The sequence below is a fragment of the Chelmon rostratus genome, chromosome 21 (genome assembly GCF_017976325.1).
Source record: "Chelmon rostratus isolate fCheRos1 chromosome 21, fCheRos1.pri, whole genome shotgun sequence".
NCBI lineage: Eukaryota > Metazoa > Chordata > Actinopteri > Chaetodontiformes > Chaetodontidae > Chelmon > Chelmon rostratus.
Window position 1 is genome coordinate 6880453 of NC_055678.1, and position 107769 is coordinate 6988221.

General features: G+C 41.4%; 7 protein-coding genes and 1 non-coding gene across 10 annotated transcripts; 3 read left to right on the forward strand and 5 right to left on the reverse strand.

Annotated features, from left to right (window-relative positions):
* Positions 1 to 10748: 10748 nt before the first annotated feature.
* On the reverse strand, positions 10749 to 33865 carry ppm1bb (protein phosphatase, Mg2+/Mn2+ dependent, 1Bb). Of its 2 annotated transcripts, none has more exons than XM_041962513.1 (6): positions 33489 to 33865; positions 22352 to 23191; positions 20126 to 20243; positions 19664 to 19775; positions 18832 to 18889; positions 10749 to 11734 (listed from the first exon to the last, which is right to left on the reverse strand). In XM_041962513.1, the coding sequence occupies exons 2-6, from the start codon at positions 23177 to 23179 to the stop codon at positions 11705 to 11707; spliced, it is 1146 nt and encodes a 381-aa protein (XP_041818447.1). In that variant the 5' UTR covers positions 23180 to 23191; positions 33489 to 33865; the 3' UTR covers positions 10749 to 11704. The 2 variants fall into 2 exon arrangements, with proteins under 2 accessions (XP_041818447.1, XP_041818446.1); XM_041962512.1 differs by lacking the exon at positions 10749 to 11734 and adding an exon at positions 11749 to 16134.
* A 5534-nt stretch (positions 33866 to 39399) lies between these two features.
* Positions 39400 to 39493, reverse strand: trnai-uau. Its single transcript has 2 exons — positions 39456 to 39493; positions 39400 to 39435 (listed from the first exon to the last, which is right to left on the reverse strand). It is a non-coding gene; the product is annotated as a tRNA-Ile (tRNA).
* A 3949-nt stretch (positions 39494 to 43442) lies between these two features.
* Positions 43443 to 68286, reverse strand: mta3 (metastasis associated 1 family, member 3). The gene is made up of 19 exons (XM_041963000.1): positions 68076 to 68286; positions 66035 to 66102; positions 64798 to 64891; positions 61251 to 61377; positions 61044 to 61107; positions 60227 to 60344; positions 59794 to 59896; positions 59118 to 59217; positions 58334 to 58522; positions 56718 to 56792; positions 55300 to 55358; positions 55028 to 55146; positions 53974 to 54131; positions 52070 to 52292; positions 50213 to 50305; positions 49860 to 50033; positions 49249 to 49280; positions 49031 to 49149; positions 43443 to 43629 (listed from the first exon to the last, which is right to left on the reverse strand). The coding sequence occupies exons 1-19, from the start codon at positions 68101 to 68103 to the stop codon at positions 43458 to 43460; spliced, it is 2115 nt and encodes a 704-aa protein (XP_041818934.1). The 5' UTR covers positions 68104 to 68286; the 3' UTR covers positions 43443 to 43457.
* Positions 68287 to 69074: 788 nt separating this feature from the next.
* Positions 69075 to 72132, forward strand: kcng3 (potassium voltage-gated channel, subfamily G, member 3). The gene is made up of 2 exons (XM_041963294.1): positions 69075 to 69805; positions 71329 to 72132. Exons 1-2 carry the CDS (start codon positions 69180 to 69182, stop codon positions 71972 to 71974), a joined length of 1272 nt encoding a protein of 423 aa, XP_041819228.1. The 5' UTR covers positions 69075 to 69179; the 3' UTR covers positions 71975 to 72132.
* Positions 72133 to 75707: 3575 nt separating this feature from the next.
* LOC121624832 (cytochrome c oxidase subunit 7A-related protein, mitochondrial) lies at positions 75708 to 82477 on the forward strand. The gene is made up of 3 exons (XM_041962756.1): positions 75708 to 75848; positions 81267 to 81401; positions 82114 to 82477. The coding sequence occupies exons 1-3, from the start codon at positions 75777 to 75779 to the stop codon at positions 82252 to 82254; spliced, it is 348 nt and encodes a 115-aa protein (XP_041818690.1). The 5' UTR covers positions 75708 to 75776; the 3' UTR covers positions 82255 to 82477.
* Positions 82478 to 90613: 8136 nt separating this feature from the next.
* Positions 90614 to 94544, reverse strand: pigf (phosphatidylinositol glycan anchor biosynthesis, class F). 2 transcript variants are annotated; one of them, XM_041963013.1, is made up of 6 exons: positions 94533 to 94544; positions 94185 to 94443; positions 93085 to 93176; positions 92437 to 92553; positions 92197 to 92305; positions 90614 to 90946 (listed from the first exon to the last, which is right to left on the reverse strand). In XM_041963013.1, the coding sequence occupies exons 2-6, from the start codon at positions 94410 to 94412 to the stop codon at positions 90833 to 90835; spliced, it is 660 nt and encodes a 219-aa protein (XP_041818947.1). In that variant the 5' UTR covers positions 94413 to 94443; positions 94533 to 94544; the 3' UTR covers positions 90614 to 90832. The 2 variants fall into 2 exon arrangements, with proteins under 2 accessions (XP_041818947.1, XP_041818946.1); XM_041963012.1 differs by lacking the exon at positions 94533 to 94544 and having other exon boundaries at positions 94185 to 94532.
* Positions 94545 to 95845: 1301 nt separating this feature from the next.
* Positions 95846 to 100700, forward strand: cript (cysteine-rich PDZ-binding protein). Its single transcript, XM_041962741.1, has 5 exons — positions 95846 to 95983; positions 96169 to 96234; positions 97335 to 97389; positions 97642 to 97745; positions 100198 to 100700. Exons 1-5 carry the CDS (start codon positions 95968 to 95970, stop codon positions 100260 to 100262), a joined length of 306 nt encoding a protein of 101 aa, XP_041818675.1. The 5' UTR covers positions 95846 to 95967; the 3' UTR covers positions 100263 to 100700.
* A 2545-nt stretch (positions 100701 to 103245) lies between these two features.
* Positions 103246 to 106022, reverse strand: gch2 (GTP cyclohydrolase 2). Its single transcript, XM_041963199.1, has 6 exons — positions 105731 to 106022; positions 105022 to 105131; positions 104696 to 104751; positions 104101 to 104132; positions 103890 to 103974; positions 103246 to 103375 (listed from the first exon to the last, which is right to left on the reverse strand). Exons 1-6 carry the CDS (start codon positions 106020 to 106022, stop codon positions 103246 to 103248), a joined length of 705 nt encoding a protein of 234 aa, XP_041819133.1.
* Positions 106023 to 107769: the final 1747 nt, after the last annotated feature.

The following is a 107769-nucleotide window of genomic DNA, read 5'->3' on the forward strand; positions in this document are numbered from 1 at the left end:
TCTGTTTTATCATTTGCTATTTTTGTTTTTTTTAATTTTGTTTTGTTTGTCGTTCTATATCTTGTATGATTATTGGGTATTTCATTCCACTTTATTTTTTATTAAGCCTGTTTTTAATTGTCTGATTTTCTTTTTCTCACTGGAGTCCTGGTTCAGCCATGTATTTGAAAAGAGCTGTGTAAATTATTCTAATTGTTATTATTACAGGCCTACACCACTGCCAGTTTCAAAATTAAAATGAGTTTCTGTCTGTTTTTTCTAAGTCAGAGTGACCAACAACACAGCCAAGCGATGGTGTGTGGAGATAAACTTAGATAGCACATAGAAATTATGACTTTTGACTCAGTAAAGCTAATAGAATTAATGATAATAAACAAACAGAAACCAAATAAGAAGAGCATAATTAAGCAGACAAAAACAGACTGTGATGATGATGATGTGTCATATCTTTACAGACAAACACAACTGAACTGACCTCTGTCAGCTGTCAGCTGAATCTCATCACTTCTGCCGTCCTGCCGGTAAGCTGCTTGCATCATTAACTGCACTGATGTGGACGATGTGACTGGAAATCTCAGCCAGACCTGAAAGCGTATGTTTCTCTAAGTGGTCACTCTAATCACTTTCTAATCACTTTTCTGTTCTCTAATATCCATAAGTTCAGAGATAAGCTGCGCTCCAGCTCCATTCTGTTAGCTTGGATTAGCATCGGGCCTATACAGCCTGCTAACATTAGTCTAATAGAGCAGCATATTCAATCAGCATTAACACATTTTGGCTGCTCTGGGCCATATGCTTTGGAGTGTGGCAGCCCTCATGCAGCGTTAGTCTGTGTGTGTGTGAAATATGGATGTATTTCATATTTTTGGGGCTCAACGGACAAAAGATCTTCCACCAAAACAGCGAAACACACACTTTCACACCCTCATAATGCAGCATCTCATCCTATTTTTTTGCGCGCACTCTTCCAAATATGAGCTCCAGTGCAGATGTGTTGGGTGTGAAAAAGGGGGTCACCCAGCTTAAAAGGGTTAATGCCAATTACCCCAGCAGACAGATGTCCCTGCATGGTGGTGTGAGGAGTCGTGTGCCAGTTTTTCACCCCAGATGATGCACAGGGTTCATGCTTGTCAAGGTAATCTCTCCTTCCTTCATTAAATCAAATAAAAAAAGCTTTATAGTAATAATAATAAAACAAGTCATACTTTATTTATATAGCACTTATCAACAATTACACAAAGACCCAAACACAAAACAAGAAGAAAAATGAGGTGAACACTAAAAAATTTAATTGGAACGATAAGAACAAAAAAAAGTATAATAATGTAAATAAAGCAGTTCTGTTAGTCAGATCAGTCCACAGTTGAGTATTCCAGACAACAAAGGCTCCGTCCCCTTTATTCTCAAAACTAGCTGACAGCCAACAGGTTCCTGCCTGAGGACCAAAGACTGTGAACAGGTTGATAAAGAAAGGGACACAATCCGAGGCCAGGCCATGAAGTGCTTTCAGAAGTTATGGATCTTAAAATAAACTCGCGTAAGGTCTTCAAACTGATTTAGTATCGGCTAATACATTGTCAGACCTTTTAAAAAGTGATCAGCCTTTTTATTACACACTCCTCCTTGTGGAAACCCAGTGCCTACATTACCCAAAATGCAGCTGGACTGCCAACAGTATTGTTGGAGACTCTCTTGTGTTGTGCTAACAGCGGCTAATGCAGCTTGTCTGTTGAGAGTCCGGCGATGTTACAGGAGTGCAACGCTAAATTGGTGGATCGGTTAATCAGAGGGAAAGGAACAAATCCGCTGACGCATTCACTAACACAGCTGAACAAAGGTGATCTGAAAGGTTCCCGCAGGCGTATTCTGCAGCCAAGAAAGCTGCTTCAGTGTCAGTTTAGTTTCTGTTTCTCTTCTTCCCACACAGACACTCACATCGAATAGCTCACTGTGCTCTACTTGAGATGCTTGAGTCCGCAGAGGATTGCAGCATGTTTTTCTCTGTGTGTGTGTGTGTGTGTGTTTTAACAGCAGAACAATGGACAAACACACACAACAGTCTCTGAGCGACAGTCATGGCCAGGGCTCCTCCAAGTTGAAAAGACATTCTTCCAACTGAAGCAGGAATGACACACCAAACACACTCGAGGGGAATGTGCTGGAGGTGTGTGTGTTGTGGCGATGAGGGGGCGAGTGTGTGTAATGGTGACAATTAAGTTAATTCAGCTACATCTCCTTTCAGCGGCAGGACAATTAGCAGGGAGGCAAAGGGAGAGCAGCTAAAAGCGGGTGGATGACACTTCCAGGGTGGCTGAAGGAACGGAGCGAGGATACGAAGTGAATCGCCTCTGCGTCTCCTTATCCCCCCGTAAACAAAAGCCCAGCTCCTAATTAACCTCTCCACTGACCTCCATAACTTAACACTGACCTCTTAAGCCCTGAAACTTTAACCCCCTCACCCCATCTCATTGGAAGAGGCCGTGCAGCCCCCCTAACTCCCCACAAAGCCTCCTCCTCGTTAAGCTACTAATCACTTCCTGAGTCTTTGTTGTGCTTTTGTGCTCTTGCAGGGCTCCGGGAGCGCTTGGTGCACAATGGCACCCAAAAAAACAGGAAGGAGGGGAGTAAACAGTGGCAGACTGAGAGGGATGAAGATTAAAACGTGGAGAGAGTGGAACATGGAGCCTTTCATGCTGTACATAATACACCATCAGTGCGTCGGTTAATCGAGTGTCGGGTAGTCGGTTAATCAATGAGTTGGTTGCCAGAAAAAGAATACGCAACAAATTCAAAATTATGAGAAGATTGATGCTACTCTCATACCTGTATGTAGCTACAGCCAGGAAGTGCTCAGTTTAGCTTGGCTTTGCTTAGCATAAATACTGGAAACAGGGGGAAACAGCTAGCCTGGCTCTGTTCAGCAGAAACAAAATCCGCAATTATCTGTAATCAACATGGTATATCTTGTTTGTACAAAAAAAAAAAAACAACGTGTAAAAATGTGGAGTTGAGGTTTTTGAGTTGGAGAGAGCAGGCTAGCTGTTTCCCCCTGCATCCAGTCTTTATGCTAAGCTAAAGCTAACTGTCTCCTGGCTGTGGCTTCATATTTAGCGCACAGACATGAGAGCGGTGTCGATCTTTTCATCTAACCCTCGGCAGGAAAGTGGAAGCATATTTTCCAAATACCATAGCTTCTCCTACATGCTTGGTAACGGTGAGGCGAGGGGCATTCAGTTGATTGCAATCTGCAACCTAACCACTAGATGCCGCTAAATCCTCCACATTGGTCCTTTAACCTCATAAATGAAGGAAAAGGCGGGCTCCAGCCTCTCAAATAGGAAGATTTGCTCCTTTAATATCACTTTAATTGACTTTAATTGATCTTCCTAATCATCATACAAGTGCTGGTCCAAAGGAAGGAAGCTTGTGTGTGTGTGTGTGTGTGTGGTCGCCATTTGACCACATCTTGACCTCCGTCGTCGAAAGCTGTGGAGGGCAGGTACTCAAGTAACTGTGCCTGAACAACTAATCCTGGCCTCTGATTGGTTTGTAACCCCATACCTCAAAGTGAATCCTGCTACTTTTATTTGTGAGGTGTCGGTCCAGCTGTGTGAGCGCTGAAACAGCTGGAGAAGTGCTTTTCCAGAAAAGGCTCGAGTATACGAATACACATGTAAACACCTAACCAGGTTAGTGACACACAAAGGAGCATCCACACACGACAGATGGGTGATGAGCGCAAACCTTAAAGCACAAACACCTTACTGATACACGAACAAACAAAATAATCAGATAATCTGATAATATGACTAATAATTCCTCTCATGTGCTGCACTGCTCTCTAGGCCAGATGTTGCGGCAGTAATTACATCATTATCCTGTGTTTTGTTAGTGTCATCCCGCCACTCGCCGTGGTTTTAAGTAATAGCTTGAATGGCACAAACACAGCAGCTGCCCGACAAACAAACCCCAGCGGCCAAAAATACAAACAGCTGGAGCCTGAGCAAACGTCTGGCAGCGGGATCTGCCGAGACACACGGTCGTACAGATGTGAGGACACGCACAACACACTCACACCCGTCATTTACTCATATTCATGCAGAGAGCAAAACACTGCGTCAAAGAAAAGGAAATGGAGAGAATGAGTCAGATTAAAGATCTTCATCTGTAAATATTATTGTAGACACAGGAGTGCAGTTGTTCCTTGACTCAGTGCAGGTTTTACTGATTCACCTCCAAATTTGATCACACATCTGTTAAACTGCATCGGTCGAAGAGAGGTATCTGTAAGAAATCTGAAAGAAATGAATCTACTTACCTCTTTAAGGATGAAGGCGGCTTAGCGAGGGGTTCAGACAGTAATATAACCCTGTGATTATTCAGCTCTCTGCAGATATTTATAGCAATTAATGAATCGGTTAATGACCGCTGATGTCCGCCTTTCAGGATTATAACACACCATCAGAAAAACAATCACTGAGTTAATCTATAAGTACAAAAATAATAAATGTGCAGTAACAAGTTAATAATAATAAAACAAGATGAAACTCAACTTGAAATCTTTAAATACTGATCATTAACTATATGTCGTACCTTTAGTTATTGATCACTGATTGCAAAATCTAAAACATTTGTGCACTCACCTCAAATAAATTCATGTGTGATTCAGGTCATTGTAGTAAGAGTTTGTACTTATACAACCATACCGTATTAGTATTTGTTTAGATTTCTCCTGTTTTGTTTTGTTTTTTTTGCATCTTCTATGATGTACTACATATTGTAATATGTGGCATATCCTCCTTTACTGTATATTTGACAATAGTGCTGTCTTTTTTTATAGACGTTTGATATTTTCACTGGGTTTGATGGCAACCACAGCTATGGCTGCAGACAGGAATCAAAACATTGCACATTTTCATGTCGCATATAAGAGAGACAGCAGGAGGAGCTGACAGTGTTGTGAGGCTTTTAAATGGAAAGCCTGATGAGACAGATAGAAGGAAAAGTGGGACAAGGATGTTGGAATGAAAAAAAAACAAGGGAGGATGAAGTTGGAGTCAGAATGAGTGAAAAGAGGAGGAAGGCAAAGCGGGGAGGGTCAGCTCAGATGGAGGGAGAGGAGGGGAGGCTATAACCCCCGTCCTGTCTGGTGTGGTTTGGGGTAATCTGGTCTAATCTGCTGCATGTTAACCTATCTGAGCAGCAAGAGCCAGATTATCCCTCTAACAATGGCCACACGCTCATCTGCTAAATTACTCCACTCAAAATCATATGCTGAGACACACAAACACGCAGAGACATCATTCAGGTTCAGAGACACGCACGCACACACACACACACACACACACACACACCCACACAGATTTCACAGGGCCATCAGCATATTGTATTTCACCCTGTATGGAAATCGCACTCCTTTGAGCTCTCACTTGGAGCCGTAAAATCGCATTCAGAGGAGAGGTGTCTTGCTGGAAACGTGACGCCCGTGAAGAGCCACTCGGTCGCCATTTCTCGCCCCAAGGTTGCAGCCACAAGCAGAAAAAATCCTTTGCTGTGAAAAGACAAGAGTGGGTGGAAGAAGAATTCGAGTGACACCACTAGCATTTTCCTCCCCGCTAAGCAATTCAGATGTTGCCTTTTCTATTGGCGCATGTTCGCATTGGAGGTCGACTGGGTCAGCTGACCTTGAGATGGAGAGAGCGCAACAACCACTGGAACTGAACCCCCTCGCCGGCCTTTCAGGCGACCGAGGAATAAACACAATGCTTAATACAGCCGCAACAAATATAAATACATATAAATATTAGGCACAGGGCAGGGTCAGTGTCACCGTGCTTGTGCCCTGTAAATTGAGTTTCTGAAGCAGCTGCAGCTTTTCAAACAGCTCCATGTCACAGGTTGTGGATTGAGAAGCGCTGAGAATTTTTTTTTTTTTTTTTTACAGAAGCTGCTATCAATTCAAATAGGATAGGGAAACGTGAATAGGAAAAAGGCCAGAGGAGCAAGAATAAGACGGAGCTGAAAGGCTGAAAACGTGCATTTATGAAATTAAACATGACTAAAAGTCTGCAGCCACGCTAGCGACTCTGTAAGGCTTAGCCACAGCAATGCTAACATCAGCATGCTAACGTGCTAAAGTGACAATGATTGCATGCTTATGTGTAGTCTGTATGTCTGGATCTACATCTGGATTAAAAATTGATTGAACTAAGTCATCGGGATTCATCCTCTGGGGACAATGAATGTGTGAACCAAGCGTCACGCCAATCTCTCAGATACTTGTCGAGACATTTTACTCAAAATCACAGATCTGAACCTCACGGTGGCACTCGAGGAAAAGTCAGGGGATCACTGAAGTGAACAGGCTTCATCCTCTGGGGACCATGAATGTTAAAAATGTGTGCATGTGGATGCTACCATGTAGATGCTACAGACAAAAAATGACTTTCAGTTTTGGGACCATGGCAGGAACGTAATGTAAGACTAATTTAATGAAACTAAATGATGCAGCATTCAAGAAAAGCAGTTACTGGAGTTTGTCCTCTGTGGATCATGAATATCTGCAGCAAATTTCATGGTAATCCATCCTGTTGCTGTTGAGATATTTCAGTCAGGTCAAAGTGGCGACCATCTGACTGACAGACATCCCTGAGAAATGTGGCTGCTCAACAAAAACCGAAGACACTGGGTTACTTGGACTGATCTTGTTTTGTTTCATGCCGAGTACTTCGCCAAAAACAAATCAAAGTGAAAGAGATTAAAGACGAGGGGGCACGAACACATTTTAACGGGTCAGTGTCTTTTGTTTTATAATATCAGGCTTAAAGTGGATTCAGTGGGTGAATCAGTGAGAGGGCGCACTCCGTACCCCACCATCATCAAATTAAATTCACCCCTTTTACCCCCCCGCCCCCAAACGCACACACACACACATCATAGACAACACCACTGTAATATATTTGGACCGCTCATTCACACTCTAACACACATGCTCTGCAATCCCATAATCCCACTCCAGATTGAGAACACCTTTAAGATACGACGTGATTGTGATTAGGGATTATGATTAAATTATGACAGAGTGACAGATTAGACAGTGTGTCAGTGCAGCACATACAATCATTTATCAAAATGTCTTTGCAAGGCGTTCTGCTTTTATTTGATATTTATACTGTTAAGTGAGGAGGAGGAGATTTTTTTGAGCAAAGGGGGGAAAAAAACACATGTGGACAGACGGATAATTCTGTTGTTCAGAAGATTGTCTGAGAGTAGGAATTACAGAGCTGGATTACTACCAAAATCTAATACGTGGTTCCTTAGCACACGGTCTGTCTGACTACCAAACCTCATGTAATCTGTTCATATATTTTGGTGATCATAAACTCATCTATGAATGGCACCTTCACTCAGTCTGTCTGTCAGTTCGCCAATTTGGTCCAGACTAAAATATCCCAACAACTACTGGATGGATTTCTATGAAATATGGTTCAGACATCCATGTTCCCCAAGGATGAATCCTAATAAGATGGTGAACTTTCCATATAGCGCTTTACTTAACTTTATTTGCCACCTTCAAACTAATGACGCTCCCATCAGCCTCAGTCAGTTTGTTTTTAGTGCTAATTAGCAAATGCTATCATGCTAACACAACTAAGACAGTGATCATGTAGACTATTACACCTGTGAAACATCAGCATGTTAGCATGTTATGTTGTTAACATTAGCTAAATGCCGCTGTTAGCATTTGCTAAAATCATGACGAAAGATAAGCCGATCAAAGCAAAAGCGTAAACTCAGAGGTCGAAGTTTAAAAGCCCTGCAAACCCCAAAAGGTGTTTTTATTTACTCCGCTTGATCCGACCTCTGCTCAGCTCCGAGTTGGGTGGAGGTGAGGTATAACATCAGAGGTATTCAGGAAAACACTTGTTCCGCGATGACACCAACCTCTCTGCGCCAACAAGAACAATCAGGGTGTAATTTTTCCCGACGTAGCAGGTTAAACAAAGCTAACAGGAGAGCAAGGTCGACGTCAGTCAAGCACAGCCTGCGCACACCCACGCAGTCCTGAAAGAACATCTCATCCACCGAGTCAAGCGAAATCACCTGTGTGGGTGTAAGACGGGGCCTTTAAGTTACCTGCCTCCAGAGACCGGTTCATGTTAGAGGTCGATTTGCAGATGTACAGCACAGCTCATTACAAAATATCCGCCCATGGCTGACGGTTTACTGAGAGAAATACCGAACCACAGCTCGCAGGGTTTATATTTGGTGCACACGACACATTTCATGGCAATTTACCAATCCTCCTTTTTGATTCTTAAGATTTCAACTGCCTGCCTCGTGCTTCTACTATGTATGTCTGCCTTCAGAAAACGTTTGTGTACATTCTCTCCTCCGTAGAGATCAAAGGTCAATGTCGGCTAAAGAGCCGGATCACTGGAGCTGCTATGACTTCAGCACCTTGCCTTTAGACTCCTCAGCAGGGTATTGACGCAACCGCTTTCCTTGCTGTCACGTAATTTGTCCAGTAAAGAAATGTTACCGTCACAACACTGAAACAAAACAAGCTGAGACAGTTGAAAGTGGAAATCATGTAGGCGGAGGCTTTCCAAATGACTGCTAACACGGTCATGTTTGTTTTTGAGTCTGTTCTGGGGCCTGTTTCACGAAGCCTAGTCTGGCTCTCTTTGTGTTTTCCAGCTGACACAAAGCTGGTTAGCAACAGGCTCAGTTAACTCTGGGTTTTCCAGTTCAGTTCATGTGAAAGTTACATGAAGAATGAGTGAAATGATGAAATACCTGATACGAGTGATACGAGTAGGGGAAATTTTTATGTTCTCACTGTACATACGTTAGGAAAAATATTCAAATATCAAAAGCAAGGATATAAATACTTGTGGGAGGGATTTTAAATGTCTTTTTAAAGGCGTTTTCAACATGCTCAGTGATATAGAGTAATTTTTGCTATTTGTCTTACGATAAACAAACTATTATGAGTATAAATAGTTAAAAGTGACATGAGGCTGTTTCTGCTGGTGAGGTGCAGAGGAGAGAGGACACCGTTCAGGTCTATCAGACTGAAATGCTGCGTTTACGTGTCACCAGGAGCTAATCATGAGTGTGGATTTTTTTTTTTTTTGAAGAAAAGACAAAGTGGGTTTACTTCTTATTATCACACATAATTACAAAGTCTCATGTTATTCTGAGCTGCAGTGATGGAGTAACAGTGTAAAAGCAACCACACTGTGCCTCTGCAGCAGTAATTTAGTGCAGTGTGGTGAGCTGTAGCAGTTTAACCCCTGACATGGAAAGCATCTTTCTAAAAACATCTTTTTTACTCGTCATTTTCTTGTACGTTTATTAGTCCACTTATGTCCATGTCAGGATCCAGTTGGAGCTATAGCTGAATTTTTCCACTGGTCAGGCTGTTGGCAGGTTCCTCTGGAGGTGCTACCACTGATGGAGGAAGTATTCAGATCATTTACTGAAGAAGACGTACTAATACTGCAGTGTAAAAACACTGTTACAAGTAGAGGTCCTGCATTGAAAATGTTCAGCATATAGAAGTAAAGCAGGTAAATTAATGAAGAAGGACTTCAAGTATAAAACTCACTACATCATCAGGCAGGATTTTAATGTTGTAGTTGATTGAGGTGGCGCTAATATTTATTCATATAGGACTACGACAAATGGTCATTTTAATTATGGATTTATCTGCTGATTATTTTCTCAATTAAATGATTGGAAATTAGTGAGAAATGCTGCCCAAAGTTACACCTTCACAATGCTTATTTTATCCGACCAATAATACAGAATTCAAAATTATTAAAAATAAATTAAATTATGAAAAGCAAAAGCAGCACTTGAGTAAATGTACTTAGTTACATTTCACCAGTACCTGCTACAGAGCAGGTTAGCTGTGCAGCATGGGTTGACATGGTTACAGTTACATAAACCTGAGTTAAGCCCAAAGATGGCTGCTTTACCCACTAATGTCGTGTCATGATTGAGGCCCCTGGAGAATGTGGTCTAAACATCAGCAGATTACACCCACAAATGACCTGTAGAGCTAATCACAAACTCTCAAGCTTCCTCTCAGAACATCGGATATTCTCAGCGCAAACTCGCACACATTAGTGAATTAGTGTGATATGGTCGGGTAGGGCTTGGTTTAAAAGTTCGGGACGTGGAGATTTTTCTCATTTAGTCTTTGACTATTTTAGTATTTTGCACTCGTGTTTTCACATTCATTCATTAATGGACCCTCCTGTGCAGTTTGCTGAATGTCTCTCCCTGTTTTATATAGAGATAAGATAAGATACATGCGACCTCTCTTATTAATACGCAGCCACCACTGGATCCTTGGCAGGTATTTTATTTCATATATAGACGCTTTCTGTAATCAAATGTGAGTGCAATCAAACAACAGCAATACAAACATTACCAATGCAGTCTGAGAACCAGGAACAGGGTTAAAACAGGGAGTTCACTCACTCTACATAGCGAGCAGCTAGTAACCTCATGGACAACATTTAAAAAAAAAACAAAAAAAAAAAAAAACAACTTTCCACTGTCAGGACGGTCCGCCGTCATGTGTACTTCCAACCATGATGGTGGGGAGGGAGGTGGGGAAGCCTGTCTGGCCCACCACCCTCCTGCCCTAACCCTCCTCCTACAGGAAGTCCAACCAGTGATACAACAGCCCCCCCCACCCCACCCGACCCACCACCCCGCCTCCATGAGTCCCAACTTGCACTTGGCTCTTCAGTGAACAAGATAACCTCCCATTTCCCCATCATGATTATCATCGTCATCATCCTAATAGCATCAAGAAAACAAAAAAAAAAAAAAAGAAATCCAAATCATTTCCACTTCTCACACGGCAGGAGCCAATCAGAGTGCAGAGGTCCTTCGGGTTCAGTCAGTCTCAACCAATGGCTGTCCATCCGGGTCGACTCGCAAACCACGTAGCTGTACATGTTGAACCAAAGTCCTCATGCAGTGCCCTGCGAAGGTGGCACATCACATACGTGCACAGGTGGAAGTGAGGGGTGGAAGGGGGTGTTTATGGATTTGGTGTGTCTGTGTGTGTGTTAGAGAGAGTGTGTGCGTGTGTCTTTTAAGAGGGGAGAAGCAAAGGTGTTAGGCAATTATCAGACCGAGGAGCACGGAAAAAAAAAAAAAGTCCAGGAGAAGAAGAATTACATACAAAGTCTTTGTCCACCGTCTGTCTTCTCTTGGCCCTCCTCGAAACACTCACACACAAACTCTCTCTCGCGCACACACACACACACACACAAAAACACGCGCACTATAGGTCCTCATGTCATTGTGAAGTCAGGTGTTCAAAGTCAACATTCAAGAAAAGAAAAAAAAAAACAACAAAAAACACCTCAATGGTAAAAATCATCTCTACCATCACAATGCTTCAGTTCATAAAATCTCGTCATTTCTGAAAAGTGATTTTGTTTTCCTCCAGGTTTAAAGCAGTATGCGTGTGTGTGTAGTTGTCGTTGTCGTCTTTGTCCCACTGCTGCAAACACACACACACACACACATGCACAACCAACATACGCACACTCACGCACTCCAACACACACCACATGTCCTCTTTTAGTGGAGAAAGACATGGCGCAATGGAGAGACACTCCCCCTTTGGGCGGACGCACCGATCACCAGGAGGAGACGGGGGTCGTTGCCACGGCTACCAGGGGTCTTCCAGCTCACCGGCACTCTGGGTGAGTAAAAAGGAAAAGAGATGGAGAGAAGTGTGTGTTAGCTTTTTGTTGCTGCGTCTTTCAGTTAAAACACTGCTCCTGATGCCTTCAATAATGTCAAATTTTTGCACCTGGCTGCCCTCTTTTATCTACTCAGTCTGAATGGATAATGATGAAAGACGGCGAGACCCCCCCCTGCCCAGCCGGTAGGTTAACATAACCAGAACCCAGACCTCTGATGACTCACCTTGCGGAGAATCACGAGGCCAACTGTCAGACTGAAAAGCAGGGGGAGAAATGGAGAGAATGGAGTCCCTATAGACCACACAGCTCCCTCCACCCGTCGCCGCCAGCTCATGCAACGCAGCGGCGGGCGTTTATTTTTAGCTTTCAAACCCGAGAGCTGCCATTGTTTTAAAGGAGACGACAGATTGAAATGTCTTTAAAGGTGCAAGGTGTAAGAATTGGCCACCTGTCGAAGGTCACTCCAAACACATGGTTGGCAACGTTTCACCTGACCAACCGCTAACTGCTGCAGAGGCAGAATATTTCCACATCTAACTCGAGGCTTTAAGGGTGTGCTTAGAAAAACCACAGCTGGTGATTGTAGTAACAGTGGGAAGACAAACCAAGAAAGTTTCGAGTTTGATTTCATGTTTTACAATCTCTTAACTTGGTGGTAAAAGAGAGAAACTTGAATTTAAAATGTGCTGAATTAACTATTTAATAAGGAAAATAGGTGTGAGAATAATTTTGTCAGTTTATTTGTTAGGGGGAGGCCTGACCTATACCGGAGATGGGACGGGCCATGGCTAGCTGGTTAGCATGCTAACTTCAGGAGATATCAACACGATACATAGCAGGTTGGTTAACATCGAAACTGTTATTTCTTCACATTCTGTTAATAATTTTCATTAATTCAGTAAAATTCTTAGATATTGCACCTTTAAGCAGCTGACATGACAGAGATGAGATGAAAGCGGAGTTAAGGTTAGAGGAGGACGAGGAAGGTGAGGATTGATCTGCTTGAGCTGTTCCCAAAAAACTTCACAGCCTACACAGAAACATTCAGCACATTAAGGAGTATAAGGAACGGCCCTGTGTCAGGGGTTTTAATGATTTGTCCTGATATACAACTGATTTTGAACAGAAAAATATGACTTTTTCTGCTTCAGGTCAGGACAAAAAGATAAGAAACACACCTTAAAGTCAGGTTACAGTGAGAAATATTCACACACTTGACACAAATCATAGCATTATACCTCAAATCATTTTTATTTGTTCATTCGTCATTAACTGCGTGGATTGATTTGGCCCAACGTAATCGCATACAAATACAACTCATACACACACAAACACACATACATACACACAGTGTTTAGCATAGCCTCCCCCTCTGATAGTTAAGTGCCTTATGTTGAAAAGATAAGTGCAGTGCATGCAGTACCAGAGTTGCTGGGTACTGGGCATAACAGACGTACAATAACCTCCCTCTACCTGCTTTCAAAGAAGAAGAGCAAAGACTGTTGGTTCAGTGTGTTCGAACTGAACTTTCACAATAAGGTGAGAGTTTCAGATGAGTTGTTTTCAACAGTCAGAACCCCTGAGGAATGAAATTTCCTGTATGTGGGCTTTTATCAAGCTGCAACACATCCTGCAACAGTTAACAGCATATTTAACAGCTAAATACTTGGGCAACTACTGGATGGCTTGATATTCCAAAGTAAGACATGACCTCCATTTAGCGCCACCATCAGATCAACTTTTCCACTGCTTTTCTCTTCAGTTCATGACAGAATACAAACCAAGCTAATGGCAGCAAACCTGCCAGCCACAGCTATCTTAGACATGAAGGCAGCGTAGCATGCTAGCATGTTAACATGATAAATGCTATTGTTAGCAAACTGATAAAGACTTCATATGGACTGTGCATACAAACAAACCAAATGCTAAAATGTTAGATGTTAACTCGTGTGCTAGCATGCTAACTGGCATGAATGTGTTAGCCTGAGGGCGTTGCCAAAAGAAAGGTTGTATTATTACCTAAAGCAAGATGGCTGATCTAATCTACACAGTCTGGCTTAACTCAATTTTTGTCCGTGTAGGATGTACTTTATCCAATAGCTGCACTTAAGTTCAGTGGCGTTTTGAGATGAATGCTAATGATAGCATGTTAACAATGATTACTTTAGTATTCAGCTCAAAGCATCCAGTGTTATCATGCATTTAAAATCCAGTAGTTGTTAACACGCATGAAGGAAAAGCTCCAGGAAGCAGCTGCCCTTCAAAGATGGAGCAGTTAACCAGATTTGCTAAACCAACCAGTCCCTTTTCTCTTGTAACACCAAAATATACTGTTTAAACAGATAAAAGCAAATTTGTCCAAGTAAATTTTCTAGCACAGCGTCCTCTTCACCTCACCTGTGGGGCGCTAAGCCATAATGTTCTCATTAGTGCCCCCCTGAGGCCAGAAAACACCCACTGGTACTGGTACGGTTGTAGAGAACTGCAGGTGTAGTGGGTGTTTTTCCCGCATCAACCAGAAGGGGCAACAATGAGCCCATTTCACACCCATAAACAAACTCCAAGAAGTGACACAAAGGTGAGATTTATGCTTCATCTGACACTCTTTTGGTTTTACAAGAGAAAAGATTTCAAGGGTGACGACTAACTGCTTGTTTTGGCACATGTAGATCTGGTTCATCACCCCCCCTTAAAGTGCAGCGCACAGCCAGTTCCCTGAGCTTTTCTATGGCACCACCCAGGACGGTCTACCATGCAGCAGATGAGACAGTCTAACTGTGAACAGTCGTTTGATTTGAGCTGCTAACACTGATGGATAAAAGTTGAGCCCTGTCACACATTGTAGTGCAATGTAGAGTAAGATACTGCATGTCTACGAAAAAAAACCCCACACACTGGATAAACCCTTTGATTTTGGACTGTTTATGAGCCTTGATCCAATCATTTCTTCTGGAGTGTAATGAGTCTTCTTAATTTCATTCTAAATTAGAAATGTTAATATGATGGCCCCTTGGTCACCTGGTACCACTATGTTTACTGACACGCTAACATCACCTTGAATAACAAAAATCAGCAACAGACTTCAACCTCTTTGTGGGTGACTGGGGCAGCGCGCTAACACATGTGGAGATGAGGAATCACGTGTATGCAGTGAGGGAATGATTTTAATGAAATGAAGCTCAGGCTACAAATACACACCCACCAACCCATCTACACAAGTGTCCCTCTGTGTTAAACTGCCCAGTTTTTCAAAACCCGGAACAACCTGGTACACTGAACATGCTGATAATTGGGCGAACACTCAAGTATCACCCACCACCAAAAACACAAATTTCAGTAGTGATGGTTGGTCTCTTGGTCAGACAATCAAACCCACGCAGACACGCATACACACAAACAAACACATACATACATACAAATACACAACAGTGTGTTTTGAGTCTGTAGATGGAGTTGGCCTGGAGACAGTGCAGTGTGCTGAACACAGCAGCGGTTCTGAGGGTCTCCTCTCCTTTTCTTTGTCAGTTCGTCCACTGTAAGGAGGAGGGGTGGGGGGGGTGGGGGGTGGGGGTGGGGGGGTGAGGCTGGAGAGGGAGGGTGGTTCAAGTAGGAAATCAGCCAGAAGCCATTACTGGTAAATGTAGGCTATGGAGTGCAAGGTTCATTTTTTGCCTCACCAGCCACTTTTGCACGTTATAATAATTTGTTATTGATTACTTTCGATTATAAACAACAGTCTGTGTGATTAAGTTGTAAAAGTGGCGGGCAAGTTCGGGGATTCCAAGCCAAGGCGGTCAGAGGACAGGGGAAACACACACACACAAAAAAGGTCCTCATTAGGTGGAAGGTATATATGTGGCTCGGAGACAGAACTTGAATAGACAGAAGGGTCATTTTATATTTCCATTGCATTATTAAAACATTCATGAATGGCAGTGGCTATTGATAGGAAGTGGCCGATGTGTCCATTCAAGTTCTGTGATGAAGGAAAGAGGAGGAGAGGTCATAGCATGTCTGTCTAGAGCTCTGGGGTCGGGTGGATGGGTTGGTTATGCGGGCGGGGTGCTCAGTCAGAGGAGGGATCGGACTCAGGGGCGGGCGCATCTTGGCTGGCCTCCGGCTCTGCAGTGGCGGGTGAGGGCGGGGGCGAGGGGGGAGAGGGAGGGGAGGCGGGCCGCTCCTGGCCGTAGTTGTCATCATCGTAGGTCCTCCTGCCCTCCCCAGCTCCCTTGGCAGCGCTCTCCCCCCGCAGGTGGTAGGCAACCAGGGACTCCTCCAGCACCGTGCGGTACTGCCCCCGGTGGTGCAGGCGGAACTGCCGCAGAGCCTCCAGCAGATGAGCCGCCGCGCTGCCACCTCCCTCCTCACTCTCCTCCTCTCCCCCTGCACAGGCCTGAGGTGACACGCCAGGGGTCAGACTCTGCAGGCACGCTCCATGGTCAAACACACACATCAAACAGCGGCACAATATCACACGAATGTTTACCACACGCTAGCATGACGATGTCACAGACATTCTTGCACCAGTCGAACAGGCCCATGCAAACGCTACCTCTGACCCTGTGACCAACAACCCTTTGTGATATTCGCTGTATGGTGTAACAGAGGGAAAGGGAGGGGGGAGGGAGGGGAGCACCCACACAGCCCAGAGAAAAGAGCCTGTAAGTCAAGACTCCATTGAAATTAATATGACAAATACACTCATGTGCCCCTCATACAAAACCCACACACACCTCCACCATCACATCGACTCTTTCAGGCTGTTTACAACCTGATACTGATCTTTTCTTTAGAATAACACTTGTAAAGTTCCCGTGGCCTTGACAGCTATTTCTTTAAGCTGCTGTTATATGACTTCTATATAAACTGATCAAGTTGGAATTTGATTTGAGGCTGCAAAGCTGTATTTTTCAAGTGCTCTGGAGTAGATTTATATGGACCATATAGTTACCAGAAACTCTGCAGCTGTAATCAGGTAATTATCAAGCTCATCTCCACATATTTTCTGTGCTAACCTAAGCATCTGAAATGTTTATCTTAAGTCTTATTTAAGTTACTGCTGTGTGCTTTGTGGTACTGGTTTAACTGCTGAACCAGAGTCTGTCAGCTCAGGCAGTTTGTACTGGAGCGCGCTAACCGTATCCAACTACCATGTTCACATGGTTCATATTCACATGTAATAAAACCCCTATCTACACCACTATCATAATGAATGTAAACATGGATATGTGATATGTTAGTTCTCACAGCTGTCAAGCTAGCATGTTAGCACTGGGAAATTCTGGCTGCACATTCTCTGCCTTACTTGTGCAACTAGCTTGCTTTAGCAATATGTCTGCCTAGCCCTGCAGAAGACTCCTGAATGACAACAGCCAAAGACACTAGATTTTTTTCTTTCTTTCTCTTTATCTCTCTATCTTTTTTGTCAGAGCATTTGATTTGCTGATTGCTGTTGGGATGTAAAGAGAATGTCAACAAACATAATAAAGATGCCTCTAAAATACTTTACCTACTCTGGCTTTAACATTCAGTCAATCTTGTCTAACCAAAACCAATATCTGTTTTGCCATTTTAGTCAAACTTATATCACATAAGATTTTATCTTATCATTACCCAAAGAAAAGCACAGATAGAATGATAAAGAATGCAGCTTTGCATAAAGTGTCTGACGGTATCAATTTGAGGAATACGTCCATACATGAAACATGTTCTGATTTGCATATTAATTTCAAATGATTCAACAGCTGATCTGGGACCCAATGATCAAAAACAAAAGAGTCTACAATATTTTTCTGTTGTTTCATGACACGCTGTCTCATCTTATGCAAAAAAGAAACAAACCTTTAGACATTTAGACATAGTTTTCATCAACAAAATTAACACTCATTTAGAGCACCTGCATCTGTCTCATTCTAAGTAGAATTATACAATCCTATTGGTTGACTTTTCACCTAATTGCACCACAGAAGACTGAAGAGGAATAGACCATAGAGGTTAGTTTAACTTGCCATTTCCACACATTTTACTCACTCTGCACACTTCAGCTATTCAGGCTTTATCAGCACTGTAAACAATACGTTTATCTTTAAAGTCACCCTGCACTCAAAAATAAGTTTTTCTTTCTTATAGTCACTTCACTTTGATATTTGCCTTTCACTGTGCAGAATGCTGTGTGTGTTACGGTGTGACACCAGAGGTATGTTTTCACATTCATCTCCTGAAGGAGGACGGCTTCTCTGTTCCGAGCTTCTGGATTTGACAATGAGGGAGAAGGAGAAGATGTCAGAGCCAGTATTCTTTTATACGTCGTAAAACATGTTTGGAGGGGATCTTTAAAAATCCTATTTATTGTACACAACTCAAATATTCTTGTTGGTATATTCAACAGATTTCAGATGAAAGGCTTCTGATCCATTCAGATGCTTCAGTTCTATCAAACTGTTAATTCGGGTCAGTCAAGTCATCCGTAGGTTTCGCTGGTTTAAAGGACGTGCATCAAGAGGTTTTTGGAGGTCTTACTGTATATCCTACTTCAGTGATAAATACATAATTGAAACGGACTGCTACTCACTTTGATGTTTTCAACATGGAATGCAGTCAATAGGGTTTCATTGAGCTTGCCAAGGTTATTCTGTCAAGTCTATCCTCCAACCTCTTTCACACTTAATTCTCTTTCATTCTCAAACACACACACACACACACACAGTCAGTTTCCATATTCACTCATTTCTTGGAGACTTACATTAACCATAAACATAACCACTACTGCCTAACCCCTACCCTAACCTTAACCCAAGTCTTCACCCTAAAATTTAATGACTTACACTATGGGGACTTGTGTTTTGTCCCCATAAGAAAGGCGCATCCCCACAAAGTGACTGTGTGAACAGATTTATGATCAACGTGAGTAATACACACGCGCGCACACACACAAAAGCACACGCGCGCACACACACACACACACACACACACACACGCGCACACACGCACGAGTGTCCTTGTCTGGGCTGGTGTGTGTTTAAGGGGTCATGTTGGGAAGGGGGGGGTGAAAGGTTGGAGAGGTGAGGGGTTCAGAGGGTGATCAACTCACCCCTTCCTCTTCTCTGTGAGGGTTCAGCCTGTTGTACACCGCCTCGATCACACTCCGTCTGTAAACACACAAACAGCACACAGCTCGCTGCTTAGAGAAGGCAACAACTCCCCACTCAGTGCAAACAGTCCCTGTTCATTCTTTGCAAATGTATATTGATTAACACTTTAATGGAACTATGAAAGCAACCGAGTCGATACTTGAGTGTCTGCTGTTCATGCACAAAGAGAGTACAGAATCTCTTTATGAATGTGTACGTTTAAGTGTTTGGAGGAGTGTTATCTACATCTTTGTTAGCTTTAAGTGCATATGTATGCATGTGTGCATGCAACTGTCTGTGTGTCCAGAGCTGCAACTATCCATTATTTTCATTATCCACGAATCAGCTGATTATTTTCTTTTTCTTTTCTTCTGAGTTTTAGACTTTTGGCCAAATACAACCAGCTTTGTTAATACAACACCTTGAGCCGTGGGAAGTAATAGCCGGCATTTTTCACAAGTTTCTAATATTTCATAGACAAGATGATTTGCAAATTAATCAATAATGAAAAAAAATATTTGATCACAACTGTTTTGATTGATTATTGATTATTTATTTTTATCTGATCTGATGTCCTTTTTTAAAGGACTGCATAATTATGTTAACAAAAGTGCTTTACAAAAAAAAGTTATTATAACTGGCTTGTAGTTCAGCACATTAAATGATGCAATATTCTGGTGGTAAATTAGACACAAAACAAGATGAACGTGTATAGTGAACTACGATAACATTTTACAGTATGTTCTATGTGTGTAAAATGCACTTCAGTGTTGTTCCAGGCTGTGTATTTACTTGCTGGCCAGGCCTCCTCCAGGTGGAAGGTTGGGGATGTTCTCTGTGGCAATGCTCCTCAGGACAGACACCAGGTCAGGGACTCCAGCCTCCCCGAAGTTTCCCAGCAGCTCTACACACAAAAACAAAGACGACAGCAGGTTTGTGAGACATTGCATGGCATATTGAGGTAAGGTCGTAGTATATTATACACCAAAATGTAGGTGTTAAACTACCACCTTCCTCTGCAATGGCTGAAAAATCACCCATAGTAGTGGAAAATTCAGATACACCACTGCCGACCATTTGCAGCACCACTGTGCAGCAGACTGATTTCAAATATTTGTACTACCTAAAGAATGTTTATTTTGTCCTGGTTATGTCCACAGAAACTGAGCACAGTATGTGGCCACTTGTTTCACTTAACCTTTTTAAAAACACAAGATTAATGCGAAGGTGTGTGCATGTGTTGCGTGTGCTGACCCTCAACACGGGTCTCCAGGTATTTATCCAATTCCTCTTCTTTCTTCACAGCCTCCTCTGAGACCTTGGGAGCTCCAGGTAAACAGACCAGCACCACACTCATGTTGTCCCTGCTCCCCTGCAGGAATGAGGATAGGCAGAGACAGAACAAATAAAGAGTCAAATGAAGTCTATGTAGTACATAAGGTAGATTTTGCTGTTGTTAACTGTACAGGCAGACGTGTACAGGGAAAATTGTTTTAAACATCAACCCAGAAATGCAGCAATGCAGTCATAATGCCGCGAATTCTTGTTGAATATAAATTCAGCGCTTTCCATGTCAGTATAAATCTAAGGCAACCGACCAGCAGTCAGTATTTAACACTACCTTGCAAAAGCAGGAGGAAAAAAACACTGATTACAAGCATTGAGGGTAAACTTGCTGCTGGAAAAAGATCAAAACAGTCAACTTTTGCATGCTGTTTTTTATATGTCAATAATTCCTGTAGCTGCTTTTCGTCAGTGCAGAAGATTGCAGATGGTGAAAGCAATGAGTGATAGTAGCTCCAGCCACCAGCCTCCAGGTCAGTAACTGTAGCCTTACTGTTTGGGATGTTGATACGAGTTTAATAATAATAATAATATCAGCTGCTACAAATTTTCTTGACACAACTCACACCATGAATGAACATTTCTAACAACAACAAAGAGACAGAATGGTTACACAGTATCAAAACTTATCTTTAACATGTCTGTGTCAGCTGACACGGATGCAAAGAATGCAGGTCTCATAATGTAAAAAAAAAAAAAAATCATCTTAAATGTTTTATTTAAATGTATTAAACATGTCTGCTAGACCTCAGGGATACATACCAATGACTTTTGGTGAGTAACGCTGACTGTGAACATAACATTTTGTTTGTTTACGAGAAAACTCCACAGGGCACCTTTATCAGTAATACTTTTTTCCTGTGATGTTGCGAGGATTAGAAAAGAATGACAAGTTGTGATTGGAGACAACAGCAGGCAAGCTAACAGCGTTTCTCCAATACAGAAAAATGGTTGGAAAACAACCAGGCTGCAATAAGATGCTGTCAGACAATTTTACCTCTTGTCCAGATCGTTTCTGGAAGAGAATTCCTTTAGGGAATTCAACTAACCATCCGATTATTGTGTTGATTAATAGATTAATTGTTTCGTCTATTAAACCTCAGACAACAGTGGACAATGTCTGTTACTTCTTCTCAAAGCACAAGGTGACTTCTTCAAATGGCTTGTTTTGTAAGACCAACAGTCCACATCTTTAAGACAGAGAAAAGCAGGAAATCCTTACCGAACAGCAACAATCAGCAAATAATTGGCATTGCTGCTTGAAAAAGGCAATTAATGAATTATCAAAATATCAACAGGGAGTTGATCGACTTAATTGCTTCAGCTATAAAACCTTTATGGTTTACTTACTTGCTGTATCATACTAAGAGAGCGGCACAAGCTCTGGCTGGAGGCCTGAACACTGGACAGCATATTAACTGGTGTTTATAGGACACACAGACAAGATAGAGGTCTGACTTTAAACCAGTGGATAGTCACCTTGTCATTACCTTGTAAAAGTCAATGTGGTCAGAGGAACTTTCTGTAAGTGTGGAGTGTTGCATACATCACAAAAGGCAGTGGCAGCAGAGCAGATTTATGACAGTGTGTGGCTGTTATTTGAGATAACCCGTCCAGTAAGGTAAAAATAACTAGGCTGCTGTGCGCCCGCTGGTTCTTGGAGTAGTCTAGACACAAAATAAGTCCAAAGTCCAAGATGTCGACTGGTGGGCAGTTTCAGCAGAGGCTTTTTCATGGATCGACAGCTGAGAAAGCCAATGGGCCGGAACAGAATTGAAAGGGATGATGAATTATTCATCGTTTAGTTTTATTAAATAAAAATTACATCATTTGTGTTACATTGCAGTAGTTATGCATAATTTATTTCAGTATATTAGATGTTATTTTGGATATTTATATCATATTCTTTAAAAGAAAAATACAGGCAGCTTCTGTTGTGGAAAGTTTGATGTATTTTAACTCTAAGAATTAGAGGCAGGACTCTCCTTACCACCCACATCAATACATCATTCAAAGCAAAGACTTTTTAACTTTTCATTTCTGTTGCAGTAACCAGGATGACCAAGCAAATGGGAGTTTGATTAGCTGAGATTTACTTTGTGCATTCAAATCAGTATCATACAGTGTTTTACCCACCTTGTGCAGACAGGTGTCCACCACTGAGTTACAGACTTTCTCCAGGTCATCACACACCAGGAGTCGTGAGCGGACAAACTCACACAGCTCCTCGTTGGACATGACATCCCAGATTCCATCGCACGCCAGCACCACAAACTCGTCTTCGCCCGCCCGCTCCAACACACACACCTCGGGCTCGGGGCTCACCAGCTGCTCCGTGGGGCCCTTACCATCCACACATTTGTAGTCGTAGTCCCCCAGGGCCCGGGACACAGCCAGGGAGCCGTTTACCCTCTGGATCATGACTGAGCCGCCAGCGTTCTGGATGCGCTCCTTTTCACGGGGGTTGCAGGGCTTGTGGTCCTGGGTGGAGAAGCCCACCTTGGTGTCTCGACTCAGCACGGCCCGCGAGTCACCGCAGTTAATGAAGTAGAGGTGGGTCGGGCTGAGCAACACGCACACAGCTGTTGATCCACTGCGGTCAAGGCCCTGCCGCAGGTCAGAGAAGCTGCGCATGTACTCGTCAATGTTCAGGAAGCCCGAGCGGATTCCATCTTTCACGCCTTCCACGGAGCAGGGTCCTGAACTGAAGTCGGCCCCTCCTGACAAGATGTGTTCCAGCAAGTGGCCGGAGCAGTAGTTGGCCACCCGGGAGCCTGCGTGGCCGTCGTAGACAGCAAAGAAGGACCAGTCGGCGAGTCCATGGGGGAGGCCCACCACAGCCGTGTGAGCGTCCTCCATTTCCACCCGCCAGCCTTGCATGGAACTCAGGCCATAGCGCAGTCCATTACCGTCACCATGCGCACTATGCTTCTCCGTCTTCGGCTTGTCCAGGAATGCACCCATCGCTGCCTACAGCTGGAGATTAATCAAGGAAAGAGAAGAAGGAAACGCAAAAACGGAACCGTTATACCATCAGCAGCAAGGACAAAGAAGATTATCTATCCCTCACCAAGTCAGCCACTTTCATCGTAAGGCACGACTGTACCATAGCAAATATACTGCACACAGAGACAGCAGCTGAGCTAGACCAATACATCTGACATCTTCGATTTCTTATTCTGAAGCTTTTGTTGCCCATTATAACTCAGTGCACAGGTAATTTTTCAATCCAATGTTTAAAACACTACAAATGTGAGTGAAGCCAAATTTGTCAAATACATTTGTCAGGTTTGTAAAACATTATATAATATTCTATTGTCTATTGTAATGTCACTGGTACCATAAATCCCTGTGTAAACCAACAGTTTTTGGTGTCAGTAGTTCAGTAGGCCGCTTCATACTGTGATTACAGAGTGCTTTTAATTACTCAATGGATGGTGAGAGCCAGAGATCCTGACAACGAGACAAAGATAGCAGAGGAGGAACCACAGAGTTGAGGATTACACTGCAGCTGTAAAGCTCCTTTGAGCACACACAACCTCTCTCACTCTGAACACGAGGTAACCAATACTATTAGTTAACTTGCTGGCAGAACATAAAGTGTGACATTAATGAATCAGCAGGGCCTGAAAGGCTCACCTGCCAAGAGCTGAATGGGAATAAAATCTGTCTTCGAGGGTTAGTTTTCTGTCTTTGCCTCAACTTAAACTTCCATTTAACGTCCATTCTGACCACCACGCACTCTCTCTGACCATGAACCACAATCAAAGGCTCGATGTGGATCCAGATACAGAAGCAGACAGACGGTGTCTTTGTTTTGTTCGGGAGCATTGTGAGTGAAAACAGACTGCATTTAAACAAGTCAGGGAGCTGTGTTGGTTCAGGAACTGGTGAGACAATAAGTTACAATCCAGGAAGGCCAGTTTCAGTAATAGATCCATGACTCTGAGGGTCACATGCCAAAACACTCTCCAACATATAATGAGCAGGCCTGTAACAATTATCACACGGTCGCCTGCTTGATCATTTTGCATAATCTTTCGAATGGTTTCTATTCACCTGCATAAAAAAAAAGAGAAACTAGCTACTGGGCTCTTTAAATGGTGTCATCTTGCTGCACCACAAATAAGGTTAAGTTGGTTGGGAAATAAACTTTACAAGCCAATAAAACAAATGGATATTTACTTTTTATTTGCATGTTCCAACAGTGCCAATAAATGTCTCCTCTTCTTCACAAGGTGTAAATGTTTTAAACTATTATTAAGCTGACACTATAATATATATATATATAACAGAAGAAGACAAATTGTTAATTGCAATTATTTGTATGATAATGACATAAAATTAACATTAATTATGAGAATGGATTTTACTGATCTGGAAAGTTATCGTGCTGTTGGTCTACGTGGTGTGGATGACGTTGCTTTCTAAAAGTCAGTTTGAGTGCTGCTTTGGTCTGTTTAAGGTACTGGGAGTCAATGATAGCATGCTACAAGCTAACAGAGCTAATGGAGATGGCCAGAAAGGGCTGTTTCAACCTCCAATAATTCAAGCAGCTCTGTGATCACTGAGGGATACATGGGAGAGAAACCTTCCCATAGAGAGATAGATATAAAAAGATTTGGTTGCAGAGTGAAATTATATATATGTGATGAATGGCTTCAGAAATTAGTTGTAGCTAGAGAAAAAAGTACAGAAGAATGTATTAAAGTCAGAGGCTTTTGCAAGATCTTGAACATGGAGATGTCTGTAAAATGTAGAGAATAAGTCGTCTTTATCAAATCTGTGATCAGTTTTGGCCCTAAAAAGCCTGGTAGGATATGTAGTGCAAAAGGAAATTTCAAATGAGAACTACTCTAAGAAATGAAAAGACGCTAATAGTTGAAAATGTTATATTATTTGGGTTCCTTGTGTCAGACATTTTTGTTTGTAATTTGCAAGCAACTGTACCTGAAGACACTAGCAGCACCTCCCTGGTCCTTACACTGGCCACAGCCTTCAAATGCTCAACTGCCTTACGCCATACCTCTGGCATTTCTGACCTGCGCTATACTTTCCCATCATACCAATCAATTCTGACTGAAATGTCAGCAACTGCTGCAGCGTGGAGCTACTTACAGTATGTATTGCTTGGCTGGTGTAGCACTCATGAGATCTTGAAATCAATAAAAAGCGATAAAAATCGAAAGCACCCAGAGCGCGTCTTTTTTTCAACATATTGATTTCTCGCTCCGCATTACCTCCCACATGAGCGCCCAAAAAAGGCTGGTACACGCAAGGAGTGACTACAGCTGGTTTGAGAGGAACGTGTATCTGTCTGCTCTGCGCATGTGTGCAGTGTCATAGTCTATGTGTGAGAAAAAGGAGCTCTATAAATACACCAGGCCGGTTTAGATTTCATGTCCAGGGTGGGGCAGTGGGCCACGCCATTCACATTTCTATTGCTTTACTGCTACATGGTTGTATCAACAGAATTCCCTCTATCAAGCTCTCACCACCAGCGACCGCCACTCAGAAGTAGCCTATATGTTCATGTATGGTAAGAAAGCCTGTTCACATATGTGTGTGGGAGAAAGAGAAATCTGTTATGTTCACCAGCAGTGATTCTCTCTAAAAATAAAACAAACACACTGCCATTGCCTAGCAACCACCCACCCTGCAGGGCAAACATCCAGGCTAAGCTTCATTCAGCGACATCCCCCTCTCTATGTATCACACACACACACACACACACACACACACACACACACACACACACACACACACACACACACACACACACAAGCCTGGTAGAGAGAGGAAAGGGGAGTTGCATCATCCATCCATTAAAGCAGTCGCAGCAGCCAGACCCTGAAAGGAGACGTGCAGACTGCAAGAACACATGCAGATACTATGAGATTTCTCTGGCTGACAGTGATACAATAGACCGCTGACACATACACACACACACACACAGAAAACCCCAGAAAATATCTCCACTGAGACACCAGACTGAAACCAGGAACTCTCAACCACTTAACCCCCTCAAAACTGCTGTCACCCGTGCTGTAACCACAGGTCGAAACCAACACCCCCTCATGCTAAGACGCACATGTCTGCCAAAAACCAGTGGCTGCGAAGAGGGAAGTGGAAGGTCGGAGATTACATAATGCTGCAGAGAAGCTGATTGCTGCTCTGAGAGCAGGCACACTCGCACAAAACAGTTAATGCTACCCTGGAAGCGAGGTTAACGCGCAGCTTCGAGCACTATCGCTGTGTACACACATCAATACACATGTCGTAATATGATGGGACTCACCCTGCAGGTTCATTCCTGACTCTCCAGACGATGTGATTATTGGGGACAGCTTGGGATGTTATTTAGCCAATTTTGATTTGATTACAGTCTGAGGGTTAGAATGTCTGCAACAAGGAGCGTATGTTTAGATAATGTCACTTAAGACATTTCAAGACTTTTTCCAGGAACTTGCAGACTGTTGAGTTGATACCCAAATCTCAAATTTTGTGCAGTATTACAAACTGGCTCAGTGTTGCTTTCGTGAACAGCAGCAGAGAAAACAACAGAAAAAATAAGTGGGTAAACAATACCAAGGTTATAAATTTTTAACTGTTTATCATGCCTATCAGACCGGTTAATGATGACACCCTGTACAAACATGATTAGCTAGCTTTAAGAGTTAGCTACATTAGCTTACATGTTAGCTAGACCATATATTTTTTTCACAACAAAGTTACTAGTTGTTTGGTTCTTTAATCATAAGTAGAGACGTGAAAAAATAGCTGACTGGGGCTGGGAGCAGGACTAACTGCAGCTAAGAACCAGCCTATTTGCAAACATTAGCCAGTCAGACAGGCCAGCCTGCTACTATCTGCTAATAATACGTAACCGAGGTCAGGCAGGCATAGTGTTTAATTAATTTTCTTGAGTGCCTCAATAATTGGTCTCATCCTAATTAAACTTAGCCTCCCCTTGATTTCTTAGACAATTAAACTTTCCTCTTCTCTGGACACCTTGCTGTACCTTATTGCTTATTTAACCACTAAATTGTCTTTACATAAACAAATTGACTGCAAGTCTCTTCAGACTTTCTCAACTTTGTCAACGGTCCACAGGCTAATGCAGCTTAAGTGTCGCCTGACTATAGACAAAGTCTCTGTTGTATACCTGAGGACAGCACAGTAATGTCTGTGAAAGATTTCACTTTTTGAGCACTTTTATGAAGACATCCAGCAGATCATGTTGAACTGGTTGAATGTTAAAAATATATACATCAAATGCCATTGAAATAAAGATTATGATCTATAAAATGCAACAAAATTTACTACAGTTAAATGTCTTTTTATTCTTTCATCAGTTGCTATAACAACAAACTGAGGCTTTTTTGGGAAAATAGAAATTAAAAGCCATGAAACAATTTTACTTTCCTAAATCTGCATATTATTGTTTCATTCAAACTCACAGAGGACTGCTGACACAGGACTGACCAATAAATGTGGTTAATGGGGCTTACAGTGAGCTGCAACCCCAACTGTGGAGGTCAGTCAGAAGCAGTATTTTAACGTTCTTTTTTGCCTATAGCCTGGTGTCTTAACCAAAACCAAGACTAGTCCTTCATCTGTCAGAGGGGGCGACTGCAGATCGCGATTAACTCAAACATCTCTGCTTCCACTCTCAGTACAAACGTGTTCACTTCACTAAAGGCGGCGGCACTTGAGAGCGCAACACATTAATCGTCCGCAAGATTTGTCTATAATGTCAGAGTGGCTGGACAAATCTGTCACTAGTGCTAACAAGACAGCAAAGTCAGCCTGAATAATAGAGTGGTGATGAAATGACTTTACAGTGCGAATACCAGGCCAGCAAAACATGAATTTAAGTTCACACACTTGGTCTTTCACACAAAACTGCTACATAACATAAAATCAGAAGGAGCACACAGGACATGAATGATCCCACAATCCAAACTCACAAGACACAAAAGAATGTGATACAATGCAGAGTGATAAATACACTATATTGTGCTGGTCCCACTAGAGATGTGTTCTGGTGAAACTGACCCAAGTCAGCATTCGCATTCTTCAAGACCTCGAAGACTTGATGAACCTGCATCTCCCTCTATAATCTTGACTCAAAGAGAAGAAATTAATGAAGCATTCAAGGTTTTGTCAACTTGTTGGCTCACAGTTGTTGAAAAGATTCTAGAGTTGCAACAATTCACCTCAACATGTGACAGACAACTGGCAAACAATGTAGTAAATATCCACGACGTTACTTCTGTCTTAGATCATTTACACTTTGCTGCGGCATTTTCATTGGTCCAGTCCATGTGATGGATGACAGATGACCACCTGAAGGGAAATACCTAATAAATACAACGTGACTGTGTGATATTTCCCCATATTTACGAGGTGAAGAGGACCACCTGAATGCACCATGGCGCTAACCGACTGAGAGCGGATTGAAGGATAGTCAGTGAGGACGACACCAGGTCACATTTCACAGCCACATTTGGAGAAGCCTCTGGAATGGGACAGCCTCATTGAACTCTTACGACGTATTCAGTCTTGAAATACAGACTTTGAAGCAGGCAACCCTGAACTGGGACACAGGCTATGTGTAATTGGTTCCCCGTGTTACGGTGATGACTTCTAAAGCCATACCTTCCAAATATATCTGATCATACACCTGAAATTCACTAGTGTTACATATCTAGAGCTCTTTTTTATTAGGGCTGCCAGATATTTAAAAAAAAAATTGAAAATGCAATAACTTTCCTCAAACAAAACAAAACCCCTCCGACTTCTATCACATGTCATCCATCTTACCTCGCGAGGCAGTTGGATTCACTAGATCACAAGAGATCATGGGAGCCGAGAATCTATCTTTCCAGGCTTCAAATTGCGCACTTGTGGTTATTAGTCCACCCCTCCAGAAATCAGCGTGGACTCTTCCACTTCACTATTCACAATGCGACTCTGACACCAGCGTGGACAAGTGGAGAAGGTGAGAACTATTTAGCAAAAACAACACTTTTCTTAATAAAGGACTTGTGTGCTGCAGTTGTGTTACTTAAATGAAATCCACCATTTCTAATGACATTAAAAATGTGTGCTTATTCTGCGTGGTGGAAAAAAAAACGACCTCCCCGGTGCAGCTGAGGATGGTAAAACTCTCAAACTCAAGCAACAAAGAGATTTATCCATATGCAGCACTTCAATACATTTTATTGACCCTCGGTTTCTTCATCTCCCCTCTTTGCACTAATCTACTGCAGAGTGCTTCCAAGGTCGGATATGCAACTCCTGAATCATACCAGTCAATGGAAATCACTCAGGTATCGCTTGGCTCTCAAGACTTTCACATCATGACTGTGAGTTGACAGCTCTAAAACACAAAGATCATGGATAAAAAGTACCACTTGACAGGTTTACTGGTGTTTTCAAAACTGGGCTAATGGTGGAATTGGTGAATCTCTGCAATCTTCAGTGACAATCGTATCAAAGTGTACAAAATGAAAACCAACAACCAACACTGCACACAACCGCAACTTAAAACGTAGTGCAACTCTCCAAGTATGAGGTGGTGAAGAAATTAGTCCTGCAACTGATGACAATTTTCTTTATCAATAGATATGCTATTTTTCAATTAACCAATTATTCATTGTGTCTATGTGTAAAATGTCCACGATCCAAGCTGACAATTTCAAATGTCTTGTTTTGTCTGACCAAAATTTCAAAACCCAAAGATATTCATTTTAAAATAATACAAAACACAGAAAAGCAGCAAAAGTTCATCTTTGATTCATTTCATTCACATTTGATAAATCTTGACTGCACAACTGTAGCAATTAATCCATCAACAAAATTTATTTAATTAGATCGAATTAACATTCTGTTGATTGACTAATCAGTAAATCGACTAATTGTTTCAGCTGTATTACAGTCCTGGCAGCAGCTTCCTAAATCTTCTTAAAGCCAAGAACACCTTCCTTAATGAGTGACTTACAAACTGAAACAAAGATTGTGTAGGTTACCAAGATACTATCAAGAAAATCAGCCAAGTCAAACCATCATGAAGTGTGAGTAAAGTCTGATGATGGCTATTCTGTGTGTAGCAGACACAAAAAGGGTGACAGATCTTGGTTTCTTGTCACATTGCTCTTCAGCATCAACAACTGAACTGACTGTCTTTAAAAATGACAACTTTATAATAGGTGTGCAAATAGCGATTATTGTCAATCACAATTGATTGGCCAATTCCCAGACTACATGGTGATGTGTCCGACTCAACTGTCCTGTTTACCATCATAGAAGAGTAAGAAAAGAAGACAATATTCACATTTGAGATACTGGTACCTGTGAATAATTTTACATTTTTGTAATTGATTGTCAAGAGAGTTGTCATCAATCAAATAATGGAATATCACAGTAGCCCTTCTATATATATATATATATATATTAATTGTCTTTAGTTTTTATGTGTTTATGCAAACACACAGGGACTTTTTTTCCAAATGTGTATAAACAACATGATACCACTATGAAGCTACAGAAATCATATCGGTGCACCAACATTAATAGCAAATATTGGCCCAATGCAAAATCTTATATTCTAAGATTATTTCACTGATAAAATCCACACACACACACACACACACACAACTTATTTGTATGGCCCAGTGCTACCCAGCTGCCCGCATGTTGATGAAATTTACTTCTTGCCTCAAGTGAATAATCTACAACTCATTTCAACTCATTTGCCGCTCAGTTGAACTACTTCACTCAACTAAAAATGTGAAACACTCCTCACGGTGAAAATTTTCATACCAGTGCAAATTCTTTCCTATTATGGACGACCAATGTGGGCTCCTATATTTTTAAAAGCACCTTATGACGCCTACAGTTCCTTCAGGGCACAGCCAAGGCCTTTCAGATCTTGTCAAACTCTAAAATAAGCTTGTTGACTGTCTCACTCTCCCACTGACACTGTGTTTCATCTCCTCCTCAGTCTTTACGCACTGACTGCTGACTCAGATAAGATTATCAGCTACTGAACTCCTCCCGTATCTGGCTAGCAAGGCACAAGCCCAACAGCAAGTGATGTCATATACTGGTCACCTGTGCACCTTATCGCAATATGATATACTGGATAAGGTGAGTTGCCTGCCTGGCTAAACTTCAACTGCACAGTACAAAATTGATGGTGAGATGTAAATTCACCATAAGCCTTACCTTAGCTGACAAATCTCTGTAATACATAGGGCAATTCAGAATGGCTCAATCATCTCAGATCACATAAAATTCCCAAACTGAAAGGGTAATACAAAGAAAGAGAAAATTTGGTTTGCTCAAACACTTGGTCCTCTCTTTCAAAATAAAATCTTAGCAAATACTCTATTTTCTTTGCAGGGAATCTGGAGAAGTACTCTTCTGCTGAGGGAGTGCTGCTCATTAATAAGGAAAGTCAGAGTACAACATGTAATTTTGACAGTCGAGGTGAGATTCTTGCTTGGAATGAGTCACACTGAGAATCAGCCATGGTTGCCTGAAAACTTCCAGAAAATCCTACTGCAATATTGCAAGCGGCGATAGACTTTATGGATCACATCAGACACGTCATCAACAATTTCCTAAATCATCTGTGAAGAGAACAGTATGCAAGGTTCAAGAAGTTGTCTACAGGAGTCATCACCTTGATGCCGATTTCTCTCAAAACATGGAAAAAACAAAAACAAAAAAACAACAGCAGTGGCTTTTAGAAAGCCAAATTTAAAGGCCACTTTTATGTAAACTTCATTATTACTACTTATCGCATTTTTCAGTCACAGTCTCACAATCTGCTAATTTATGGTACATCACATGTGCTCATGTTGGTCTGCACAGGTGTATGTCTAAAGCAATGTCAGGAGTTACAAACCCAGCCCACGTTTATGGTCAAGGCGATTCCTGTACATTTGACACAGTTGCTCGGTGGCTAAGGACCTGTCCCCTCCCAAATCATGCCTGGAATTTACGCGTTGTGTGGACAATAACAGAAAGAAATGAACATACCAGTAAAAGCAGCTGGCTTTCCTGGACCATTGATCCACTCAGGCATGAAGCACAAACTTAAACTTGTACACTGTTTGACCAGTTACCAACCAAAACAATGAACACAATTTAAACCACAGCAACTGTAGCTAATTATTAGCTTATATATTCAGCTCCAAAACACCTACTGAGCATTATCACAAAAAGGTTATGCCATGTATTGTTATATACCTATGTATATCAGTAAATGTTATATATTTTCGGTGAATAGTGAGCAAGAGAGACTCGGGGAAGTTTTGGGAAGAGCAGTTCTGCAGTCGCAGCGAAATAAGCTTGGTTATTACCACCTTACCAGTTTGTGGCTAAATTTTATTGTTATCTGCTTAGATTACATTTCATGTGAGGTGACTGATTTCACGGGCTTCAGCAAAGATGCTTGACGTAAAAACGCGGACTTGCCGTTACAATTACCTACTAAGGTCACGGCATGCACAACAGAACAGAGTAACTTAGCTATCCAACTGGCACTGCATGAATTTTTATTTGACACCTATTGATGGATAACTCTGAACATTAATAACGCTACCTACCTACTTATTGAAATCAATAGGACCTACGGCAGTTTGTTGCTGTCTGCTTGTTTAAATCTAATGCGATATCGTTAGAAATACCATCACAGTGCCAAGCTAACATCACATAGCTAACCATTGACACCCATATGACAAAGTCCGCTAAGCTGTCATTAGCTAGTTATAGCTAGTGTAGCCAATATCATGCTAGATTAGCTCGCCTGGGACCAGAATAAGCACTGGAGGCCAACGTGTTGGACTGTTAACATTTGTATTGCTTTAAATTTGCTTCATTCAGAATTGGCTTGCCATCGTTGGCGGTATCCAAGTAACTTTTAAACTTCAGATGATGGATCAGGTTTTATTTTGGCACTAGTCTGTTTGTACGCTAACGTTATTGCACAGCACAATTTATGATGCATGAAGCGACTGGCTGTTTTTGGAAATGCGTTTCTGTGTTAAATACCTATCCACTGACCACATGCTGAACTCCATTCCACTTAACACTGGTCCCTCTACGGAAAGGCCTAGTTTGCTAGTGTGTTGATATGAGCTAACGTTAGCTGGCTTGCTAATGTTAACTTAACAGTTAGCTGTCGTTACAGCCAGCGCATTTCCCCAGCTTGTCAAACTCAAGCTAATGACGTTAGCGTACATACTAGCATGCTACTTACGTTTTCCTGCTGCTGCGAACGTAGATCCAATCTTGGTTTTCTGCTGGATTCTGCTTTTGTGTGAAGATATGTCGGTAACCTAGCTATCTACGGCGCTAACGTTAGCTAGCTAGCTATGTTATGTTTCCTTATTTGACAAAAATAATCGAGATTGGCCTCAGAAGAGCGGCGATAATTCCTTTCTCGGTGGTTCCCTGCTTGGACAACGTTGATTTTTACGCATGTTTGACGCCAGTTCTGTCTCTCACATTAAACGAAGACAATTCCGATCGTTCCAAAACAAATATGGACACTGAGAATTGGTTATATTATACAACACTGACAAATCTAGCACTTTCTTCAATTGAAAGGCCAGCGCTATCCTTCGACTTTGGGTGCTGAACAAGAGGAGGTGTTATTTTTGGCATATGCTCGGTGATTGGTTATAAAGTCCAGGCGAAACGTCAGTTAATTGGCTGCTTTTTCTGTCAATTAGCTCTGCCCCTGTCCAAAGCTACATTTTCATTGGTCTATTACCGAAGTTCTGTGACGCATTGGATCTGCTAAAATACACTCGTAACCTGTTTTGGCGTACGCCGAAGCAGTCTGGATAGGCGGAGTCAGTCTTGAATACCAATTTACAGCGTTGCGGCGGGAGTCGATTGACTGCAACCTGGCAGCCATAATTCGAAAAATAAATGAAATGAAAGGCGGTACAATTGAAATATTTCATTGTCCTTATTCTTTATAAGTTTGGAAGTTGTCACACACAGGGCCGCTAGTGTCCTGGAGTCAATAACAAGCGCAACCTAAGTACAGCATTGAGTTACAGTGGGGGAACAGAAGAATTGTTCCATTTTACTAAAATTCACTAGAAATTATGCTATTTTAAGAATTAACATATACCTATAAGTTTCACCCACGCACTTTCAGCCTAAGTTTTGTAGACAGTTGCATATTTCACAGTTAAATCAAGCATGACAAAAATCTCCAATTAGGGGAAGAAATGTAATCAAATAGAAACTGTAATGACAACAATGTTGAGAAAGTGAAGGATCAACTGCACTGTCAAGGCCAACACACAGTCATCAATTGATTAAATGTAGCCACATCCAGTAATCTATTCTCATGCAAATGTGAATCAAACATTTTTTAAATGCGAGGCAGCTTTGCTTTAGCTTTGCACCCATGTAAGTTGATCATTACCACCTCGTTTAGCAGCTCTTTCTGTAGCCTTAAGTGTGATTGATTGCATCAACTCTTCAATTCATGACACCTTATGTTTTTAATCAGGCAAACCTGAAAACTTGTGAAAACCTGTTTATTTCATGAGATATCACCTGTTCCTAAAAATAAGCAACTATAAAAACCGAACAATGCTCCATGCTTTACGGGAGAGTGATCTGAAACGGACATAGCCAAAATCACGTTGTCCTCACATGTAGGTTTGACTGTTTTTTTCACTCCTTATCTGATTTTCAACACACACCTACATCTTGTTTGGAACAAGCTGCTACACCTGAACATTGACCCCCTATTGTGTGACATCTTTTCTTCATGTCAAAAGAAATTACACTGATCGTACCTTTAGCCGAGGAATGTCATAGGGGATGGTGATTATTACTCCCACACTCTTTTATATTAACCTTTTTAAAGAGGAACTACAATTTCAGGACAGAATCTAGTTAGGTGGTACAGTTAAAGCCAATAGAGGAAGGAGCACTTCAAACTCAATCCAGCCACAACACACATCTGCAATAAACACAACCTGACACTGTACCCAAGGTTTGATTATCAATAGGTACAGTGAGGAACTTCCCTCAGAGCCACAGAGGTGTCAACAGGTAATATTTTGGCTTTGAAAACTCTACATATAAAAGGGGAATGGGAGGATCAGAGGGGTTAATAGGAGGCCAACAGCTTGTTTTTGCCCCTGGAGCCACCTAGCAGGTTAATCTTGTTCCTACAAGAGACTGCACAATGTTTAGTCTGCAACCAGAGTCATTCATAAAGGCAATGCACTCGACCTGCTAAAGCAGACTGCCTGTTTTGGAGGGGAAGTAGGAGTAGTAAGTAAGAATAAGCAAGCTTTTCTTTGAAATGAAAGATGTCAAATTGCAAGCTGGGTCAAAGAGCTGCAGCAGGTCTGGTGGTTCCCCACACGACATGATTAGTGCATGTTATACATGAGCCCTGCCTGCTCTCAGAGTGAGAGATGTGACTCTCATTTGTTCCAAAAAAATGTTTTCCTCATTTTCAAATAATGCAATTTTTTTTAAAAAGTAAAAAAAAAGATGCGTTTGGGTCACTGGGGAGAGAGAGAAGGGGAAGGAAATGCAAACCAGGAATGTTGCAGTTCATGGTAAGAGCGTAAACTCTCCAAATCACCAGGGCACCTTTTTTTAAGGCCTCACCATGAGTCAAACAAGTCAAGATTATCCATCATCATCTGAAAGCCCCTCTTCAATGTCAGAATAGAGTCAGGAAGTGGGAGGAGATATTTCAGGATCACTTGTCCAGGAAGTAAAAGTCTCATTCACTTTCCAGAGAAAACGTTACATGATTCACAGCTGGAGCTCTTTGGTGGTCTGGGAGATTTGATCATCAGTGCATAACATGATCAACTAGAAAAAAATGTTCTTCAACAAAAGTTCAATGTGCAAGCTAGTGTACATTTAAATGTAATATTAAAAGTTAACTATGACATCAGGTGTTGACAGCAAGAAACATCCCTCACTGAGCTTAAAATTCTGATACACGCACCACTAATGATGGAAAACTAGCAATACAATCGCCACCTTACAGGAAATACACGTGGTATTCTGAGCGCATTTTTAGTTTGTCCACAACTGCAACAACAAAGTGCAGCCGCTCTGTTCACAGCTCTGCCTGGCGTCTTCTCTAGTGTTGTCCAAGGCTCATGGGTGTTGTAGTATTTCGAGCCATCTGTTATGCCAAACTGCCCGAAAAAGAGCTTAACTAATCCAAAACTGATGGTTTTAACATAAATCTATAGTCACATTACCAGGGGGACTCCTGCGTTTCTGAGTTTCAACATTGAGGTTGTTGTTAAAAATGGGTTATTTTCAAGCATACTCAACCCTTTACTCTGCAGTGTGAGGGCTCATTTAGAAGACTACATACATGAAAGTGTGTGAGAAGCGTGGATCAATTTTTGAACCATAAAGATGATGTTTTAGACATTTGAATAAGAAATGTAGGCTGCAGCGAATAAGCCTTGGGTGGGGAGATTAAAACATAAACATGAGTATAAGTGTGTGTATAAAGATGCTTACTTAGATAGTATATCAGTGAATCAGAATCATGGTGTGTGCGTGTGTGTGCATGTGTGTGTGTGTATGTCTGTGTGTGCGTGTGTGTGTGTGAGGGGAAAGCAGGGCTTATCCGTTGTCATTTTGTGTTTCTCCCTCAGGATTAGACTTGTGTCTTATTAATGAAAAACTCATCAGATATCAGAACAGTTCCCCAAGGAACCAACCAGGGTTATGAGACACAGGTCAGATTAAGACCCTGTGTGTGTTACAGACACACAGAGAGTGTGAGTGAGCACAAGAGAGAGAGCAGAGTGGTATTTAATTTTCCAAGATGGGGGATTATCACTGGCTGAATTTGATCATTCTGCCCTGATCAGGATGTTCAATCACAGCTTATCCCAAATATTAAACTCTCTGTCTTTTGTCCCCTTTCCCCTCAATCCCTCACACACACACACACACACACACACACACACACACACACACACACACACACACATCTTACTCCAACTGCCAAGCTTCTCATTGAGCAAAGTGGCCCGCTGAGCCTACTGTCAGGGTGGCGTGTGATTGTTCAGCCACCTGGTCACCTCAGGGGATGGGTGAGGAGGGGGGAGAAGGAGGAGGAAGAGCAGTTTTGGGGTAGGGTGTGAGGGGGGGTCTCTGGTACGTCGATGCCAGGCTTTAGCGTCTTACGGAGGCAGCTAAGGAGAGTAAATTAAAAAACTGTTACATCTAATCCGGAGCACCAAGAACTAAGTGGCACACACTCCAAAATCTGATCCCTTACATGCATCTGAATGAGCTTAAGCACACACGTAAACACACAGATGCCGACAACACATGCACACATTCCCTCAAATGATATGCATGCATGTACTAACATGCATATATACACACATATTCCCCGCTGCTAAATACTCTGCAATTGTGTCCCGGGCTGGATAGAGAGAGGGAGGGAGGAGGGAGCGAGCGCGGGGGTGACGGGAGGTACAAGGCCCTGATCTGCACTCTCATTTTCAGCCTGAGGATCTGCACCCGGGACATCTGGGTCATGTCATTACAGCAATCTTCTACTTGTTCATTCCCAGCTTTAAAGGGCTTAAAGTGAAAGACCTGCACACGAGCACTCACACAAAGCGCATACACATGCAAGGATGCAGCATGTAACAGTCGAGAACAGTGAAATAAATCATGTCTAAAGAAGACTGATGGCTGATGCTCTTCAGTAACACAGATGTCAAGGTACACTGTGCAGCATGCACATGTTTAAAAAGTAAAATAAACATTTTCTGAATATCTGAATATAAATATTCAAAGACTTGCCAGAGGTGGACTGGTGACACACTGCTCTGCAGTGCTCGCCTGCTATTTTTTTCTTTAGGAAGATGAAAGCAACACAGCCACACACAAAAAAGGACACATTTCGAACAACAGGAGCTCTGGGCTCTGACTGGTGCAGTTGCACCGCCCTCTAGTGGTGAAAATCTGGTTTCACAACAGCATCGCAGTTCCACCTACTGACCGACAGGAGGCGTCGTGAGCGACTTACAGGAGACACTTCTGTTTTCAAGATTTCTTTCTTGTCATTGAGCATGACATGTCAATGAAATTTGTATTACAACCCCCATGTTAGAAACAGGATTATAAAAAAGATAACACAGATTACAAAAGAAAATTAAGATACTAGAATAAAATAAACCAACATGCAGTAAAAATATTCATAAATGCAATTAAAAATATACCAGAAATGAAAATATACTAAGACAATAAAAATATACTACACAATAAAATATACCAGTGAAATGTACCAACAGAATAAAATATACCAGTGAAATGTATCGACAGCAGCTTCTTCATTAAACAGGAATAAAAACCTTGCTTTGCTTTGTTTGTTTTCATCTTGTCGTGAGTAAAAAATCTAGGATAGCTTCACTGTTTTGTCACAGGTGTTTGATGAAGGATTTCAACTGACTGACTATCACATTTTTCACTTTATCCTTCTGCCAAATGTTTTCGTTCTTGACATGGCAGTTATTGAATTAAATGGAAGTTAGATGTCTAACTTGTCTTGTCTTGTCTTGTGTTTCTGTTACACAGTCCATTATTACCCTTTTATTACTTATGTCAAGCACTTTATTCAAATAACCCACCTTGCCTTATGTTTGGGGAATGTCTCTTACATGTGACTGTATTTGGAAAAAAAAACTTGTCCATTGCTTAAAACAAAGGACACCCTACCATGTGTTGTTGGCTTAATGCGTGAACTTAATCAATAAAGTAAAAACACTGATCCAAAAACCTTTTTAATGTACGCAATGAAAGAAATTAGGTCTTTCAATAACACATTTTACAGGCGTCTATTATATGGACACAATGAAGCTTTAATTCTGTAATTTCCTAGTTAAATTTGGTATTGAGTGAGATGCAGAGTATTCAGTCATTTACTATCATGCACACCTGTTGTCATGAGCTAAGCCACCAGTGTTTATTTCTGGCATTAATGTGTATTAAGAGTTGCACCTGAATAAACCACCTCCACTGTTATGGAGGGGGATTACCGTGTTACGTCACTACTGCGCAGTACAGGAAGTCCCCCTCTGACTCGGCTCCGGGGTTTACCTGCCGCCACCACGTGAGGGGTAGTCTAAAAACTCTGCTCCAGGTGAGGCTCGAACTCACAACCTCGGCATTGCTCTGCTGTATACTGTCATATAAGTACCGCGCGCTAACCGATTGCGCCACTGGAGCTTCGGCAGTGAAGGCGCAGGAAATTGGTTTAAGAAAGAAAGAGAGAAAAAGCGCGTGAGAATGACGAAAATCGTCTGTTTTGACTACTTTCTGTGTTAAATCGGTGTGGTTGGAAATCATACAGGCTGGATGAGACCTTCCCGGGAGGTTGGTGGTCGCAGAATCCAGCGGCTTACTCAGAGCCGATTTACGTGCTGCGTTCACGTCCCTCTCACAAAGCTCCGACTTCCAATGATTACAGGAGGAATTATGATTTGCATGTTTTAGCGTTTTCTTGTTCGGAAAAAAAAACACGAGTCTAAAAATAATGTTCTTGCGTTTCTGTTACATCGTCTGTTAATACCCTTCTATGCCTTATGTCAAGCACTTCATACAAATAACCCACCTTGCCTTATGTTTGGGGAATTTCTCCTACAAGAGACTGTATTAAGAAAACATGCGCTTAAAACATGTGTTATTGGCTTAATGTGTCAACTTAATAAATAAAGTAAAAATACTGATCCGAAATATTTTTAATGTATGCAATGAAAGAATGTATGAAAGTATTTTAGAAGGAAATTCATCGTAATGAAATGTATATACTTGACACCTCCTCACGCCTTTTTTGACTACCGATCATTGTTTGCACATGTAACAAACTGTAACATACAACACACTTTACAACACATTTTATAAATAGATATGTTGGCTTAAATGCTTATTAGGGGATCTCACAAAAAAGAAAACAAACTAAAATGTCTGCCATGTAAAATGCATTAACATCATCAAGACTGCATGAAAGCATATAGCTGTGAAACCAAACCTACATGACAAGTTTTAGTTAATCAGAGGTTGAAAATGTCAATGCTAAACTATACTAATTTATCATATCCTGCAAACTTCATTCTGTGAAAAGTGTCTTTATCATCATTATTAAATACCAGCTTCCATACTCTGTCTGATAAGGAAACACAAACACTCACTGATGCTTCATAAAATTTCGACTTACTGCTTGAATGTCACTGTGTCATAATTTGAATTTTTCTGACAACCTTAAGGCAGCAGATTCCTGCAGGTGCTGCTTGTGCCAGGGATAAACTCAGTAGTTACATTATATGGCCAAAAGTATGAGGACACATCTGTGATCTATGATATATATGGCAGTTTTTTGTGGATTGGGTAAGGCCTCTTAGTTCCAGCTGAGGAGAGTGAGTGTCCTTTCAGCTTTGTGGCAGCACATACTTTCCTGTTTTAACACTGAACCCTTGTGCAAAGAATCAAATCCATGAAGAAATGTTTTTTGATTTTCTGAGACCTTAACCCCATCCAACCCCTTTGTGAGCCAACTCAACATCCGTATCTGACATCGCTGATGGTCTTGTGGCTGAATGGGAGCAAATTCCTGCAGCCATCCTGTCTTGCAGACAGCAGCAGTTCATGCCTTCGGTTTTAGAATGACATGGTGTCCACATACTTTTGGCCACTATAGTGTGAATACTGTCTAAGAGTGCTCCAGTTTCGAGTCAAATGTGCAGCTGCTGCAGGTGACATGACGAACATGTCAAATCTGCTGAGGCTTTTTTTCTAATCCCTCGCAGTCTCGCATGCCTATAGTTGAAAGTCAAATCCAATTACCACATGTCAGGTTCAAGCTAAATTTTGCCGTGTGAGCATTTTTCAGCTGCAAAGATGTTTGAAAAAAAAGATGGTCACCAGTGAAAAGAATTGGTGAAAATAGGTTGAAAAATGGTCGTCTCTTTTATTGTTTATCTGTTTATCTTTCTTTATCCACTGGGATGATGAAGGACCGACAGACGCCAAATGACTGTCGAAAGTGACAGATAACGACAGCTCGGCGGCGCAGCCCCACAACGGGATTTCCATTTGCTATAATTCCACATGTGTGACATTTTATGAAAAGCTAAAGGTCACGAATTTATCAGTATCCTCTCTCTTTTAACAACAGAACAAATTATTAAAATGCTTTAAAAAAATGTGTGTTTTGTGGCACGCTTATGCTGTATCCACATTTTAGCTGGTTGAAAAGAGGGTGAGAAGAGGTCTTGGACGTTCAGAGCGAACATCACTCTGTTTTCAACTAAAAATAAATGTTGAAAACCGGGTTGATGCCTTCATGCTCTGCCTGTTTCTGATGTTCATCCTCAGCGGGAACCACTATATAGAAAATACAATGGAAAGCTGTATAGCTGCGTGCTGCGATGAGAGGGTAAGTGGGAAAACGGAAAACCTTTCTGAACATAATAGGGCATGTGTTTACACAAACACACACACACACACACGCACACACACACAAACACACACAGTGAAAAACCGACTTGAGGCGGGCTATAAGCTTCCAAGAACATGATTTATGTTCTGAGAGCACTCCTCATTCCTCATCACTGTGTCAAATTGCCATATTTTCTGAGGGTTTTTTACAACATTCGCGGGCAGGCCACAGTGTGTATCATCTATTACACTCCCCCTCGAGAGCAACACAAAGAGAGACAGAGAGACAGAGTAGGTGGCTGGGAGACAAGGCAGGCTGTCATAATATAACACCACGAAATGACTCACTGAGACCGGACACAATAATCCAGCATTGTGTTGTTGTTGTTTTTCTTTTTATTATTATTATTCTCAGCATATTCATAATTCAACACATGACATACAGGAAACACTAACATAAACATTCTGAATGAAAGAGAAGAAATCATGTGACCCAATCGGCCAGCGGAGGCTCTCACCTCAAAGACATGCGGCGGCGATGCCAGTTTTTTAAAACTCATAATCAAACACACCTGAAGGCTGGATGGGTTAACCTGGCAACCTTATGAGGCAACGCCCTCGGGCAATTTTGTCATGCAGCGGGGAGAGGAGAAGAGAGAGAGGTCTGAAAATGGGGTAAACTTGACTGTTTGGCTTTATACATTGAACGTAATGAAGAAAATACATGTTAGCAAACAGCTGCTGGCAAAGTTGCTTATTTTTATGCCTCAAAACGTTGCAGGTATGTCCCAGCCTTGAGGAAAAAATGACAGATTCATGCCCTTTTCTGCTGCAAAGGAAGTGCTTTAGTACCCATGTTAGGGCTAGGTAGGTACAGTCGGCCATAGAAATAGGATGAGTAGATTTACAGTGCTGTAATGAGATATACAACATATTATACACTGGTTCATGAGGGAGGCGTATGCTGTTTGATGCAAGCTGGCTCTCTATGTCTTTGCCTTGTTATACTTTCCTGCAGGTTCGTCATGAATAACTGACAGCTTTCTGGGTAGAGTTATAGATGGTGTGTATAATAATGCCTCCAGGTTATCATTCTTCAACGCCGGCTCCAGTTCATTGATTTAAACTTCAAGAAGGGCACAATAAACTGCAGGTAAAACACAATTCAAAGCAGCCATTCCTTTAAAAAGGCCGCTGGTTCAGTCTTCGCATAGTGCATTTTCTTTTCAGCTTCAGCGTTGGGACGTCTGCCTCTTCTCTGATGTTAAAAGAACCTCAGTCCCCACAAATGCAATCCCACCCCCCCATCCCCTCTACCCCCATGCCCCCACCCAAGCCCCTTCCCAAAATAACTTTATACTAAAACTTCACAACAATTCACCATCAACACAAAGGTCACACAAAGTTCCGCTGTTATGTCCATCCATAAAAACCCTCGTTCTCTCATGTGTTGTCGGCATGATCTCGCGCACGCACACATACACACTCTGCCGCACTTACATCCACCCAAATACAGTATGTACACATACAAACACATTCCCACGGGATTAAAGACCGGCAGCACTCGCAGTCGGGTTCAGGTGTATGTTTCTATTGCATCGCATCTCTGTTGCCAAACAGTTAGCTTGTTGTCAAGGGTTATAACCGTATTTTAAGGACTAAAAGCAAAGGAGGGTTCGAGGATTTCATGAGAGAATGGGAGGTGAGAATTTGTTAGTGTAGATGCAGGAGGGGTGTGGAGGTCAGGGGGGTCCAATCAGTCGTGAATGACGATGGGGCCTCGCATCCTCAGGCTGGGGTGTGGGTGCGGAGGGGCGAGGACGAGCCCCTGCGGCGGGCCCTGGGAGACCCTGCGCAAGGTGATCTGCTCGCAGGGCTGCCGGCAAGCGTGTCTCAGCTGGGAGCGGGACAGCAGCCGTCTGGCCCTCCTGCAGGGGTGGAGATAAGACAGGACATAAGTGCAGCAGAAGATACACAGATGCAAAAATAATATCAGTGAAAACTCAAAAATCAGTCTTGACCTTGGAAGCAGCAGTTAGTATTAATAACAGTCAGTAGGAGACAAAATAATCTCACCAGTCTGCCCAGTTACCGTTTCCAAGGTCAAGGATGCACCTTTAAGACAGTGTGGATGATAAGTATTAGCATTTCTTTGGATGCATGTTTGTTGCCACCTGATGGATTGAAGTCCAATATGCACACCATTTAAGCTCTTTTTTGGTCTCCACCATCTCCTGAGAAAAATATCTGTCTCTTTAGCAGTTAAACACTCGTCTGTGTCCACTAGCTACTTGCTAACGTTGTCTGTCAGTTGTTTGGTGCAGAGCAGGTGGTGCACAGTGGATTTATTAAGGAAAAAAAAACTGATGGAAAGTTTGCAAACAATAAAACCATAATGAGTTGAACAGGTGACCACGTTTCACATAGTAATTTGGTCTATTGTTAATATAAAATATTAATTAGAGCAAAATAAAAATGACTACTAGCTGTTTTAAGTGCTTTCAAGGAAAAGTTTAACATTTGCAGAATTACTCTTGTTCACTTTATTGATGACAGCTAGATGAGATGATTGACACCACTTTCATGTCTGCATGGTAAATCTGATGCAGCCAGCTAACTTAGCTTAGCACAAAGACTGGAAACAGCTAGCCTGTATTTAAAGTTTTTGACGAGTCCCACAAGAGAGACATGACTATAGCTGTATTGACAGTTTCTTTCTTCATTGGATGTGTTATTGCAGTCACCTATGGGCTCCTCAGTTATTGCACATACTGCAATGTGGTCACAGCAGCCTGCAGTAAAAATGGTGCCAACACATTGAAACAATGATGAAACTGTCTTTGGGCTGTTATGAGACAGCATATTTGTCATGTATACTGTTAATGTACTGGCAGTTTGACAATGATGCACGCTAATGGGTTTAGGAGATCACTTGATCGTTCAGTTGTAAAAATAATTCTGTTTTTAGCTATGTCACCGATCTATGACTGCGGAAAAGGTTTCTGTGTTCTGTGTTCAGCACACCGAACAAGCAGCAGCTTTACGTCAGGTGTAAAGCCTCACCAGCAATAACAGACACATCCAAGTCATAAGAGGGAGAGATATTTAATGCGAGCAGAAAAGTTCAGCTTAAGGGCAAAAACTTGTGGTTCCATGCTGCTGAAAGTAATTAGAAACAACCACTTGTTCTCATTTCAGGAGGATTCACTAAAGCAGAGTGCAAATTTTATTGAGCAAGAGTAATAGAGTTATTAATATCTGTTGTGAGGTACGAGAGTGGTATCTCTGCAGGATTGTCAGCCTGATAAAGGAGCTCAGTGGTAATTTGCAGACTGCAGTGGGCTTTGTGCTTTGACAGGAAGTCTCTTAACAGCCCACAGCAACCAAATGCACTAAAGCCAAGATCATGGGGCACACTCACAAATGGTGGACACAGCACTAATGGAATTCATTCAGAGACAAAGGCGAGATGCATAACCACAACGTCTGGGTGATAGCTCATGGTTCCCTTTAGGCCGTCAAGAAAAACACTACGAAATTTAATTTACAGCAAAGCCCTTTTAACATGGGCTCATTTTCTGTCGCTGATCTCTCAGCAGCACTGAGGATGTTTTTCTTGTATCGTGAATCGGAAAGCACATCCATTCCCTCCGCATCCCTGCTGTTGATAAAATGAGCGATAGAGCACTCATGATGACTGTGTACATAATGTGCCCGCACATCCGAGTACAGTAGATGTGTCTGAAAGTGCATGCGCCGGTCGAGCATCTGCACACACGTCTTTCAAGTACAATGAGTCTTGAGATTACTTGTTACACAGCATGAGAGTTTGAGCAGAATATAAACTGGAGACGAACAGAACAGATTCAGCTCTGGTGGCACATTATCTAAAGCTCTGCTGTTTGTCTGCTCAGCTGGCCGTCGGGAGGGGGAGAGCAAACATTTAAATCACGCTTAAACATGCCAACCTGTCTCATTTACATTTCTGTTCACTTCTGTTTCATAATATTTCACTTTGTCCTGTTATTTATCTGTCCAAATCCAACTTTTTAGTAAAAGCAACAATACTCCATTGCAAAAATACTTCATTACAAGTAAACAGCCTGCATTGAAAATCCTACTTCACTAAAGGTGCAGTATTATCATCAAAATGTACTATAAGTTCCAAAAGAACTAGTCCTGCAGAAAAATGTCTGCTGTGACTGAAATATTATTATATATGACAGTTCTACTGTATATACAGATTATTTAGTATATATAGTTTATTTCGGTGCCCACTCCAGAGCGTCACAACATAAATCTGAGAGGTTGTGAGATGATTAATGAGGTAAGAAAGAAGAAAAAACATTTTTACTTATTTACTTCTTTCTCATCTTATGCATGAAACAGGTGAATAGTTTAATCTTTAGTGGCTTGTAACAGTTCTTTAAATGAAAATGTCTGAGATGTATTTTATCATATCAATCCGTAGTTTTATTTTCCACCTCATGTTATACATTGTCTTTATTTTTATGTTTGTCCTTATTATCTTATTTTTACCATCGTTATCAATATGTTTTATTCGCCATCTTATTTTACATAATTTTTTATTCCTGTTTTTGTTGTAAAGCACTTTGAGCTACAATTCCTGTATGAAAGGTGCTATACAAATTAGGTTTATTATGACTATGATTATGATTATTATCCTATATGTTTTGTTATATAATTTTGGGAACTGTTTCTTTACCACGTTAGCTGTGCAGGTCTACAGATGGTAAGTTTGGTCGGTTGGTCAGTCCAAAACTTTGGTTCAGACTGAAATATCGCACCAACTATTGGAAGGATAGCCATGACATTCTCTCCAAATATTCATGTTTTTCCGAGGATGAAGCCCTAAGACCTTTGCCTCTTGTGTCAGCAACGGGTCAAAGTTGTATATTTCCCAGTAAAATATCTCAGCATCAAATAGCTTGATTGGTGCACGATTTTTTACGATCGTTTCATGGTTCCCAGAGGATAAATCATAGGCCTTGCCCATATGTATACGGATATCTTTCAAAACAAATATTTTTACTCTTAACTTAGTTCATGTGATGACTTTTCATGTAGTGCCATCAGTCAGCTGATATTTTTGGTTCAGAGCGAAAGGTCTCAACAGCTATTTGACGGATTGCTATAAAATTATGTACAGATTCATTTCCCCCCACAGAATTACGACAGTATCATGATAATTTGTTGATCCCTGACTTTTCATCAGCTTCATCATCAGGTTAATGACACTCTGCAATGCCCTGCGTAACCTATGCTGAGTAATGTGTTAATTTGCCATTTCTGTCTGTCTCTATTTGTCTCTCTTGCCTCCTTGAATAAGTGGGAGTGATCTCTCAATCCTTTTCTCTGCTTTGTGCCGCACTGCGTTCTTCATCACACTGAGAGAGAGAAAGAGTGGGATAAAGAGACGGAGAAGGGGGAAAAAATGAAACTTCTGATCATTTCTCATTAGCAGCAGCCTTTCAGAGCAGATCTATTAAAGTCTTTTATTCAGAAAAGTATTAATTGTGTCTACAAGGAGAGCCAGTGGCAGTATAATATAACAAAGGGTACAGTATTCAGAACCGTGCTATCTCTCTCAAACACAAACACACAGCCATAGTGATCCTGGCGCTAAGTGAGTGATCCATACGAGTGCATCCATGGTTAATGTGGTAATGATATTTCCACCCAAGCCCCAGCGGTGCCTGGCTCCTCGTTGGCCCATCTGCACGAGTTAGCTGCTCTAATTTTAGCCCTGACGGTCGGAGGGCGGCTGTGAGGGCTGGGTGCCATGGCTCATTTAGACACAGACTTAATGGAAGAACATCTTTCTCTCTCACATACAGACAGGCAAACATTGACTCATTATGTGCATATGAGTGTGTGAGAGAGGATGAGTCTGTGTGTGTGTGAGAAAAATTGAAAGAAATTGCTTTTTTTTTTGGTGCAAAACATAAATGCATGTTTATTCAACAGGATATTCAGTCATGTCTATAACAAATTGTGGACTGATTGTCAGTGTTTGCAAAGAGACACAGACCATGTAATCTGCTGTTTGGGGTTCTTGAGACATTTAGATCAGTAGTTTTTTAGAAAGCATTCTTTCACTTTAAAATGTCATACCTGTAGAGCAGTCTCAGGCAAGTTATTTGTTTACAAGGAGAGAAAAAATAAAAATTCATATCAACCTATATCAGTCAGTGGGAAGCAGAATAGTGGAGGATGCTGAGCTCTTTGTGAAGAATTGTTTGTGGAGGAGCTAATCAATTTTACTTCAGCATCAACTGAGTGCATCATCAAGTGGTACATTTCTGCCCACAGTTTCATTTGATTCAGTTCAAATCCTGAGAAGAATATAATATCCCTACAAATGCCACATTTAACAAGACTAAAGCTATGCTAGCAGCTCTGTCAGGGTATACTTTGACAGTGCAGTGCATTAAGCTAAATGCTAGCACACTCAGTGACAATGTTAACATGTTGACATTAAGTAGGTACTGTATATTGTTTATTGATTTCATCATCATTTTTATTTATCGTGTCAGCATGCTAACATTTGCTAAACAGAAAGTACCAGCTGAGACCGACGGGAAAGATATTTGTTTTGTGGGTATTCAGTCATAATTTATTTAACCAATTAAAATGTAGCAGGTTTTTTTCCCTGCAAAGTTACTTGTCATCCTGAGGGGAACATGAATGTCTGTATCAAATTACATGGCTATCCAGTAATAGTAGAGACATTTCACTAAAACCCAAAATGTCAACCTCATGCTAACGCTAGACAAAAATATCAGCAAAATTATTTAGGCTTCATCCATCAATGGGAACCATAAATCACAATACAAGATTTTATGGCAATCCATCCAAAAGCACAACCACTACTTGCCTAACCCTAACCTTAACATTAACCCAATCCTAACTTTAACCCTTCACAAAATCTTCACTATAAAGATTTATGATTTACATTACAGGGACTTGCGTTTTGTCCCCATAAGGAAAGCGAGTCCCTGCAATGTGACTGAAAACAGATTTATGTCCCCACAATGTGAATAATACAGGTTCACATTCACACACACACACTTTTGGGGACATTAAATTAACTTACATTAATTTCCTCGAGACTTACTCTAACCCTAACCATAACCCAAGTCTTCACAATTTAATGATTTATGTTATGGGGGCTTGCCTTTTGTCCCAATAAGGAATGTCCCCGCAGTGTGACTACTTAAACAGATGTCCCCACAATGTAACACACATCCACACACACACACACACGGTCAGCCAATCAGAGGTCAGAAAAGGGTCACCTTTGCTTACCTGGTCTCCCGGGTGACAAGGAAGAAGCTGTCATCAGGGGCATCGATCCAGTTGGGGCGTCTCTTGCGGATCATCACTCCGCCCCGGGTGTTTCCACTGCTGCTGTTGCGGCCATTATGCTGCAAAAAGACAATTGGATATAATCTTAGGACAATAAGCATTGACACAGTAGTACAGGATTTCTTAAAAAAGGAAAAAAATGAGTATAAGTCACCTACCAGGAGGGGTCCACCTGTTATACCTGGGTTCTCTGCAAAGAGAAGATGCAAAGTGTACATAAGGGAATCTGTCACTTGTGATTAGTATTGATTAGTTTATGACTTTTCCTAGTTACAAGTGGTGCAACAAATGACTGTGTTTCAATTTCAGTAAAAATAGTGAAGTTACCAATAAAAAACAAAGTGTCAGACTGAAGTTGAATCATCCAAATTATCCAAATGACCCCCATCTGCTGATTCGTTTTCATTAGAATTAGTTGTCATTCTCTCCAACGAGCTAGTTTAGATAAGAAATGGCAGAAAAGGTTATCAACTCCGGGTGTATTTCCACTAATTTGATTTTATCAAGAAAAGGATGACAAGAACAATAGATATCAACACTGTTTGGTCCCCAAGGTTCATTCACATCAGAAGTAACTTATTTAGAAGCAAGATGGGACACATTTTCCAGTTTTTTTTTGGTGGGGGGGTGGGGTTGAACAGATGTAATACATCTAATGACTTTCTGCTTCTAGGCATGGTTAAGTTAAGCAGTAACAGTCTTATTGAAAAAACAAGTAATAATACGTTTTGTGGAATTAGCTCAGCTATTTTTAAAAAGAAATGCGTGCCTGTGTGTGTACCTGAGCGCCTGTCTGGCTCAGCCCTGCTGTGGTGATGGTAGCTGCGTTTTCCCAGCATGCCATGGGGGCCGTGTGGGAGAGAGGAGAGGAGGCGCCGTGGGGGAGGCGTCTGCAGGCCCGGGGTGCGGTGGGAGCGAGGGGCGTGGGCTGCTGGACGGGACTCTGGAAGAGACACCACACTGGAGCTGCATCAACTGGCTCCTATAGACCATCTGAATCATCTCTACCCACATTCCTTAGATTTGATGCTGTTATTCAGTACAATGGAGCAATTTGAGTTTGATTAAGGTAACATTTATATTTATATATATTTTATAACTGTATATTATGTGCTGATTTACCTAGAAACTGCAGAACACTGGTCAGAGTGCTCCTTTGGGCGGCTCTGGTTTTGGGGAGGCGAGTTCCCTGCCCTTCGGACACCCTTAACATGTCTAAACCAAACACACACACACACACACATTTTACAATCCAGTGCAGTATCTCTCAGGCTGCATGATCTTCCTTTATCTGCTGAGACACTGACCAAGAATACTAAATACTGCTTAACATTTCTGCTGAATCATGCAAGTAAAAAACAAGTCAGTACATTATGTGCAAAATCAGTTCTGTCGGTAAAATATAACCCGTTTGTGATTTGAACAAAGATGTCTTTTGTAAATGAAAATCTATTTTTATGTTTAAAATGAATGTGAATCTTCAACATAGGATGCAGGAGTGAGCTCTGAGGTGTTAATGCAGTGACTTACTTTCAGGGATCGCATGTCCACTAAAGAACAATCTCTTCCACATGCACATACAGAGATGTAAGTACATGCTTACATGCACACACAAACAAAAATAACACCGTAAACACACATACATCGATATATGAAGGTATTATGACAGCAGGCACTGAAGGTGGAGTCCATGCTGGGGGGGTGGGGGTGGAGGGGCGTGCCTTTATGGTTCCTCTCAGTGTGGTGGAGTTGATGGACAGATAACACGGGACACATGAAGCACAAGGACTCGGAAGAGATGCTTTCAGGTGTGACTTTATTTGAGGTCTACTCTCACACTCACACAGTGATGAAAGAAAAGAGCAAAAAAGAGGTAGAAGATGAGAATATTGCAACAGCGGTTAGAAAATGAAGGACGAGGAGGCAAAGTGGAGGGGAGGAATGGCTCTGAATGGCAAATCCTGTCCACAGGATTTATAAGAGGTAACATGATGGATTCATATGAATATTGCATGATCTGAACACAGGAGGGGGACCATCCAACAGGACATGGTCCAGCTGATGACTCCTTATGGGTAAGCCTGATCTACAGTGGGAGATGCAGCCAGCAGCAAAGCAGTCAAGAGCAGCTAGTTATTCTTTGTACCAGACAAATAAGGTCCTTACTTAGCTTCAGCCTCCCTTCTTTCAAGTTTCATCAGTCCAAATCAGTCTAAAGCTCATTAGCAACCAAAACACAATTCATATTGTCTAACACACTCACAAGAACACACATGATTAACAGCATGAAAATGTGCGCGCAAAAAGGAACAAAAATGTGGAAAAAACGGTGATGGCAAGCACACTGAAGGCGACGATCAGTGTTTACAACAAACATCTATGGCGTGACAGCACAGAGTGGGCACGCCTGTGCCGGGGGCGCTGTGCAAAATAGAGCTTCTCTTAGTAAAATACATTTTCTCTACATCTAACTTCAGCAAATATACGGCTCAGACTAGAATATGAATCTACTGGATCCTTTTACAGTCTACTTGTTAATGACAGGAGCAAAATCAGTTGTGTGTGTGCGCCCGCGTGCTCGTGTAGTATCGCCCTGCGTAACCAATAAATCTGTTTGTGTGGAATTTCAACAATGGCTTTCAGTTCACAGAACCATAACAGATAAAAGAATAAAAAAAAAATAAAAATAAAAACACGAATGAAAAGATGATCAAAACTCATAGTTATGAGGACAGGCAGTCTTTATTGGAAACAGGGGGTGGGAGAATACAAAAACCAAAATAATAATAACAATAATAATAAAAACAGAAAGAGAGACAGACGCGGGGCAGAGATGGGGGCTGATGGTGGGGCAGTCAGGGTGAGGAAGGGTGGTGAATGTGTGTGTGTGTGTGTTGGTGCGTGTCTGCATGTTGTGTTTTCTCTGCAGGTGTGTGTGTCCATGTGGCAGAAGTTAGGAGGAATTGAAAGAGCTCTTACACTCTGCCTTTATGGCCCCACAGTTAATGGGGACAAAGGGCCGGCGCGCAGCACGGCGCAGCCTGATGATGTCACGGCACATGTGCCGGGCCAGCTTGGTGAGCCGGGTGGCCTGCAGCAGGAAAGCCTGCTTGGTCTTCATGGAGGACTTGGGGCTGCCACTGTTTCGCATCGGCACCATGTGGTTGGCCTGGCGAGGACCGTGACTCCGTGAGCGAGGCTCCTGGGAACGAAGGAGGACAGAGAACAAGCCAGTGATAACAGCAGATTAAAAAAAACATTTTATTTGTTCTGAAAACTGCTTTAAAAGGCTCTGAAAACCTATTTCTCTATATCAAACATACAGTCTTACAAGAACAGACCATTTTCTGCCAAAGTCGGAGCAGTTTTGGTTAATTTGTATGTGAGATTTCTACATTTGAGTTTTTGTCTATGCTGTTCTTGAAGTGGGCGGGACTCGATTGTAAAAAGGTGATGTCATGTACTTCTGTGGACCAATCAGGATTTAGCAACATTTGAATCAACCTGAGTGTCAGGTTGTTTGTTTGTGCTGCCATGCCGCTGAAAGTCAAATCTGATCAAACCACACCCACACAGTCCTAATAAAACAGATTAGCTAAGTGTTAAAACTCTTCATAAATAACACCAAATGATGTTTTTGGCCAATTTTTAACTTGGATTGCTTTGAAACAAAGTTTTCAGGAGCCTATAACTCTTAAAAACTGACGTTTGTCCACTTCTCATTCCACTTTCAAGCTATTTTCTTTTCCATTAATCTCTACATCACAATGTATTTTAAATTTGAAAGTACGCTAACACTGAAGACTCGTCGGAAAGCGAAAAAACACGTCAGTCTTTTTCAAAATAACAGGTTCTCAAATGTTCCTACATAAAATCTGTTTACATCAACATCACATTTTAGCTTCAAATACAAAATCCACATGCACAACAACAACATGCATGCAAAATATTCTCCATTACCAGTTTATTAGGCACAACTAGCTAAAGCCAATACAGACAAATACAACAGCCCACCAATAAATCTCACCCTCATGAAGGTTATATGTTATGTTTTTGTTGAAACAACTTGTGGTGTTGTTGAACTGTATCGATGACTACTCTGTCCACCATGTTTATGTCAACTACAGCCTACAAAATGTACATGAAGTTCAATCAGCACCTTTTTTTCAAGCAGTTTAAATTAAATGAACATTATAACCCTAATGGAAGTAGGATTTACTGCAGTGTCGTTGTATTATATAACAGGCAGTTGAGTGTAGTACATTGTGGAAGGGATTAAATTGGCTCGATGAGACCTTTTTCATAGCAGGAAAAGCAAAGGTGTGGTTAATAACATTAATAGTGGCTGCTGTGCACGTCCATGGCTCTAGAGCTGTGCACGCAGGCTGGCTAACATTTTACTGTGATACTTCAATTAAAGAGCCCTTATTTAAATTATTAATTACAAGTTCTTCTGCTGCTATAATATTAAAATCTCCTCATGTACAAGAGGCTTATTTATTTGTAGAATTTCCTTAAAAATATGATTTAGATTAGCATTAAAAAGGGTAAACTACAGTGTGGCAGCTTTTAATGCCAGTTACAATTAAATAAAGGGTAAACTTTGCATCCCACTGCCAGCTGTAGACATGGAGAAACAGTCTCTTAACTGGCCATTTTTCCCCACATGATAAAAAAATCCAGCCGTGTGAATCTATTACTAACGAATATGCGAGATACAGTATGAGACGTTTTGAGCTCACTGAATAATTGATGGCTCAGAGGAGCACTTGTACTACAGAGCTGCAGTTTTGTGGATCACCATGTTTAGGAACTTGTTTTTTTCTGTAATCCTTCAGGACCATGAGGTTAGGTGACTTAAAACATATTCTGACTGAGCTTACATTGCTTGCTGGACTGGGGGAGGTCCTCTCCTCTGGGCCCTCCGCTCTGCTTGGCATCTTCAGGCCTCCGTACTTCTTCCAGTACATCCAGCAGGAAACGCACAGGCGGCACTGCATGTTTGGAGGCCCCCATGAGTACCACTGGGCTGACTGCATGGCTGTTAATGTACAAAATGCATTAATGACGGTTAGAAGCATCGCTGGAGAAAACTGGTCCAAAGACACTTAGCAAATTGACCTCTCTTCCACTGTCTCGAGTCTCTCCCTCAATGATTTAATCAATGTCCATACATCAGACCAAGTCTCACTACATGCCTGCTATTGACTGATGAAATCTATATTTTAATGACTTAAACAACTGTAGAAACTCTCTCTGCACAATTGTATTTGTGGGAAGGATAACAGAAAATGTGAGAATACAGTAAGTTTGGGTCTAGTTTGGATTTTATTTATTCTGCAAAATACTTATTCCACATTTCAGCACCTTTTTTGAGCAAAAATTTTATCAAATTATGCTTGACAGTAAAAATCTGTGACTAGCTGTCATACATTCTGACAAATTTTATGTTTGTCATTTACCCCACTCACAGATTTAATTGTTCAGTTTCTACTAATACAGACATAAGACTTCCTGTCACTGCTTCATAATAAAAGCTTTCTGCCAGTTGTAAGGCTTTTATTGTGAAGGACCTTTATCTTCCGGCTGTTTTGAATTAGGCTAGTGAGCGCGAGCCAGCAAACCAATACAATACAACTGTTAGCCTCAGTAGCATAGTAGCTTCAAAGTTGAAACTGAGCCAAAGGAGATATTGATCACTGGATTAGTAGAAGCTGTCAAGACAAATAAGCAGCGATGGTGAAAATTAACAAAAGCATGTCTTCCAGAGTCAGAAGAGCTCCATAGAGAAAAAGGATCCTTTGGCTGGCTAACGCTGCATTTGTTTCTCGTTAATTTCTAATTGACCCTTGTCCACTGCACCTGTGATTCAATTTCACACCTGCGTTGCTTAAACACACACACACAAACACAGACACACCACACACACAAACTCACTATAGCAGCTCTCGCAGGCTCTGCCCCCGCCTGCTGCATGGTAGGCCCCTGGGCCTGCTCCATTCACTGTCGCCATCTTGCCATTGGTCATTGAAATCTGGTTGGGGTTGGGCTTGTTACTGTCAGAGAGATGAAAAGAAGAGATTCAACTTTTGAGAGAGATTTAAGACTGACTGCAGCTGCCTTGTGCAGTGCCTTCAATCAAAACATATCAATTATGCATAAAACAATGATCATCTTGCAGCCACAGGTGCAGTAATGGAGGGACTTACTATGTGGGGATATAAACCTGCTTCAGTTTGCTCTCTGCCTCTGCTGCCTTCAGTCTCTTCTGCTCAGAGAGACACAGTGGATTGATTTTCATTAATAACAAAAGAAAGCCACAGTTGTCTTCAATAAAAAAATCCTCTAAGACAGTTTGACACCTTTCAAAATTAACTGATAGGCAGCCTGAAAATAGGACTGCAGGATTACAAAGATAATCACTGAATGTGTCAATGCATTTCAATTGTGGTGTTTCTCATCTTCCTTACACCTTCCACTCACAGTACAGTTGAAAAGCCCTTCACTGTGAAAAGGGTGGCCATTCATGTTACACTGTATATTTGTCTGATTCTCTTATCCAGAGTGAACTCTTCTCTAAAAGGAGTGTGCATTTGACAACGTTCAAAGCTTTTCCTGCATCCTAAATTCACGATTCAGTTAACCGTCTCATTAAACAGTCTCTCCACCAATTTTACAAAACATTAAAAGGTCAGTTTATCTGTCATGGCGAGTACTCAGTACTTAGTCTGTCCTCCTGTATAACGTTGTCTCTGGCTCTGAAGGGTGGAAGCCTTCTTAACCCGATCATGTCAAATGACACACTTTTAACAGAAAAGCTGCATTACAAACAGAGACATGCATGGGATTTCAGAAACGAGGGCATTTAAAATGCAGGGAAGTTCAACTGAAACCTGTGATTGAGTGGCATTGTGGGAATTACAGCATCCAAACTTTTTTTAAGTCTGAATCATATTACAGACTAAAACTCAAGAATTCTCAGCTTCTGCTACATTGATTTTTTGAACCCGTCTCTGAAGAGCCCTCAAAATTGATGAAAGTGCAATACTAAATCACCAGAGTACCAAGTTGCAATGACAAAGTGTTCCTGAGCCAATGCATTAATCCTCTTTATACAATCATGTGTTCACAAAGTGTCGAACCTCGCTCCAGCCTTGCTTGTGAACAACTGAGCCTTTCTAGGATGCTCCCTTCATACCCAATCATGATACTATCACCTGTTACCAATCAACCTGTTTACCCGCGAAACGCTCAAAACAGGTGTTTTTGGAGCGTTCCACAACTTTCCCAGACTTTTGTTGCTCCTGTGCCAACTTATTGAAACACGTTGCTGGCATCAAATTGAGAATAAGCAGATATTTACAAAAATCAATGACGTTAATGAGGTAAAACATATATATATTACAAACTTAGAAATGTGGAGGTTTTGTTTTGTTTGTTCTCATATAAATGCAAATGTAGGCTTTATGGCTGCACACAGTATGAAACACTGAATGTGAACAAAAACTTTGTTATCATGATGCACCTTTCAGCCTGTTCCAGCAGTAGTGCAAAAATCAATACATCCACAAAAAAAAAAAAAACACCAAACATTTCTGTTGTTTTGAAAATACTGAATTAGTCTCACCTGTTGCACATATCTGTCTGTGGTCTTCCACATGTAGTAGTACTCTATGATACTAGTCAGAGACTTCCATGGCAGCTTCACAAGAGGAAAGAATGAAGAAGCGTGTAGGGTAGGGGAGAGAGAGGCAGAGCAAATTAATGATATTAATATCTCATGTTCTGGCCATCTGGGTGCGACAGCCTTCATGTATATTCATGAGCGAGAGGCATCGTGACCAAAGAAGCTGATAGCTACCAGCTTTGCTTGGTTCTGAGTCCCAGACGAAAACACACACACTCTCACGCAGACACACACAGTGATTCACATGTTTAATAAGTATTCATGAGCACCTGGTGCCACTGCATACACCCATATCCTGCCTTTATTGTACAGGAGAGGTAGATGGGATGGTGGGAATGGAAGTTCAACAGAATGAAAGAGTCATTCCCTGCAGGCTTGAAAGACAGCTGTTAAAATTGGTAATTCTGCCCTTCGCAGAACAGTGTGTGTGGTCAAGTTGAATTCATGCAGCTTACAAAGGATTCCCATAGTGACACGCTTTCATCGAGGAGGAGGAAGTATCAAAACAGCTATAGAAACGTCTCAAATGATGCCTGCAGCGTAATTAAACTTCTCCACCATCCATCAGTATGCTAAATAAGCTTCAAAAAAGGACACAAAAAATAATTCTACACACACAAGCAGAGTTGTTTTTAAACTGACGTGCATGAACAGACAGACAGCTGGGAAGTAAATTATGCTGGAGGAGAGATCTGAGAATGTTTTAATAACATTATTCCCCAATATGAAGCCTCGTCACTACTGGGGCATATTTTAACATATGAATTCAACCTGAAACAGCTGCAGTTCTCCATTAAAGATGGGCTAAGTCACTCTGGAACTGAAAGACTGTTGGTGTTCTCCTCATGGTCTGCTTGCTGTTCATTTTGTTTGCATGCACACGACAAAGGGAAGCAGAGGGGAGACGGGGGGGAACAAGTGGGCCGATGAATCAGGCATGCTAACGTCATGTAATTGCAGGAAGGACAAGGAGAGTTGGCGACATCAACAATCTTTGTCAAGAACGAATCACTCCACCTTTCAGAGTGAAACAACCAACTCTGAAGAGCCACATTTCAGGCCTACAAAGGGTGATCAGTTTCTGCTTCAACAACACGCAACAGAGGGGAGCATCATTATTTTCTACCTCAATAAGAAAGTTATATTACATTAAGATCTTGAATTTCTCGGATGAGAGCAAACTGGAGTTGAGAAATGCAGAACGTTTTTCAAACCTTATAATTTTGACATTGGGTTTTGGAGTTCAGGAAAATAAATTAGCCACATTTAAGGCTAACTGAGCTCCCTTTAAATTGCTCTGCATCCTGCAGATTTGCGGGTAGAATCACAGCTGACAATAATGAACAATATATAATTAAAAACACACCTGAACCCCAAATGCAAAAAACTTAAAATGACAAAAATTAAACAAAACTTTAAAAACAGAATTTTGTATCAAGCATCATTTATTTAAACCACCTAAGGCAGCGTGCTGTTGCAGATGACATCCCACTAATCCTGACTGACATGACGTTGCACAAGCCAGAGTGTGAGAACAGCTACGAGCACAAACTTACAAAGTCTTGTCGGATGTCGTTGAAGTCTTTGCCGTATTTCTCTAGAGCCTCTTCGAACATGGCAGCTTCCGAGGCGCTCCACTCCTCCATCTCATCCCTGCAGAGCACCGGGCCGCCCGCTGGGACCAGTACACTCAGCGCACTGGACAGGTCGTAGTTATGACGATGAAGTGTGTCCATCGCATGGAACTGCATGGAACGGGCACACACAGGGTGTTAATATCAGGGCTGTACTAAATATCTCTCTCTATTTTTTTTTTTTTTAAACACTCAAAGCTTCTGTTGAGGTTACTGAATGAATCTTCATGAAATCTTCAGTTTGAATCAAGTCAGTCAACTTTCTTTCATGTATATACAACATAAATACATGCAGGCACCATAAAAAAAATAGTGACTGCACCGTTAGGCTAACTAATGCTAGAATGCCCTGTTAATATAGATGTATGTCTCCCTTTGTTTGCAACAACAAATGTGGATTATAGCCGAATATATTTTGTCAGATAAAAACATGTCGGGAATATATCTAATATTATAATACTACTAATATTAGTGTTGCTTAATCTTTATCCGCAACTGTGCAGAAATACTGGATTTAAACAGAATACATAGACATGAAGGGAAAAAAAGAGAAAAAAGAAGCTGTGCATCATGTGAGCTTTGATTTGGAATTCAAATGTGAACGTTATGAATGAAGCCTAACAGCTTTGAACTATTTGGCACAGCTGTAATTGAAATGATTTAAGTCACGATCAGGTAGTGCAGGGTGAGTGTGTGTTCAGCTAACCAGTGTGATATCTCGCGAGGCTGCAGCTGCACTCATGTGTAAGCTCGGCTGTCTAACTGAACTGCTGCAGTCCAACGCTCGAGCAAAGGTCCCAACCGCCCTGAAATACACACAAGCACACACACATAAACAACCAGAAAATAAATAAATAAATAAAACCCAGTAAGATTTATGTACCACTTCATTACAGCATTATTATCCATCTGTCCGTCGGGCTTGTTGTTTTTTGCTAATTGGTTTTTACAGAAAAATAACCACACACATAGAACAGACTTCCAGTAACACAGTGAAAAATGAGCCAATTATGAATCAAACACAATCATTTGTCATTTGAAATATCTGTACTGATTTAAACACAAATCTTTCTATTATTAATTTTTAATGCAATTTTTCATCCATTTTTATAGGAAAATAAACTGTGATAAACTCACATTTACAAAACATGAAAACAAGCTTTATTTTCAAGCTATCCGTCAAACAACAATGTGCATTGATTACCTTTGTAATCATATTTGCATTATTATTCATGCCATGGCCATGCAGAAAAATAATTCATGAGTACTTTATAAAGACTAAGAAAGAGCCAACATGCTGCTAATATGCATGCAACTAGTTCATGGTGAATATGTGCTGCTTTATACTGTATAATGTCGAGGTCAGAGGTCAAAGGTCTTACCGTGCCACCACTAGGAATTGGTCTATCTGTTTGTTGGTGAGTGGACACTCTGGATCCCACAGCTTCTCTTCCAACTTGGACTGGTCCCTGTCATCTGCCTCTCCTGCAAGATGCAAAGAGACAACATCTTATACACACTACTGGAGCTTGAACACAGCCCGGAGGTGAAGAAACTGACCAATTGTCTTATTTCTAAGACATTGTAATCATGATTATTAACTCAAGAGAGTGCTGTATTAACTCATCAAGTCATTGTTCGTGTCACGCGTGGACAAACTATAGACAGGGAGTGACAATCGCATGCTTTAACATCAGCTAATCCTCTCACTGCTGTAGAGGTAGATAGAGGTGTGGATATTTAAGATAGAGATAAAAAGTTCATACACAGATGTAAACAACAACACCTGCAGGTCAAACGTGTGGTTGTACTGACCCTCTTGTAGCATTTCAGGTACGTCTGCCTGAAAGCGCGGTCCCACTCTGATCTCTCCTTTGTCGGCCAAAAGGGTCTTCTGTGTTGGGTCGTACACCAGCGAGTAGAAGAACGTATCCTGAAGAAAACACACCAATCAGCCTCCCTATGTTAAGGCTGGCTCTACTGTTAAACACGGTTACTTCTCTATAATACACCTGAACCTTAAACTTCATTTTTCCTGGTATTCTCAGTGTAAAACTAAAAAACTGTAAGATGTCCAAGACATTCTGCTGGTAAACCTGTAATCCACAGCTGTTGTATAACAGAAAAACCCTCCTGTAATATCTGCTAAACAGTAATGTGCTAAAATAAAAACAAGAAGGTAGCGTTTGAGGAGGAAATGAAGATAACTGCTGCTAATGAAAATTCTGCCTTTTCTTGAGGTGAAACAGTCAATATATCAGTGAACTGACACAACAATATTAAACTGTTTTGATTAGGTCATTTTTTTTTAACGTAAAATGTGTCTTATGTGAAAGAAAAACTGAATAGATTTAGTCTTGAGGTGGAAGAAGGAGTACTCTGGCACCATCATCTTGAGTGTTACTGCAAAGTTTGGACTATTTTCCGACATTTTGTGGATCAAAAGATAAATGAATAAAAGAACAATCAGATTAATCGACAATGAAAGTAATTGTTAGTTGCATCCGGAGACCTTTCTCTCAGTTTTTGACATGTGAAAAAAGCATATGAAGTATGACTAGACCTGCTGTCACAGTCTGCCACAAGCAAAAACCAGGAAGAGATGACAAATCGAGTTTTTTCTCTGACTCACCTCTTTGTCAAGGTATGAAAGAACGGCTTCAGTCTCATTCAATAATGCGACACTGCACTTCCCCCTAAGAGGGAGAGAGAACAAGCACCATGTAAAACACAGACACAGGAAGTGAGCAGGGCTCAATTTTTCTGTTCACAGCTGGATGAGTGACTGTCCATGGGCACTGCCTGCAGATGATGAGGCTTGCCAGTCTTTGCACAGTACCTGATGTGTGTTGCAGGTAGACTCTCATACTGCCGGGAGAGGAACAGCTCTCTGTGGCGAAGCTGGTGTTTCTGTTTTTCTGTTAGGTCTGTCTCTGTCGGGCTCTCCTTCTCCTCTTCCAACTCCTCTGCGGGAGGCACACACAGGAGAAAATTACTCAAGAAAACACATTAATGATGTTTAAAATGGTATTCGTGTGTCACAGAGGAAGGTATAGGACAAGAAACAGAAGGAACATAACCATGGTGACAGATAAATCACAGACCAACAGATTATCAAAATCCCAAATGGTTTCAGCCTAATTCATCCATTTATCTCTAAGATTTCATACAAGACCACTTAATGGCATTTCATAACTACGCTGTCTGCACATATGAAACAATAAGCTGGTAAAATGACCCTCAAGGGCTTCACAATCACAAACTATTGCTGCCATCCATTAAAGACACACAAGCTGTTATGCTCAGGACTGTCACTGGAAATGTAATATTACGAAGACAGTGTCCATCCATAAATACTGGATTAGCTTGCTGCAGCTGAATCAGCACATGATGCCAAGCAGCAGGTAAACATTTTGAATCACAGTTACACAGTGCAGGCGCATACTTACATAAATAAATATCATCTGCATTTGGCAACTACTGACAGTTGTTTTCATGAGCTCGTATTGGCACTAGAACAGCCTCACATCATAGAAAATCCTACAGAGCTCCAGATTCCCCATTTCCACTGTCCTGATACATACATAATCACACTTTAAGATGCCAGTATGGTTCTTCAGAAGTGCTTGTGGGAGGGTCGTAGCGTTAGAACTCCCCCCGCACACACACACCTTTCTGTAACTTTCCAAAACCGACAATCTCACACCCACTTCACACTGTGATTGGCCAGCTGTGCGGCGGTGAGAAACGAGCCAAGGTATGAACTTCTCTCTCTTCAGATCATTTTTTCCATTCTTGACACAGCTATTTCATTTTTCATGTGAACAGCCGAGTGCAACGCTGTGAAGCCTGTCTGAAAGTGTGTGCCATTATCCGCACATTTAAACCACATCTCCTCCCCTTCTATGATTGCCGCCTTCCAGTGTGGCTGCTCAGAACGGCTATTCGTGTCCAACGCGGTTGCACACGTCACACGAACTACTTCCACTCCAGCGTAAGCCGACCCTCAGCTGCACTGCGGTGTGACAGGCTGTGACCATGTGCATTTCCACTGCAGCCTCACAGCAGGGGATAACTGTCAGAGCTAAACCCTTAGGGCCAACGTATGCTCAACGTATGCTCAAAGAAAACTAGTACGGAGACACAAGTCTGAAGACAACAGCTTTCCTGAAAAGGCAAACTCAATGTGAAACTCTGTGACATACGAAAACTATAATGAGAAAAACATTGTGTCAGCGAGGGGCGAGTGCAATGAATCATACAAAAGGAAGCAACAACAAACACTTTTGGATACATGCGAGGGAAGGGGGTTTCAGACATTGTACAACCCTTTGACAAGCTCTTCAGTGAAGTATACTGAGCCATTGACAGACCACTCTACTAGGCAATGTCTCTGGTTAGTTCATCATTTTTAAAAAGCTTTCAGATTTTAGTGTAACAAAGTCTCTCCATTTTGAAGCTCCTCTCCTACATTATGTTGCCGTTCTTACTTTTATCCAGCAGCTTCACCATTTTCTGATCTGCGCTCCTTTGATGCATCAGAGCTGTAACTGCTGTGCAAAGAGAGCTAATGGAAACTGAAAGTCTTCTTTTTTCTTCTGCCGCTGTTTCGAACTGAAAGCTTCCCATCAGCAAACCACAGGAAGTCTACCTCTTATTTGTCACTGAGGTTAGCGAGGTTGCTAATTCATAGACCTTCACAGTAAAATGTGAACATTTTTCAGGATTTTGTTAGCGGATGAGTAAATGTATGCATTCCAGTATTGCGAGGTCGGAATGGTAAAAGAGCAAGCAGCTCCAGGCTCTGTTGAGTTTTTGGATGCTTGGAGGGCCACAAACACAATTCTATACACCTCCTATTGTGTTGGGGAGATACTTTAAAAATATTGGCAAATAAAGCTAAACCTGTCTGCATGGCTTGATGATGCTCCTGCGGAGCTCCTGTCCAGCCCTCGGCTGTAATCATTAATCAGCACGACAGCCAAAATGGATTCAAATTTTGCTAACAGGGCTCCAGAATTACTTGTGCTATGAACTCGCTTCTGAAAATTTACCCTTATTTAGAAGTAAACATTCAGAGCAACGCATTGTTGTTTTTGCAGCTCAAAGCTATCAGTAGTTTGGTGTTCATTCTGCACATTCTGTTTTATATCTGTGAGCCTTTTGTTTCCCCCCTGAACTAATCTGAGCCATAAATTGTGTGAATTCTTTCATTTTTCAATGTGGCAGGCAGTGTTAAATCTTATTATTGTTTCTGTCTCTTCTGCTGACCAGCTGGGAGATGACTGACTCTTAACAGCTTGTGGAATTGGCACTGTACTGTGATAAATGCATATGTCCCTGCATGCTGTATGGTTTATGTTTTTGAGCTTAAGGTCACTTTATGTTTACCAAGTCTAGACTAATCAGCAAAACTGGTTTTCCCACAAACACTGACCACACAGAGGGAATAGTATTCAGCCACACAACACAATCCTGTCTTTCCTGTCAGTGCTGACTATCTGTCATGTAAAATTTCACTGGGTCTCCTGCTGCTGACCCCTCATCTCCTCCTCAAAGCTGTGGGTTTGCTTTGGCAGAGGAGAGTTTTTTTATTTCCAGAAAGTGATCAAAATTTGGTTTTATTCTGACCGCTGGGCAAAGTGAAACATCACTGGAAACAGGTAGAAGGCTTCCCACACAGAACAGGTGTTGTTGTGATAACAGCACCTTCCTTTCTTTCCTTCCTTCCTTCTTTCTCCTCATACAGCCACATTCGCACTCCACTTCTCTCCCTCCCAGTAATAATTGTGAAATAAATCTGACATATAGATAATAATAGCACTGGAGGACCTATTTATGTGGCTAAATGGTTGCAATCTGGAGCTGTGGTCGACAAGGAAAAAAAATAACATCATGACAGTAAATGTTACAATGTGCAAAGGACGTGCTAAGTGGAAACACAGCGGGGAATTTCTGCTTGACTGACATGCAGCAGAAAGCCCATAATGGCATTTTTCTCACTGACAATGACTGAATGGGTGCACCTGACACCCATATAGTTCAGACTGGTGCTGTAACGTCCATTCTTTACACCTGCCGATTGTTTTCTCTCGATCTATAGGATGTCAGAAAATTGTGCATTTTTGCTTGAGAAGTGACTTAAAAGAAAGAGTCCATTATCCAAATTGTTGCCAAATATTAATCTGTTGACGGGCTAATCAATTAATCAACTAATCGTTTCCACTCTACATCTAGGTTTAGTTTATATTAATATAAAGATCCTGAGGACACTGTATCATCTATTACAACAGTGAATTGCTTGAAAGCGACTTAAACTTTCAATAACAGGTGACACCCAAACAGAAAGTTGTGAGTCTGAATGTGTGACAGGAATTACTACTCACTTGCATGTTTGTCTGCGAGCTGAATGAGGCTGTGGGAGATGTCTCTTCTTCTGTAGAAACAAACCACCTTGGCCTCCACATTCCCACTGGCCGTCTGAAACAGAGAGAGCACAGGGATCCAGGCTGACTGAAAGAGATGGCAACACCTCCCCGCACAAACCTCTAATTTCCCAAGAGACCTGGCTCCTTTATGTGCTCGTCAAGCTATGCTGCTATGACAGGCTGACCAGGGCAGCAACAGCGCTTTTGATCAAATGATTGATTGACTGTCTCACTGTATAATTAGGTCGACAGGCTTAAAGACTCAGCCACTATTAAATGCTGTGACTGATGGAGAGTGGATGGATGTGGGGGTATGAGGTTTGAGAAAACTAGTTCCAACTTCTGCTGCTTTTCAAAGGAGGTCGTAGGTAAGATATGGACAAAATAAGAGGAACGCCTCATCATATATCGCAATACAATGCAACATACCCATCAATAGGACTACAAAAAAATGTCGATCAAGTTTAATCAACTATTCTCTTTCAGCCTCAACAGAGGGGCAGCATCTGTTGCAGGCCGGCTGTTTAACATTGCATCATGCTGCCAGGAGTTCCTGTTATTTTGTCCACCCCCTTTTTCCACTTATGATAATCACAATGTCTCCAGTCTCTGTTTTCTAATGTACAGCCTCAATATGTTTTTTTCAGGTGGATACTGAGCACATCAGACATTTTCTCACCCACAGCACCTGATAATTTCATGAATTTATCGCAGTATCTTTGCGCAAACACAGCACGGGATAGGGTTTTCTAACCAACTGTTAAAGATGCTTGTCTGGTATTTAAACAAACGTCCATGTTAGCTTTAGTCTGTTCTTAACTGACACACTCCTAGGAAACAAGTTAAAACAGGCTTGTCTTCAACTGATCAAATATCAGCAGAAAAACATGAGATCACATTGCTTTTCAAAGCTGGTATACATCTGAAGTCCAAAGCTATCTGAGCTGCAATATTCATTACAAAAATCTTCCCGCCTACACATACACTTGGACAGGTGTGCCCTGTGATATCGATGGCAGTTAGGAGACCATGAAGCACCTGTCATGCTCCGTAATATTGCAACCACCACAAAATGCAAAAACACACAGCACTACAAAGAGGGGGCAGGGGCAGAAAGAGAGGAATCCTAGCTATTCACCCTTGGGCATAAAAAGGAATAAACACGCACAAAAATGACACTCAAACACCACATTACCTTGTTGAGTTCTTCTATCCGGCGGATCAGGTAAGGGTTGCTGGAGGAGTTCTCAAAGAATACATAATCTACAACAGAAAACACACAGTGATCACTGTAATGCTGTATTAGCCTGTGAGACTAAGTGGCCACTTTATTAGATAAAACTGAAAAATCGAATGCAATCCAACACAGCAGCTCAGCCATAAATTACACCTTTACACAGATAATGTTAAGTTTTGATTAAAAATGTCACAGATATTAAGTTAACTATATGTATGAGTGGTGATGTGACAGTAATAATTGGCCAGGAAATGTACACAGATTTATATATGTACATTGAAATCACCATCACATTCCCAACTCACTAAAACTAAGTTGAGGAACAGGAATCTGGCTGGGTAACATACTGTCGAGTTCTCCTTCTATTGCCTATAAAATTGAGCAACTAATGGTTCAAACCTACAGTGGAGCCAACACTTGAGGATGAGGTTAAAAAAAACAGACATGAATTGTGATGAGTAAGCACCACAGATGATATCAAACAAGGCAAAGTAAATTATATGTATACTGAAAGACTGCCATAGCCCGGGAGACAGTTATTATATTATACCGTTATAACTTTGTAAGATATACGAGTTGAGGACAGCGATGCAAGTCAGAATTTTCCACTGCTCATCAACAAATTCAGCATAAACATGACTTCACCTAGCCTGAAGAGACAGAAACACTGATCCAGACTCAACTCAACTCCACAGAAAATGCTGCTTTCAAAAGCCGTCTAAAATATTGTAATTACTAAGTTCCAAAAACACAAGTCACTCAGCGAAGACGTAAATATGTCAGATGCCAACGGGTGACATTCAGTTTGCCTCAGTCAGTGCATACATTACTGCTGTCTCTCTCTGGATTCATCCCTATGGTTATACTACTGTAAAAGAATAAATTTCAGGCCTCACATGAACATCCTTGACTTTCAGTTGTCAGTGTTGCACAGACTTGAACTCGCCACTACATGTGTGAAGAAGCAACATTTCATAACAGATTTGGTGTTATTTCATAAAGACCTTGAATGCACCAACAAGTTTTAAATTATTCTTAGGAGACAGAGTTTGCTCAAAGTACTTTTAGGGAGCAGAACCGCAGCTGATTTGACTATATGGGCAATAAGCTAATATACTGTAACGAAACCGATACGGATAAAGTGTTGCCTGTAATATCACCTGAGAAAAGATGCTTATTGTTTATGTTTGGATCATGTGAAGCATCTGTGTCATTTATGCTTATTCACGGTCGTAATGTAGATCTGAAGCCCGAGTACGTGTGAAGAGAGGTGCAATGTTTAATCCAACCTGACGCAACGACGCCATGAATCGAGACTATAATTTGATGGTGAATTCCAGTGGACTGCTAACAAGCTAGCTAGCCAGTGAAGCCAATTTGCTAATTACTTGCGCTTGAGGTTAAAGTAGGTGGACAATGTGGCAATACTCGGTGTCTAATGTTAGCAAGACTGTTAAATGCATTGCTCAAATACTGTAAAAGGAGCGCCACGGCTGCAATAATGGTAATCAGTGAAGCCATTGCTGGTGCTAACGTTAGCTAAATAAGGACTCGTACTAATGGCTGCATGCCAGAAGAGGCAAATACAAAGGCAGCCTCAGACTGCCCGTGGTAACATTTTAACAACCTTTCAAACACATGTCTAGTCGAGAGGTCCCACTGTGTATCAGTCTCCCGTATCCCGGGTCTATTTATCCGAAAACCAAAGCCCAACAAAGGTGGCAACAATTGAAAAATGTTTACATTGTAAGCTAGCTATTTAGCAAGCTGGCGGCTAGCTGCTGTGGCCACGACAGACGCGAGGCCTGACCCATTTTGAATCCCAAATATTTAGAAATTCTCACCTTCCTGCTCCAACTTAACGCATCTCTGCTAGTGTAACACAGCCGTATCTCACTATTAGATGCAAACTAACCACAAAAAGGCTCCATAATACCCAGGGGATGCAAAACTGGAAGGGCTTCAGTTTGATAAAAAAGATCCACATTGACATACATACCTCCGACCCGGTACATGTTGGCCGCCATTTCTGCCCTCCCGGAGTGTTAACGTAAACCATAAACTAAGAGGAATAGAATAAATTAATAAAAACAATAAAACTCGGTTTCTTAAAAGATATAAGGTGCGATAAATAATGATCGTCGAGACTCCGGCTGTGTGCCCAATCGGGAGATTTTTTTTTTTTTGCCAAATCAACCCCCCCCTCCTCCTCGGATTCACGGTTCCCTTTACAATACAGTGAACTCACGGCAGCCAAAAGAAGTCGGATCAACCCGAAAAAGCTCTGACTGGTGACGTAGAGAGGTGGCCCGCGCACGCGCAAACACAGGCGCACGCACACACGCACAAACACACACACACACACACACACACACACCAATACCTTTAAAACTCACACTGTAGAATATTTGAAATAAACAATGTGCGCATAATTTCTTCCAAATGCAACCATAATTGTAATACATATTCAGCAAGTTACTGCACACACAGTTAAACTTTTAAATGAAATTCAGCCATGCAACCAGGTTCCTTAATATTATGGGAATACCACAGGGACACTGGGAGAAGTCATCACAATCATAATATAATAAATTTACAAAACATGATATTTAAGTGTTATGAATGAACGCGTGGATTGTGCGCAAATCCCAATGATTTTGTTCATGTTTGTTGATGATTTTGAATGTGCTTCCGTGTGTTGAGGGGAGGAGAATAAACTTTAAGATAGCCTACACCCATGAATATATTTGTCTGACAGTATCCAGCTACTTAAAAGTGTGCAAAATTACGCGTTTCTCTGTAGGAGTTTTCTCTCTCCGTGCGTGTGTCCGTGCGCGCGCATGTGACATCATTGATGGGATTGGCTCCCCCTTGACTGGGGTGGAGAGTCTCCTCCACAAGCTACAGAGGGAGAGGAAGAGGAGTGAGGGATAGAGGGAATAGTTTCCAACAGCTACGGAGCTCTGCGCAGGGCCACCTCCACTCAGAGCGAACCACACCCCGGGGGACAGGGGAGACTGTGCCCCCCAAGTGCCCGAACTCCTGTTATGGAAGGGGGAATGGACGCTGAAGAGGAGTTTTAGTCAGGTTACAGGTTGACAAGATGAAGTTCGGGAAGAGCATCTGCGTGCTCAACGTAGGGGGAACCCGGTACGCCTTCACCCGTGAGGTGATCAGGGATTTCCCTCTCCGGCGCGTCAGCCGCCTGCATGCCTGCGCAACCGAGAAAGAGGTTCTTGAACTGTGCGACGACTACGACCGGGACCGGAATGAGTTTTTCTTCGACCGCCACGCGCAGGCTTTCGTGTTCATCATGCTGTACGTGCGCTCCGGGAAACTCCGCTTTGTCCCCGGAGTGTGCGAGCTGTCCTTCTACACAGAGATGCTGTACTGGGGACTGGAGAGTGCGCACTTGGACTCTTGCTGCCAGAAACGCCTGGACGACAGGATGTCCGAGATCGGACTGGACAGCTTGTCGGAGGAGGACATCATAATGTCGGGGGATGAGCCCCAGAGTCCGGGCGAGTCGTTGGAACGGACTGCGCTCACCGGTCGCGCTAAATGGCTCGAGAAGATGCGCAAGGCGTTCGAGGAGCCCAACTCTTCGCTTGCGGCACAGCTCTTGGCTTCAGTGTCTGTGATCTTTGTGATCATTTCTATGGTCATGCTGTGTGCTAGCACCCTGCCGGACTGGGATACGGCCAAGAGAAATACTGTGGAGGAGCACAGGTAGGCCAGAGTGAAGGATCAATTAGAAGGGACCCCTTCTTGGGGATGCTGCTAAATTTTAGGCGCAATGTGTGCGCATATTCTACAAGTGAGACATGTGCTCTAAAATCTGGTGCGTAAAAGTCAGCAGTGACTTGTTGTCATGAGCCCAATCATGTCAAGGATACGCTTCTGTCATGATAAACACTTTTTAAAGACATAAATACACTCACAGACACTGGAGAAGCCCCGCTGGCGTTCAAGGCAGCGGTCAAACTCAGTGCGCACTATCCATTTATTACCCAGAGAGTTATTCAGGCATCGTCATATTCCATCTTTTTTGTGTCCTGATATGATGGTATCGTTTTTTGTTTTTGTTTTGCCATAAAAAAAGTGAAAAATCAACAGTTATTTTGAAGAAATATTTTTAAAAGTCAATAGAAAACAACATTCTATAGGGAGATTGTGTTAAGTGATTTGACGCCGCCCAAGTCAATACAGCACAGAGACGAGTTTCAGGCAGTACATTAAACAGGATCCTCACATGTCAGACAAGCTCCCAAGGAAGTCAATCAACAATCAATCCATATTATCTACAAAAAGAGTAGTTTTAATTATCACACCGGAAGCCCCTCTGCCTTCCTGAGTCTTTCACCCTCCTCCTCACAGTTCATTTGAATATCTTTATTGGCTTGGGTAGGTTTTATTTGTGTGTACATTGTACACAAGGAGGGCAAACATATCAGATAAATGCCAGATTCATAACATCCAGCGGATAATGAGTTGAAAGAAGAAGGTTTACTGATGGATTAGCGGCAGCAAACAGAAAGGCCACTTGCAGGAATCACCTTCTATTTTAAGTCGGCTGGAGCTTTTGGCTCCATTTCTCTGGACGCAAGATGAAAAAGTGCGCCCCTTTCCCTGCACATTATTATGGCCACATGCAGCCTGTCCTCTCTAAGAAGCCCGAGGCGGCCTTTCTCTATATAAGGTTATGTTCACTCAGGCTGGACATAGTTTTGGATCAGTTACAATGGTTAGGTAATCAACCAGAAGTGTGGGCTAGTTTATACTTATATAAAAGGATTTCAATTTACTTTCATACCAGTAGATGATACGATTGTCACAGCTGCTCTGTAATTTGGTTTGGTCTAATTGTACTGATGGAGTTATCTTGGGCTCCGCGGTATTTGCTTGGCCCCATTGCTTCAAATACAAGCACCACCTCACTCTAATTCAATTTGACTGCCTTTGCTGCGCTAATCAATGTGGTAATGGTGTGCTTGTTTGTGTCACACCCGCTCTTTGGAGCTTTTTCTTCCCTCCCTCTGTGCAGTTTCCCTGCTCTCCTGCGCGCCCGCCTTTGTTTGCTTGTCTCGACCCTGAATTGCGTCAGGTGTTTCCTTATTTCCCATAATAATTTATATCAGCCCCGCTCTGCTTCCTCCTCCCTCACATTGACCGGTTGTCAAACAGTATCTCATATCGTCCACATCTCTGTGTTGCTCCTCTGCCATTTCATGTCTTTCTCCTCTGTTCTCTAGGATAGTGGAGGCCGTGTGTATTGGCTGGTTTACAGCAGAGTGCATAGTGCGCTTTTTGGTGGCTAGAAACAAGTGGGACTTCCTCCGCCGGCCGCTGAACATCATCGATGTGATCGCCATCACCCCCTACTATGTCACCATGGCGATGGCCCGCGCAGGGATGCCGGGTGCCGGGCTCGGGGTTGCTGGGGTGATACTGCGGGTGCTGAGGATGATGCGAGTGTTCTGGCTCATGAAGCTGGCCAGGCACTTCCTGGGCTTGCAGACACTGGGGCTGACACTCACGCGCTGCTACAGGGAGATGGTCATGCTGATGGTGTTTGTCTGCGTCGCCATGGCGATATACAGCGCTCTGGCCCAGCTGCTGGAGCACGGCTTGGATTTGGGAGCGCAGAACCCGGATTACGCCAGCATCCCGGCCGCCGCCTGGTGGGTCATCATTTCCATGACGACGGTCGGATACGGGGATGTGTACCCTGTGACAGTTGGGGGGCGGGTGCTTGGGGGGATGTGCGTGGTGAGCGGCATCGTCCTCCTGGCGCTGCCCATCACATTCATCTACCACAGTTTCGTACAGTGCTACCATGAACTCAAACTCCGCTCTGCCAGATACGCACGCAGCCTGTCATCGGAGATACTTCAGTGAACATTTATACCAAAACAGATCTGGCCATGCCTACAACCCCGATTCCGAAAAAGCTGTGACTCGATGTAAAACGGAAATGAAAACAGAATGCAATCACTTGCAAACTAACGATAAACAGTCATACGAAACGTCCCTGAGCAAATGTAACATCCTTTATCCAATCATGTGTTCACAAAGTGGTGAACCTCGCTCCATCCTCGCTGGTGAAAGACTGAGCCTTTCCACGATGTTCCTTTCATACCCAATCATGATGCTATCACCTGTTACCAATCAACCTGTTTACCTGTGGAATGTTCCAAACAGGTGTTTTTGGAGACTTTCCCAGTCTTTTGTTGCTTCTGTCCCAACTTGTTTAAAACGTGTTGCTGCATCAAATTCAGAATAAGCCGATATTTACAAAAATCTATTAAGTCAATGAGGTGAAACATTAAATAAGTTGTCTTTGCACTGATTTCCATTGCTCATTACCACATGCTGTTTTTTTCATGTCTTATGCGGCGTCCGAACTTTCTTGAATCGAGGTTGTACATCAGACAGAAACTAAGCAAACCAGTATGCCTGCTGATGCCATTGTGAAATCAGCTTTGTACTCTGCCCTGTTTCCTGCCTGAGCTGCACCTGATTTATTTGGCCTCTTTAGCTCCTGCCTGCTGTGCTGATGATCTTTAATCATCGTCTTCAACCGGCGTGCTCAACACGGACAGAAGAATAGAAACACAGGAATAATTATCCATTAAACACACGCAGGCACAGTCAATCCAGTTTTGACGGTGGCTGCTGTTTACACTGTATTCCCATGGTTACAACACTGGCAGAGACGGCTGCTTTTTTGTAGGCTGCATTGAATTCTGTGTGTGTGTGTGTGTGTGTGTGTGTGTGTGTGTGTGTGTGTATACACTGTGTGTGTGTTTGTTTGTCTGGCCATCAGCCGTTCACTTTGTCTAAGCTTTGCACCCAGATGGTACAAGTTACACAAGATTGATGTGTGACCTAGATGCATTCTGTTAAACCTGTGAAACATAGAAAAGGAGTGAACAAGTGGGTGCAAAGTGATGGCGAAGGCGTACACAGAGGTCTTCGTGTGCAGGAGGGGCTGAAGCCAAGCATAATGAAATATGGAGCCAGGTCACCGAGGACTGCAAGGTGACAGACAAATAAAGGGGCGACAGATATGACGGAGCAGATGTAGCGTGAAGTGGAGGACAAAAGATTATGGGAAAAAAATGCTAGCGATGGCAGAACGTGGAGCAAGCATGAGCACAAAGATGAATAGACGGAGTGAGTATTGCTTCTCCATTTGCGAGTGAATGTAAGGCATTTTATGTTTCTGCGTCTCCAAGGCAACCTCATCCTCCAGCATGTCAATCATAATGGTTGATGTGTGTGCACACACAAAAAAAAGCCACGTCCACACACTCCTCCTGGATGGCGCGCAGCATTTTTGTTCTGTGATTATTTGTAAGATGATATGACAGGATTAGTTGAAATTCCTAAAAAGAAAGAAAAAGATTAAAAAAAAAAGAGGGAAAAAAGAGCACCAGAGGAGGTCACAGATGACGGTTCTGACATTCATGCATGATTCAAACATGTCTGCCTTGTCCACAGTTTGCCAAGATGATATGATTTGTTGAAGAGACACATGATCCAAACAAACAAGTCAACACCTCTCCCACACAACAGTCTTTCTCTGCATCTCCTCTCCTCTTCCTCCTGTTGCCATCAACCAACCTCTTTTTACACGCACACACACATGCACGCGCACACACACACACACACATCAATCTCTATTCCGTTGCAAAGGAAATTAAACAATCTGTCTGTTCACTATCTGTCTGTCCTTCAATTTAAAGTCTCCATTTGTTATTTCCTCATAAACCTTGCAGCCTTGTATGGGTGTAGTATTGTCGGCAGTGCATATCTCAGTGGCCTTGTTGCTGTGTTATCAATGTGCTATTTAAGTAGTGTAAAAGTCACAAAAATGAAAGATGATGTTTTATCACCTTCCCTACGGCTCATAATTTTCAGCTGATGTGGCATAGCTTATAGCCCTGTGAATTTTGGCCAGGCCTGATTGAAACCATCAATTAAAACTTTTTCGTCAATGGACTATGGAATTGTAATTAATGTGATCAATGTATTAGTTTTTTGTAATAAAATTACTCAGAGCAAAATGTCTTTGAATGTGCAATTGCTTATAACAAATGAAATGTGGCAAAATAGATCTCAGGTTTTCACTTACTCCTGACCTGAGACAAACTAATGAATGCACACAGTTTGAACTAGTGAAGTGATAAATGGATGGCAGATGGAGCTTGATAAGTCTTGATTTACACCTCTGAGCATCCTGCATGCAATGGAACATAATGTTCATGGTGAGGAACACCTGAGCCCGCTGGCAGGGGCATTCACTGCACTCATCAGATTCACACTGTCGTGAACACTGTGCCAGGCTCTAGTTCCCAAATTGCTGCCGCACTGTTCTCACCTTTCAAATCTTTCACACATGCATGTTGCACATCTGTCAGTGAGCAAGGTAACAATTCAAGGGAAAAACTACCATAAAGTGTCTCAGTGAGGTGTTTCCCAGAACAGCGTCAGTTCTTGCCATGGATTCTCCGAAACTCTACTGAAGGGATGATTGTTCTTAAAGATATTCCCTCATTTAGCGTATTGATGATGGTGTAGGACTGCACTGTCGAACACATCTCTCCAAAATCTCTAATTGATGTTCAGCTGGGTCACACTATTCAGCATGTGTGAATGCTTTATTGTTGCTATAAACTAAGTTAGAAACCAAAAGGACTTATCAGTCCACCTGCCATGCTGTGTCCTATACTTAAGCGCAGCAGTGCTTCGAGCTAAATGCTAATATAAGCATGCTAATGTGCTCACAATACCAATGCTAACATGCTGATGTTTAGCAGGTATAATGTTTACCATTGTCATTGTCTTAGTTGGGTGTGTTAACATGCTAACATTCGCGAAGGGTGATGGGAACGAGATTTGTTCTGCAGGAATTTGGTCAGAAACCAACATATTGGACAAGAGTAAATTTTGATCTGCTGGTCGCCCTAGAAGAAAAGTTGGGATATCACCATAGTCATAAGGATTTATCCTCTGGTATCCATAAATATTTGTACCAAATTTAATGGAAGTCCATCACAATTGCTGCAGAGGTATTTCAGTCTGGAGTAAAGTGGTGGACCATCATTACCATTCAACGCCATTGGCATGGTTGAAAATTTTGTTATTTACTTGTTTTTCAGCAAGAAAGAACATATGAGGATGTAACTTCCACTGGGGATGGGGGGATTTACAAAATCCTGTTTTATTGACTGACTTCCTGATTGATTGAGCTTTTTGAGGCTGTGTAAGCCTGAGTGGGAAGACCTGCAGACAGTATTCAGGGCTTAAAAATACCTCTACCTCCACTGCATGTTTGCAAAAATCCTCTACTCATATTTTAATTTAACACTGGCAACCTGTGTTTATAATATTGTCCTAAAAAGATCCTGAAGTTGAACATCAGCCAACATTATTATGCACATTATCCATCATATTCTTATATTACTATATTAAATAGGTGGGCTCTGTTATCTCTATGATTTTAAAGCTTTATGATCAGTAAACTAAGCAGCGAATATTGCCATACACTTTTTTTACAGCGAAACTTTAATTTTACACAGGCAGTGTTGAGCCAGCCGACTGCGACGTCACTTTGCCTCGACGGCCGGAACCGGAAGACCCTTAACCGTGTGATTTTGTTGTGGGTGACACTTTTCCCCGTCCTTCAACAGTAAAAATGTACTACAAATTCAGCGGGATTACCCAGAAACTGACGGGATCTGCTCCTACGGCCGCTTACAACCCTCAGGTGAGACTGGGATGCGGTGTGTCGGTGAGAGACCGATCCGGTAACCGCCCAGGATGACCTTCATGTTGGATAAGGAACCATTATAGCTTGTGCTGTAGCTACCAGGGCTTTGCTTGAAGATATTGAAAGGTCTTCCGTGCAGTTTACAGTCCACCACTGTGTGTCTCAACTCCCAAACGTGGTGTTGTTTTCCTGGTTTCTCTGTTGGCAAATAGCGGTTATCAAAGGTAGTTTCTTGTCTTATTACACGGTAGTTCGACGTTACAGCTAACTTCGCAGAAAGCCATCTGTAGTTTTCATACAGTCATCTAACGTTTTGGAGACTTTCAGACAAACCGTAAAGAAGCAGTGGCCTTTCTTCCTTTCTTTCTTTGAAAATGTAATTCCCTTTTTTCATCACTGCCTTATCTCGGAACCTTTATTTAACCTTTATTCTGAAAGGTTATTTCCGATGTGTTGATCTGGCCTTCATGTGACTTGTATGTACTTGTACATACAGGTCTACTTGTATTTACTCAAATATTTCCCTTTCATTCTTCTTTATACTTCCACTCCACTAAATTTCATTTGGTAAAACTTTATTTTTATGTTTATTTCACACTACAGAGTAAGGTTTTACATTCAAGATGAGCAGTGTAGAAAATGTGTAGATTCATGGAATTAAACTACTGTAGTATATATATCAGATAGTTAACTAGAGTAGTTAATTAGTTTGGCACACTCCATACTGGGTTAACTGTACCAAGGACCGATTGGGCATCAGTGCTATATTGCCCCATGCTGGCGCAGTTTTTAACCCAATGTTTTTTACTGTGTAGATATAGATATAACAAAAAACTAAAAAGAAATCAGTTCTCAGAAACAAGAAAATGGGGAAAGTAATACTTAAAATAAGTAAAATTATCTGCTGACAGAACAGGAAAGTTTCACTTATCAAGATTTTTAAAACAATTCTAATCTCAAACAATCCACAGCTCTCTTAAAAGTAGTGCAGCCAGACTAGAAACAAGTACATTTATCTGGATAGAAAGAAGTTTTGTCCTTATAAGCGAGTGTCAGTGTAGATCAAACAGCTTTATAATTCTAGAAGTTTTTGTTTCAAGCTTTAAGTTACTCAGAACCTGTAATAAAGTGTCAGTAAGAAGTAGTAGTATCTTATCAAGACAATTAAGGACAAAGAAAGCTTAAAGCAAGTGAAATGCTTGGACATAAAAACTGCCTGATTAAAAGATATAAGAGAAGCATATATTGCCTTGATTTAAGGTATTTCATCTTAGATTTTGCTTTCTGCAGTGTATTTATTAAGGAAGTCTCATTGAGATAAACCTAAGAACAAATTCCATGTCTACAACATCACAACAAGACTGTTCAGACATGTAAAGCAGTGGTTGTGTTGCGGTTTTCAATGTTAAAATGGTGCTTGAACATAAATGCATCAGAAATAATAGGCCAACAGAATAATTAAGAATAATATAAATGGAAATTGAGCATGTTGAGTATGTTTACTTTTACGTTACTTTTTTCTTTTTGACATTACCTACATGTTTTTACTTAAGTACATTTTTGAATGCAGTAGTCGTACTTTTTAAAGAGTATGTGACACTATAGTATCGCTACATTAGACACAGTAGATGAAATACTGAAAATTGTTACAGCCTCAGGCTGCTTCAGACTTCAGAGACCTGATGATGGAGAGAGTACCATGGAATGAAGAGAGATGACCACACTGTGCACTTTTAATCCAATCAATTCCTTTCTTAAGATGCCAAATGTTCACACAGGCAAATGTCGGCTTGTGGGCCAAATCCAACCCTCCATCAAAAAGTTTGGTCCACCGAGGAAACCTGCTGTTTTTTCTTTCATTGTTTTTAGCAAAACTTTTACAAGATATTCCATAAATTTCCCATAGATATAACGATGTAAATGCAAGATTCATCCCTCATAACATTTTATATTGCAGGCTGCCTGCACAGCCCAGAGTGCTGAAATGAAGCAGTAACTTTATCAGACCAATAGCACATAAATAATATATCAGTATATTTTACCAGAACAGATTAAAAAAAAAATACAGTACTTTTATTCAACCTTCCATGGAGCAGGCCACTGTTTATAGTGTGTGGATAATCTGCATCTCTAGTCCTGTTGTCAGAATAAGCACTCACACTTTAGACTAACTTTGTTATAAAATGAGTATTACCCTCAGTGGGAATGGGTCCAGTAAATCCAGTTCTGAATCCCTTGTTGAATCTTTTAGGGTAGTTTGTTTGGCGAGGAAGGAAGACATGTTACAAGTTCTGTAATTCAACGCGATAGACGGTAGGTAAATATTTATGTGAGGGATTTGTCGCCCGCCTGCAGTTGTGAGCACCCTCCCTCAAATATTCCAAGTTTGTTACTCTTAAATGCTTAAAGTCAAGACGTGGAACATAAAGGCCCGCTTTTCCATCATGCCTGTAAGTGAACAAGGCTGAAAAATAAAAGCCTATGGCTGAACCTAATTGCTGACACTTGATATAAGGTAATAGAAAATCTCACCTTTCCCAACAGTTGTTGACAGTTTCTTTTTATAGCAGCAAATATATTATTATGGCAACTGCAGCTTCCACCACTTATTCAGCAGTTAACACCTCTAAAGCTGGTCATGTGACCTCATCTCAATCTGTCCTTCCAGGATCTGTACCAGCTCACACTTGACAGATAACAACAAGTCACACCATCAGGAAATATAGTTTCCACTTTACACTTGGTAAGGGTGAGGGGAAACCCCACCAGACACCTGAAGGCAGCATTTTTATTCCCTCTCCTTTGCATTTGAATTATTATTCCTCGGCATCTTGCCCACCTGTAATCTGCCCTATAGGAGAAGATACAAAAATGAATGATGAATCGTCTCTGCATTTCAGGCATAATGCACAAAGATGAGCTACTGCTATCACTTTTAGTCAAGCCTTCTCTTAAATGGCAAGTAAAAATAATCTGCTGTCAGTGCCTCTGCAGCTTCATGTGTCAGATTTAATTTCCCCGCTCCCACACTCTCTGCCTCCACACACTCTAACAAGGTAATGGGTCTCCCAGTAATTTTCAGACCCAAGGTGGGTGAGAAGCTTCTTCCAAGTGAGATGATATTAAGTAGGCACACTTGTACTTCATGAACACCACAGTGTACCTCTGCTTCATATACTTACAATATTAACTGTCTGAAAAGAAGAACAATGGCACGAACGTTAGTGATAATTTCCCTGGACTCATACGGCTAAATAGTCACGGTACAGCTTGTGAGATGAGCTGGATCAAGCACTCATGTAGTCACTTGTATTTCTGCATCAGTGTTGAGCTCAGATGTTTGTTCCACCTAATATAGACACATTTGAAAAAAATTGGTTCTCCCTGAGTTTTTTCTGTTAAATGTTCCTGTCAAAAATCCAAATTTAGGAAAAAGGTTTTCTCTGATCTCGACAACCTTGTCACCTCTGGTTTTCAAACGGTGGTTCCTGAAGAATCGTTGTGAAGCTCAGTGACAGAGGCTCCGGCCGTCGCCATCTTGGCGGTGCCTGACTCCTGGCTGATCCAGCTAGCTGTCCCTCCAAGCGGCCTTGCCCATAGTTATACATAACCTTAAGACTTATTATAATTTAAACAAGTGATTTACATAAACGTTCACCTCCTGTACAGTTGTCGTGAGTCGGTGAAATTAGACTGTAAACATGTTTATTTCTGCCGTAAATTTGGACATTTTAATATAGGGGTCTATGGGGAGTGACTCACTTTTGGAGCCAGCCTCAAGTGGCCATTCGGGGAACTGCCGTTTATGGCACGTGCGCGATGGCTTAATTTTTCAGCCCTGGAGGTTGCCTCTTGATTTAACTTTAACAATTTTGTCTGTTTCCGAGTGTTTTCTCACTTTTAGACTAGTCGACTACTCTGTGTTTAAACTTCTGTTTAAACATCAGGGAAATTAGTCGATGGGAACGTCTAGTAAGCAGTTGCAGTGACACACAGTTCATGGAGGCAGTTAAGATACTTAAAAAAAAAAATAACCCGTCAGATGTCCATCGTGAATAAATCCACTTAAATCATTCAGTAATCAATCATCAGTCAGGACTCACACTTTTAAGATTTCTTCATTTTCAGAGTAATCCAGTAATAGTTGTTAATATGTCCATGGACATTCTACTAGAACTCCTAATAGCTAATTAATGGTGGCAGTTTGGAAAAATGTAAATGAATACAGGCTAAAAAGGCAGGGTTCAAGTTGTAGCCTACAGCTAGCTAACGATATACGTCCTGTTTGCTTTATAGCAACTGTAGTTCCAAAATTAAGGGTGATTATCCCTCAAAATTAAGACAGCTAACAATAAGAGGAGTGACAAAATCCATTGTTGTTAACTTTGTTCATCTTGCATTATCAGCGTATACGACAGCACAGAATGTCCTAGAACACTGACTATCTCCTCTATCCAGTCATGGACAGATATTTGCCAATTAGCCAATCTCTCACACATGCTCTGGACCCATCCCCAATTATCTGAGTACTGGACTAAAATATTTGAAACACTGTAAAATGCTTGGCATTCGCTGTGATGATCATTTTCATCATTTCAACAAAAGTTGATGGCGGGTTGGCCCATTGTTACGAAACCGAATCATGTTTCACCCCTTAAATTAGAGGACTGGATCAAGGAGGGACTGAACTGTATTAGGCTGGAGAAAATAAGTCTACTAAGGTCTCCGTGAAAGCTTTTTTTCACAACCTGGAAGACCTTTCTGGATCTCATGAAATCCAGCTGAGATGTCGTCCATGGAAACTGTTTGTTTCGGGCACTTTCAAAAAATGCTTGGCAGGTGATTGGACGAGCCGTCTTTCTATCACCATCTATCGTGGACGAACTTCAGCCAATCAGATCAATGAACTGCATGTGAAGCACTCACTTGGTGCATGTGATTTCTTTGTTGTAAAGCATGTTGAGCTGCAATTCTGTATGAAAGGTGCTATACAAATAAAGTTTATTGTTATGATTATTATATTGCGTGATGTAGCAGAGGAGCGCTAACCTTGTCATTGCATTCAAGGCTAGGCAACTTTATTTACATAGCACATTTCATTCATAGGGTATTCAAAGTAGCAAAATCACTGACAAAGCAGAGGGATATGGAGTCACCTTTTGTTATTACTGACTTAGATCTGGAAATATGAGAAATCAAGGAGCGAAACCTAGTCCACACATGCAAAATGAAATTACATTGGTGGGATGTCTAAGTTTGAATCTGACCCAGTCATCCTAGTGGTTATTTTGCAGATACACCAGGTGACCCCCGCCCACAGAAAGAACAGATCTCATGACTCAGTCCCTTTCAAAAACCCATAATTCCCATCACTGAATTGTGCCTTATTGTGACCAGTTGCTTGTTTTTGTCCAGGGGTTGAGGCCTGGTGTGCCAGCAGAGCCCCCGACCATGACGTTTGCCTCACCCACCAAGCTGGTGTCAGAGGCCGGGCCCGCGGTGGAGTACATGGGAGCAAACAGGGTTCCTGAGCTCCAGAAATATTTCCAGGTAATGAAGAACACTGACTGAAACGGGTGTCAGTCTTAGTCACGACAACAAGACTTTCCCTGGAGATCTATTAGTTTTGGGTGATGACTGGTATTTATTTCAGTCTGTTCTTAATGACCTCCTGCTTCCACCCGCAGTATTCATCACACAAAAGGCACTGAGGGAAATAATAAGAGACCCTGACTTTGGGCAGAGCAATCAATCACACAAATGAAAATCACAGAATTGGCGGCTGCAATTTTCTAATTTGAATAACTGTTTCTTTTATTAAAGCCAAGGTCTTTCAGACAGACAGACAGACAGACAGACAGATGTGTAGAAACACTGGCCTTCCAATGAAAATTGCACACTGGAAACAACCTTTTTTTCTTATAATTAAACTGTCAGTTTAGCGTTTCCAATCAAAGTGTTCAGGGAGACTTTGCATCATTTTGATGATGTTTATGAAGGAATGTTTTTTGTTTTTTTTTCAATCACAATACTGAAGAAAATGAGATTTAAAAACATGCAGTGCTGGTTCAGAACTGGGATGGATAAATAGCTACAGGAACACGGTGTCCTGACCCAAATAATTCAAAATGCTCAGGCCTGTCTTACACAGCAAATTGATGAGAAGACTCTGTACGCTCCGATACAGCTTCATTGTATTTTTCATGTTTTCCTTCATTTCCTCTTCAACCCTCCTCTGCCCCTCCTGTTTCTCTCCTCTCAGACATCAGACGGCGTCCCCGTTCATCTGAAGCGCGGCGTTCCCGACAGGCTACTGTACCGCACCACCATGGCTCTCACCGTAGGAGGCGCTCTCTACTGCATGGTGGCTCTTTACATCGCAGCCCAGCCCACCAACAAGTGACCAGCACAAAACCCGGGATCTCTCTACAACACCTCGGACACATCGCTGCTGTAATTCATGGACCCAACATTCCCAATCTCCATCTGCCCTCGATACACCACCTCCTGGGACTCTTAGAGGAGAATTAATGGCTGTCAGAACACCACACCAATCATAACAGAAATATTGTCTATCTTCTTTGTCAAAAAGATGTCTAAGTTAATAAATTTTAAGGGGAAACAAATGTTAAAAGATGCTCTGAGTTGAAGTCTTTTTCCTCAACTTTCTATTTATATGTCACTGAAATAGCACTCGCTGTAGCAGCCGACAGATGCACGGGCGCCATGTATGAAACCGTCTATAAGGCGGAAAGCGACGTCGTCTCTCTCAGCTGCTGCAAACGCCGAAATAGAAGCGGAGATGTACAGATTTTTTTTTCTGCTCACAGGCTCGAGCATGTGTGTGCGAGAGAGAGAGCAGGCATGATGGAGACACCCCGTCTGGAACATAGCTGCTGCTCACTTGGCTTAAGTACTGTCTCATACAGTATTTATATGTGTGGGCCCTGGTGTGATGTCAGATGCTTCGCGCCGAGTTCGGAGGGAGGTTGTTTCAGACAGACATGTTGGCAGTCCCACATTGAGCTTCTGACACGCTGATGATGATGATGATTTTCTCTCTTTTTCCAGTAGTATTAAAATGAAAAATATACGTAAAGTGCCAAAAAGTAGTGATGGTCCATTTCAAGTATATGATATCTTAACCTAGAATAGTGCAACATAATCTATTTGTTGCTTATATTTTGCAGTATTAATTGTTATCTGCAAAGTAACTAGTAACTAAAATGAAGTCAAATAGATGTAGTCAAGTAAAAACTACAATATTTGCCTCAGAAATCTTGTAAAGTAGAAATATGAAATCATGGAAAATTAAAATACTTGAGTAAAGTAGAAGTTCCTCAAATTATATTTGAGTAAAAGTCTCAGTTCATTTCATTGAATTAATTTCAAGTACAAAGTATTTTAAAGAGATGTAACTATATAAATATGCTCACACTGGATTTTGCTCAAGTGTAATGTACCAAAACAGTCAATCTCTTCTATAAAACAATTATAATTACTTTAAGAGTGAAGCCAAAAAAAATAGGAAAATTATTAGCGTTTTTAAAAAACACCCTGCCTCCAGTATTCATTTTGGCCCTGAAAACCCTTATATACATATTTCAATTGTAAGAGTCACATCATATTACCTCCTTCCAACAGGAGCAGGAGTTGGTGCTCGTGGCTGCGCTGTTCCCTGTGTGATCCCGACCCTCCTCACATCTCTCCAGGCCTGGTTCTCTCTCCTTTTATGGAGTTTTGTATTCTGTTGAATATTTATGATAACAGATGTTTGTTGTCTTTAATTTTATCTGCATGAATGAATATAAAGACCAAATTAGGTTCACTATCCTCAGTTTGTTTAACTTCTTCACTAAAGCAGTCTCTGACCTGGAGATATCTAGGGAACATTGTTATTTTATTCACATTTTTCCCGGTTGTCCGTCCGTCTGTCCCATTCTTGTGAGCGTGATTTCTCAGGAACGCCTCGAGCACAAATGCTCATTTGGACTCAAGAATGAACTGATTAGATTTTGGTCAAAGGTTACCTTGACCTCACGAAACACATTTTTGACCATAACTATAAATTCATACCCTATTCATGTTAGAGTGCCACCAGATGTCTCACAGGATGAAATGATGAAGTGATGATATTTTATATCCAAAAGGTCGAAGGTCAGCTTTATTGTGAGATCATAATGTGCTTCAAAAACACTTTCCTGGGTTTACGGCTCTATCTTGGGCATCCACCTTGAACCTGATTGTACAGGTTCAAGATCTGTTTGAAACACGTTTTACAGTTTGTAGCTTATGTGCAGCAACATCCACATTTGATGCACTGTAGTCCACCACAAGCTCATTGTTTCTGCTGATACTGAGCTTCGGGTGATTGTTGTTGCACCATGTGATGAAGCTCTCCATCAGTCCTCTGTGCTCCTCTAGAAAAATACCATGTTTCTCACTGGAAATAATTCACTAGAATTATACATGTCAGCGTAGTGAGAACTTCCATTTCACAAAAAAATACACTTAATACCTTCTATTAAATTCCATCAAAGTCTGCACTATATATAATATGTGAGTCTGGACAGACATGGACTGTAACTCAACTAGTGGAGGAATACAACCACGAGGCGGCAAGTCTAGTTTTTTTCAAGGATTATATGCAATTGAAAGGCGATTAAAACATGCAAAGCCATTATCACCACTTATAGCACAGTAGGCTGCATAGTGCCTTAACCACACAGCGAGATGACCTTGCTCCATTGGTTTGGTGTGCATGGTATGTTGAAAACCTGCGCTTGCAGCTTCTGCGTCTTTGTGCTGATCGTGCAGCGGTGGGGCAGGGTCACATGACGCACAGCAGGTGAACAACTCAGAAGAGGTGGCCGCCGCTTAGCTAACTGATTGGCTCTGTCCTCGCAGAGAGCTCAACCACTTGTAATCATGAAGTAGCACACGTGTCGGCAGCACACAGCATGAAAATGTTGGGCGCCGGACGCTGTGGTACTTTCAGTGTTTTTAATTTGAGTCGAGTCCAGCAGGACAGGGCAATCAATGAGCTTTTTTTCTGTGGCCAGACAGTCAAGAGCATCTAGGTCAGGCCCCTGACGTCAGTAAATCTCTTGTGTATATGTTTCACTGCTGGAGTCCAGGCTAAAGGTTAAAAAAACCCTTGAAATAAAAAAAAGTGAAGATGGCTGCAGCAACAGCCAGGGAGAGCATCACCGGAGAGAATATTGAGTGTCTGCTGATTTATGTGAACTGTTCAGTCATTACCTGCAAATGATTTGCAACAGATGTTCGATATGATGACTTTATGTATGTCGCCTTGTGCCCGCCACAGTGCCACTGCTAGCATACTGACGTTGGGCAGATCATGTTTTGCATGCTCACCATGTTAGCTTAGCATGTTAACATTTGCAGATTATGACAAGGCTTTCGTTGTGTGGATAGTACGCCTCTGACATTTCCTTTCTTTAGATTTAAAGTTTTGAAATAGGCACAATGGATGCAGGAGTTTTATTTATTAACATGTGGCACCTTAATTTATCAATATGACTCAGCTCTGGACCTCCCTTTGTCATGGCATCAATAGTTGACACCCTGAGGAAAACCTCGTGATGGATAATTGATCATAGCAGCGATGAATAATTTGACCTTCTAGGGGAAATAATGAGTACAGTTAATAAATACAGTAAAGACACAATGCTTAATTTGAACAGTGTCTTACTTCAAAACATCCCATCCTGCAAAACAAGGGTGCAGGACGGCGCTTACATGCAGGTGTGGTGTGTGCTCCTGCCCAGATTATACGGCACTAATTAGCCATACAACCTGGGCAAATGAATACTCTCTAAACTAAAACCACTGAGGACATGTGCTGTGCCTCGTTGACGGAAAAGATATTTGAGTAATGGTTGACTTAACAGCAGAAGAATGAGCTATATTTACAAAGCTCATTGCTTGTTCCACAACAGTCACAAAACAGAAATCGCGCCAGGTCTTCATCTTTAATGTCCTGTCAGTAGATGTAATTGATTGTTACCATGGAAACATGGCTCAGGGACAAGGCTGGCCAACTTTTAGAGTTAACTGCCCCTTTTTTTTATTCCTGTGCAACTGTCGAGCTGGCATCAGACAAGACTGAGCATGAAAGACTGCAGATCCGTTCCCAACCGCCTTGGCTTTTGAGCCTTTATAATGAAGCAATCTTTGCTTGTGACCCTCCTGTCGCAGCTTGAACGCGTCCGTGAACTACAAGCACTTCAACAAGAGTGATGTTCTGTTCTCAGATGGTTTTGTTTAAATAGTTCGTAGAGGACAGAAGAGGCGACGGTATCTAGTATTTCACAACAAAAGAGCAGTTTTCCTCTTTGATTAGAAATCTCTTGCATGCCTCCTTTAAATTTTCATCAGATACAGAGGAGTAGTCCTCTTTCTGAAGAGGGAGTGCTGAAAGTACGTTTGAGGCAGAAATCCCAGTTAACATTTCACCTTATTGAAATCCATCCAATCATTGTGGAGACATTTCACTGAAAACCACAAATGGCAATCTGCTGATAGCGGTCACTGAAAAGTAAAGGGATCGCCAAACTCATTCATCATCTGGGGGTTACAGCATAAACGTCTCAAACATTCATGGCAATCCATCCCATAGTTGTTGAGATATTTCAGTATACATGGAAGTGTTAACCGACATCCCTAGAACCACACAGCTAGCATGGATAAAATCTCTTGACCCTTATGATATATTTTGTGACCCCTTGAAGAGTCCTGACCCACAGATTGGGAACCACCGTGTAACTAGTGATCCCCTTGAACTGAAGGTGCAAAATGGGTGTACAGAATAATGCACTGTAATTATAACTACTTGTCTCATTGATTGAGTCACTATCCTCCCACTGGAACCTTTCTTAGAGAAAGATAATCACCATATGCACATATTAACTTGCCATGAGATGCACCTAAAATGTTGTTTGGATAATAATCCTTGTACCTGCATTGCATCCAGGAATACTTCAGCATCCCCATAATTCCACCCCTCTGTCTTCCCCGTCCCTCTTGCGTCACGACAGCCCACTTGAGCGCCGATCAGCAACAATGGATCCTTTTGTTGTCGCTCGTAGGCCCGACAGAAGAGACACGAGAGCTCTGCAATAACATGTTTCCCACTCAATAACACAGCACTCCAACTGTTAATGAAGCCAGCACCGGGGGGCGCGTGAACACAGGGAAGTGGGGGAAAAGGAGAGGCAAAACACAGGAAGTGAGTGGGGTGCGAGGAGGGGGGGGGGGGTGAGAGCGTGAGAAGAGGGTTGTTATGTGGAGGATGGGTGTGACATATTGGAAGAAAATTGAAAATTGAATCCCTCTTCACAGCTACTCTCGTTCTCCTCAGCAGAACCAGATGTGTGCATGAGGAAGATGTTTCGCTCTGAGGCTCTCATAGTGAAGAATCGTTTATGTCAGGCATCTCAAACCGGTTCCATAAAGGGCCGCGTGGCTGCAGGTTTTCATTCCAACCCAGGAGGAGCACATCAGGCCAACCAATCAACATCAAGGGATCACTTATTTGTCAGCTGAAGACTGAGATCAGCTGATTAATTGATTCCAGCCTGGTGTGCTCCTGGAAAACTTGCAGCCACGCGGCCCTTTATGGAACCGGTTTGAGATGCCTGGTTTATGTGGTGACTATTCAATTATTATTGAATACTGATGAAAACTGGTGAAGTTCATGTGTTGCTTTCAGCCCTTTTACTCGTGTCCTGGGTCAGATTTATGTCGTCTGTGTGTCTTAATTGATAAAACCTCTGAGGAACCAAAATACTTCAAGTTACACGCTTACTGACTTCAAAAATAATTACCTCAGCTAAAGTAAAATTATATTAACTTAACATTTAAAACAGAAAAAGGTCAGGTTTACCACTTCCCCTAATAGTACACTGAGATGCAAATATTTATTGTTTCTCCTTTAATTTTAAAGCCACATTAACTGATTTTTGGCCACTAGGGGGCAGACTAGACTGCGAGACGATGGAGAATAGGTGTGTCTTACCAGGAGAGAATATTTAAGGAGGTCAAAGGCAGAAAATTCTACACATTAAGGATTGTTTGGTGCAATTTTAACAAGAACAGAAAAAGGTAAATGACCAAAATCACCAAAAACTCCGGATGAGCATTGAATGTTGAGTCTCAGGTCTGCCATTTGTATTCTGTCCACATCTTTATATTTTAAGGTATCTGTTTAATGGCTGTCGCAGTAATGATTTATTCTGAGGGACTAGAGTGCCTCCTCATCACATTTGGATGACAGAGTTAGTAAAAGTTGCTCCAAATGAAAGAATGTCATAAAGAATCAGTAGCAAGACAAAATGATGTCCTCCAGTGAGTCATAAATGCACAAGGGAAAGGGAAGATGATATTGATTTCTATGTGGGAACTAAGATTTAGTTTTTCTCTTGGTGTTTTATTAATTGCTGTTTTCTTTTTCTCTTTAGTTTTTAGGAAAGCCACTTTTTTGGTGTCTAAGTAATACACTAGTTAGATGTTTTACCTAATGATGCTTGATGAAAAGTCAGACGATCACCAAAGCGATTACAATTCACCTTCTGGGGACCTTGAACGTCAGACAAATTATATTTCAGTCAAACAGGTGGACCAACCGACCGACATTGCGTTCAACCACCACCCTGGCTTCTGAAGTTGTTCTGGCTAATGTGTTTGCAAATGATCTTCACACCAAGCAGACCTGGGGCAACACAAGCACTGTGTTTCTGGCTACGAGATGAATCTAACTCACTGCTTTTCGCTGTGGTTTGGAGTCCACCAGCTCCTGAGAAGCATATCTGCCCTGTTGTCTTGCCACGTGATTGACTTCCTTCACTTGTTAGCTTTGTCAGTGTGCCGTTTGGTGCAGGGCTGGTAGTGTACAGGGGTCAATCAGAGCGCTGAAAGTAGCTGCCGGCTGCAGCTGGAAACCCAGTTAATGAGAGCTGTGAGACTGAGCTTATTATTATTATTATTTATTGAAGTTGAAGTTTATTTTGCAGGCTGTAAAAGCTGCAGATATGGGTGTTTATTCTCTGTGCCCTCAGCAGCATGAGTTATGTTTTTTCGCATTGCGTTCATTCGATTCAGTGCTACCCTTAAAAAATATTGATTAAGGCAGTTTTCATATTGGGTGAGAGCAGAGGATGCATCTTAATTCACAGTATACAACTCTTGTTTGTTTGTCTCTGCTCAGAAGAACAATGCAGAAGCATAGGAGTGAACACTGCCCTGCAGGAAAGGCTGGGGCGAGAGGAGCGGCGGGGAGTGACAAATTACCTCTCCTAACAAAACCCTGAGACAGCCATAGCACAGCCTGAGAACAAATAAGTGAATAAATAAAGTTGTTTGAGAATGAATGAGGAGAGCAATTTGTGAAGCGAAGCTTTCGTGAGCATGTGAGCTAATGGCCTGCTCGTCTCACATATGAAACGACAACAAGTGGAATTGAACGCATGAACAAAGCAAGGCCGTCCACGTTTCTGTCCACGTAGTACATCTATGCACAATGAGAAAATCAAGTATAGCTCCCCTATACATTCACACCACTTGGGAAGGGATTTGCAGGGCGAGATCACACCCTTTTGCTCTTCAAGGGCCCTGCTCGCCACTTCCTCTGCTCTCCACAGGTAAAGCCTTATCAGAGCCGAATGGGGAATAGAAAAAAAGCACTTAGGACAAGAATAAAGAAGATAACAGCGTGAGGTGGGAATGAATTTCATCAAAGAGATAGTGGGAGAGATTGAGGCATGAAAAAGGTGTGCTGATTGGTGTTATAAGTGTATATAAGGTACTTAAAAGGCTTGGGCATTCCCTCTCTCTCTGTATGTTTTTTAAAAAATGTGCTTTTCCCTCTTTTCTCTTTTTCCTTCAGGCTATTTTTGCTCAGCCTTTCCCTGGTAACAATCTTATATAAGAGTTCAAACACAGGGCGAATGGACAGCTCTGCCCCTTGGCTCTATGCTGAATCTGTCTGCCAGTCCCACCAATACTTAACTCTAAACGTCACGCTTCAAAGATGACTGAAATTTCATCTTTTTCTTAGTGAAGGTGTCTTGTATTACAAGACTCTCTGCAAACATCCCTCATTTGCTTTGCAACTCGAAACTGCGATGCGGAAAATGTAAGTTTCATTGTAGTTACTGGCTGCGAGGGAGAACACGGGATGTGGGCGGCATGAAAGGAGGAGAATTAATGTCCCCAAAATGAAAGTGAATCAATATGGCTGCCCGAGGATGTGAAAAGGTGGAATGAGAATGAGAGCTGGAGAGGGAGGAGGGTGTTGGAATCGAGTTGGAACAAGATTAATGGTTGTTTAAAAAGGAACAGTATTCATCAGTCGGCAGCTTCAGGTGCAGAACAGCATCAGTGTGTGTGTGTGTGTGTGTGTGTGTGTGTGTGCAGGAATGGAAGTACACTTTGAAGTAAGTTTAAACTTTGTCTTAACTTTCTAACTTTCCCTCATGACTCTTTCAATAAACGAGCATAATACTGATTACTTTGTATTGAGTGCAACTGAGTGTGAGGCCTCATTCTTCTCTTCATTTAAGCTGTTGGCACCTTCATGTGGAAACACACACTTTCTCTCTTTCACACACATACACACACAGAGGAGGTGATCCAACAGCACCACCTACAGGTTTGAGCATTTTTAGATTCAAGCCTTCGAAAACAAATTACTGATGCTGAGGAACAGTTATTAACGCCTAACCTTTAAACCGAAAACTGTGCACGGTGTGAAAGAGGTAATGCTTTATTTATGTCAAAAATCTTCAGGAACATATTCAGCCTCTGCACGTACAAAACAATGTTGCTCATAAAGTAAAAATCATCTTTCCGACAGGTAGCAAACCGAGTGAATGTTCCCAATAAATAATCGGTATAAAGTCAAAGGAATACAGCAGGAATACAGGATATAGCCTCATGGTCACGTTCACACAGTCCGTCCATCACTTGCACTTGTACGTGAGCTGTTTGCGATGATAGTGGATCCACGCAGGAGCGGCGACAAGCCCGGTCAGGAAACCAATCATAGCGCCCAGACTGCAGGAAACAGGCCAAACCTACAAGAAGCAAGACAAGTCTGATCGTTCACAGCCACAAAGTGTCATAAAACAGCCCAACGGTGCACTGATGCATCAAGTGGAGCTCCTTTATTTCCCCCACGAGCATGTCTGCACTTATGATGTTCAGTTAATTTAAAGAGGAACTTCTAAAGGAAAGAAATACAGCACCAGAGCCATTTAGAGTTATGCTGCAATTACCGCTGCCTTCCTTTGATTTGCATGTTCCTCCAGTCATTTTGAAGAGAACCGACTTTGCAATTATAATTTTTATCTTTTCCTTTTTCCATTTTAAAATATTGCATTAAATAAAGAGGCCAATTTAATGGTTACTGTGTTGAACTATAATTCCATACTTATGGACGTTGTACTCAATACGGTTTTATGATGAATGGAAACAGATGACTTCTTATTCACAGAGGAAACTGTAATAATAATTACAGTAGAAAATAATTAAGAGAAATACTTGTATTATTGTTAAAAGTTGTGCATCAGTTGCAGAAACTCAATATTTGGGGCTAATTTTAGAGGCCTGAAGATGTATTATTGTCCAGTAATTCACAAGCAAAAACTAAAAAGTCTGTGTGACATAAATCATGTTGTGTAGTTATATTTTCATCAGTGTATAATCACCTGAAAATAAGAATTGTTGTGTTTTTGTTAATGTAGAATGAGCTCTATATATCTACAGAGGGAGCAGGCCCTGTTCCACAGAGTCCGCCATGTTTCTACAGTAGCCCATAAGTGGCAAAACAAACACTGACCCTAGAGAACGCTTTCTGTGTTTCTGTGAGTTGCGCAGCTACTGTTGGTTCTCCTACATGCTTGGAAAGGGAGGCTGAGGCGAGGGGTACTCAGCTGGTCGCAATCTGCAGCTTCAACACTGGATTCCACTAAATCTTGCGCACTGGTTCTTTAATGGAAAAAATAATATTCTATCATTGTAATGTTTCAACAGTTTACTTTTTGTTTTGTTTTTTGTTTGTTTGTGGCACATTTGAGCACTGACAATGAAAAAATAGTTTTCCTTTTATGAATGAAATTCTTGTTTTGGCCCCAAACAGCTGAACTGGTAGCCTGACGGCAGTTTTAGGGGCATCGATTATTCAAACGATGATATCTTACAAACTCCTCGTGAACAGGTGGGAGCTGGAATGAACTTTTTTTTATCTTCACAGAAAAAAACCTATGAGAGGTTTAGGATAAGAATACAAACATGTCTTCCTGACAGTTTATCTGAGTTTGCTGACCTGCCAAGGCCTGTCCCAGTCCAGAGGGATAGGGAAGGCTCCGACCCAGGCCCCTACCACTGTGCAGGCCACTGTAATCTGCAGACAGGTGTCCCACACGGACATAGCTCTGGAACCAGAGACAGAGCAAAGCAAGAACCATCAGTATATTTAGTTAATAGACACAACATACAATAAGCACCTGAAACACATGGCAGAAGGACAGGGAGCAGGGGAGACAGAAGCAGATTTTAGGCTTACCCATGCCGACTGAACACTCGTATCCAGGCCTGGACGTTGGGGCCGAGGACACAGAGGCACCTCAGTGTGGTTAAAGAGGTCAGCAGCACAGCCAGGGAAAATGTCTCCAAGGCCGATCTAAAACACACATGAGAAATTAGAGGCTCACGGCACAGTTTTAGTAATGCAAACATTTTGTTGAGGCAGAACCTATGAAACATATAGAGACAAAATTAACATATGTAAATATGTAGCATGTCTAAAAGTAAATATTAACTGACAGAATAACCTCACATTGTGCAAATTTCTGTAGCTGGCAGCTAACTACATAATAATTATAAAGTACTGCATGTATTCAATTCTGCCTGAGGAGCAGGTCGGTTCCAGAGGGAAAATAACCTACATTATAATATCAGCACCACACAGGCAGGCTTAGAGATATATTCTCGCTTGTCATCCACTTTAGATGATGACAGACTGTTGCCACAGCTAGCTCTCAGGCTGCTCGACTAAAATTGATCGGGAATCAATAAGGGAACTAATAAAGAATCAGAGCAGTAAGCAGAATTGATAATGGCATTGGTATAAACAAAATCTTCTCAGTTTGTTGTTCTTCTCTCTATTATACACGCATACAGGTACAGGACATGAGCTTCATTAGCCACTCACTCAATCAGCGGAGCTCCATACAGAACCACCACAGCGTGGAAGAACAGGCATGACAGGAAGAAGTACAGACAAGAACGAAACAACCTGGACAGCTGCAGAAAAAACAAACAAACAGGTGAAAGTACTTGGGATGTGCTCTAACTTTCAGTTCTTTCAATCCAAGAACTTTTCTGTTTGCCACTGCCAGCGTTGCAAAATTCCAGGAACATTCAAGGTGGAAACTTTTGATGGAAATTAACAGGAAGTTATGAGAAATTATTGTTTAATAACAGGAATAAAATGGAAATGTAGGCTTATTTGCAGAGGGTGTTTTTTTGTTTGTTTGTTTTTTTAACCATGTGTTCCAAACAGGGATCAGTTGACTTCGGAGGAGGCTGATGTTGGTGGGATCTGGAGGATGATGGAGGCAACAGGAGTGCCTCCATCAGCTGAGATATGTTGGCACAACTGCCATTTTCCATCTTGAGCAATTTTTATATTGAAATCGTGCACATTTTCTTGCCTAAATTCCCTCGAAAATGTCCAGAAATTTTCCATAAGCCTTTTTCAACCCTAGTCACTGCCTTTTATCAAATCAAAATCTGGCCTACTTATTCATAGCTGGCAGTGCACTGTAACTTTCATTCACCTGTGTATCTTTCTTATATCCTCACATTTAAATCCTATTCAAATGTGTTATTTTTATGCTGCTTTTTGTTTCTTTTCTAAATGCCTTTTATTGTATATCCTATGAATATCCTTGCGTTATCTTGCTCTTGCATTAAGACCCTGAAGAGTGGGCTGGTCTCACAGTTTGGGAACCACTGGCTAAACAACCTAACTGTGTATAAAGTAGTTTAAACTAGCTAAACCTCAACCAGGTACTATACAACAATGCTAACGTTAGTTACACACTGATGTGTCAGTATTAACAATATAATAATGTTTATCAGTTACAGGGTCCTTTTTAGTGTAATCAGTAGTTTTACTTTTCATATTACAATGATTTTTCTGCTAATAATACTGCTGTACTTTCACTTTAACATGCAAAATCCAACAGTTTTCAGCCACAGTTAGCGCCCTAATGCTACAACAAGCAATACAGGTCTGGAAATCCGCACCTTGTATCCCAGTGTGTGCTTCTTTGTGGGCGGTGTAATGCCGAGCAGCCAGAAGACGGCGACACTGACCGCGGTGACCGCCCCGGACACCGAGTAGAGCCACAGCAGGTGAGTGCCGTACACCGAGAAGCCCGGCACGAACACTGCAGGTAGGACGGTGGCCATGAACACCGAGGCGGCGATGATGGCGTGAGTGGACGCCATGGCTCTGATTTCATGGTCCCACATGATGAAGGCTGTCCCTAACTACGGCAGGAAACTAAGAGAAAAGACAAAATCCAGACTTAAAAATGTTAATTTGGTAACAGATAGTCAGAGTGGCTTAGGTCCATAGGTCAGTTTGCCTACCCGGATTCCGTAAACATGAAGTTGCAGTGACTTCCGCTTGGACTTCATAGTAAAAGTCCATGGCATGCCTTTGCAATGAACGCACAACTGAGAAACTGAACTGAAATAAACGAACAAGAGAATATCTTTTAATTTTAATTATAATGTGTTTTACCCCTGTAAATTTATTAGGTATACATACCACAAATATATGCTTTATTGTTAATTCTGTCCAAGAGTCAATGTGTTTAATGATATGGTATTTACAATGTGTAGCAGTGCGTCAAGGGGAGTGTAGTTCTTTTCTAAATTAATTATATTCTATTTTCAAGTTCTAACGTATGCTTGATATAGAATTATACTGACCTCTACTAAAGCTAACACAAGCTGCCTTTGTGATTTAGTGTTTGTGTGTCTGTGCAGAAACTGAGATTGTCATTAGAATTCTCTGTATTCTCCAAAATAAAATAAATCTAATTTTAAGGGGAACTGACCTAATTGCAATGTCATATTTTTTCTGTATCTAAACAAGGAGAAAGACAGAGAAAATGATCCAACTACAAGATTTTTGTCAATTACCCAATTAGTTTGGGTAGTTACAAAACTAATTGGGTAATTGACAAAAATCTTGTAGTTGGATCGTTTTCTCTGTCTTTCTCCTTGTTTAGGCCCATGTTGAATATATTATTGACAAATAGTTCCTTTTCCTAAAACATGTAAAATGACAGAAATATTCAATATCCTGCCTGAATCCCTCCAACACATGTTTTACTGGATATATCCAGTGTGAAACTCTGGAAGAACTCTCTCCCACTTTCAGACTAAAATAGCATTTTTCACAAGCTTACCATCTATTTTGCCAGTCCAAAACTGAAAGGGTTAACACGTTGTGTGATATTTCTGGTATATATTTTTTTTAGCCTTTTTCATACTTGCATTAAGTTTTCCTAAGAATATAGCTATATTATCAAATGTATCCACAGCCATTGGTTGTAGAATTTCTAGGAGACTGTTCTTTACAATGGGGTAGTCTGAACAGAAACAGTGGAGTGAGGTTGGTTTTAGCACATGCTATATTTAATTTTCTCCAAAAGACACCTAGGACAGCTGTACAAGAGTTACTGCCATCTTCTACAGACCTCTAATTTGAAGAAAAACTGCGATTGTGCAGGAAACAGGAAGTATTATTTTGCAGTTATCTTTGCAAATTTTAATGGGTATCTTTTGTAACCAATCACCGAAGGTCAGCAAAGTTTTACCGGACTCTTCTGTGATGGACAGTAGTACCAGCCAATGAGTGGTGAGATTCAGAAAGCTTTCACTAATCAATGTGTTGCGAATACGAGAGACGAAGAAACGATCCGGAAGTTTGGAAAGAATCACTAAGCTAGCTAAGATTTAGCTATCATTTTTTGTTTTATTTTGAGCAGCCGGTTTAGATAAACATAGAGGAAAGATGGTTTGTGAAAAGTGTACGTATTACACTGTTCAGATGTGTGCTATCTTCAAATCTCCGTACATTTGGACTGTTGGCGAAGGCTTGATACTCTACGAAAGCTAACGCTAAAGCTAATGTGAATGCTAACTGTAGTCATTTCTGCCTTCGTTGTTGTATTGGTTTATTAACTTCTTTACTAATTTTGTGTTATTGTTTTAGGCGAGAAGAAGCTTGGTAAAGTGATCACACCTGACACCTGGAAGGATGGAGCACGGAATACAACAGGTGAACCCAGATTCAGTGAAAATTTGATTTTGAGTGTGGCTACACTGGCGTCAGGTTTTAGAATTGAAAACCATAACAGCAGCCGAGCCAAAGAAACACACAATGGCAGAATGGCAAAAATTACATCAAGAAGCTCCCTTAACCTGAAACCCTCTATTCAAGACCACTTTAAATATTTGAAGCATAACCACGGGTCATTTCAATGTAAACGTGTATTATCTACAAACCAAACCCTGAAAAAGAAATGACGTAAATGTTTTACTGGCTATTGTAAAATAGCAGTGTCTTTAATGAGTGAAGTAATTCTATGAATAGTATAACAATATTATCATAAATCTGTTGATTAGTTTTTCGATTAGTTCATCATTTATTCTGTAAATTGAAAATACCAAAAAATGTCTACAACTAGTTCCCAGACTTTTGTCCAGCCAACAGTCCGAAACCCTTACATATTTCATTTAGAACTATTCAAAACAGATTCAACAGTGTACAGTACAGTGAGGTGTATACATTAAACCAATAATAAAAAAATGAAGTAAACTGTTTATCCTAAAACTAATCGACTGCTACTATTTATCTTGCTGGCTTGGTGATGTATACACACACTTTGTTTTGTTTTTAATGTGATACTTATTTTGATCATTTCTAAGGTTTTTTCAAACGGGCAACTGGACTTGTTTGAAGTTCTAGAAGACGTTTCGCCTCTCATCCAAAAGGCTTCTTCAGTTCTTAGAACTGTTCTTTAGAACTGAAGAAACCTTTTGGAACTGTTCTTTAGAACTTTTGGAGCTCTCCTTTAGAACTTTTGGAACTGTTCTTTAGAACTGAAGAAGCCTTTGAATGAGAGGCGGAATGTCTTCTTGAACTTCAAACAAGTCCAGTTGCCCTTAAAACCTTAGAAGTACCATGACCTGGATGAATGAGAATCTCCACAGACATTTTTTGTCATTGATCAATGTAAATATTTGCTTCCAAACTTCAAATGATTTTGGAATAAATCGTCCTTTTTCCATACTATTCGTCATTTCCCTTACATATTGTAGTGTTATGTTACTGAGATGATGATGTTTCATAGAGTCCACTCTGTTTCTTTCATTCAGAGGGTGGTGGGCGTAAGCTGAATGAAAACAAGATCCTGACTTCTAAGAAAGCCAGGTGAGTAGCTCATTAAAGCCTGACTTTAAATCAAAATGTTTTTTCATTGTTTGTGAGAGAATATCCCCAACATTGTCTGTGTTTATATCTACAGGAACTGACAGAAAAGTTGTTTTTATTGAACCCCTCTGATCATTTCACATTTATTAGCATGCTCATTTGTTCCCTAGAGCAGTAACCCTAGCATGGCTAAGAAAAAAAAACATATTTGTGCATTTCTAGTGATGGATCTCTAATACATCTCCCTCTCAGGTTTGATCCCTACAGCAAGACAGGCTTTGCTACCTGCAGGATCTGCAAGAGCTCAGTCCATCAGTCTGGATCACACTACTGTCAGGGCTGTGCATACAAGAAAGGTATTACCTCACTCACACTGGACTCCTTACTGAACTTCTTGTGCTGCACTATGGCCAAGACTAATGGAATCTTAGTTAAAATAACAAGATGCTTGTATGCTACTGTCTTGTACAGTTGTAGAGACCTGTTAAATGAAGAAGATGGGCAGGAAATCACAATATCATGTTTTTTGCACAAATGAAACAAACTCTGTGAGATAATGCATTGTCTGGCTAAGGCTAGTGTAGCAGAGACAAGCTTGAAAAGGGGGCAACATCTTGAGAGGGATGTCTTCACACTATTTATTAACTAAGAATACTAATTTAGAGTCTGAAAACATGGGTTTGGGTTTATTTTGCCAGCTTTTGAGAAATTGGTTGTCTGAGATTTCAATGTCCCAGTAATCATGTAAAATCCATAGATCTGACTGTGATCAGGCAATGTTTCCTCAGTAGAAACAGTTGTCAGGGAGGTCTGTGGCTTATCCATGTTTTTGGAAATTAAAGTGTCTGCATGGCTTCCTATCACCAAAGGTAAGTGGAAAAAATGTGCTTTTTAGAGTGTTTTTATACATTTGTTTGAATTACACACATGGACAAAATTGTTGGTACCCCTCGGTTAATGAAAGAAAAACCCACAATGGTCACAAAAATAATTTGCATCTGACAAAAGTAATAATCAATAATAATTCTCTGAAAATTAACCAATAAAAATCAGACATTGCTTTTGAACCGTGGTTCAAAATAATTATTTGAAAAATAAACTCCTTAAACAGGCCTGGACAAAAATGATGGGGCTCCCTAGAAAAGGCTGAAAATAATGTGACCATAGACCACGGTAATGTTCAATCAAGGTGTGTCCTCTATTTAGCATCACAGGTGTCTACAAACTTGTAACCAGTCAATCAGCCTATTTATAGGATTACAAGTAGTCACTGTGCTTTTTGGTGACATGGTGTGTACCACACTAAACCTGGACCAGAGGAAGCGAAGGAGAGTTGTCTCAGGAGATTAGAAAGAAAATTAGAGACAAGCATGTTAAAGGTAAAGGCTCCAAGACCATCTCCAAGCAGCTCGTTGTTCCTGTGACTACAGTTGTTCATATTATTCAGAAATTTAAGATCCATGGAACTGTAGCCAACCTCCCTGGACATGGCCGCAGGAGGAGAATGGTAACAAAAGAGCCCAGAACAACCTCTAAAGACATTAAAGGTGAACTCCGAGGGCAAGGTACATCAGTGTCAGATCACACCATCCGTCGTTGTTTGAGCCAAAGACTTCATGGGAGATGACCAAGGAGGACACCATTGTTGAAAACAAATCATAACCCAAAACACACAGCTAAAAACACCCAAGAATGGCTAAGAGGAAAACATTGGACTATTCTGAAGTGGCCTTCTATGAACCCTGATCTAAATCCTGTTAAACATCTGTGGAAGGAGCTGAAACATGCCGTCTGGAGAAGGCAGCCTTTAAACATAAGACAACTGGAGCAGTCTGCTCATGAGGAGTGGGCCAAAAATACCTGCTGAGAGATGCAGAAGTCTCATTGACAGTTACAGAAATCGTGCAATGATTGCCTCAAAAAGTGGTGCAACAAAATATCAAGTTAAGGGTACCATCATTTTTGTCCAGGCCTGTTTCAGGAGTTTATTTTTAAAAATAATTCTGTTAAACCACGGTTGAAAAGCAATGTCTGATTTTCATTGGTTAATTTTCAAAGAATTTTTATTTATGATTACATTTTCTCAGATTCAAATTATTTCTGTGACCATTGTGGGGTTTTTTTTCATTAACCGAGGGGTACCAACAATTTTGTCCATGTGCGTTAGTGTGTTTGCTGGGGCCAGCACACTTCAGTGTCCATCATTTACAGTGAATGTTGAAATACAAATAAGTGGACATCTCAAAAAGCATATCTTCATGAACCTTGACCCGGACAGTCTCAGCTGCCAAAAACCAGGCCAGATAAAGCTGCAGTTTACACACAAACAGAATAAACAAGTGAAGGGCAGATCCATGTGTAGTGTGTGAAGGTCCCCTTACCTGATGGTTCAACAAACCACACTACTGTGTTTTTGAAGGTATGAAAATCAATCAGCATGTTATGGAAACTCACTGTTGTGCAAGCCAGGTTTATTCCCGGTATAATAGCTCAAAATAACAGACATGCACAAGCTGCATGCACGTGCTATGATTTTTATACTGTGCAGAAATTAATAGAAACCAATGGCTCCCTACAAAGGTATCACAAAAATCAACAACTGCAACATGCATTTAAAATGTTTCAGCAAAAATGATTATCATTATGATTATGATGATGAAGCATCAGCCTGCAGCTGCACTGGCATGGTTGTTTATAGCTACATAATACAAAGCGCGCAGCACCTGCTTCTGACATTGCTCTCCTCTCTGTCTGCACCGATGCTTTTTCATTGCTTTTATTTTTCGTCATCCCTTTTTGTCTCTCCAGGAATCTGTGCGATGTGTGGAAAAAAAGTTTTGGACACCAAGAACTACAAACAAACATCTGTGTGACCGGGTGCAGATGAGAGAACAGTTCTACGAGCAAATGACGCAAGGATGAGACTGATGGTGCATGTTTGTCATCTTGTCAGGTTTTCAGTATTTTTCCACCATGTCTTGTCATAGACAGCAATAAGTCTTTACTGTTCGCCTTCCCCCCATGTGAAAGAGAGATTTGAAGGTGGCTTTGCCCTCTTATTGTATAATATCAAATAATGCCACAATACAATACATTACAATGACCATAAACAGGGAAGAACTTTTGTCTATAAATACACCACATTGTTATCACCTGTTTCTCAAGCTGACGCTTCTAGATTTTTTTGTAAATTATTTTAAATTCAATACTACTCAATTCAAGACTTGAATTATTTACTTTTTAAAATAGCTATTTCTGTATGTAATATATCAAGTGTTGCATTTTTGAGTGAATTAAAGCATTCTGTATGAGGACATTTGACAGGATTGTTTTTTTTTTTTTTTATCCCTGCCTGAGGCTATGGAGCGTACAGTTTTGGCCGCACAACATATCCACATTTGTCCTGCTATAATTGGGTTACCCTTAGATAATCGTGTTCGGAAACTGCATGCTGCATGGTCGGTTGTGACCCCCTTTCACATTGCTGTCAGAGATGGAGGTTATAGTTCACAGGTTTTTTTGACTACAGGGTCATCCTTTGATATTTAAAGGCCTTGCTCTCCCTCGGGCCCTCATCCACATGTGCACATGCTTTCTTGTGTGTCTCATTATTGATTTATGCTGTTGTACCGCAGCACAAAAGCAGAGCCAGTCTCTAGCTAACATACAGCTAATGTACAGTCGGTCTTGTTTAGATGTAGTAAATGATTCAGGTGTTCAAGACAGTTTTGTTTCCAATTTGGTGTCTACATTAGTGACTACAACTGCAACTGGTTATACAATTCAGGGACATTGTTTAGTATCCCACAAAAACAGGCTACTGCGGGTACAAATGATTTCCATCTACCACTGTTTATATAATTCAGGGACATCCGTTATATTCTGCTTTATACCTGAAACACAACCAAATCTCAAGCAAATTGTAACAGTCATTCACACCCATTGATGTGGATGATGTCCAACACTCGTGCAAAATAATGTCAAGGATCAACTAAAACAAATAGCTGTGTCCCATGTCCATACTATATTCTAACAGTGTGCATAATGTAAGATATGCTACATATATCTACTGTTTCTGCAGTTTGTATACAATAAATCAATGCGCTTTACTACTGTGTGGTATTTACACAGATTTGCTCTGCATAATGGCTTTTTAGGAACAGCATAGCCCAGGGGCCAGCAACCCGCGGATCCCTCTGATGCAGCTCAGCTTTTGAAAATAATTATTGAGTATTTAGTTAAAATGTATTTTATTTTAGTTTGTTGGTTTTTAAAACAAACACCGCGCATGCCTCACAGATGACAGCTTCCGATCCTGTGTACAGATGAAGGCATACAGCCATGATGTGCAGACGCTGTGCACTGAGGTTCAGGAACAGAAATCACATTAACCAAGTATGATAAATATTTTATTGCCTATTTTTTAGTATATGTTCATATTTTTTCATTGTTCATTGAAATAGTCCTTTTATTATTCAGGTTGACAGCTGACCGGGGGGTTTGGGGGGGTTGCTCCCAGTGGAGAATTTTTTTCTTAAATACAAGAAGGACTCAAATAGACAGAGTAGTTTACTTGAAACTAACCTTCAACCCAATGTCTTTTTTTTCGGAGTTCAAAATGTTTTTGTTGCATGCAGAAATATAACTTTGTTTTCTCTGCAGTCTTTCATTGATTATTAACCCTATAATGCCGTGGGTATCATATTTGATACATGCATTTCTGAAACATTTTGTTTTACCATATGGTAAAAACTTTGCTCAAAACGATACAAACAAAAAAACATATTTGCAATTTTTTTTATTATTTTTTTTAAGTTAAAGGGCCAAATAAAGTCTTCAAATAAAAAAAATGATTTTTCTGTCCATTATTTCTTGGGTCAGGCATTATAGGGTTAAATGCAACACATCTTAGTTTGTATATATATAGAGCATAAAAGCAAAAAAAAAAAAAACCCTTATATGCAGTTTTATTTCATTTTAAATGTCAAAAGGGTCCCAGTGTTTTCTTTACTATGGGAAACGGGTCCAAATGGCCCTTTGAGTGGGATAGGTAGCCAGGTCTAACATAATGTCATTGATGAAACAAACATAAAACACTGAAAACTTTTCTTAGTGACACACTCAAAGTAAGAATGACAACTTTCATGTTTCTGTCATTTTATTTCAGCAAAGAATCTTTATACATGTTACAGTCATCACTGATAAAACAAGAAAACTTTCATCTTCATAATTTGATTTTATTTGATTTCTATCTTTAAAATGTAATATATTACAAAGACTTTATAAATGTAAGTTTAGAAATGACACAGTTTGCTAAATTATTAAAATCAGTGGATTCTAAATACAATAATAAAGCAAAGGACAGGTGTAAGAGTACCACTTTCTCATTAAAAAAAAATAAAATGAGTAAAAAGAAGTATTGTCAAGTTGTACATTGCACTCAGGTTTCATACTTGAACACATACATGAATATTGCTATGTAAGACTGTAAAGCATCTTGCAAAGGCACAAAGAAAGTGAGTCTTTTCCTTCCTGATATGTTCACAGTGATTTCAAGTGATGGATTTCTGCACCAGGAAGTGAAATGCGGACTGATTGTTGCTCTAGAGCAGGCATGTCAACGCTATTCCATAAAGGGGTGCAGGTTTTCATTCCAACCAAGGAGGAGCACACCAGGCTGGACTCACATAATCAGCTGATCTCAGTCTTCAGCTGTTAATTAGGTGACCTCTTGACTGGTTGCAACAAAAACCTATAGCCACACGGCCCTTTATGGATTGGTTTGGACATGGCTGCTGTAGAGCTTTCTGTGCTACTGCATGCAGAGGCTCCGGAGTGAATGGTGCATGACATTTGTTAGGCGTGCTGTGAAAGAGTCAGGAACTCCTCCCGAGTTTTGGGGTCCTCCAGGTAAACTCCCAGCATGGTGCTCGTCACTGTGCGGCTGTTCATCTTCTGGACGCCACGCATGACCATACACATGTGCCTGCAAACACACACATGGCTCAGATTTTCAGCTGCATGCTTTGAGGCAAATCTATGAACTTAGGACATGCATTTAAAGGGGAACACCAGCGATTTGACACATAAAGGTTTGCAGGTATATGTGAAAAAAGTTGTATAAAGTTGGCGTCAGATGGGGTTGAAGACTACAAGTTTGACAGGTGTGGAATTAGGAAGAAATGAGCTGACCAGACTTCTGTAGCCTCCTCAGCTCTGTTTGAGCCTAGCAGCTCGGGGCTACATTGGTCATTACTTGCATGACACATCAGATTCTCTTACCAAACTGTTGCATTGTGGGTAAGGCGCCAGATTTGGACAACAAAGACAAATGCTTGGAATAAACCACGCCAGATCTCTGGTTCTACTGCATTGATGCTTGATGTTGTTAATAATTTAGAATAAGTTTGCAAACATCATGCTAAAATTTAGCAACCAAAAACAAATGGTCATACCAGACCAAGCTAGGAGGCAGAGTCTGTGTGTGTGTGTGTACTTACGCTGCTTCAATAACCACAGCTACACCTTTCGGCTGCAGAGCCTCTGCTATACCAGTGGCGATCTGCTTGGTCAGACGCTCTTGAACTGAAAGAAGACAAAGCATGACATACGCAAACCAGACTAAATTCAAATTTTTTAATACAGTAGAGGAAAAGCACTGTGATTCATGCAAAGCCTATTAATATGGTATTATTATCTTTAGTGGCTTACCTTGAAGCCTACGACTGAAGACCTCCACAATCCTGCAGAAAGCAGAGCACAAGCAACGTGCAGTAAACTGATAACAGATCAGATAATGACGATTGATTTTCTCATGAACACAGAATGGAACCAGTCCATGACCCCTGGCCTCTCATCTGGCTACCGTACAGACCCTTCATCTGTGAATGATTCACCCTACAGAACTCTCTGAATCTGCTGTGCAAGATTAAAACGGCAGCAAGTTGGTCTACAAACCCAGTGACTCTGTTACTGTTATTCTGGGTTTATTTGTTCAGAGATGGTGTGATATTTTAGGAAAGAGAGCGAAGGAAACAGACAGAGAGACAGTGATTATAACTGCTGATTCCCACAGGTCTGAATGGATTTTCTCACGGCTCGAGGGCAGATAGAGTTTAGATTTGTGTCTGTGAGTGTGCTTGGTGAGAGGACTAGATGATGGCCACCAGGCTTAGACTTAAGCCTCCAGGTCAATGCACTGAGATAACAGAAGAACTCAGCCACCCGGCACTAACACCAGAAACATACAGCCACACTGGCAGCAGGACTGTATGATGTGTGTGTGTGTGTTTGTGTGGTGTGTTACCTTGCCAGCTTGCTCAGTCCCACCACTTTTTTGTTGGGAATATACCCAATGTGAACCTGGAGAGAGATGGCAACCAGTCAATGCAGAGGTCACATAATCAGAGCAAAGGATTGTAAATATACACTGATATGTAATATCAGTACTTAGAGGCACAGGAGCTGACAAGCAGAAGCAGAGGGCAGTAACCTCTGCATGCACGAACGTGCACAAATACAGTGTTTCAGGAATGTGTTTGTAAGGTCGGGTTAATGCTCGCTTTGGACCCAGGAACACTCCACGTGCATTTCCTCTTTGATTTAAACACACTGACACACATGCAGACTTACCTTGCCAAAAAAGGGCACCAGGTGATGTTCACACAGGGAAAACATGTCTATGTCCTTCACGATCACCATCTCATCATGGTCTTCATCAAATATGGCATTGTTTAAGACATCTTTGGGCACAAACACACATATACACTTTTTAGGAAATATCAGACTCACTTGGTTAATATAACATCCAGCATAAATATATTCAGTATGATTGCGGAGGACTAAGAATTTTTTACTTTTGTGAAGCTGGATCTACTTAACTTTTGGCAGTTTTGTTGAAAAAAAAAAAAAACTTAAACGATTAATCGACTATCACAATTGATGCCCCCTTTTTTCTCCTGATTAACTAATTGATAATTTCAGTAATTGTTGCAGCTCTAAAATCATTTCTCTTACAGCTGCTGTAAACAGATTTGGGAATCTTGCATCCAATTGCCCTGCCAAAACCTGACTACAAATGTAGTTTTGTGGAAAAAAAATCTTAATTTCTATTGTAGTCTATAAGGTGTACTACCTGGAGAAGCCCCTCACAGATTAATGCAACCTCGTGCATATATAAAAGTTGATTTAACAGCGACTAAGTTCCCGTTAGGATGCGTGACCGTGTGCAGGGATTTCAATATATTTGTAGTCACGTCAATTTTTACCATTATTCCCTAACAGAAGAAAGAAAGTCGCATCCTCCAGTATAAAACCCACAGAGGGGCACCTGTTGACTCACCGTCGACGGTCTCGTGGTAACCCTTGGTGAGGAACTGCATCGCCTTGGCGGCGCGCAGCGGCGTGCGCAGCAGCCCCTGCCGGTCCGTGTCCTCCCCGAGCTCGCGGAGGATGGTGGCGTAGGCGACCTCGAGCACAGGTAGGCGAGACTGGTCCTCGGCTTCTTTGCGGGACGTCTCGTTCTTGCGGTGCACGGCGGACTTCCCGGTGTCTATGATGAGGTCGCCGAGGCCGCTGCTGCAGTGGAAGCTCTCCACGGTGTCGCTGACCTTTCCGTTGCAGTGGCCGTTCATGTTGGATCGCTTTTGGGGTCTGGAAGAAGAGCAGATGTGATGCCTTTGGTGGGCGCTCACCGCGTTTATAAAGCCGCTGCCACGTGCCCTAGTTTTTCCATTTGTCAAGGAGCCTCCGACGTCAAACATTTAATTTCGTCAGCAGGGCTAAATGTCATCACAGGACCCCACCCCTTGTGGGGCTCATGACTCCGCGTGGAGCTCAAACATAATTGTTGTGTATAATTTTTATGCTTTTTGCCCATTAAAAAAAAAGTCACAATGTATGCATGGTGCATTAAAGTGAGTACAGAGAAACATCAAATCGTTCATCAGTGGCGTCAATGATTGAATATTGTACTTTTTGCAAGGATAATGTCATTATTTAGTGGCACCTATGAAGTCCTGATGGGTCACTCCTTAAGAAAGAGAGCTGATGCCTTTGTGTTGTAAGTGTGTGCAGATTCTCTAACCTAAAGGCATTAAAGCAAATTTTAGGGACCATATGTCACAGTAAGAGTCTCCATACAGTACGCCATAAGTACTGGACTCATGTTAAAATTTCTGCACAATATGCTGCAGGAAGGTTTCAGTGTCATCTTTTTATTATTATTATTATTATTGTAATACGAAATGATTCATCCAGTGGACTGAAATTCAAACATCAAGTCAAGTCAGACATGATTTGCCGCTCATCCAAGAGGCATCTTCAGTTCTGGGGAGTCGCCAGCATTTGAAGCCCCATTTTAAAGCCACTGAGAGTCTTTAAGGTAACATGAATAAAGGATCAAGGTGTAAGTTAGTATGAAACCATCCAAAGGTAAGTATCAGGATAGTTGCGCAGCAGTTGACAGCCTTAGAGAAATGCAGATGCAGTGGCATCATAGTCATTGCTATGAAACTTCGGCCTTCGCTGAGATATTTCAGTCTGGACTGCATAAAGCCGCACGCTGCTAGTGTTAAGAATTAGAGGCAGGTTGGAGAAGAAATGGTGGCAGAGTAAATTTTAAACATATTGTTTGTGTTCTCAGTGACTAGTAAGGGCTATTAACAGGTGTAATTCTGATATTTTGAGGCGAAAGTGGTAATGTGAGTGTTAAAGGTGCGGATGTACAATTCTGAGTGCAGACTTTGGTGTTTTGACAGTTTTATTACATTACTGGGATTCAGTTTGAGTCTTAACCAGTACATCCCAGCCACTGAATAGTTGATATCTACGTGCTCAGATGGCGGCGATACAAAGCTCTGACTGAATGAAAAAGAGATTCAAATGGAAGAGTCATTAACATGAGTTCAAGGAAATCAAGCTGGGCTCAGCAAGCAATTGTGCTGCCACATTCAGCTCCTTCACCTTTGTGAAGGCTCGAACAGACCTTCACGGCCCTCAGAGGATGAAGCCGACTGACTGTAGTGATCTCCTTGCTTTTCTTTTAGCGCCGTCAGCAGGTCGAAGGCTTCATTTATCCAGGAAAATATATCTCCATCTGCTGAATGCATGGGCACAAATTTCCTAATCCTATCCTAATGACTTTAGAGACTGACAAACTTTTTCTCCAACACCAATATGAAGTTCCCATTTGTGGTTTCGATCGAAATGTCTCAACAGCTATTGGATGGATTACCATTAAACTTGTTACCTGGATTCTTTATCTCCCTAGGATGAATTGTTAGAAACTTTGTGATCCCTTTATTTTTCATCAAGTGCCATCATCAGGTCAAAATACTGATTGCTTGGCCATTTCTGTCTAAATACCTGTAAAATTAATGG

Coding starts and splice junctions, on each gene's coding strand:
- kcng3 (XM_041963294.1), top strand. CDS start 69,180: ATGAAGTTCGGGAAGAGCATCTGCGTGCTCAACGTAGGGGGAACCCGG. Junction 69,806..71,328: donor AATACTGTGGAGGAGCACAG/GTAGGCCAGAGT, acceptor TCTGTTCTCTAG/GATAGTGGAGGCCGTGTGTA.
- ppm1bb (XM_041962512.1), bottom strand. CDS start 23,179: ATGGGTGCATTCCTGGACAAGCCGAAGACGGAGAAGCATAGTGCGCAT. Junction 19,776..20,125: donor CCTGGAGACCCGTGTTGAGG/GTCAGCACACGC, acceptor TTTTGTGTGTAG/AGCTGCTGGGAAACTTCGGG. Junction 18,890..19,663: donor GGAGGAGGCCTGGCCAGCAA/GTAAATACACAG, acceptor GTGTGTTTACAG/ACGGAGTGTGATCGAGGCGG.
- LOC121624832 (XM_041962756.1), top strand. CDS start 75,777: ATGTACTACAAATTCAGCGGGATTACCCAGAAACTGACGGGATCTGCT. Junction 75,849..81,266: donor CGGCCGCTTACAACCCTCAG/GTGAGACTGGGA, acceptor GTTTTTGTCCAG/GGGTTGAGGCCTGGTGTGCC. Junction 81,402..82,113: donor AGCTCCAGAAATATTTCCAG/GTAATGAAGAAC, acceptor CTCTCCTCTCAG/ACATCAGACGGCGTCCCCGT.
- mta3 (XM_041963000.1), bottom strand. CDS start 68,103: ATGGCGGCCAACATGTACCGGGTCGGAG. Junction 55,359..56,717: donor CAGACAGATATGTGCAACAG/GTGAGACTAATT, acceptor CTCTCTGAGCAG/AAGAGACTGAAGGCAGCAGA. Junction 50,034..50,212: donor CAGTGTTCTGCAGTTTCTAG/GTAAATCAGCAC, acceptor TGTCTCTTCCAG/AGTCCCGTCCAGCAGCCCAC.
- pigf (XM_041963013.1), bottom strand. CDS start 94,412: ATGTGGGACCATGAAATCAGAGCCATGGCGTCCACTCACGCCATCATC. Junction 92,554..93,084: donor TATGGAGCTCCGCTGATTGA/GTGAGTGGCTAA, acceptor TGTGTGTTTTAG/ATCGGCCTTGGAGACATTTT. Junction 90,947..92,196: donor ACTGGGACAGGCCTTGGCAG/GTCAGCAAACTC, acceptor TGCTTCTTGTAG/GTTTGGCCTGTTTCCTGCAG.
- cript (XM_041962741.1), top strand. Junction 97,390..97,641: donor CTGACTTCTAAGAAAGCCAG/GTGAGTAGCTCA, acceptor TCTCCCTCTCAG/GTTTGATCCCTACAGCAAGA. Junction 97,746..100,197: donor GGGCTGTGCATACAAGAAAG/GTATTACCTCAC, acceptor TTGTCTCTCCAG/GAATCTGTGCGATGTGTGGA.
- gch2 (XM_041963199.1), bottom strand. CDS start 106,022: ATGAACGGCCACTGCAACGGAAAGGTCAGCGACACCGTGGAGAGCTTC. Junction 105,132..105,730: donor TTACCACGAGACCGTCGACG/GTGAGTCAACAG, acceptor TTGTGCCCAAAG/ATGTCTTAAACAATGCCATA. Junction 104,133..104,695: donor GGACTGAGCAAGCTGGCAAG/GTAACACACCAC, acceptor TGCTTTCTGCAG/GATTGTGGAGGTCTTCAGTC.